The sequence below is a fragment of the Pristiophorus japonicus genome, unplaced genomic scaffold, assembly GCF_044704955.1.
Source record: "Pristiophorus japonicus isolate sPriJap1 unplaced genomic scaffold, sPriJap1.hap1 HAP1_SCAFFOLD_33, whole genome shotgun sequence".
Taxonomy (NCBI): Eukaryota; Metazoa; Chordata; class Chondrichthyes; family Pristiophoridae; genus Pristiophorus; species Pristiophorus japonicus.
Window position 1 is genome coordinate 428910 of NW_027253106.1, and position 144179 is coordinate 573088.

At 44.5% G+C, this 144179-nt stretch overlaps 1 protein-coding gene, 1 long non-coding RNA gene and 2 other non-coding genes across 10 annotated transcripts; 3 read left to right on the top strand and 1 right to left on the bottom strand.

The window, feature by feature from the left end:
* Positions 1-3026: 3026 nt before the first annotated feature.
* On the top strand, positions 3027-17338 carry LOC139249602 (zinc finger protein ZFP2-like). 3 transcript variants are annotated; one of them, XM_070872535.1, is made up of 3 exons: positions 3027-3098; positions 6206-6292; positions 13456-17338. In XM_070872535.1, exon 3 carries the CDS (start codon positions 13563-13565, stop codon positions 14514-14516), a length of 954 nt encoding a protein of 317 aa, XP_070728636.1. In that variant the 5' UTR covers positions 3027-3098; positions 6206-6292; positions 13456-13562; the 3' UTR covers positions 14517-17338. The 3 variants fall into 3 exon arrangements, with proteins under 3 accessions (XP_070728636.1, XP_070728638.1, XP_070728637.1); XM_070872536.1 differs by lacking the exon at positions 3027-3098 and adding an exon at positions 3170-3258; XM_070872537.1 differs by lacking the exon at positions 6206-6292 and having other exon boundaries at positions 3053-3098.
* A 2599-nt stretch (positions 17339-19937) lies between these two features.
* On the bottom strand, positions 19938-55334 carry LOC139249603 (uncharacterized). 5 transcript variants are annotated; one of them, XR_011591227.1, is made up of 6 exons: positions 55263-55334; positions 53998-54084; positions 33760-33923; positions 32108-32188; positions 30370-30495; positions 19938-20349 (listed from the first exon to the last, which is right to left on the bottom strand). It is a non-coding gene; the product is annotated as an uncharacterized lncRNA (long non-coding RNA). The 5 variants fall into 5 exon arrangements; XR_011591223.1 differs by lacking the exon at positions 32108-32188; XR_011591225.1 differs by lacking the exon at positions 32108-32188 and having other exon boundaries at positions 55244-55264.
* Positions 55335-88703: 33369 nt separating this feature from the next.
* Positions 88704-88787, top strand: trnai-gau (transfer RNA isoleucine (anticodon GAU)). The gene has a single exon. It is a non-coding gene; the product is annotated as a tRNA-Ile (tRNA).
* Positions 88788-113172: 24385 nt separating this feature from the next.
* Positions 113173-113244, top strand: trnat-cgu (transfer RNA threonine (anticodon CGU)). Its single transcript has one exon. It is a non-coding gene; the product is annotated as a tRNA-Thr (tRNA).
* The last annotated feature ends 30935 nt before the right edge of the window (positions 113245-144179 follow it).

Sequence of the window (144179 nt, forward strand, 5' to 3'; positions counted from 1 at the left end):
TGTTTCTATGTTACCAAGGTGACCACTTGTCCGCAGTATACTGTGGGAGAGGGGATTAAATCTCACCGAGGGTAATAAGCAGCCTCCCACCAGTCTCTGCATTTTATTGCCCAGTGATCACCTCACCATTACACAGAAGGTCCTGAGATTTACCTCCAGTATGGATGACTTGTGTAAGTGATGTTAAAAATTAAATTGTAGGTTAAAAGAGGAGTTGGGTGAGGAGGGTTTGGAGAGTAGGCGTAAAAGAGGAGTTGGGTTGAGGGTTTGAGAGAAATACGGTGATAGAGGAGTTGGGGTGAGGGGTTGGGGAGTTGGGTTCAAAGAGTAGTTGGGGAGGGGGAGGTGGAGAGTAGGGGTGAAGAAGGTATATGAGTGAATGGGATTTACAGCCCTTTAATTGTCTTTGTTGAACTATGATGGGGTTTATTTTTCCTTTAAAATGTTTTGTATTGTGCGTTTCACTGAAGTTAGACGTGGGCAGTGTTAATTGGGAATAGATTTGAGTGGGATCATTCTGTGCTGAATGCGTGGCTGGGCGGCGTGTTTACCCTCAGTCCCAGCGACGAGGAGTTGTTGACACCAAATCCAGGGACCACATACATTGTGACTCCAAATCCAGGGACAACTTACATTGAGGTATCAAATCCAGGGTCCCCTTACACTGAGGCAACAAATACAGGGACCAGTTACAATGACACATCAAATCCATGATGAATTACATCGTGACACCAAATTGAGGGACTACTAATAACGTGACAACAAATCCAGGGACCAATAACACTGAGGCACCAAATCCTTGGACCACTTACACTGAGACTATAGAATTACATCAGATATATGGGATAGAAATGGGCCATTCAGACAAACCAGTCTGTGCCGGTGTTCATGCTCTGCTCGGTAATTAGAGAGCCTCAGTATGGGGAATGGCCCTGCCGCTGAAAGCAGCTCTAGTTAAGGGGAAAGGTGGGTAATGAATGAAGATATGATGGTGGAATCAGACGGTGACTGGTGAGGCCTGGTGACAGATTATTGTCAGAAGCCCTTTTCAAGCAGGCTGAGGATTAAATGTAACCAGCACAACAACTGTATCCGTCTGATATTGTCCCAAAATCCACAAATCTAATGTCACTAATTGATTTTTCTGTGAGAAATGTAGAGATGTAAAAGAAGGGAGGAAATGAGGCTTGCGCAGAAACGAAGGTTCCTTGAATTAACACATTGTGAGGCTGTTTTGTGACTCGTCTGTGAGAGGTTAAAAACATGAAATGGAAAAGGGCAAGTTCAGTGACACTTATATTGCCAATAGTGCTTTCTACGTTAATCACTATATCCTAAGCCGAATATCATATTGACTATCCCAATCACTAATCCCAATCCTAACACATAGCCACAAACCACACCCACTAACCACTAAACCTACATCTAAACCCAGCCCATAATCAATGCTAAGAACATAAGAAATAGGAGCAGAAGTAGGTCATCTAGCCCCTTGAGTCCGCTCTGCCATTCAATAATATCATGGCTGATCTGATCTTGGCCTCAATTCCACTTCCCTGCCCTCTCCACAGAACGCTTGACTTCCCTATCTTTCAAAAATCAGTCTCTCTGCAACTTAAATATATTCAATGACCCAGCCTCCGTTGCTCTCTGGGGTAGAGAATTTCAAAGATTCACTACTCTCTGAGAGAAGAAATTCATCCTCATTTCCGGTTAAAATGGGTGACCCCTTATGCTCAGACTTTGCCACCTAGTTCTAGATTCCCCCCACAAGAGGAAACAGAGATCAGTGGGGAAGCTAAAGACCCGATAAAGGAAGTGTTTAAACAATTATTTTGATGCAAAAATTTCTGCAACGCATTTAGTAACAAGTAATTATAATCAAATAACCCATCAAAATTAGCAAAGACAATTACAAAGACCAGAACATTTCAAAGGCAATATGCAGTATGTGTGGAGATCTATTAACCGCATTCAAAAATCGTTAAACAATATAGAAAATAAGAGAGTTCCAGTCTTAAGCAAGATAGTTCTTTCAAGGAACGTCAAATGAGTGTAAAGTGAGACACGCCGGTTCAGTGTATGACATCCACAAGCCGTATGCTCAAAGGAAACAAGCTTGGGATTTGATGTCGCAAAAGATGAATTGCGTGAGAAGTGAAATAATCTAGAGTAAGAAAAGGCCCAAAATGGAAGGGAAGGGAACATGAATTAGTCTCCCGTGCAGCGGCACGGACCCGGCCTGGATGACCATCAGCAGGTCGGGGCCATCAGAGGGAGCAGGGTGCGGCGGTGGCATTCCATTGTAGGATGGTGACGGCTGCAAAGTCACGTCGCTAATTGCAGTGTGGGCAGGCACAGCAGGAGGGGCGAAGGAGCAGCAATAGATTATAGAAGGGCGTGACCGGGGCCCAGGAGAGGCATGAGTCTGGGGCCCAGAAGGGGCAAGGGCCTAGGGGCAGCATGGGCCAGCCCAAACTGGTATATGTGTGCGCTCAGTCCGTGCAGCACAGCTGGTCTCCAGTCGTCTGGGATAATCCTTGCCACTGGACCAAGACCGAGCTCTGACAAGCCAGTGTGGTGACTGGTGTGCAAAATCCAAACACAGGCAGGCTCCACCCTTCAAGATGTAGCTCGGGATCTGGAATACTAGGTCCTTCATTAAAACACCTGTGAACTCATTCCTTTTTGGCGTGGAAGCAAATCATCCTCGCTTCCAGGGACTGCCTGTGATGATGATGATGGTTGTGGAGAAATGAAATATTGGACACCCGGTGTTTGAAACAATACTGAGACAGAACACTAATCTCCAGCTCAGGGACAGGGTTATTGGAGCAGCAGGAACAAAGTCTCAGTGCCAGAATGAACATGGTTCAGTGCCCAATGGGGGCCCAGTAATTCCTGTCCCAGTCACTTAAGGAGTCTTGGGTATTTACCCAGCATTCCCCGCGATGGAGAATGTGCCGACCCCAGACTTCAGGGGACCAGTGCGCACGCGCGAGAACTGGCTGTATTTGGAGCATGCGCGGTGCGTGTAATGGCGGAGCGGCTGTGGTGAAATGTGCTCCGTAAAACAGCTCACTTTTAGCGGAGCGGAGGTGAGTAATGGACCAGCGGGGAGTCGGGGAGGCTTCATAAACACCTGGTGCCTTCCGGAAGCCCGGAATAATAACCGGAATATCGGCGGCTGCAGCCTCGAGGCTTTCTCCCGGTCACAGGCCCCGGGTAACGGCGGCCATCTTTGTACAGGAAGGCAGAGTCTGTTCTCCGCCATCTTTGTTCAGTGAGCAGCAAAGCGCATGCGCGGCCATCTTGGTAAAGTAACAGCTGAGTTATATTCTGACACCTCGGATTTCTCACCATCTCCTAAAGGCGCTGCTCAGTGCTCAGCTTCTGGTTACATCCCAGACAATTGTAACAGGAAAGCCCCAGAGCTGTTCACTCCCAGGGTTAGAGTCCCCGGGTACAGTCCCAGGGTTAGAGTCCCCATGTACAGTCCCAGGGTTAGAGTCCCCATGTACAGTCCCAGGGTTAGAGTCCCCATGTACAGTCCCAGGGTTAGAATCCCATGTACAGTCCCAGGTTTAGAGTCCCCATGTACAGTCCCAGGGTTAGAGTCCCCATGTACAGTCCCAGGGTTAGAGTCCCCATGTACAGACCCAGGGTTAGAGTCCCCATGTACAGTCCCAGGCTTAGAGTCCCCATATACAGTCACAGGGTTATTATCTCATAAGAACATAATAACCTAAGAAATAGGAGCAGGAGTGGATCATTTGGCCCCTGGATCCTGCTCTGCCATTCAATAAGATGATGGCTGATCTGATCATGGACTCAACTCCACTTCCCTGCCCGCTCCCCATCACCCTTTAATCCCTTATCGCTCAAAAACCTGTCTATCTCTGCCTTAAATACATTCAATGACCAAGCGTCCACAGCTCTCGGGCAGAGAATTCCACAGATTTACAACTATCTGAGCGAATAAATTTCTCCTCATCTCAGTTTTAAATGGGTAGCCCCTTATTCTGAGACTATGCACACTAGTTTTAGTTTACCCTGAGTGGAAATATCCTCTCTGGATCCACCTTGTCCAGTCCCCTCGTTATATGTTTCAATAAGATCACCTCTCATTCTTTTGAACTCCAATGTGTATCGGCCCACCCTAATCAACCTATCCTCATAAGACAATCCCCTCATCGCCAGAATTAACCTCTGAACAGCCTCCAATTCAAGTATATCCTTCCTTAAATACAGAGACCAAATTGCATGCAGTATTCTGGGTGTGGTCTCACCAAAACCCTGTACAATTGTAGCAGGACTTCTCTGCTTTATCCCCCTTGCAATAAAGGCCAATGTTCCATTCGCCTTCCTGATTACTTGCCGTACCTGCACATTAACTTTTTGTGTTTTATGCACAAACATCCTCAGGTCTCTCTGTCCTGTAGCACTTTGCAATTTTTCTCCATTTAAATTATAATTTGCTTTTCTATTATTTCTGCCAAAGTGGATAACCTCACATTTTCCCATATTATACTACATCTGACAAATCTTTGCCCACTCATTTCGCCTGTCTATATCCCTTTGCAGATTTTTCGTGTTCTCGATTTGCTTTCCCCCCCATCTTTGTATCATCGGCAAACTTGGCTCTATTACACTCGGTGCCTTCTTCCAAGTCATTAATATAGATTGTAAATAGTTGAGGAACGAGCACCGATACCTGAGGCACCCCACTAGTCACCATTTGCCAACCGGAAAAAGACCCATTTATCCTGACTCTCTGTTTTCTGTTAGTTAACCTATCCTCTATCCATGCTAATATACTGCCCCCAACACCATGAGGTTTATCTTGTGCAGTAATCTCTTATATGGCACCTTATCAAATGCCTTCTGGAAATCCAAATACACCACATCCACTGGTTCCGCCTTATCTATTCTGCTTCTTACATCATCAAAGGACTCCAGCAAATTTGTCAAACATGATTTCCCTTTCATAAAGCGATACTGACTCTGCTGGATTGAATCATGCTTTTCCAAATGTTTCGCGACTGCTTCCTTAATAATGGTCTCCAGCATTTTTTCAATGACAGATGTTAGGCCAACTGGTCTATAGTTTCCTGCTTTTTGTCTGCCTCCTTTTTTAAATAGAGGCATTACATTTTTGGTTTCCAATCTGTTGGGACCAACCCAGAATCCAGGGAATTTTGGTAGATTACAACTAATGTGTCCACCATCTTTGCAGCCACTTCTCTTAAGACCTTACGATGTAAGCCATCAGGGCAAGGTGACTTGCCTGCCTTTAGTCCCATTATTTTACCGAGTTCTACTTCATAATGAATAGTGATTGTATTAAGTTCCTGCCTCATGAAAGCCCCTTGATTATCCACTTCGGTATTACTCTCAGTGACCGAGTGTTTTACTCTAATTAAACTGATCTCAGTTTGTTTCTGTTAGATATTAACTCCTGCACGGTCCCAGCAAACACTCCCACTCCCTCATCCCTCCGATGTTGCTGCAGGATAGCTTTGTGAAGATGGGCTCATGGAGAGAAACACCCTGCACGGAATGATCTCAAATTGAGCATCTCCAAGGGACAAAGCTCCCAGCTTTAATCATTCTCTGTCCTTTCCCCCCAAGCCCAGTTCCTTTGCTCAGATTCTGATAAAAGTAAATTGGGAAAAGTGCACTTTGATTTTAACAGGCTGAATTATTGCAGAGAGCTGCGCATGCGCGGTTCAGCCCCACCCCCTGTGTCAATTCCCAGTGAGCAGAAGAGCACATGCACCCTCCCCTCCCCTAGCACTGCCTGCAATCACCATTCACTCAGTGAGCGGAAGAAGATGGTTTAAAACAGCCAGGAATGGTGACACAGTAGCCCCGGGGTAAGGCAGCGAGCAGCAGCCTCCTTACAGCAGCACAGCGCATTGGGAGCGTGTCCGCAGATGGGCTCAGAGATCGGCATTGAGTCCGGGGGAAACAGCCTGACAGTGAGGATGTGGGGAGTTTCACAAGGTCATCTATTGCAGGCAACAGGAGAGGAGTGTGGGAGAAGATATTTTAAAGACGGGTTATATTGTTTCGGTGAGCTGAGTTCACCAAAACCGTGTTGCTGGTGATTGAGAGCTACATTGTTGCTCCCTCAGGTACATCATATTCTCTCCTGCATCCATATCTTAGAACTAATAATGTTCTCGTATTATTATTCTCACAGCAAAATTATTCAACCAGCCAGAACAAATGTGATCTTTCCTCCACCCAGAACACAAGGAACAGTGCAGGCAGCTCCTTCTCACACACAGTAAGTAGATTATCACTCACAGAGCACAGACACACAGAACTGGCCTCAAGTCTATCGTCACAGACAGCAGAAGCTGTCAGTCCCACAGTGATCCGAAGTGGCAGAGATACATTGTGAATCTTACAGCCACATGGAGCAGTAGAATCAGATGCTGTTTCACCATTGAAACAGATCACACTGACATTAAACACCCACACTCACTTGCCAGAAACTGGCAGGTAGAGAATAAAAGACAATCATCTATCAGAAAAAATGTCAAACAGATAGTATAAACCACATTAGCATATCAGAAGCTGATGGGTACAGAGCAAAAGCCATATTCATGTTTCAGAATCTGACAGATTCAGTATTTAAACCCCCCGAACATACCAGAAGATGACAGGTGCAGAATAAACCCCACATTCCCGTACCACAGACTGACAGATACAGTATACAACACACACCCACATATATGAAAGTGGCAGTAACAGAATAAAATCCCCACTTGCATACCAGAGAGTGACAGGTAAAGTGTAAATCCCATGAGCACATATCGAAAAACTGAAAGGCAGTCAGTAAAGTTTTTACTTGCATCGCAGAAACTGATAGGGGCAGAATAAAACCCACACACACATATCTGAACAATGACAGGTAGAAGGCAAAATCTTCACACACATATCAGAGAAATACAGGTTAAAAGTTCAATTGATTCTCATGTTCACATACCAGAGACAAGCAGATACAGAGTAAATTCCACACTCACATAGCAGCAACTGACAGGTACAGTCTAAAACATACAATCAAGAAGCAGGAACAAATAGGTACAGTCTAACATAGCAGAAACTGAGAAGCACAGATTAAACCTGAACACACAACAAAACCCGACAGTTACAGAAAAATACACACATTTGCATATGAGAGACTGAGAAATACAGTATAAAACCCACACTCACACATCAGAGGCTGACTTATTACAATCCATATTCCCATAACATAAATTGACATACAGTGACATGCCCAGACTCACAAACCAGTAATTGACAGGTACAAGGTAAAGAGCTCTCTTTCATTCCAGAAACTGACAGGTACAAAGGAAAGCCCACTCGCAATTAAACAGAAACTGGCAGTTATAGAGTAAGGCCCACAATCACATATCAGAACTTGACGGGTACAGAATAAAACCTAGACTCCCATAACAGAAATGGAGATACAGAGAAAGGCCCACACTCACATCGCAGACACAGATAGAAACAGAGTGAAACTCAGACTCATTTACCAGAGACCGACAGATTCAGCATAAACACTCACCTCCATAACACAAATTGACAGTTAGAAAGTAAAACCAATACTATAAGAGATTGGGGGTACACAGTAAAACAATACTAACATACTGGAGAATGACGGGTATGCAGTAGAGCTCACATTCACATCACAGAGATGGACAGATACAGCACAAAATACACACTCACTCACCAAAAATGGAAAGATACATTGAAACATTGAAAATAGGTGCAGGAGCAGGCCATTCGGCCCTTCTAGCCTGCACTACCATTCTATATGATCATGGCTCATCATGCAACTTCAGTACCCCACTCCCGCTTTCTCTCCATACCCCCTGAGCCCCTTAGCCGTAAGGGCCACATCTAACTCCCTCTTGAATAAATCCAACAAACAGTACTCCACAACTTTCTGTGGTAGAGAACTTCACAGGTTTACCACTCTGGGTGAAAAAGTTTCTCCTCATTTCAGTCCGATAAGGCTTACCCCTTATCCTTAGACTGTGACCCCTGATTCTGGACTTCCCCAACATCAGGAACATTCTTCCTGCCTCTAACCTGTCCAGTTCCGTCATAATTTTATATGTTGCTATGAGATCCCCTCTCATTCTTCTAAATTCCAGTGAGTGTAAGCCTAGCCGATCCAGTCTTTCTTCATATGTCAGTACTGCCATCCCGGGAATTAGTCTGGTGAACCTTCGCTGCAGTCCCTCAATAGCAAGCACGTTCTTCCTCAGATTAAGAGACCAAAACTGCACACAATACTCAAGGTGTGGTCTCAGCAAGGCCCTGTACAATTGCAGTAAGACTTCCCTGCTCGTATACTCAAATCGCCTTGCTATGAAGGCCAGCATGCCAGTTGCTTTCTTTACTGCCTGCTGGACCTGCATGTCTACCTTCAGTGACTGATGTACCATGACACCCAGGTCTCTTTGCACCTCCCATTTTACTAATCTGTCACCATTCAGATAATCTGCCTTCCTGTTTTTGCACCCAAAGTGAATAATCTCACATTTATCCACATTATACTGCATCTGCCATGCAATTGCCCATTCACCTAACCTGTCCAAGTCACCCTGCAGCCTTTTAGCATCCGACTCACAGCTCACACTGCCACCCAGCTTAGTATCATCTGCAAATTTGTAGATATTACGTTAAATTCCCTCATCTAAATAATTAATGGATGTTGTAAATTACTGAGATCCCAGCACTGAACCTTCCGGCACCCCACTAGTCAATGCCTGCCATTCTGAAAAGGACACGTTTATTCCCACTCTTTGCTTCCTGTCTGCCAAGCAGTTCTCCCTCCACATCAATACATTACCCCCAATACTATGTACCTTAATTTTGCACACTAATCTCTTGTGTGGGACGTTGTCAAAAGCCTTTTTTAATTCCAAATGCACCACATCCACTGGTTCTCCCTTATCCACTCTACTAGTTACATCCACAAAAAACTCAAGAAGATTTGTCAAGCATGATTTCCCTTTCATAAATCCATGCTGACTTGGACCGATCCTGTCACTGCTTTCCAAATGCTATGCTATTACATCTTTAATAATTGATTCCAGCATTTTCCCCACCACCGATGTCAGGCTAACCGGTCTATAATTCCCTGTTTTCTCTCTCCCTCATTTTTTAAAAAGTGGGTTTACATTAGCTACCCTCCAATCCATAGGTACTGATCCAGAATCTATCGAATGTTGGAAAATGACCACCAATGCATCTACTATTTCTAGGGCAACTTCTTTAACTACTCTGGGACGCAGACTATCAGACCCTGGGGATTTATCGGCCTTCAGTCCCATCAGTTTCCCTACAACCATTTCCTGACTAATAAGGATTTCCCTCAGTTCATCTTTCCCGTTAGACCCTCGGTCCCCTAGTATTTTCGGCAGGTTATTCGTGTCTTCCTTAGTGAAGACAGAACCAAAGCATTTGTTCAATTGGTCTGCCATTTACTTGTTCCCCATTATAAATTCACCTGATTCTGACTGCAAGGGGCCGATATTAGATTTCACTAATCTTTTTCTCTTCACATATCTATTGAAGCTTTTGCAGTCAGTTTTTTATGTTCCCTGCAAGCTTATTCTCATATTCTATTTTCCCCCTCCTTATTACACCCTTAGTCCTCCTCTGCTGAATTCTAAATTGCTCCCAGTCCTCAGGTTTGCTGCTTTTTCAGGCCAATTTATGTGCCACTGCCCCTAATTTCCTTGGTTAGCCACGGTTGAGCCACCTTTCATGTTTTATTTTTACGCCAGACAGGGATGTATAATAGTTTTAATTCATCCATGTGATCTTTAAATGTCTGCCATTGCCTATCCACCATCAACCCTTTAAGTATTATTCGCCTGTTTATCCCAGCCAAATCACGTCTCATACCATCGAAGTTTCCTTCAAGTTCAGTACCCTAGTCTCTGAGTTAACTGTGTCGCTCTCCATCTTAATGAAGAATTCTACCATATTATGGTCACTCTTCCCTATGGGGCCACGCACGACTAATTGCTAATTAATCCTCTCTCGTTATACAAGACCCAGTCTAGGATGGCCGGCTCTCTAGTTGGTTCCTCGACATATTGGTCTAGAAAACCATCCCTTATACACTCCAGGAAATCCTCCTCTACAATATTGCTACCGGTTTGGTTCGCCCAATCAATATGTAGGTAAAAGTCACCTATGGTAACTGCTGTACTCTTATTGCACGCCTCCCTAATTTCCTTTTTGATGCCATCCCCAACCTCCCTACTACTGTTAGTTGGGTTTGTTTACAGACCACCAAACGTTTTCTGCCCTTTGTTGTTTCGCAGCTCGACCCATACAGATTCCACATTATCCCAGCCAATGTCCTTCCTTACTATTGCATTAACCTCCTCTTTAACCATTAACTCTACCCCACCTTCTTTTCTTTCTTCAATATTGAATACCCCTGCATATTATGTTCCCAGCCTTGGTTACCCTGGAGCCATGTCTCTGTAATCCCAATTACATCATATCCATTAACAGCTATATGTGCAGTTAATTTGTCCACCTTATTACCAATGATCCTCACTTTGAGACTCAGAGCCTTCAGGCTTGTTTTTTTAACACTCTTTATCCTTTTAGAATTATGTTGTAATGTGGCCCTTTTTGATACAGAATGAAACCCACAGGCAATTACCAGAAATTGACAGGAACAGGATAAAATCCACGCTCTCGTATCAGAAACTAACATACAGAGTAAAATCCTCATCCACATACCAGAGATGGACAGATATGAGTAAAATCCACACTCCCATACGAGACTACATTAGAAAATAAGAACATAAAAAATAGGAGCAAGAGCAGGCCATACGGCCCCTCGAGCCTGCTCCGTCATTTAATACGATCATGGCTGATCCGATCATGGACTCGGGTCCACTTTCCTGCCCACTCCCCATAACCCCTTATTCCCTTATCGGTTAAGACACTGTCTATCTCTGTCTTAAATATATTCAATGTCCCAGATTCCACAGCTCTCTGAGGCAGCGAATTCCACAGATTTACAACCCTCAGAGAAGAAATTCCTCCTCATCTCAGTTTTAAATGGGGGCCCCTTATTCTAAGATTATGGCCCCTATTTCTAGTCTCCCCGATCAGTGAAAACATCCTCTCTGCTACCACCTTGTCAAACCCCCTAATTATCTTATACGTTTCGATAAATCACCTCTCATTCGTTCTTCTGAATTCAATGAGTAGAGGCCCAACCTCCTCAACCTTTTCTCATAAGTCAACCCCCTCATCTCCGGAAACAACTCAGTGGACTTTCTCTCAACTTCCTGCAAAGCAAGTGTATCCTTTCATAAATATGGAAACCAAAACTGCACGCAGTACTCCAGGTGTGGCCTCACCAATACCCTGTGTAACTGTAGCAAGACTTCCCTGCTTTTATACTCCAGCCCCTTTGCTATAAAGGCCAAGATTGCATTGGCCTTCCTGATCACTTGCTGCACCTGCATACTAACCTTTTGTGTTTCATGCACAAGTACCCCCAGGTCCCGTTGTACTGCTGCACTTTGCAATCTCTCTGCATTTAAATAATAACTTGCTCTTTGATTTTTTTCTGCCATAATGCATGACCTCACACTTTCCAACATTTTGCTCCATCTGCCAAATTTTTGCCCACTCACTTAGCCTGTCTATGTCCTTTTACAGATTATTTGTGTCCTCCTCACACGTTGCTTTTCCTTCCATCTTCATATCGTCAGCAAACTTGGCTACGTTAAAGTCGGTCCCTTCTTCCAAGTCGTTAATATAGATTGTTAATAGCTGGGGTCCCAGCACTGATCCCTGCGGCACCCCACTAGTTACTGATTGCCAACCCAAGAATGAACCATTTACCCCAACTCTCTGTTTTCTGTTAGTTAGCCAATCCTCTATCCATGCTAATATATTACTCCCAGCCCCGTGAACTTTTATCTTGTGCAGTAACCTTTTATGTGGCATATTGTCAAATGTCTTCTGGGAATCCAAATACAAAAGACCCACTTTATCCACCCTGTTCATTACATGCTCAAAGAATTCCAGCAAATTTGTCAAACTTAACTTCCCCTTCATAAATCCATGCTGACTCTGCCTGACCGAATTATGCTTTTCCAAATGTCGTGCTATTGATTCTTTAAAAATGAACTCTTCAACATTTTCCCAACCACAGATGTTAGGCTAACTGGTCTATAGTTTCCTGCTTTTTGTCTGCCTCCTTTTTAACCGAGTGCGGCTCTCAGTCCCCGGGCAACACCGAGTGTGGCTCCCGGGCCCCGGGCAACACTGAGTGCGGCTCTCGGGCCCCGGGCAGCACCGAGTGTGGCTCTCAGTCACCGGGCAACACCGAGTGCGGCTCCCGGGCCCCGGGCAACACCGAATGCGGCTCTCAGTCCCCGGGCAACACCGAGTGTGGCTCTCAGTCCCCGGGCAACACCGAGTGCGGCTCCCGGGCCCCGGGCAACACTGAGTGCGGCTCTCGGGCCCCGGGCAGCACCGAGTGCGGCTCTCAGTCACCGGGCAACACCGAGTGCGGCTCCCGGGCCCCGGGCAACACCGAATGCGGCTCTCAGTCCCCGGGCAACACCGAGTGTGGCTCTCATTCCCCGGGCAACACCGAGTGCGGCTCTCAGTCCCCGGACAACACCGAGTGTGGCTCTCAGTCCCCGGGCAACACCGAGTGTGGCTCTCAGTCCCCGGACAACACCGAGTGTGGCTCTCAGTCCCCGGGCAACACCGAGTGCGGCTCTCAGTCCCCGGGCAACACCGAGTGCGGCTCCTGGGCCCCGGGCAACACCGAGTGTGGCTCTCATTCCTCGGGCAACACCGAGTGTGGCTCTCAGTCCCCGGACAACACCGAGTGCGGCTCTCGGTCCCCGGGCAACACCGAGTGCGGCTCTCGGTCCCCGGGCAATGCGAAGCGCGGCTCTCGGGCCCCGAGTCAGAGCCACCGGGCCCGGCCCCAGCAACCCCCGGGGGCAGCACCTCCACCACACCAGGCAAACAACAACATACAGCAGGCCCAGCAATTCCCAGCCGCTCTGTATCAGGGTGGGCGCTGGATGTGGAAGTCACTCACTGGCCTCCTGTGTGGGTCTGTTTGTTACATCAGTTTGAGCTGGATGGAGATGGGGGAGAAGCTGCTGGGTATCACCCCCAGTAATTCTGGGCCCAGTGGGAACAACAATTTCCCATGTGGGCCTGTCGAGGGAGTGTGTTCCCTTCCCTGAAGGACAGCAGTGACCCAGATGTGTTTTTACGACAATCCGGCAGCTTTCATGGTCACTTTTTTCTAGTGCCGGACCCACAAATGACCAGATTCATTAAGCTCAATTTCACAACCTGCCTTTGTGTTTTTGTGTGTTCTCTCTCACACTCACTTTTTCCTGTTTAAAATTCACTTGACAGGGTGTTAAAAGGGAAGGATTTGTAGACTGGAAGCTCAAACCAAATATCACCTCAAGATCTGACGGTCACTCAATACATCGGGACTGGAATATCATCAGCTTTTGACCATGGAAGCAGAAGGCACCATTCACAGTGGGGAGAAATGGTACACGTGCTCTGTGTGTGGACAAGGCTTCAGCCGATCATCCAACCTGGAGAGACACAAGTGCAGTCACACTGGGGAGAAACCAATTAAATGTGGGGATTGTGGGAAACGTTTCAACTGCCCGTCCCAGCTGGAAACACATCGACGAGTTCACACTGGGGAGAGGCCGTTCACCTGCTCCGACTGTGGGAAGGGATTCATTCAGTCATCCGACCTGCTGATACACCAGCGAGTTCACACTGGGGAGAGACCGTTCACCTGCTCCGAGTGTGGGAAGGGATTCGCTACATCATCCCACCTGCTGAAACACCAGCGAGTTCACACTGGGGAGAGACCGTTCACCTGCTCCGACTGCGGGAAGGGATTCATTCAGTTATCCCACCTACTGATACACCAGCGAGTTCACACTGGGGAGAGGCCGTTCACCTGCTCCGAGTGTGGGAAGGGATTCGCTGTATCATCCAGCCTGCTGATACACCAGCGAGTTCACACTGGGGAGAGGCCGTTCACCTGCTCCGAGTGTGGGAAGGAATTCACTGCATCATCCAGCCTGCTGATACACCAGCGAGTTCACACTGGGGAGAGACCGTTCACCTGCTCCGAGTGTGGGAAGAGATTCACTGCATCATCCAGCCTGCTGATACACCAGGGAGTTCACACTGGGGAGAGGCCGTTCACCTGCTCTGACTGTGGGAAGGAATTCACTGCATCATCCCACCTGCTGAAACACCAGCGACTTCACACTGGGGAGAGACCTTTTAAATGTTCTGAGTGTGGGAAGGGATTTACTCGGTCATCCCACCTGCTGACACACCAGCGAGTTCACTCTGGGGAGAGGCCGTTCACCTGCTCTGAGTGTGGGAAGGGATTCTCTCTGTCAGGCAACCTGCTGAGACACCAGCGAGTTCACAAGTGACTGCAGGGGTTGGATTCTGTTGTTATTGCGGCTGGTAATCACATCCTGGACTAAATTGTGTTAATTCTGATAGTTGGGGTTTATAAATCCTGTAACGCTGATGTTAATAACTCCTGTAACTGGATTGGAGTTTAATATTTGGGATATAGACACACAAATTAGTGTTGCTTTCAACACATTGCTGTGGATTTTTGTCTTTACCACCTGAGTGTTTCGCATCACCTGATTGGAGCTGAGAAAGGACATTCTGTGGAGAGGATTTTACAGGGGGAACAGAACTTCAGCCTGGACACAGTCCTTCAGGGCCACACAGAGATCACCTCATTCTATTGAACTCCAATGTGTCTAGGTCCAACCTAATCAATCTATCGTCATAAGTCAATCCCCTCATCTCTGGAATCAACTCTGGAATCTGCAGCAGACATGAGCAAGGACTTGAGGCTTATTAAATGACACATATTTCATTACAGACAAGGTTAGACTGGGAAAAATGTTCAGTTAGAACATGAGAACATAATAAATAGGAGCTGGAGTAGGCCATTTGACCCCTCGGGCCTGCTCCGCCATTCAATAAGATCATGGCTTATCTGATCATGGACTCAGTTCCACTTCCCTGCCCACTCCCCATAATCCTGTACTCCCTTAATCGCTCAAACATCTGTCTATGTTTCCGCCTGAAATATATTCAAAGACCCAGCCTCCACAGCTCACCTGGGCAGAGAATTCCACAGATTTACAACCCTCAGAGAAGAAATTCCTCATCTCAGTTTTAATTGGGTGGTCCCTTATTCTAAGACTATGTCTCCTTCTTTTAGTTTCCCCTATGAGTGGAAATATCCTCTCAGCATCCACCTTGTCGAACCCCCTTTTTATCTTATGTTTCGATAAAATCACCTCTCATTCTTCTGCACTCCAATGTGTTTAGGCCCAATCTACTCAACCTATTTTCATAAATCAATCCCCTCATCTCCAGAATCAACCGAGTGAACCATCTCCGAACAGCCTCCAATGCAGATATATCCTTTTGTAAATATGGAGACCAAAATACAGAGTCTATTACAGGCAAAATGCCAATCAAACCAGCAACACACTGGCACCTTAACAGTGTGTCATTGGCCTATAGGCTTTTCTGTAATAGATTTGCTGAGTGGATATAAACTTAAACCAGGTTTGCAGGCGTGATGCTCTATTCACATATTGAAGGTAGAAGAGATGCTGTGGGGTCCATGCTAAGTCCAGTAGCTGAAAGTGATTAACAGACTGGGTTTTGTGTTTAGTGATTCCAGGCGTGTTACCAACACCAGCAAAATCGAGGCCCATGGAATAACGGGGACAGTGGCAGCATGGATATGAAAGTGGCTAAGTGACACAAACAGAGTCGTGGTGAATGGTTGTTTTTCAGACTGGAGGAAGTGGTGTTCCCCAGGGGTCGGTATTGGGTCCACTGCTTTTTTTGATCTATATTAATGACCTAGACTTGGGTGTACTGGGCACAATTTCCAAATCTACAGCTCACACAAAACTTGGAAGTACAGTGAACCGTGAGGAGGTAGTGATAGACTTCGAACCCCCTTATTATCTTATGTTTCGATAAAATCACCTCTCATTCTTCTGCACTCCAATGTGTTTAGGCCCAATCTACTCAACCTATTTTCATAAATCAATCCCCTCATCTCCAGAATCAACCGAGTGAACCATCTCCGAACAGCCTCCAATGCAGATATATCCTTTTGTAAATATGGAGACCAAAATACAGAGTCTATTACAGGCAAAATGCCAATCAAACCAGCAACACACTGGCACCTTAACAGTGTGTCATTGGCCTATAGGCTTTTCTGTAATAGATTTGCTGAGTGGATATAAACTTAAACCAGGTTTGCAGGCGTGATGCTCTATTCACATATTGAAGGTAGAAGAGATGCTGTGGGGTCCATGCTAAGTCCAGTAGCTGAAAGTGATTAACAGACTGGGTTTTGTGTTTAGTGATTCCAGGCGTGTTACCAACACCAGCAAAATCGAGGCCCATGGAATAACGGGGACAGTGGCAGCATGGATATGAAAGTGGCTAAGTGACACAAACAGAGTCGTGGTGAATGGTTGTTTTTCAGACTGGAGGAAGTGGTGTTCCCCAGGGGTCGGTATTGGGTCCACTGCTTTTTTTGATCTATATTAATGACCTAGACTTGGGTGTACTGGGCACAATTTCCAAATCTACAGCTCACACAAAACTTGGAAGTACAGTGAACCGTGAGGAGGTAGTGATAGACTTCGAACCCCCTTATTATCTTATGTTTCGATAAAATCACCTCTCATTCTTCTGCACTCCAATGTGTTTTGGCCCACTAGCTTCCACTCTAAAAATGAGTCCTTTGGTGGCTGAACAGCCCACCCATTACACCAGCGTGTCTATGTGGCAGATGAAATTTAACGTAGAAATGTTCAAAAGTGATACATCTTTGTCGGAAGAAAGAGGAGAGGAAATATAAGCTAAAGGGTACAATTGTAAAGGGGTGCGTGAACAGAGAGACCCAGGAGTATGTGTGCACCAATCACTGAGGGTGGCAGTGCTGGTTGAGAAAGTGGTTACAAAGACTTACGGGATCCTATTTTTCATGAATAGAGGTATAGAGTACAGAAGTGTGGATATTATGTTGAACCTGCATAAAACTCTGGTTCGGCCTCAACTGGAGTATTGTGTGCAGTTCTGGGTCGTCATCATCATCATAGGCAGTCCCTCGAATCGAGGAAGACATGCTTCCACTCTAAAAATGAGTCCTTTGGTGGCTGAACAGTCCAATACGAGAGCCACAGTCCCTGTCACAGGTGGGACAGATAGTCGTTGAGGGAAGGGCTGGGTGGGACAGGTTTGCCGCACGCCCTTTTTGATGCCACGGTTGATTTCTGCATGCTCTCGGCGATGAGACTCGAGGTGCTCAGCGCCCTCACGGATGCTCTTCCTCCACTTACGGCGGTCTTTAGCCAGGGACTCCCAGGTGTATCAGGGAGGCTTTGATGGTGTCCTTGTAACATTTCATCAGCCACACCTTTGGCTCGTTTGCTGTGAAGGAGTTCTGAGTAGAGTGCTTGCTTTGGGAGTCTCGTGTCTGGCATGCGAACAATGTGGCCTGCCCAGCGGAGCTGATCAAATGTGGTCAGTGCTTCAATGCTGCAGATGTTGGCCTGGTCGATGACGCTAACGTTTGTGTGTCTGTCCTCCCAGGTAATTTGTATGATCTTGCGGAGACATCGTTATTGGTATTTCTCCAGCAACTTGAGGTGTCTACTGTACATAGTCCATGTCTCTCAGCCATACAGGAGGGTGGGTATTACAACAGCCCTGTAGACCATGCGCTTGGTTGTAGATTTGAGGACGTGGTCTTCAAAGACACTTTTCCTCAAGCGGCCGAAGGCTGCACTGGAGGCAGTGTTGAATCTTGTCGTCAATGTCTGCTCTTGCTGACAAATGGTTCCTGAGGTATGGGAAATGGTTCACACTGTCCAGGGCCGTGCCATGGATTTTGATGACTACGGGGGGTGGGTGAAGTGGGGAGCGCTATGTGGCGAGGACAGGCTGGTGGAGGACCTTTCTCTTATGGATGTTTAGTGTAAAGCCTATGCTTTCGTAACGTCAGTAAATACGTCGACTATGATTTGAAGTTCAGCCTCGATATGTGCGCAGACACAGGTATTATCCGCGTACGGTAGCTCAACGACAGAGATTGAGGTGGTCTTGGACCTGGCCTGGAGACGACGAAGGTTGAACAGGTTCCCACTGGTTCTGTAGTATAGTTCCACTCCAGCGGGGAGCTTGTTGACTGAACTGGAGCAATTCTGGCTACCACATTTTAGTAAGCATGCGAAGGCCTTTTAAGAGCGTGCAGAAAAGATTTACGAGAATGAATCCAGGGATGAGGGACTTCAATTACGTGGATAGTCTGGAGAAGTTGAGGTTGTTCTCAGAACAGAGAAGATTGAGAGGAGATTTGACAGAGGTGTTCAAAATCATTAGAGGTCTGGTCAGAGTAGCTGGAGTGGGATTAGCAGAAGCTCTTGCAGATAGCCAACATAGGCTCGACGGGCAAATGGCCTCCTTCCATTTTGTAACCAGTCTCTGATTCTATCAAGAAGAAAAATGTGTTGCCCAGGGATGCTCCATCTCCCGGGCACTGGGACCCAGTTGGGAACAGAGACTCTGAAGCCCCGCCCACTCTCTGATCCTGAACGAAGATGGCCACGCATGCATCCTGATCCCGCCCTGTGCAAGATGGCGGCCAGTGACACCGCTCACCCGGAGCCTGTCACCACGGGGCCTGTGGGCTCTAATTCGGGGCCTGAGATTTATTCTGTATCTAAGCCGTGCTGTACCTGCTCTGGTAGTGTTAAATGGGACAGTGTAGATGAAGCATTTTAATACATACGTAAAATGACGGACAGGTAAAGACCATCTGGTCCATCAAGCCTGTCCCACACAATTGCGATATATCACAGCGTATACACTCCACTCCACCCGAATCCATGTGATCTTCTGGGAGAGGCTAAAGTACAGATTTAAAAAAAACCTAGGACAATTTGGGAAAATAAAATCTATGAAATTCCTCTCCAACCCATCTAAGTGATGGAAACTAGTCCAGGAGATCACTCTGGCCATGAAACTCCCTGCAGTACCTACCTTCTGTAAGTGTTAATCTCCGCCGCAGCCAGAAACAAATCCAGCTTTTACTTGAAGGAATTCAATGAGTCTGTATCCACCACATGAGAGGGCAGCTTGTTCCAGAGGTCTACTGTTAACTGGGAAAAGAACCACCTCCTGATGTCTAACCTTGATCTAGCCTTGTACAACTGAAATTTGTGTCCCCTGGTCCTGCCTAACCTATTTAAGTGAAATAAACAGTCAGCTTGAACACTCTCTTTCACTTTCATTATCTTATAAACCGCAATCATATCGCCCTAAGTCTACACTGCTCTAAGTAAAGAGTCCCAACTCTTTTAACCTATCTTGATAACTAAGATGCTTTAGACTTGGAATTAGTCTCGTGACCCTTTCCAGAACCTCAATATCACCCACCATGTGAGGAGACCAAAACTGGACACAGTATTCCAAGTGTGGCCTGACTAAGGTCTTGTACTCGGACAAAACAATACTCCTCGTCTTATACTGAATTGTCCTATGGATACACCCCAGCACCCTATTTGCTCTAACTGTCGCTGCACTGCATTGCTCGTGTACCTTTAAGGGTGTATTCACTAGAATGTCTAAATCTCTTTCTATCTCCACCATCTTTAATGCCTTTCCCTGGAGGGTGTATGAATGTTGAGCATTTGCCCTGCCCACATGCATAACACTGAACTTATCTAAGTTATACATCATTTTCCAGTTGTTAGTGTTAGTTTTTAATCAGAAGAATCACTCAACACTCAGAGTCGGTTCCAACGCCAGTGCGGCCTTTATTTACGCCAGCGGGGAGGAAATCACAAGACTGAGTCCAGGCTTCTCTCCGCTGAACAAAGGGTTTCATGGATCTTTATAGGTTTTACAACAGTTTACTACAGTTACATACAACAGTTTACTACACTTACATTAGACCAATAGCGTTAGTCTCTAAACGTAAAGTGGCTCATGTGTTGCCAAGAGATGTGTTGCTAAGGGGTGTGTTGCTAGGGATGACTCATGTGTCTTGTAACATGGCCTGGGCTTCTGTTATCTTACTGTCCTTGGATGCTGGAATTGGGTAGCCTCCTTATCCCCATCCTGCTACAGAGCCGTATTGTTACTAGAACATTTGGTCCTGAGGCCTTGCTGATTAGAGACACCTGCAGAGCTTGCATGCTGGTCCTGTGTGTGGGAAACAACAAGTATCAGTCTCCAGGAATGCAGTCTATTTCAGCTAACAGAAATCCCTTGACGCTTCACTGGTAACCATTTTATGGTACAAGTTACATGTTACATATTTAATTCTCACCTTATCCTACAGGTGCCGTTGCCCGAGGGTGCCTAATACCTACAACACAGTCATGAGGCCAGTGTCCCAACACTTCAACATCTGCCTGAATCAGACGAGCCTCTTCGACAGTGCGAGCACTCGCACAGATCTTGGTATCATTTCAAAATTGTGCCCCAACCCCAAAATCCAGATCATTAATAAAAATAGGGAAAAGCAATGGTCCCAACACTGATCCCTGCAGGACACCACTGGTGGCTGGTCTCCAAACAGATCCAAATCCATCTATAACTGCTCTTTACCGACATCCTGCCGGCCAGTTCTGTATCCAGTTCAATATATTTCACTAATACCAGAGACTCCGATCTTAGAGAAGCCTCTTGTGCGATACCTTATCAAAAGGTTTTTGGAAATCTAAGCAGACAATGTCGACTGGGCTTCCCTCACCCACCAACTTTGTAACTTCTTCAAAAAATACAATTAGAGTTGTGAGACATGAACTCTTTATGAAGCCATGTTGGCTTTCCCTAATATGTCCCTCCCGATACAAGTATTCATATATTGCATCGTTTATGATTCTTTCCAGCATCTTACCTATTACTGATATTAAACTGATGGGCCTATAGTTACCCAGGCCTGCCTTGTCACATTGTTTTAAAAATGGGGACTACTTTAGCCTCCTTCCTATCTGTAAGGCCCATTCCAGAGTGCAGTGAGCTATTAAACATACAGGCCAGGGGCTCACACAGCACATGTCCCATCTCCCGGAGGACCCTCACACAGCACATGTCCCATCTCCCGGAGGACCCTCACACAGCACATGTCCCATCTCCCGGAGGGGCTCACACAGCACATGTCCCATCTCCCGGAGGACCCTCACACAGCACATGTTCCATCTCCCGGAGGGGCTCACACAGCACATGTCCCATCTCCGGGAGAGGCTCACACAGCACATGTCCCATCTCCCGGAGGACCCTCACACATCACATGTCCCATCTCCCGGAGGGGCTCACACAGCACATGTCCCATCTCCCGGAGGACCCTCACACAGCACATGTCCCATCTCCCGGAGGACCCTCACACAGCACTTGTCCCATCTCCCGGAGGACCCTCACACAGCACATGTTCCATCTCCCGGAGGGTCTCACACAGCACATGTCCCATCTCCCGGAGGACCCTCACACAGCACATGTCCCATCTCCCGAAGGGGCTCACACAGCACATGTCCCATCTCCCGGAGGACCCTCACACAGCACATGTCCCATCTCCCGGAGAACCCTCACACAGCACATGTCCAATCTCCTGGAGGACCCTCGGCTGGCTACTCTATGTATTTTTAAGTTCTTAATTTTTTTCTAAAGCAATATTCTTATCTATGTTAATGTTACTGAGGAAAACTAGTGTTATTAAATTCTAATATTTGAGCATGATCTTCAAGGGTGAAGACTGATGCAAAGTACTCATTAATATTTCCGCCATACTCAGAGAGTGCTTTGTAACCTGTCCTTGAACACCCTTCAGTGGCCCAACACAGTCTTTAATAGTTCTCTGACTCTTTACATAAATAGAAAAGGCTCTTCCCATGACTGCCACAGTTGCCTACAATTCTTTTTTCCAAATAACCTTTTTGCTGATCGAATAGCAGCTTCCGTTTTCTTTGAATTCAACGCTATTTATTTGAGTGTTAAATTTCTTTAATTTATAGAGACATTTCTGTTTACATGTTATTTGTCTTTGGACAGAGCCAGTCAACCACCTTGGCTTTTTCTTACCACATTTCCATCTTTAGATTTTGGCTACGTTAGTTTTCCACATTTTAATTCAGAAATACGTTCCATTTGTATTCAACATCGGTCACATCACCACCGAGTAGGGTTGACCAATTTACCTGTTGCAAGTCCTCTGCCATTTTGGAGAAGTTTGCCTTTCTGAAATGCGGTGCGAGTTGCAGGTTCTCAGTCACTTTGGTTTACCCGGCCAATTGGGACCCTACAATGTGATCACTGTTGCCCAGATGTTCCCCCACACGGAGACCTGATACGAGGTCAGGCGCACTACTAAACACCACATCCAATATATAATTTTCCCAAGTTACGTCATTAACATTTTGAGTCAGGAAACATTCCTGTATATATTCAATAAATAAGAACAGAAGAAATAGGAGCAGGAGTAGGCCATAAGGCCTCTTGAACCTGCTCCTCCGTTCAATAAGATCATGGCTGATCCGATCATGGACTCAGCTCCACTTCCCTGCCCGCTCCCCATAACCCCTTAACCCCTTATCGTTTAAATAAATTTAAGACAGAAATAGACAGTTTCTTAATGTCCCAACTTCCACAGCTCTCTGAGGCAACAAATTCCACAGATTCACAACCGTTTGAGAGCAGAAATTTCTCGTCATCTCAGTTCTAAATGGGCGGCCCGTTATTCTAAGATCAAGCCATCTAGTTATAGTCTTCCCCATCAGTGGAAACATCCTCTCTGCATCCACCTTGTCAAGCCCTGTCATAATCTTATATGTTTCTATAAGATCACCTCTCATTCATAGAAACATAGAAAATCGGTGCAGGAGTAGGCCAGTCGCCCCTTCGAGCCTGCACCACAATTCAATAAGATCATGGCTGATCACTCCCTCAGTATCCCTTTCTCTCCATACCCCTTGATCCCCTTAGCCGTAAGGGCCATATCTAACTCCCTCTTGAATATATCCAATGAACTGGCATCAACAACTGTCTGCGGCAGGGAATTCCACAGGTTAACAACTCACTGAGTGAAGAAGTTTCTCCTCATCTCAGTCCTAAATGGCCTACCCCTTATCCTAAGACTGTGTCCCCTGGTTCTGGACTTCCCCAACATTGGGAACATTCTTCCCGCATCTATCCTGTCCTGTCAGAATCTTTTATGTTTCTATGAGATCCCCTCTCATTCTTCTAAATTCCTATGTATAAAGGCCCAGGTGATTCAGTCTCTCCTCATTTGTCAGTCCTGCCATCCCGGGAATCAGTCTGGTGAATCTTCGCTGCACTCCCTCAATAGCAAGAACGTCCTTCCTCAGATTAGGAGACCAAAGCTGAACACAATATTCCAGGTGACGCCTCACCAAGGCCCTGTATAACTGCTCCAATACTCAAATCCCCTAGCTATGAAGGCCAACATTCCATTTGTCTTCTTCACCACCTGCTGAACCTGCATGCCAACTTTCAATGACTGATGAACCATGACACCCAGGTCTCGTTGCACCTCCCCTTTTCCTAATCTGCCACCATTCAAATAATATTGTCATCGCGTTTTTGCCCCCAAAGTGGATAACCTCACATTTATCCACATTATACTGCATCTGCCATGCATTGGCCCACTCACCTAACCTATCCAAGTCAACCTGCAGTCTTTTAGCGTCCCCCTCACCGCTCACACTGCCACCCACTTTAGTGTCATCTGCAAACTTGGAGATATTACATTCAATTCCTTCATCCAAATCATTGATGTATGTTGTAAAGAGCTGGGATCCCAGCATTTAGCCCTGCGGCACTCCACTGGTCACTGCCTGCCGTTTATCCCGACTCTCTGCTTCCTGTCTGCCAACCAGTTCTCTATCCATGTCAGTATATTACCCCCAATACCATGTGCTTTAATTCTGCACACCAATCTCTTGTGTGGGACCTTGTCAAAAACCTTTTGAAAGGCCAAATACATGACTTCCACTGGTTCTCCCTTATCCACTCTACTAGTTACATCCTCAAAGAATTGCAGAAGATTTGTCAAGCATGATTTCCCCTTCATAAATCCATGCTGACTAGGACCGATCCTGTCACTGCTTTCCAAATGTGCTGCTATTTAATCTTTAATAATTGATTCCAACAATTTCCCCACTACTGATGTCAGGCTAACCAGTCGATAATTACCCGCTTTCCCTCTCCCTCCCTTTTTAAAAAGTGTTGTGACATTCGCTACCCTCTCGTCCATAGGAACTGATCCAAAGTCGATAGACTGTTGGAAAATGATCACCAATGAATCTACTATTTCTAGGGCCACTACCTTAAGTACTCTGGGTTGCAGACTATCAGGCCCCGGGGATTTATCGGACTTCAATCCTATCAATTTCCTGAACACAATGTCCAACCTAATATGGATATCCTTCAGTTCTCACTGGCACTCTGTCCCCTAGTACTTCCAGAAGGTTATTTGTGTCTTCCTTCGTGAAGACAGAACCGAATTATTTGTTCAATTGGTTTGCCATTTCTTTGTTCCTCATTATAAATTCACCTGAATCCGACTGCAAGGGACCTACGTTTGTCTTCACTAAACTTTTTCTCTTCACATATCTATATAAGCTTTTGCAGTCAGTTTTTATGTTGCCGGCAAGCTTCGTCTCGTACTCAATTTCCCCCATCTTAATTATACCCTTTGTCCTCCTCTGCTGAATAGTAAATTTCTCCCAGTCCTCAGATTTGCTGCTTTTTCTGGCCAATTTAAAAGCCGCTTTCTTCAATTTAACACTGTCCTTAATTTCCTTTGTTAGCCACGGTTGAGCCACATTCCCAGTTTTATTGTTACTCCAGACAGGGATGTACAATTGCTGAAGTTCTCGGAGCGGGTGCAGGACATTCTAAAAAGGGAGGGAGAATAGCCAGTTGTCGTGGTGCACGTTGGTACCAATGACATAGGTAAAAAAAGGGATGAGTTCCTATGAAATGAATTTAAGGAGCTAGGAGCTAAATTAAAAAGTAGGACCTCAAAAGTAGTAATCTCGGGATTGCTACCAGTGCCACGTGCTAGTCAGGGTAGGAATCGCAGGATAGCTCAGATGAATACGTGGCTTGAGCAATGGTGCAGCAGGGAGGGATTCAAATTCCTGGGGCATTGGAACCGGTTCTGGGGGAGGTGGGACCAGTACAATCCGGACGGTCTGCACCTGGGCAGAATCGGAACCAATGTCCTCGGGGGAGTGTTTGCTAGTGCTGTTGGGGAGGAGTTAAACTAATATGGCAGGGGGATGGGAACCAATGCAGGGAGATAGAGGGAAACAAAAAGGAGGCAAAAACAAAAGACAGAAAGGAGATGAGGAAAAGTGGAGGGCAGAGAAACCCAAGGCAAAGAACAAAAAGGGCCATTGTACAGCAAAATTCTAAAAGGACAGAGGGTGTTAAAAAAACAAGCCTAAAGGCTTTGTGTCTTAATGCAAGTAGTATCCGCAATAAGGTGGATGAATTAACTGTGCAAATAGATGTTAACAAATATGATGTGATTGGGATTACGGAGACGTGGCTCCAGGATGAGCAGGGCTGGGAACTCAACATCCAGGGGTATTCAACATTCAGGAAGGATAGAATAAAAGGAAAAGGAGGTGGGGTAGCATTGCTGGTTAAGGAGGAGATTAAGGCAATAGTTAGGAAGGACATTAGCTTGGATGATGTGGAATCTATATGGGTAGAGCTGCAGAACACCAAAGGGCAAAAAACGTTAGTGGGAGTTGTGTACAGACCTCCAAACAGTAGTAGTGATGTTGGGGAGGGCATCAAACAGGAAATTAGGGGTGCGTGCAATAAAGGTGCAGCAGTTATAATGGGTGACTTTAATATGCACATAGATTGGGCTAACCAAACTGGAAGCAATACGGTGGAGGAGGATTTTCTGGAGTGCATAAGGGATGGTTTTTTAGACCCATATGTCGAGGAACCAACTAGGGGGGAGGCCATCTTAGACTGGGTGTTATGTAATGAGAAAGGATTAATTAGCAATCTCGTTGTGCGAGGCCCCTTGGGGAAGAGTGACCATAATATGGTGGAATTCTGCATTAGGATGGAGAATGAAACAGTTAATTCAGAGACCATGGTCCAGAACTTAAAGAAGGCTAACTTTGAAGGTATGAGGCGTGAATTGGCTGAGATGGATTGGCGAATGATACTGAAGGGGTTGACTGTGGATGGGCAATGGCAGACATTTAGAGACCGCATGGATGAACTACAACAATTGTACATTCCTGTCTAGCATAGAAATAAAAAAGGGAAGGTGGCTCAACCGTGGCTATCAAGGGAAATCAGGGATAGTATTAAAGCCAAGGAAGTGGCATACAAATTGGGCAGAAATAGCAGCGAACCTGGGGACTGGGAGAAATTTAGAACTCAGCAGAGGAGGACAAAGGGTTTGATTAGGGCAGGGAAAATGGAGTATGAGAAGAAGCTTGCAGGGAACATTAAGACGGATTGCAAAAGTTTCTATAGATATGTAAAGAGAAAAAGGTTAGTAAAGACAAACGTAGGTCCCCTGCAGTCAGAATCAGGGGAAGTCATAACGGGGAACAAAGAAATGGCGGACCAATTGAACAAGTAGTTTGGTTCGGTATTCACGAAGGAGGACACGAACAACCTGCCGGTTATAAAAGGGGTCGGGGGGTCTAGTAAGGAGGAGGAACTGAGGGAAATCCTTATTATCCGGGAAATTGTGTTGGGGAAATTGATGGGATTGAAGGCCGATAAATCCCCAGGGCCTGATGGACTGCATCCCAGAGTACTTAAGGAGGTGGCCTTGGAAATAGTGGATGCGTTGACAGTCATTTTCCAACATTCCATTGACTCTGGATCAGTTCCTATGGAGTGGAGGGTAGCCAATGTAACCCCACTTTTTAAAAAAGGAGGGAGAGAGAAAACAGGGAATTATAGACCGGTCAGCCTGACATCGGTAGTGGGTAAAATGATGGAATCAATTATTAAGGATGTCATAGCAGTGCATTTGGAAAGAGGTGACATGATAGGTCCAAGTCAGCATGGATTTGTGAAAGGGAAATCATGCTTGACAAATCTTCTGGAATTTTTTGAGGATGTTTCCAGTAGAGTGGATAAGGGAGAACCAGTTGATGTGGTATATTTGGACTTTCAGAAGGCGTTCGACAAGGTCCCACACAAGAGATTGATGTGCAAAGTTAGAGCACATGGGATTGGGGGTAGTGTACTGACATGGATTGAGAACTGGTTGTCAGACAGGAAGCAAAGAGTAGGAGTAAATGGGTACTTTTCAGAATGGCAGGCAGTGACTAGTGGGGTACCGCAAGGTTCTGTGCTGGGGCCCCAGCTGTTTACACTGTACATTAATGATTTAGATGAGCGGATTAAATGTAGTATCTCCAAATTTGCGGATGACACTAAGTTGGGTGGCAGTGTGAGCTGCGAGGAGGATGCTGTGAGGCTGCAGAGCGACTTGGATAGGTTAGGTGAGTGGGCAAATGCATGGCAGATGAAGTATAATGTGGATAAATGTGAGGTTATCCACTTTGGTGGTAAAAACAGAGAGACAGACTATTATCTGAATGGTGACAGATTAGGAAAAGGGGAGGTGCAAAGAGACCTGGGTGTCATGGTACATCAGTCATTGAAGGTTGGCATGCAGGTGCAGCAGGCGGTTAAGAAAGCAAATGGCATGTTGGCCTTCATAGCAAGGGGATTTGAGTACAGGGGCAGGGAGGTGTTGCTACAGTTGTACAGGGCATTGGTGAGGCCACACCTGGAGTATTGTGTACAGTTTTGGTCTCCTAACCTGAGGAAGGACATTCTTGCTATTGAGGGAGTGCAGCGAAGGTTCACCAGACTGATTCCCGGGATGGCGGGACTGACCTATCAAGAAAGACTGGATCAACTGGGCTTGTATTCACTGGAGTTCAGAAGAATGAGAGGGGACCTCATAGAAACATATAAAATTCTGACGGGGTTAGACAGGTTAGATGCAGGAAGAATGTTCCCAATGTTGGGGAAGTCCAGAACCAGGGGTCACAGTCTAAGGATAAGGGGTAAGCCATTTAGGACCGAGATGCGGAGGAACTTCTTCACCCAGAGAGTGGTGAACCTGTGGAATTCTCTACCACAGAAAGTTGTTGAGGCCAATTCACTAAATATATTCAAAAAGGAGTTAGATGAGGTCCTTACTGCTAGGGGGATCAAGGGGTATGGCGAGAAAGCAGGAATGGGGTACTGAAGTTGAATGTTCAGCCATGAACTCATTGAATGGCGGTGCAGGCTAGAAGGGCCGAATGGCCTACTCCTGCACCTATTTTCTATGTTTCTATGTTTCTATGTGATCTTTAAATGTTTTTCATTGCCTATCCACCGTCAAACCTTTAAGCATCATTTGCCAGTCTATTCGAGCCAATTCACACATCAAACCATCAAAGTTACCTTTCCTTAAGTTCAGGACCTTAGTTTCTGAATTAAGTGTGTCACTCTCCATCATAATAAAGAATTCTACCATGTTATGGTCACTCTTCCCCAAGGGGCCTCACACAACTAGATTGCTAATTAGTCCCTTCTCATTACATATCACCCAGTCTAGGATGGTCAGCTCCCTCGTTGGTTCCTCAACCTTATGGTCTAGAAAACTATCCCCAATACACTCCAAGAAATCCTCCTCCACCGCATTGCTACCAGTTTGGTTATCCCAATCTATATGTAGATTAATGTCGCCCCTGATAACTGCTGTACCTTTATTGCATGCATCCCTAATTTCTTGTTTGAAGCTGTCCCCAACCTCACTACTATTGTTTGGCGGTCTGTACACAATTCCCTCTAGCGTTTTCTGCCTTTCCGTATTCCGTAGCTCCACCCATACCGATTCCACATCATCGAAGCAAATGTCCTTTCTTACTGTTGCTTTAATTTCCTCTTTACCTAACAATGCCACCCTGCCTCCTTTTCCTTTCTGTCTACCCTTCCTAAATGTTGAATACCCCTGGATGTTGAGTTCCCAGCCTTGGTCACCCTGGAGCCATGTCTCCGTGATGCCAATTACATCATACCAGTTAATTGCTCTCTGCGCAGTTAATTTGTCCACCTTATTCCGAATACTCCTCGCATTGAGGCACAGAGCCTTCAGGCCAGTCTTTCTAACACACTTTGCCCCTTTAGAATTTTGCTGTAATGTGGCCCTTTTTGCCTTAGGTTTCTTTGCCCTCCACTTTTACTTTTCTTCTTTCTATCTATCGTTTGCTTCTGCCCCCATTCTACTTCTCTGTCTCCCTGCATAGGTTCCCATCCCCCTGCCATATTAATTTAACTCCTCCCCAACAGCATGAGCAAACACTTCCCCTGTGACATTGGTTCCAGCCCTGCCCAGGTGCAAACCGTCCGGTTTGTACTGGTCCCACCTCCTCCAGAACCGGTTCCAATGTCCCAGGAATTTGAATCCCTCCCGTTTGTACCACTCCTCAAGCCACATATTCATCTGAGCTTTTCTGAGATTCCTACTCTGACTAGCACGTGGCACGTGGCACTGGTAGCAATCTTGAGATTACTACTTTTGAGGGAGCATTATTCTGTATTTAACCCATGTTGTACCTGTACAGGGAGTGATTGATGGGACAATGTAGAGGGAGCTTTATTCTGTATCTAAACAATGTTGAACCTGTACTGGAAGTATTTGATGGGTTAGTGTAGAGGAAGCCTTACTATGTTTGTAACCCATGTGGTAGGTGTCCTGAGATTGTTTCATGGGACATTGTAGAGGGAGCTTCACTCAGCATGTAACCTCTGCTGTATGTGTTTGGGAATGTTTGATGGGACAGTGTAGAGGGAGCTTTACTCTGCACCTAACCCGTGCTGTACCTGCCCTGGGAGTGTTTGATGGGACAGTGTAGAGGGAGCTTTACTCTGTATCTAACCCCCTGTACCTGCCCTGGGAGTGTTTGATTGGACAGTGTAGAGGGAGCTTTACTCTGTATCTAACCCCCTGTACCTGCCCTGGGAGTGTTTGATGGGACAGTGTAGAGGGAGCTTTACTCTGTATGTAACCCCCTGTACCTGCCTGAGTGTTTGATGGGACAGTGTAGAGGGAGCTTTACTCTGTATCTAACCCCGTGCTGTACCTGCCCCGGGAGTGTTTGATGAGACAGTGTAGAGGGAGTTTTACTCCATATATAACCCGTGCTGTACCTGCTCTGGGAGTGGTGAAGTGAACCTAGCTGTGTCCATTCTCATTCTTGTTGAAGATGTTGGATCTTCTCCCCATGTTTGGACCTTCAGCCATGGTGGTGACAGGCGTTCCCAGGTTCTGATGCTCTATAATAAATATATTAATGGGAGGGTTAGAGGGAAATATTTAAATGGGAAGGATGACATTGCCTTGGTAAACATGATACCTTGTCCCTCCTCCCCCACCGGTACAACAGCGGTTAGCTCTGGGATCGAGCATTTCCCGAATGTTACGATGAACTCTTCACATCAGGTGTGACACAGAAAGCTGCCCAGTATATCCAGTGAGTCCCACTGATCTCCACAACCCAGTTCCAGACGGGCTCCCGTCGGCCGAGAGTCCGCACTGGGAGCACCCATTGGTGAGATTTACTCACAGTGTAGGCCCAAACCATTATTCCCAAGGTAGGGAATATTCAGCAGGGAAATGTGGAGCGGGTGATAATTGATGAATTAAATGATCCTTCATTCAGTTTTACTTGGTCTGGCATAAGAACATATGAAATAGGAGGAGTAGGTCATCTGGCCCTCAAGCCTGCTCCGCCATTTAATGGTGGTATTGTATTATTTTTATTCACAGATGTGTGTTTAATATTTTTGAGTTGGGATATTAATTTATGGCATTTTATGACTATTATATCTATCCACATACACAACATATAGCTGGGTGTAATTCCGTTGGTCTCTATGGGCAGTGATATTGTCCGTGTGTTCAGGGAGATGTGAACTGGTTGCTGCTTCTATTTTATATTGACCATATCTCATGGTGTCAGCACCTGACTAATGAACTCCACTGGGCGGGCCACATTGTTCACGTGCCTGACACAAGACTCCCAAAGCAAGCGCTCTGCTCGGAACTCCTTCACGGCAAACAAGCCCAAGGTGGACGGACGAAACATTTCAAGGACACCCTCAAAGCGTCCTTGATGAAATGCAACATTACCATCGACACCTGGGAGTCCCTGGCCAAAGACCGCCCTAAGTGGAGGAAGTGCATCCGGGAGGACGTTGAGCACCTCGAGTCTCGTTGCTAAGAGCATGCAGAAATCAAGCTCAGGTAGCAGAAGGAGCGTGCGGCAAACCAGCGCCACCCACCCTTTCCCTCAACCACTGTCTGTCCCACCTGTGACAGAGATTGTGGTTCTCGTATTGGACTCACTGTTAGAGTAGAAGCAAGTTTTCCTCGATTCTAACGGACTGCCTGCGATGATAAAGAATGAGCACTTTAGGGGGTGAGGACATTTCCCACTGTCCCACTGATAACATAATGTAGAATGAATTGTGTACCTTCACAGTCAGGGGATACATAACATTGATTTGTTTCATTATCTTTAGGTGTTTTACAATCTCAAAACACCATAAATATATCATTGGTAGAATTAGCTGATGTTTTACAATCACAATTCTCCACTTGTGCGTGTGCAGACACACGCTCATGCACGTTAACTCTCAGCATCCTTTCCTCTCCCCACTGTGGAAATGCAAGCGATTCAGTCTCGGATAAGGAATTTCTCCAAACAGGTGTTGAAGTTATTCTCTGGCATTAATTTGTGAGGAGTTAGGAAATGAGCAACAGGGTTTTGGATGAGTGCAAGTTTACGGAGGCTGTAAGAAGGGAGGCCGGCCAGGAGAATGATGGAATATTCAAGTCTAGAGGTAGCAAAGGATGAGATAAGGTTTTCAGCAATAGATGGTTCACCTGCTGTTGTTCCTCAGTCTGGAACCCCTGTTCACATCCAGCTGTGGACCTTTCTCTATGACTCCATCATTTACCCGAGATCTAATTATGCGAGACAGAAAATTAGATAAATATTGATAAAGTGACGTGGATTGGGACTCCCTCTGACCTTTTTCCCCAGTCCATCCCCAGGACCAGTGTTTATCTGAGTCAATGGGACTCTCTCTGACCTTTCTCCCCAGTCTATCCCCAGGACCAGTGTGTATCTGAGACAATAGGACTCTCTCTGACCTTTCTCCCCAGTCTAACCCCAGGACCAGTGTTTATCTGAGTCAATGGGACTCTCTCTGACCTTTCTCCCCAGTCTATTCCCAGGACCAGTGTTTATCTGAGTCAATGGGACTCTCTCTGACCTTTCTCCCCAGTCTATCCCCCGGACCAATGTGTATCAGAGTCAATGAGACTCTCTCTGATCTTTCTCCCCAGACTCCCAGGACCAGTGTTTATCTGAGTCAATGAGACTCTCTCTGATCTTTCTCCCCAGACTCCCAGGACCAGTGTGTATCTGAGTCAATGGGACTCTCTCTGACCTTTCTCCCCAGTCTATCCCCAGGACCAGTGTTTATCTGAGTCAATGGGACTCTCTCTGACCTTTCTCCCCAGTCTATCCCCAGGACCAGTGTGTATCTGAGTCAATGGGACTCTCTGACCTTTCTCCCCAGTCCCCCAGGACCAGTGTGTATCTGAGTCAATGGGACTCTCTCTGACCTTTCTCCCCAGTCTATCCCCAGGACCAATGTGTATCTGAGTCAATGGGACTCTCTCTGACCTTTCTCCCCAGTCTATCCCCCGGACCAATGTGTATCAGAGTCAATGAGACTCTCTCTGATCTTTCTCCCCAGACTCCCAGGACCAGTGTGTATCTGAGTCAATGGGACTCTCTCAGACCTTTCTCCCCAGTCTATCCCCAGGACCAGAGTGTATCTGAGTCAATGGGACTCTCTCTGATCTTTCTTCCCAGTCTATCCCCAGGACCAGTGTGTATCGGTGTCAATGGGACTCTCTGACCTTTCTCCCCAGTCTATCCCCAGGACCAGTGTTTATCTGAGTCAATGGGACTCATTCTGAACTTACTCCCCAGTCTATCCCCAGGATCAGTGTTTATCTGAGTCAATGGGACTCTCTCTGATCTTTCTCCCCAGTCTATCCCCAGGACCAGTGTGTATCTGAGTCAATGGGACTCTCTCTGATCTTTCTCCCCAGTCTATCCCCAGGACCAGTGTGTATCTGAGTCAATGGGACTCTCTCTGATCTTTCTCCCCAGTCTATCCCCAGGACCAGTGTGTATCTGAGTCAATGGGACTCTCTCTGACCTTTCTCCCCAGTCTATCCCCAGGACCAGTGTTTATCTGAGTCAATGGGACTCATTCTGACCTTTCTCCCCAGTCTATCCCCAGGACCAGTGTGTATCTGAGTCAATGGTACTCTCTGAACTTTCTCCACAGTCCCCCAGGACCAGTGTGTATCTGAGTCAATGGGACTCTCTCTGACCTTTCTCCCCAGTCTATCCCCAGGACCAGTGTTTATCTGAGTCAATGGGACTCTCTCTGACCTTTCGCCATTGTCCATCCCCAGGACCAGTCTGTATCTGAATCCATGGGACTCTCTCTTACCTTTCGCCCGTATCGATGGATGAAAGTTCTTTGAATCGATAGTTTTCTCTGTTTGGTGCTATCAAAATCCTGGGCTCGTTCACCTGGTGTTGTTCCTCAGTCTACAATCCCTGTTAGGTCCACAGCTGGAATTTTCTCAAGCACTCCTACATTCACCGGGATATCTAATCAGGACAGAAAATGAGAACAATATTATCGGGGTGAAATAGAGTGCGATGTTAACCTACCTTGTAGTTACTGGTCGAAACAAAACATTCAAGTAAAAATAATTCCATATTCCGCGATTAGAGACTCCTCATATACTGGACGTGCATTTTCCAGGAGTAGGTCACATATTGAAGTTGGAAACATAGAAAATAGGTGCAGGAGCAGGCCATTCAGCCGTACTAGCCTGCACCGCCATTCAATAAGATCATGGCTGATCATTCAAAATCAGTATCCCATCCCTGCCTTCTCTCCATACCCCTTGATCCCTTGAGCCCTAAAGGCCACATCTAATTCCCTTTTGAATATATTTAGTGAACTGGCCTCAACAACTTTCTGTGGTAGAGAATTCCACAGGTTCACCACTCTCTGAGTGAAGATGTTTCTCTTCATCTCGGTCCTAACTGGCTTACCCCTTATCCTTAGACTATGTCCCCTGGTTCTGGACTTCCCCAACATCGGGAACATTCTTCCTGAATCTACCCTGTCCAATCCCATCAGAATTGTTTATGTTTCTATGAGATCGCCTCTCATTCTTCAAAATTCCAGTGAGGATAAGCCTAGCCGATCCAGTCTTTCCTCATATTTCAATCCTGCCATCCCCGGACTCAGTTTGATGAACCTTCGTTGCACTCCCTCAATAGCAAGAATGTCCTTCCTCAGATTAGGAGACTAAAATTGCACACAATATTCCAGGTGTGGCTTCACCAAGGCCCTGTACAACTGCAGTAAGACTGTCCTGCTCCTATACTCAAATCCTCTTGCTATGAAGGCCAGCATGCTTTCTCCGCTATCTACAATCACTGCCCATTCCTTTATATTCCTGGCTGAAGCCCATCCAGGACACACCCGCCCCGTCTCCACCTGTCTGTCTGTCCCTCGTGTTTTGCTTTCTCTCAGTGACACCTCAGGCAAAGAGAGAGCTGAGAGACTATATATTCAGCTCAGACACTCAGCAACTTCCCTGGAGCGTTGGCCAGCTTTAATGACATTGATTAACATGGGCTTTCTCCCTCCCACTGTCTGGGGCTCTCTCTGTGTCCGGAGAGACAACAATGGACATTCAATTCGCTCTCAATTCCTGTCTGAGAGAGGGACAGCCCACCGTGTGTGAGGTCAGGGCCCCGCCCATCGTGTGTGAGGTCAGGGCCCCACCCACACAGCCCCTGAGCCCAGCAGCGGGAATGCTGCAATGTGAGAGAATAAAGAGAGAAGGTGCTGGGAACAGTCAGCCTGAGAGCTCAGGTAGTGTGTGTGGGGGGAGAGAGAGAGAATGGAGCTGAAGGAAGATCATTGTCATTGGCCTGACATTCAGGGTCACGGGGCTTTACCTGCTGCTGGGGACAGTGCAGCTGAAAGATTGAGTGACAATATACAGCAGTGTTTCCAGCCACAACATGTTAATGCAGTAACTGGGGAAAACCAGAGATTGGATCTGGTGTTTAATAGTGAGCCTGACCTCGGATCAGGCCTCCGTGTGGGGAACATCTGGGCAACACTGATCACATTATACCTTCCCGATTGGCCGGGAGAACCAAAGGGACTGAGAACCTGCGACACGGACCGCATTTCAGTGCAATCTTCTCCAAACTGGCAGAGGACTGTAACAGGTAAATTGGTCAACCCTCCTCGGTGGTGATGTGACCGATGTTGGATATCAATGGAAAGGTTTTAAAAACAAGTTTAAAAATGTGGTAAACAAACGTGGTCAAAATTAAAAGACAGAAATATGGTAAGAAAAAGCCGAGGTGGCCGACTGGCTCTGTACAAAGATGTAAACAGAAAAGTTTCCATAAATTAAATAATTTTACCGTAAATAAATAGGGTGAATACAAGGAACAACTAAAGAAAACGAAGGCTGCTATTTGATCAGCAAAAAGGCTCTGGGAATAAAAGGATTGTATTCAACTGGCCGTCATGGGCAGAGCTTTTTCAGTTATGTGGAGAGTCCGAGAACTATCAAAGTCTATATTGATCCACTGAAGGGTATTCAAGGACAGGTTACACAGGACTCACTGAGTATGGCGGGAATATTAGTGAGTACTGTGCATCAGTCTTCACCCTTTAACATCATGCTCAAATATTAGAATTTAATAATGATACTAGTTTTTTCAGTAACATTAACTTAGATAAACATGTTGTTTTAGAAAACATTCAGAACTTAAAAAGAGATAGAGCAGCAGGGCCGGAGTATATACATCTGAGGGTCCTCCGGGAGATGGGACATGTGCTGTGTGAGGGTCCTCCGGGAGATGGGACATGTGCTGTGTGAGGGTCCACGGGGAGATGGGACATGTGCTGTGTGAGCCCCTCCGGGAGATGGGACATGTGCTGTGTGAACCCCTCTGGGAGATGGAAGATGGGACATGTGCTGTGTGATGGTCCTCCGGGAGATGGGGACATGTGCTGTGTGAGGGTTATCCGCGAGATGGGACACGTGCTGTGAAAACCCCTCCGGGAGATGGGACTTGTGTTGTGCGAGCCCCTGACATGTACGTTTAATAGCTCATTCTGAAATAGTTCCGACAGATTGGAAGGAGTCTAATGAAGTCCCCATTTTAATAAAAATGTGACAAGGCAGACCCGGGTTACCAGAGGCCATAAGGTTAACATCAGTAATAGGTAAGATGCTTGAAAGAATCATAACGGATGCAATATATGAATACTTGGATAGGGAGGGACATATTAGGAACTACATAACCCATTATAAAGAGTTCATGTCTCCATACTCTAATTGTACTTTTTGAAGAAGTTACAAAGTTGGTGGATGAGGGAAGCCCAGTAGACATTGTCTGCTTCGATTTCCAAAAACCTTTTGACAAGGTGCCACACAAGAGGCTTCTCTATAAGATAGGAGCCTCTGGTGGTGATAATATATTGAGCTGCATACAGAACTGGCCGGCAGGATGTAGGTAAAGAGCAGTTATAGATGGATTTGGATCTGTTTGGTACCGGTCACCAGTGGTGTCCAGCAGGGATCAGTGTTGGGACCATTTCATTTTACTATTTGTATTTATGATCTGGATTTTGGGGTTGGGGGCACAATTTGCAAATTTTGAAATGATACCAAGATCTGTGCGAGTGCTCGAACTGTAGAAGAGGCTCGTCTGATTCAGGCAGATCTTAATGTGTTGGGACACTGGCCTCATGACTGGAAAATGATGTATAACTTAGATAAGTTCAGTGTTATGCATGTGGGCAGGGCAAATGCTCAACATTCATACACCCTCCAGGGAAAGGCATTAAAGATGGTGGAGAGAGAACGAGATTTAGACATTCTAGTGAATACATCCTTAAAGGTACACGAGCAATGCAGTGTAGTGACAGTTAGAGCAAATAAGGTGTTGGGGTGTATCCATAGGACAATTCAGTATAAGACGAGGAGTACTGTTTTGTCCTTATACAAGACCTTAGTCAGGCCACACTTGGAATACTGTGTCCAGTTTTGGTCTCCTATCATGGTGGGTGATATTGAGGTTCTGGAAAGGGCCACTAGACTAATTCCAAGTCTAAAGCATCTTAGTAACCAAGATAGGTTAAAAGAGTTGGGACTCTTTACCTTAGAGTAGTGCAGAATTAGGGCAATATGATTGAGGTTTATAAGATAATGAAGGTGAAAGAGATTGTTCCAGCTGACTGTTTGTTTATGTCAATTAAATAGGTTAGGCAGCACCAGGGGACACAAATTTCAGTTGTATAAGGATAGATCTAGGTTAGACATCAGGAGGTGGTTCTTTTCCCAGATAACAGTAGACCTCTGGAACAAGCTGCCCTCTCATGTGGTGGATGCAGACTCACTGAATTCCTTCAAGTAAAAGCTGGATTTGTTTCTGGCTGCGGCGGAGATTAACACTTACAGAAGGTAGGTACTGCAGGGAGTTTAATGGCCAGAGTGATCTCCTGGACTAGTTTCCATCACTTAGATGCCTTGGAGAGGAATTTCCCAGATTTATTTTCCCAAATTGTCCTCGTTTTTTTTTAAATCTGTATTTTTGCCTCTCCCAGGAGATCACATGGATTCGGGTGGAGTGGAGTGTATACGCTGTGACATATCGCAATTGTGTGGGACAGGCTTGATGGACCGATGGTCTTTACCTGTCCGTCATTTTTCGTATGTATTAAAATGCTTCCTCTACACTGTCCCATCGAACACTACCAGAGCAGATACAGCACGGCTTAGATACAGAATAAATCTCAGGCCCCGAATTAGAGCCCACAGGCCCCGTGCTGACAGGCCCGGGGGAGCAGGGTCACGGGCCGTCTTCTTGCACAGGGCGGGATCAGGGCGCATGTGCGGCCATCTTGGTTCAGGAACTGAGAGTGGGCGGGGCTTCAGGGTCTCTGTTCCCAACTGGGTCCCAGTGCCCGGGAGATGGAGCATCCTGGGCAACACACTTTTCATCATCATAGAATCAGAGACTGGTTACAACATGGGAGGAGGCCATTTGGCCCATCGAGCCTATGCCGGCTATCTGCAAGAGCTTCTACGAATCCCACTCTATCTACTCTGTCCAGACCCCTCATGATTTTGAGCACCTCTGTCAAATCTCCTCTCAATCTTCTCTGTTCTGAGAACAACCCCAACTTCTGCAGACTATCCACGTAACTGAAGTTCCTCATCCCTGGAATCATACTCGTAAATCTTTTCTGCACGCTCTCAAAAAGCCTTTGTATACTTACTAAAATGTGGAAGCCAGAATTGCTCCAGTTCAGTCAACAAGCTCCCTGCTGGAGTGGAACTAAACTACAGAACCAGTGGGAACCTTTTCAACCTTCATCGTCTACAGGCCAGGTCCAAGACCACCCCAATCTCTGTCGTTGAGCTACCGTACGCGGACAATACCTGTGTCTGCGCACATATAGAGGCTAAACTTCAAGTCATAGTCAACGTATTTAGTGAAGCGTACAAAAGCATGGGCCTTACACTAAACATCTGTAAGTCTGAGGTCCTCCACCAGCCTGTCCTCGCCAAATAGCACTCCCCACTCCACCCACCCCCCACCCTGCAGTCATCAAAATCCATGGCGCGGCCCTGGACAACGTGGACCATTTGCCATACCTCGGGAACCTGTTATCAACATACCAGACATTGACGACAAGATTCAACACCGCCTCCAGTGCAGCCTTCGGCCGTTTGAGGAAAAGAGTGTTTGAAGACCACGCCCTCAAATCTACCACTAAGCTCATGGTCTACAGGCTGTAGTAATACCCACCCTCAGAGACATGGACTATGTACAGTAGACACCTCAAATTGCTGGAGAAATAACACCAACGAGGTCTCCGCAAGATCCTACAAATTCCCTGGGAGGACAGATGCACCAATGTTGGCTTCGTCGGCCAGGCCAACATCCCCAGCATTGAAGCACGGACCACATTTGATCATCTCCACTGCACAGGCCACATTGTTCACATGCCAGACACGAGATACCAAAAGCAAGCACTCTACTCAGAACTTCTTCACAGCAAGCGAGCCAAAGGTGTGGCAGAGGAAATGTTACAGGGACACCCTCAAAACCTCCCTGATAAAGTACAACATCCCCACTGACACCTGGATGTCCCTGGCTAAAGATCGCCCTAAGTGGAGGAAGTTCTTCTGGGAGGGCGCTGAACACCTCGAGTCTCATCGCCGAGAGCATGCAGAAATCAACCGTAGGCATCAGAAAGAGCGTGCGGCAAACCTGTCCCACCCATCCCTTCCCTCAATGGCTATCTATCCCACCTGTGACCGGGACTGTAGCTTCGTATTGGACTGTTCAGCCACCTAAGGACTCATTTTTAGAGTGGAAGCAAGTCTTCCGCAATCTGAGGGACTGCCTATGATGATGATGAACCAGAATTGGACACAACAGTCCAGTTGAGGCCGAACCAGAGTTTTACGTGGGTTCAACATAATATCCACACTCCTGTACTCTATACCTCTATTCATGAAGCCTAGGATCCCGTAAGTCGTTGTAACCACTTTCTCAACCTGTGCTGCCACCTTCAGTGATTGGTGTACACATACTCCTGGGTCTCTCTGTTCACGCCCCCCTTTACAATTGTACCCTTTAGTTTATATTTCCTCTCCTCTTTCTTCCTACCAAAATGTATCATTTTTGAACTTTTCTACGTTAAGTTTGATCTGCCACGTTTGCCCATTCCACCAGCATGTCTGTGTCTTTCTGAAGTCTATCACTACCTCCTCACTGTTCACTGTACTTCCAAGTTTTGTGTGAGCTGTAGATTTGGAAATTGTGCCCTGTACACCCAAGTCTAGGTCATTAATATAGATCAAAAAAAGCAGTGGACCCAATACCGACCCCTGGGGAACACCACTTCCTCCAGTCTGAAAAACAACCGTTCACCACTACTCTGTTTGTGTCACTTAGCCACATTCAATCCATGCTCCCACTGTCCCCGTTATTCCATGGGCATCGATTTTGCTGGTATTGGTAACACGCCTGGGATCACTAAACACAAAACCCAGTCTGTTAATCACTTTCAGCTACTGGACTTAGCATGTGCCCCACAGCATCTCTTCTACCTTCAATATGTGAATGGAGCATCACATCTGCAAACATGGTTTAAGTTTATATCCACTCAGCAAATCTATTTAAGAAAAGCCTGTAGGCCAATGACACACTGTTAAGGTGCCAGTGTGCTGCTGATTTGATTGGCATTTTGCCTGTAATGGACTCTGTATTTTCGTCTCCGTATTTAAGGAAGGATATATCTGCATTGGTGGTAGTTCAGAGAAGGTTCACTCGGTTGATTCTGGAGATTAGGGGGTTGACTTATGAAGATAGCTTGAGTAGGTTGGGCCTAAACACATTGGAGTTCAGAAGAATGAGATGTGATCTTATTAAAATATAAGATAATGAGGGGGCTTGATAGGTGGATGTAGAGAGGATATTTCCAGTTAAACGGGAAACTAAAACTTGGGGACATCGTCTTAGAATAAGGGGCCACACAATTAAAACTGAGAAGAGAAATTTTTTCTCTGAGGGTTATTAATCTCTGGAATTCTCTGCCAAGGAGAGCTGTGGAGGCTGGGTCTTTGAATATATTTAAGGTGGAGATAGACAGATTTTGAGCGATAAGTGAGTAAAGGGTTATGGGGAGTGGGCAGGGAAGTGGAACGGAGTCCATGATCAGATCAGCCATGATCTTATTGAATGGTGGAGCAGGCCCGAGGGGCCAAATGGCCTACTCCGGCTCCTATTTCTTATGTTCTAACTGAACATTTCTCCCAGCGTAACCTTGTCTGTAATGAAATATGTGTCTTTTAATAAGCCTCAGGTCCTTGCTCATGTCTGCTGCAGATTCCAGAGTTGATTCCCGAGTTGAGGGGTTTGACTTATGGTTGAGTAGGTTGAGGAGGTTGGATTAAACATATTGGAGTTCAGAAGAATGAGATCTAAGTGTGGCCCTGAAGGTCAGTGTCCAGGCTGAAATTCTGATCCCCCTGTAAGATCCTCCCCACAGAATGTCCTTTCTCAGCTCCAGTCAGGTGATGCTAAACACTCAGGTGAGAAAGACAAAAATCCACAGCAATGTGTTGAAAGCAAAACTAATGTATGTGTCTATATCCCAAATATTAAACTCCAGTCGATTTCAGGAGTTATTAACATCAGCGTTACAGGATTTATAAACCCCAACTGTCAGAATGAACACGATTCAGTCCGGGATGTGAATAATAGCAGAATCCAACCCCTGCGGTCACTTGTGAACTCGCTGATGTCTCAGCAGGTTGCCTGACAGAGAGAATCCCTTGTCACACTCAGAGCAGGTGAATGGCCTCTCCCCACTGTGAACTAGCTGGTGTGTTAGCAGGTTGGTTGAGGTAATGTATCCCTTCCCGCATTCAGAGCAGCTGAACGGCCTCTCCCCGGTGTGAACTCGCTGGTGTCTCATCAGTTGCTCTTTGCTTTTAAAACTCTTCTCACAGTCAGAACATTTACAAGGTCTCTCCTCATTATGAACTCGCTGGTGTGTCAGCAGGTGGGATGATGTAGTGAATCCCTTCCCACAGTCGGAGCAGGTGAACGGCCTCTCCCCAGTGTGAACTCGCTGGTATGTCAGCAGGTGGCATGAAGTACTGAATCCCTTCCCACACTCGGAGCAGGTGAACGGCCTCTCCCCAGTGTGAACTCGCTGGTGTGTCAGCATGTTGGATAATTGAGTGAATCCCTTCCCACAGTCGGAGCAGGTGAATGGACTCTCCCCAGTGTGAACTCGCCGATGTGTTTCCAGCTGGGATGGGTAGTTGAAACGTTTCCCACAGTCCCCACATTTAATTGGTTTCTCCCCAGTGTGACTGCACTTGTGTCTCTCCAGTTTGGATGATCGGCTGAAGCCTTGTCCACACACAGAGCACGTGTACCGTTTCTCCCCACTGTGAACGGTGCCTTCTGCTTCCATGGGCAGAATACCAAAGGGCAATAAACGTTAGTGGGAGTTGTGTACAGACCTCCAAACAGTAGTAGTGATGTTGGGGAGGGCATCAAACATGAAATTCGGGGTGCGTGCAATAAAGGTGCAGCAGTTATAATGGGTGACTTTAATATGCACATAGATTGGGTTAACCAAACTGGAAGCAATACGGTGGAGGAGGATTTCCTGGAGTGCATAAGGGATGGTTTTTTAGACCAATATGTCGAGGAACCAATTAGGGGGGAGGCCATCTTAGACTGGGTGTTGTGTAATGAGAGAGGATTAATTAGCAATCTCATTGTGCGAGGCCCCTTGGGGAAGAGTGACCATAATATGGTGGAATTCTGCATTAGGATGGAGAATGAAACAGTTAATTCAGAGACCATGGTCCAGAACTTAAAGAAGGGGAACTTTGAAGGTATGAGGCGTGACTTGACAAGGATAGATTGGCGAATGATACTTAAGGGGTTGACTGTGGATGGGCAATGGCAGACATTTAGAGACCGCATGGTTGAACTACAACAATTGCACATTCCTGTCTGTCGTAAAAATAAAAAAAGGGAAGGTGGCTCAACCGTGGCTATCAAGGGAAATCAGACATAGCATTAAAGCCAAGGAAGTGGCATACAAATTGGCCAGAAATAGCAGCGAACCCGGGGACTGGGAGAAATTTAGAACTCAGCAGAGGAGGACAAAGGGTTTGATTAGGGCAGGGAAAATGGAGTATGAGAAGAAGCTTGCAGGGAACATTAAGACGGATTGCAAAAGTTTCTATAGATATGTAAAGAGAAAAAGGTTAGTAAAGACAAACGTAGGTCCCCTGCAGTCAGAATCAGGGGAAGTCATAACAGGGAACAAAGAAATGGCGGACCAATTGAACAAGTACTTTGGTTCGGTATTCACTGAGGAGGACACAAACAACTTTCCGGATACAAAAGGGGTCAGAGGGTCTCGTAAGGAGGAGGAACTGAGGGAAATCCTTATTAGTCGGGAAATTGGGTTGGGGAAATTGATGGGATTGAAGGCCGATAAATCCCCAGGGCCTGATGGACTGCATCCCAGAGTACTTAAGGAGGTGGCCTTGGAAATAGCGGATGCATTGACAATCATTTTCCAACATTCCATTGACTCTGGATCAGTTCCTATCGAGTGGAGGTAGCCAATGTAATCCCACTTTTTAAAAAAGGAGGGAGATAGAAAACAGGGAATTACAGACCGGTCAGCCTGACATCGGTAGTGGGTAAAATGATGGAATCAATTATTAAGGATATCATAGCAGTGCATTTGGAAAGAGGTAATATGATAGGTCCAAGTCAGCATGGATTTGTGAAAGGGAAATCATACTTGACAAATCTTCTGGAATTTTTTGAGGATGTTTCCAGTAGAGTGGACAAGGCAGAACCAGTTGATGTGGTATATTTGGACTTTCAGAAGGCTTTCGACAAGCTCCCACACAACAGATTAATGTGCAAAATTAAAGCACATGGGATTGGGGGTAGTGTGCTGACATGGATTGAGAACTGGTTGTCAGACAGGAAGCAAAGAGTAGGAGTAAATGGGGACTTTTCAGAATGGCAGGCAGTGACTAGTGGGGTACCGCAAGGTTCTGTGCTGGGGCCCCAGCTGTTTACACTGTACATTAATGATTTAGACGAGGGGATTAAATGTAGTATCTCCAAATTTGCGGATGACACTAAGTTGGGTGGCAGTGTGAGCTGCGAGGAGGATGCTGTGACGCTGCAGAGTGACTTGGATGGGTTAGGTGAGTGGACAAATGCATGGCAGATGAAGTATAATGTGGATGAATGTGAGGTTATCCACTTTGGTGGTAAAAACAGAGAGACAGACTATTATCTGAATGGTGACAGATTAGGAAAAGGGGAGGTGCAAAGAGACCTGGGTGTCATGGTACATCAGTCATTGAAGGTTGGCATGCAGGTACAGCAGGCGGTTAAGAAAGCAAATGGCATGTTGGTCTTCATAGCGAGGGGATTTGAGTACAAGGGCAGGGAGGTGTTGCTACAATTGTACAGGGCCTTGGTGAGGCCACACCTGGAGTATTGTGTACAGTTTTGGTCTCCTAACCTGAGGAAGGACATTCTTGCTATTGAGGGAGTGCAGCGAAGGTTCACCAGACTGATTCCCGGGATGGCGGGACTGACCTATCAAGAAAGACTGGATCAACTGGGCTTGTATTCACTGGAGTTCAGAAGAATGAGAGGGGACATCATAGAAATGTTTAAAATTCTGACGGGGTTAGACAGGTTAGATGCAGGAAGAATTTTCCCAATGTTGGGGAAGTCCAGAACCAGGGGACACAGTCTAAGGATAAGGGATAAGCCATTTAGGACCGAGATGAGGAGGAACTTCTTCACCCAGAGAGTGGTGAACCTGTGGAATTCTCTACCACAGAAAGTTGTTGAGGCCAATTCACTAAATATATTCAAAAAGGAGTTCGATGAAGTCCTTACTACTAGGGAAATCAAGGGGTATGGTGAGAAAGCAGGAATGGGGTACTGAAGTTGCATGTTCAGCCATGAACTCATTGAATAGCGGTGCAGGCTAGAAGGGCCGAATGGCCTGCTCCTGCACCTATTTTCTATGTTTCTATGGTCAAAAGCTGATGATATTCCAGTCCCGATGTACCGAGTGACTGTCAGATCTTGAGGTGATGTTTGGTTTGAGCTTCCAGTCTACAAATCCTCCCCTTTTAACACCGTGTAAAGTGAATTTCAAACAGGAAAAGTGAGTGAGAGAGAGAACCCACAAAAACACAAAGGCAGGTTGTGAAATTGAGCTTAATGAGTCTGGTCATTTGTGGGGCCGGCACCAGAAAAAAGTGACCATGAAAGCTGCCGGATTGTCGTAAAAACACATCTGGGTCACTGCTGTCCTTCAGGGAATGGAACCCACCTCCCTCGACAGGCCCACATGGGAAATTGTTGTTCCCACTGGGCCCAGAGGTACTGGGGGTGAAACCTAGCAGCTTCTCCCCGCTCTCCATCTAGCTCAAACTGATGTAACAAACAGACCCACACAGGAGGCCAGTGAGTGACTTCCACATCCAGCGCCCCCTGATACAGAGCGGCTGGGAATTGCTGGGCCTGCTGTCTAAATGTAAGTTGTTGTTTTCCTGTTGTGGTGGAGGTGCTGCCCCCGGGGTTGCTGCTGCTGGGGCCAGTGGCTCTGACTGAGGGCCTGAGAGCCACACTCGGTGTTGCCCGGGGACCGAGAGCCACACTCGGTGTTGCCCGGAGACTGAGAGCCGCACTCGCTGTTGCCCGGGGACCGAGAGCCACACTCGGTGTTGCCCGGGGACCGAGAGCCACACTCGGTGTTGTCCGGGGACTGGGAGCCGCACTCGGTGTTGCCCGGGGGCTGAGAGCCACACTCGGTGTTGCCCGGGGACTGAGAGCCACACTCGGTGTTGCCCGGGGACTGAGAGCCGCACTCGGTGTTGCCCGGGGACTGAGAGCCACACTCGGTGTTGCCCGGGGACTGAGAGCCACACTCGGTGTTGCCCGGGGTCTGAGAGCCACACTCCGTGTTGCCCGGGGACTGAGAGCCGCACTCGGTGTTGCCCGGGGACTGAGAGCCGCACTCGGTGTTGCCCGGGGACTGAGAGCCGCACTCGGTGTTGCCCGGGGACTGAGAGCCGCACTCGGTGTTGCCCGGGGACTGAGAGCCGCACTCGGTGTTGCCCGGGGACTGAGAGTCACACTCGGTGTTGCTCGGGGACCGAGACCCGCACTCGGTGTTGCCCGGGGACAGAGAGCCACACTTGGTGTTGCCCGGGGACCGAGACCCGCACTCGGTGTTGCCCGGGGACTGAGAGCCACACTTGGTGTTGCCCGGGGACCGAGAGCCACACGCGTTGTTGCCCAGGGATTGAGAGCCACACTCGGTGTTGCCCGGCGACTGAGAGCCAAACTCGGTGTTGCGCGGGGACTGAGAGCCTCACTCGGTGTTGCCCGGGGACTGAGAGCCACACTCGGTGTTGCCCGGGGACTGAGAGCCACACTCGGTGTTGACCGGGGACTGAGAGTCACACTCGGTGTTGACCGGGGACTTAGAGCCGCACTCGGTGTTGCCCGGGGACTGAGAGCCACACTCGGTGTTGCCCGGGGAAAATGAGCCACACTCCGTGTTGTCCGGGGACTGAGAGCCACACTCGGTGTTGCCCGGGGACTGAGAGCCGCACTCGGTGTTGCCCGGGGACTGAGAGCCGCACTCGGTGTTGCCCGGGGACTGAGAGCCGCACTCGGTGTTGCCCGGGGACTGAGAGCCGCACTCGGTGTTGCCCGGGGACTGAGAGCCACACTCGGTGTTGCCCGGGGACCGAGAGCCACACGCGTTGTTGCCCAGGGATTGAGAGCCAAACTCGGTGTTGCCCGGGGGCTGAGAGCCAAACACGGTGTTGCCCGGGGACTGGGAGCCACACTCGGTGTTGCCCGGGGACTGAGAGTCACACTCGGTGTTGCCCGGGGACTGAGAGTCACACTTGGTGTTGACCGGGGACTTAGAGCCGCACTCGGTGTTGCCCGGTGACTGAGAGCCACACTTGGCGTTGCCTGTGACTGAGAGCCACACTCGGTGTTGCCCAGGGACTGAGAGCCACACTCGGTGTTGCCCGGGGACTGAGAGCCACACTCGGTGTTGCCCGGTGACTGAGAGCCACACTCGGTGTTGCCCGGAGACTGAGAGCCACACTCGGTGTTGCCCGGAGACTGAGAGCCACACTCGGTGTTGCCCGGTGACTGAGAGCCACACTCGGTGTTGCACGGGGACTGAGAGCCACACTCGGTGTTGCCCGGGGACTGAGAGCCACACTCGGTGTTGCCAGGAGACTGAGAGCCACACTCGGTGTTGCCCGGGGACTGAGAGCCACACTCGCTGTTGCCCGGAGACTGAGAGCCACACTCGGCGTTGCCAGGGGACTGAGAGCCACACTTGGCGTTGCCCGGGGACTGAGAGCCACACTCGCTGTTGCCCGGAGACTGAGAGCCACACTCGGTGTTGCCCGGGGACTGAGAGCCACACTCGCTGTTGCCCGGAGACTGAGAGCCACACTCGGTGTTGCCCGGGGACTGAGAGCCACACTCGGTGTTGCCCGGGGACTGAGAGCCACACTCGGTGTTGCCCGGGGACTGAGAGCCACACTCGATGTTGCCCGGGGACTGAGAGCCACACTCAGTGTTGCCCGGGGACTGAGAGCCACACTCGGTGTTGCCCGGGGACTGAGAGCCACACTCGGTGTTGCCCGGGGACTGAGAGCCACACTCGGTGTTGCTCGGGGACTGAGAGCCACACTCGGTGTTGCCCGGGGACCGAGAGCCACACTCAGTGTTGCCCGGCGACTGAGAGCCACACTCAGTGTTGCCCGGAGACTGAGAGCCACACTCGGTGTTGCCCGGGGACCGAGAGCCACACTCGGTGTTGACCGGGGACTGAGAGCCACACTCGGTGTTGCCCGGGGACTGAGAGCCGCACTCGGTGTTGCCCGGGGCCCGAGAGCCGCACTCAGTGTTGCCAGGGGACTGAGAGCCACACTCGGTGTTGACCGGGGACTGAGAGCCACAATCGGTGTTGCCCGGACCCCCGAGAGCCACACTCGGTGTTGCCCGGGGCCCGAGAGCCGCACTCAGTGTTGCCCGGGGACTGAGAGCCGCACTCGGTGTTGCCCGGGGACTGAGAGCCGCACTCAGTTAAAAATGAGGCAGACAAAAAGCAGGAAACTATAGACCAGTTAGCCTAACATCTGTGGTTGGGAAAATGTTGAAGAGTTCATTCTTAAAGAAGCATTAGCACGACATTTGGAAAAGCAGAATTCGGTCAGGCAGTCAGCATGGATTTATGAAGGGGAAGTTAAGTTTGACAAATTTGCTGGAAGTCTTTGAGCATGTAATGAACAGGGTGGATAAAGTGAGTGTGGTGTATATGGATTTCCGGAAGGCATTTGACAAGGTGCCACATAAAAGGTTACTGCAAAAGATAAAAGTTCACGGGCTGGGGGTAATATATTAGCATGGATAGAGGATTGTCTAACTAACAGACAACAAAGATTCGGGATAAATGTTAATTCTTGGGTTGGCAATCAGTAACTAGTGGGGTGCCGCAGGGATCAGTGCTGGGACCCCAGCTATTAACAATCTATATTAACGACTTGGAAGAAGGGACTGACTGTAACGTAGCCAAGTTTTCTGGCGATATAAAGATGGGAGGAAAAGCAATGTGTGAGGAGGACACAAATAATCTGTAAAAGGACACAGATAGACTAAGTGAGTGGCCAAAAATTTGGCAGATGGAGTATAATGTTGGGAAGTGTGAGGTCATGCACTATGGCAGAAAAAAAATCAAAGAGCAAGTTATTATTTAAATGGAGAAAGATTACAAAGTGCTGCAGTACGGCGGGACTTGGGGGTACTTGTGTATGAAACACAAAAGGATAGTATGCAGGTACAGCAAGTGATCAGGAAGGTCAACTGAATCTTGGCCTTTATTGCAAATGGAATGGACTATAAAAGCAGGGAAGTCTTGCTACAGTTATACAAGTTATTGGTGAGGCCACACCTGGAGTACTGCGTGCAGTTTTGGTTTCTATATTTATGAAAGGATATACTTGCTTTGGAGGAAGTTGAGAGAAGGTTCACTCGGTTGATTCCGGTGATGAGGGGTTGACTTATGAGAAAAGGTTGAGGAGGTTGGGCCTCTACTCATTGAATTCAGAAGAATGAATGAGAGGTGATTTATCAAAACGTATAAGATAATGAGGCAGCTTGACAAGGTGGTAGCAGAGAGGATGTTTTCACTGATCGGGGAGAATAGAACTAGGGGGCATAATCTTGGAATAAGGGGCCCCCATTTAAAACTGAGGTGAAGAGGAATTTTTACTCAGAGGGTTGTAATGCTGTGGATTTCGCTGCCTCAGAGAGCTGTGGAAGCTGGGACATTGAATATATTTAAGACAGAGATAGACATTGTCTTAACCGATAAGGGAATAAGGGGTTATGGGGAGCGGGCAGGGAAGAGGACCTGGGTCCATGATTGGATCAGCCATGATCATATTAAATGGTGGAACAGGCTCGGGGGGCCGTATGGCTACTCCTGCCCCTATTTCTTATGTTCTTATTTTCTTATATAGTGGGTGCCTGGTGTGGGAGTGTGGATTTGACTCTGTATCTGTCCATCTCTGGTATGTGGATGAGGGTTTTACTCTGCATGTTAGTTTCTGATACGAGAGGTGGATTTTATCCTGTACCTGTCAATTTCTGGTAATTGCCTGTGGGTTTCATTCTGTATCAAAAAGGGCCACATTACAACATAATTCTTCAAGGACAAAGATTGTTAAAAAAACAAGCCTGAAGGCTCTGAGTCTCAAAGCGAGGATCATTCGTAATAAGGTGGACGAATTAAATGCACAGATAGCTGTTAACGGATATGATGTAATTGGGATTACTGAGACATGGCTCCAGGGTAACCAAGGCTGGGAACATAACATCCAGGGGAATTCAATATTCAGAAAGGATAGCCAGAAAGGAAAAGGAGGTGGGGTAGTGTTAATGGTTAAAGAGGAGGTTAATGCAATAGTAAGGAAGGACATTGGCTGGGATGATGTGGAACCTATATGGGTCGAGCTGCGAAACACCAAAGGGCAGAAAACGTTAGTTGGGGTTGTGTACAGACCACCAAACAGTAGTAGGGAGGTTGGGGATGGCATCAAACAGGAAATTAGGGATGCGTGCAATAAGGATAATGCAGTTATCATGGGTGACCTTAACCTAGATATTGATTGGGCTAACCAAACTTGTAGCAATACTGTGGAGGAGGATTTTCTGGAGTGTATAAGGGATGGTTTTCTAGACCAATATGTCGAGGAACCAACTGGAGAGCTGGCCATCCTAGACTGGGTCTTGTGCAACGAGAGAGGATTAATTAGCAATCTGGTCATGCGTGGCCCCTTGGGGAAGAGTGACCATAATATGGTAGAATTCTTCATTAAGCTGGAGAGTGACACTGTTAACTCAGAGACTAGGGTCCTGAACTTAAAGGAAACTTCAATGGTATGAGACGTGATTTGGCTAGGATTATCTGACGAATGATACTTAAAAGGTTGACGGTGGATAGGCAATGGCAGACATTTAAAGATCACATGGATGAATTACAACTATTGTACATCCCTGTCTGGCATAAAAATAAAACCGAAAAGGTGGCTCAACCGTGGCTAACAAGGAAAATTAGGGACAGTGTTCAATCCAAGGAAGAGGCATATAAATTGGCCAGAAAACACAGCAAACCTGAGGACTGGGAGAAATTTAGAATTCAGCAGAGGAGGACTTAGGGTCTAATTAGGAGGTGGAAAATAGACTATGAGAGTAAGCTTGCAGGGAACATTAAAAACTGACTGCAAAAGCTTCAAGAGGTATGTGAAGAGAAAAAGATTAACGAAGACAAACGTGGTCCCTTGCAGTCAGAATCATGTGAATTCGTAATAGGGAACAAGGAAATGGCAGACCAATTGAACAAATACTTTGGTTCTGTCTTCACTAGGGAAGACACGAATAACCTCCCGAGGATCTAGCGGGAAGGAGGAACTGAGGGAAATCCTTATTAGTCAGGAAATGTTTGCAGGGAAACTGATGGGACTGAAGGCCGATAAATCCCCAGGGTCTGATAGTCTGAGTAGTTAAAGAAGTGGCCCTAGAAATAGTAGATGCATTAGTGGTCATTTTCCAGAATTCCATGGACTATGGATAAGTATCTATAGATTGGAGGGTAGCAAATGTAACCCCACTTTTTAAACAAAAGGAGGGGGAGAGAAAACAGGGAATTATAGACCGGTTAGCCTGACATCGGTGGTGGGGAAAATGCTGAAATCAATTATTAAAGATGTAATAGCAGATCATTTGGAAAGCAGTGACAGGATTGGTCCATGTCAGCTTGGATTTATGAAAGGGAAATCATGCTTGACAAATCTTCTAGAGTTTTTTGAGGATGTAACTAGTAGAGTGGATAAGGGAGAATCAGTGGATGTGATGTATTTGGAATTTCAAAAAACTTTTGACAAGGTCCCACACAAGAGATTAGCGTGCAAAATTAAAGCACATGGTATTGGGGGTAATGTATTGACGTGGATAGAGAACCGGTTGGCAGACAGGAAGCAAAGAGTAGGAATAAACAGGTCTTTTTCAGAATGGCAGGCAGTGACTAGTGCGGTGCCGCAAGGTTCAGTGCTGGGATCCCATATATTTACAATATATATTAATGATTTAGATGATGGAATAGAAGGTAATATCACCAAGTTTGCAGATGATACTTAGCTGGGTGGCAGTGTGAGCTGTGAGTAGGATGCTCAGAGGCTGCAAGGTGACTTGGACAGGTTAGGTGAATGGGCAATTGCATGGCAGATGCAGTATAATGTGGATAAATTGAGGTTATCCACTTTGGTGGCAAAAACAGGAAGGCAGATTATTATCTGAATGGTGACAGATTAGTAAAATGGGAGGTGCAAAGAGATCTGGGTGTCATGGTACATCCGTCACTGAAGGTAGGCATGCAGTAAAGAAAACAACTGGCATTCTGGCCTTCATAGCAAGAGGATTTGAGTATAGGAGTAGGGAAGTCTTACTACAGTTGTACAGGGCCTTGGTGAGACCACACCTTGAGTACTGTGTGCAGGTTTGATGTCTTAATCTGAGCAAGGACATTCTTGCTATTGAGGGAGTGCAGCGAAAGTTCACCAGACTGATTCCCGGGATGGCAGGTCTGACATATGACGAAAGACTGGATCGGCTAGGCTAACACTCACTGGAATTTAGAAGAATGAGAGGGGATCTCATAGAAACATATAAAACTATGACAGGACTGGACAGGTTAGATGCAGGAGAATGTTCTCGATGTTGGGGAAGTCCAGAATCAGGGGTCACAGTCTTAGGATAAGGGGTAAGCCATATCGGACTGAATTGAGGAGAAACTTTTTCTCCCAGAGAGTGGTAAACCTGTGCAATTCTCTACCACAGAAAGTTGTGGAGCCCAGTTCGTTGGATATATTCAAGAGGGAGTTAGATGAGGTCTTTACGGCTAAGGGGATCAGGGGGTATGGAAAGAAAGCGGGAGTGGGATACTGAAGCTGCATGATCAGCCATGATCATATTGAATGGCAGTGCAGGCTCGAAGGGCTGAATGGCCTGCTCCTGCACCTATTTTCTATGTTTCTATATTTCTTTCCATTCCTGGTGTGTGAGTGTGTGTTCTGTGCTGTATCTGTCCATCTCTGTTATGTGAATGTGAGCTCTACTCCATACCCGGCATTCTCCAGTATGTTAGTATTGTTTTACTGTGTACCACCAATTCCTGATAGAGTATTGGTTTTACTTTCCAACTGTCAATTTGTGTTATGGAGGTGAGTTTTATGCTGAATCTGTCGGTCCTGGTAATTGAATCTGAGTTTTACTCTGTATCGAGCTGCCTCTGGTATGTGAGTGTGGGCCTTTCTCTGTATCTCTCCATTTCTGTTATAGGAGCCTGGGTTTTATTCTGTACCCGTCAAGCTCTGATATGTGATTGTGGGCCTTACTCTATAACTGCCTGTTTCTGTTTAATTATGAGTGGACTTTCCTTTGTACCTGTCAGTTTCTGGAATGAAAGAGAGTTCTTTACCCTGTACCTGTCAATTCCTGGTTCCTGAGTATGGGCATGTCACTGTATGTCAATTTATGTTATGGGAATATGGATTTTAACATGTGAGCCTCTGATATGTGAGTGTGGGTTTTATACTGTATCTCTCAGTCTCTGATATGCAAGTGTGTGTATTTTTCTGTAACTGTCAGGTTTTGGTGTGTGTTGAGGTTTAATCTGTGCCTCTCAGTTTCTGCGATGGTAGTCTGGGTTTAATCTGTATTTGCCAGTCTGTGGTATGTGAACGTGATAATCAATTTAACTTTTTAAACCTGTATTTCTCTGATATGTTAGTGAAGATTTTGCCTTCCACGTGTCATTTTTCAGATGTGTGTGTGTGGGTTTTACTCTGCCCCGATCAGTTTCTGCGATGTAAGTAACAATTTTACTTACTGTCTTTCAGTTTTCCGACATGTGCACATGGGATTTACGCTTTACCTGTCACTCTCTGGTATGTAAGTGGCGATTTTATTCTGTTACTGTCACTTTCATATATATGGGTGTGTGTTGTATACTGTATCTGTCAGTCTGTGGTACGGGAATGTAGGTTTTATTCTGCACCTGTCATCTTCTGGTATGTTCGGCGGGTTAAATACTGAATCCGTCAGATTCTGAAACATGAATATGGCTTTTGCTCTGTACCCGTCAGCTTCTGATATGCGAGTGTGGTTTATACTTTCTGTTTGACATTTTTTCTGATAGATGATTGTGTTTTATTCTCTACCTGCCAGTTTCTGGCAAGTGAGTGTGTGTGTTTAATGTACCTGTCAGTGGGATCTGTTTCAATGGTGAAACAGCATCTGATTCTACTGCTCCATGTGGCTGTAAGATTCACAATGTAACTCTGTCACTTCGGATCACTGTGGGACTGACAGCTTCTGCTGTCTGTGACAATAGGATTGAGGCCAGTTCTGTGTGTCTGCGCTCTGTCAGTGATAATCTACTTACTGTGTGTGAGAAGGAGCTGCCTGCACTGTTCCTTGTATTCTGGGTGGAGGAAAGATCTAATTTGTTCTGGCTGGTTGAAGAATTTTGCTGTGAGAATAATAATACGAGAACATTATTAGTTCTAAGATATGGATTCGGGGGACAATACGATGTATCTGAGGGAGTGACAATGTAGCTCGCGATCATCAGCAACACGGTTTTGGGGAACTCCGTTCACCGAAATATAACGCGTCTTTAAAATATCTTCTCCCACTCTCCTCTCCTGGTACCTGCAATAGATGCACTTTGTGAAATTCCCCACATCCTCTCTGTCAGACTGTGTTTCCACTGCTCACTGTCCAAGAACAGACACGGTGAGATTGTAACTGAATCAGGAACATTCACTACTGATTTGGGGAAAGAAAGCAGCAATGATTTGAAAGAGCGAGGTGGTTTACTTTCTCTGTTACCTTACACTGTCCACACACAGCCCGAGAATGGCCTCCCCCTTCCCCCACTCACACCATGTCCCGGAACTAGTTCCTGCTCCACTCTGCCTCTTACACACAGCCCCCGAGGGAACTAAACCAGGAACGTTCACTCCTGGTTTGGAGAGAGAAAGCAGCAGGTTATAAATAGCGGATTCTGACCATTCTGTCTCCCTTACCCTGGACACACACTGTCCACACACAGCCCGAGAATGGCCTCTCCCTTCCCCCACTCACACCACGCACTGACACTGGTTCTTGGTCCACTCTGCCCCATACACACAGCCCCCGACTCCCCCTGAACTCCCCCCGGACTCAATGCTGATCTCTGAGCCTTCCCCTGGGGTCGTGGTGTCTCCAATCCCGGCTGTTTTAAACCACCTTCTTCCGCTCACTGAGTGAATGGTGATCCCAGGCAGGGCTGGGAGGGGAGGGGAGGGTGCATGTGCTATTCTGCTCACTGGGAATGACACAGGGGGTGGGCTGAACCGCGCATGCGCAGCTCTCTGTATTAATTCAATCTGTAAAATTCAATTTACTTTTATCAGAATCTGAGCAAAATAACTCAGCTGTTACTTTACCAAGATGGCCGCGCATGCGCTTTGCTGCTCACTGAACCAAGATGGCGGAGGACTGACCCTGCCTTCCTGTACAAAGTTGGCCGCCGTTACCCGGGGCCTGTGACCGGGAGAAAGCCTCGAGGCTGCAGCCGCCGATATTCCGGTTGTTATTCCGGGCTTCCGGCGGGCACCGGTTGTTTATGACGCCTCCCCGCCTACCTGCTGGTCCTTTACTCACCTCCGCCCCGCGGAGAATGGACTGTTTTGCGGAACAGATATTCACCATGTCCTTTCCGCCATTACACGCACCGCGCATGCTCCAAATACCGCCAGGTCTCGCGCCTGCGCACTGGGCCCCTGTAGTCTGGGCTCGGCACATTCTCCATCGCGAGGAATGCTGGGTAAATACCCAAGACCACCTCAGTGACTGGGACAGGATTTACTGGGCTCCCATTGGGCACTGAACATGGTCATTCTGGCCCTCAGTCATTGTTCCTGCTGCTCTGTATAACCCTGTCCCTGAGCTGGACAGTAATGTTCTGTCTCAGGATTGTTTCAAACACCCTGTGTCCAATATTGGATTTCTCCACAAAAATAGACTCATTAATGTTCCCGTCCCTTCCATTTTGGGCCTTTTCTTACTCTAGTTTATTTCACTTCTCACGCAATTCATCTTTTGCCACATCAAATCCCAAACTTGTTTCATTTGAGTATACGGCTTGTGGGTGTCATGGACTGAATCGGCGTGTCTCACTTTACACTCATTTGACGTTCCTTTCAACCAACCCTTGAAAGAACTAAAGGCTTAAGACTGTAAATCTGTTATTTTCTGTATTGTTTAACGATTGTTGGATGCGGTTAATAGATCTCCACACATACTGCATGTGATCAACATTGAAATGTTCTAATCTTTGTAATTGTCTTTGCTAATTTTGATGGGTTAGTTGATTATAATTACTTGTTACTAACATACCTTGCAGTAATGTTTGCATCAACATAATTGTTTAAATACTTCCTTTATAAGCTCTTTATCTTCCCCACTGACCTTTGTTACCTCTTGTGGGGGAATCCAGAACTAGGTCGCATAGTCTGAGAATAAGAGGTCGCCCATTTAAAACCGAAATGAGGAGGAATTCCTTCTCTCAGAGAGTCGTGAATCTTTGAAATTCTCTGCCCCAGAGTGCAATGGAGGCTGGATATTGAATATATCTCATTTTGAGGGACCGCATATGAGGGATATTTAAGTTGCAGATGTACTAATTTTTGTAAGATAGGGGAGTCAAGGGTTATGGAGAGAGGGCAGGGAAGTCGAATTGAAGCCAAGATCATATAAGCCATGAACTTATTGAATTTTCTTATGTTCTTAGCCTTGGTTAGGGAATGGGTTTAGATGTAGGTTTAGCGGTTAGTGGGTGTGGTTTATGGTTATTTTTTAGGACTGGGATTAGTGATTGGGATAGTCAGTAGGATATTCGGCTTAGGATATAGTGATTAACTTAGAAAGCACTTTTGGCAATATAAGTGTCACTGGACGTGCCTTTTTCCATTTCATGTTTTTAACCTCACACAGACAAGTCACTAAACAGCCTCACAATGTGTTCACTCAAGTAATCTTCTTTCCTGTGCAAGCCTCATTTCCTCTGTTCTTTCACATCTCTACATTTCTCACGGAAAATTAATTAGTGACATTAGATTTGGGGATGTTGGACAAGAACAGATGGATATAGTTGTTGTGCTGGTTACATCTAATCATCCATCTGCCTGAAAAGGGCTTCTGACAATCTGTCACCAGACCCCACTGGTCACCGACTGATTCCACCATGATATCTTCATTCATTACCCACCTTTCACCCTAACTAGAGCTGGTTTCACCTGCATGACCATTCCCCATACTGATGCTCTCCAATTACCGAGCAGAGCATAAACACCGGCATGCACTGGATAATGCGAATGGTCCATTTCTGTGCCGTATATCCTATGTAATGTTGTAGTCTCAGTGTAAGTGCTCCCTGGATTTGATGTCTCAGTGTTATTGGTCCCTGGATTTGTTGTCACGGTATTAGTAATCCCTCAATTTGGTGTCACGATGTAATTCATCCTGGATTTGATGTCTCATTGTAACTGCTCCCTCAGTGTAAGAAGTCCCTGGATTTGATGCATCAGTGTAATTCGTCCCTGGATTTGGAGTCACAATGTGTGTAGTCCCTGCATTTGGAGTCACAGTGTAAGTCGTCGCTGGATTTGGAGTCACAATGTATGTAGTCCCTGGATTTGGAGTCAGAGTGTATATAGTCCCTGGGTTTGGAGTCACAGTGTAAGTCGTCCCTGGATTTGGTGTCACAATGTATGTGGTCCCTGGATTTGGAGTCACAATGTATGTAGTCCCTGGATTTGGAGTCACAATGTATGTAGTCCCTGGATTTGGAGTCAGAGTGTATATAGTCCCTGGATTTGGAGTCACAGTGTAAGTCGTCCCTGGATTTGGTGTCACAATGTATGTGGTCCCTGGATTTGGAGTTACAATGTATGTAGTCCCTGGATTTGGAGTCACAATGTATGTCGTCCCTGGATTTGGAGTCACAGTGCATGTGGTCCCTGGATTTGGTATCACAATGTATGTGGTCCCTGGATTTGGAGTCACAATGTATGTGGTCCCTGGATGTGGAGTCACAGTGTATGTGGTCCCTGGATGTGGAGTCACAGTGTAAGTCGTCCCTGGATTTGGTGTCACAATGTATGTGGTCCCTGGATTTGGAGTCACAATGTATGTAGTCCCTGGATTTGGAGTCACAATGTATGTAGTCCCTGGATTTGGAGTCAGAGTGTATATAGTCCCTGGATTTGGAGTCACAGTGTAAGTCGTCCCTGGATTTGGTGTCACAATGTATGTGGTCCCTGGATTTGGAGTTACAATGTATGTAGTCCCTGGATTTGGAGTCACAATGTATGTCGTCCCTGGATTTGGAGTCACAGTGCATGTGGTCCCTGGATTTGGTATCACAATGTATGTGGTCCCTGGATGTGGAGTCACAATGTATGTGGTCCCTGGATTTGGAGTTACAATGTATGTAGTCCCTGGATTTGGAGTCACAATGTATGTCGTCCCTGGATTTGGAGTCACAGTGCATGTGGTCCCTGGATTTGGTATCACAATGTATGTGGTCCCTGGATTTGGAGTCACAATGTATGTGGTCCCTGGATGTGGAGTCACAGTGTATGTGGTCCCTGGATGTGGAGTCACAGTGTAAGTCGTCCCTGGATTTGGTGTCACAATGTATGTGGTCCCTGGATTTGGAGTCACAATGTATGTAGTCCCTGGATTTGGAGTCACAATGTATGTAGTCCCTGGATTTGGAGTCAGAGTGTATATAGTCCCTGGATTTGGAGTCACAGTGTAAGTCGTCCCTGGATTTGGTGTCACAATGTATGTGGTCCCTGGATTTGGAGTTACAATGTATGTAGTCCCTGGATTTGGAGTCACAATGTATGTCGTCCCTGGATTTGGAGTCACAGTGCATGTGGTCCCTGGATTTGGTATCACAATGTATGTGGTCCCTGGATGTGGAGTCACAATGTATGTGGTCCCTGGATGTGGAGTCACAGTGTATGTGGTCCCTGGATGTGGAGTCACAGTGTATGTGGTCCGTGGATTTGGATTCACAATGTATGTGGTCCCTGGATTTGGAGTCACAGTGTAAGTCGTCCCTGGATTTGGAGTCACAGTGCATGTGGTCCCTGGATTTGGAGTCACAATTTATGTGGTCCCTGGATTTGGAGTCACAGTGTATGTGGTCCCTGGATTTGGAGTCACAGTGTATGTGGTCACTTGATTTGGAGTCACAATGTATGTGGTCCCTGGATTTGGAGTCACAGTGTATGTAGTCCCTGGATTTGGTGTCACAATGTATGTGGTCCCTTGATTTGGAGTCACAATGTATGTGGTCCCTGGATTTGGAGTCACAGTGTATGTGGTCCCTGGATTTGGAGTCACAATGTATGTGGTCCCTGGATTTGGTGTCACAGTGTATGTGGTACCTGGATTTGGAGTCACAATGTATGTGGTCCCTGGATTTGGTGTCACAGTGTATGTAGTCCCTGGATTTGGAGTCACAGTGTATGTAGTCCCTGGATTTGGAGTCACAATGTATGTGGTCCCTGGATTTGGAGTCACAATGTATGTGGTCCCTGGATTTGTTGTCAACAGCATCTCGTCACTGGGACTGATGGTAAACCCGCAGCCCAGCATCTCATTCAGCACAGAATGATCCCACTCAAATCTATTCCCAATTAACACTACCCACATTAATTCACCAGAAACAGTTCAGTGCCTGCAAGGAACTGCAGCCCCACGTCTAACTTCAGTGAAACACACCATACAAGACATTTTAAAGGGAAGATTAACCCCATCATAGTGCAACAGAGGCAAGTAATGGGCAGTAAATCCCAATCACTCATACACCTTCTTTACCCCTACTCTCCAACTCCCCCTCCCCAACTACTCTATCACCTCTACTCCCCAAACATCCCTTACCCCAACTCCTCTTTAACCCCTACTCTCCAAACATCCCTCACCCAACTCCTCTCTCACCCCTACTCTACAAACCCCTCATCCAACTTCACTTTCACCCCTACTCCCAAAACCCCTCACCCAACTCCTCTATCACCCCTACTCTCCAAACCCCTCACCACACTCCTCTATCACCCCTACTCCCCAAACCCCTCACCCAACTCCTCTATCACCCCTACTCTCCAAACCCCTCACCCAACTCCTCTATCACCCCTACTCCCCAAACATCCCTCACCCCAACTCCACTATCACCCCGACTTTATAAACTCCTCACCCAACTCCTCTTTCACCCCTACTCCCCAAACATCCCTCACCCTAACTCCTCTTTTAGCCCTACTCTCCAAACCCTGTATCACCCCTACTCCCCAAACCCCTCACCCAACTCCTCTATCACCCCTACTCTCCAAACCCCTCACCCAACTCCTCTTTCACCCCTACTCCCCAAACATCCCTCACCCCAACTCCTCTTTTACCCCTACAATTAATTTTTAACATCACTTACACAAGTCATCCACACTGGAGGTAAATCTAGGATCTTCTGTGTGATGGTGAGGTGATCACTGGACAATAAAGTGCAGAGACTGGTGGGTGGCTGCTCATTACCCTCGGTGAGATTTAATCCCATTTCCCACTGAATACTGCGCACAGACGGTCACCTTGGTAACGGAATGGTCAGTGTGACATCACTTTCTAAACAAGAGCACGCAGGTCATCAATTCATGGTAAAGGAATTAAACACTCTGCAATTACATTGTAAATAATAAGAAATAAAATGCTGGAAAATAACTGGCGAAGATAACAGCTTATCTCTGTGGAAGTCAATAGCAAACATTAGGAATGATGTGTTTTGTTTGCACACACACACACACACATATATAGAGCAAAGACTTTGTGTGTGCACTTTTCAGTTGTTGTGGTTAACTTGATGCGATAAGGTTTCATTGGATTTTAGGACCCTGTGAGAGCCCATCCGGTGGTGCTTGCTGTGTGAGGATATAAAGAGACCGCGCGCTGTTCCTCCTCCTACTGCCTGGGGGAATGGGGCAGATATTTAAAGGGACAGGGACTCCCTTTTCTCTGCCTATTTATACTTAAAGGAACAGTCCAGTATATCTCGGAGTGTCGGAGGACTTCACGAACCGAGCTCCCATTGACAGTCGCTCCCTTCTGTACTGTGCAGTGATTGTAAAGCTGTCTATTTCAGTCACTTGCGCCTTTCTAAAATGTCTCACTCTTTTTGATGATCCGTTTGACGAATTTGGAAAGACTTGACAATTGTGCAGTGTGATGAAGGTTTTGTTTAAAGCTGGAGTAAAATGTGTTTCTCACCCTCCCCCAACATGCCCCTCCCCCCAAAATTTTTAGAACACTGCAATCCTGACTGAGACGGTCCCATGTTCGATCCTTGATCGGGGCTATTAGTTGATCTCAGCCAAGGCAGTAGTTCGAGGGTTATAATTGTCCTCAGTACCATTGGACGAAATATGAGCAAAAATTAGACAGGGGCCCTGCTCTTGATACCGAAGCAATGACCTCAACTGGGAAAAGACCTCAACTGGGAGGTGTGTGGATGTGATTTGAGGGCAGGATTTGACCCGACTCTGATGCCTACCACAGTGGAAATTTCTACCCTGCACTTAAAAGTAACAACTTTTGTAAGCTCCCTTTGCAGTGTATTAGAAGGGGAGGATCTGCAGCTGAGAAACTGAAACCAAGCATCACGTCAGGATTTGAGAGATTTACCGGATTCATCGGCATCACCTTATCATCAGCCTTTGGAAAAACACCAATCACAGCGGGGAGAAACAAGACACATGTTGTGTGTATGGATGCACCTCCAACCAATCGTCTAGCCTGAGACTCGTGTGCCCAGCTGGCTCAACACTGTAAATGTGGGGACAGTGGGAATGGATGCGGATGTGCGTCGGGTGGAAACACATCAGGGAGAGGCCGTTTACCAGCTGAGTGTGGAAAGAGATTCAGTCTCTCATCTCACCAACTGACATTCGAGGATTTAGATAACAGACTTTCTCCTGTGAATATAGAGCTGGGTTATTGGGCCATGATGTTTTTACTTATTCATCTTGTTGACTGTAAACCTTTGCCAATTACTTGATGTAATCGGTTTACCTGTACTTTTTAAAAAATACATTTACTGAGTGGATTCAAATTTAAATTGAAACCATATTTGCAGGATGCTCTATACACACATCGAAGGTGAGAGAGATGCTGCCAGGAACACGCAAAGTCCTGCAGCTGAAAGAGATTAACAGATTGGGGTTTGTGTTTAGTGATCCCAGGCGTGTTGGCTATTCCTACCCTGGACATCAAGGCAAAGAGAGGCATTCTGGAAGGTATGGGGAACTTGGACTTGTCCCTGAGAGTAACTGAAGGCATGAGAACTGAAACAATCTATAGTTGGAAAGGAGAAAAGGCGCAAAATGTAACAGGACATCAATTAGTCTCCTCTTATCACGGAGAGATCAAATATCGACACATTGTATTATTTGAAACATCAAAATATTAAAATCCATCCCAGTTTTCGGGGTTATTAACATCAGCAGAAACAAATCCCAATTGACTGAATGAATACGATTCAGTCAGGATGTGATTAACAGCAGTAATAACAGTCGAACCCAACCGCTGCTGTCACTTGTGAACTCGCAATTCAGATAACTGAGTGAATCCCTTCCCACACTTCCCGAGTATTAACTCGCTGGAGTTTCAGCAGATCCGATGACTGAGTGAAACCCTGCCCGCACACAGAGCAGGTGACCAGCCTCTCCCCGGTGTGACTGCGACAATAAATGTCTCGATCAGAAGGGGAACTGTTTCCCTTCCCACAGTCTCCACATTTCGATGGTTTCGCCATGGTGTGGGTGTCCTTGTATCTCTCCAGGTTGGATGATTAGTTGACGTTTTGTCCACACACAGAACACGTGTATTTCTCCCCGATGTGAAAGGTGCGACGTTTTTCAGGCTGTGTAACTGGTTGAAACTTTTTCCACAGGCAGTGCACTGGGACACTCTCACTCGGATGTGTGTGTATCTCGGTGCTTCTCTAGTCACACTGATGTTTGAAATTTGTTCCCACAGACAGAAGAGACAAACATTTCTCCTTCTCCATTAAAAGGCTGATGATGTGCATTAATCCCAGCTTACATGGTTGGGTTCAGTTCTGCACCAGCTGTGCGCAGAGTGAGAATAAAATCAATGAGCTGCTGATTTTCTCTGCTGCTTACTGGGTCTTTTGTGCTGGCCCAAAATGTTGAGCCCGGGCTGGCCCAATAGGGTGAGCCCGGGCTGGCCCAAAATGGTGAGCCCGGGCTGGCCCAATAGGGTGAGCCCGGTCTGGCCCAATAGTGTGAGACCGGCTGGCCCAAAAGGTTGAGCCTGGGCTGGCCCAATAGGGTGAGACCGGTTGGCCAATCGGTTGCACGTGGCCTGACCCAATAGGGTGAACCTAGGCTGGTTCAATCGGGTCATCCTGGGCTGGCCCAATAGGGTGAATCTGTACTGGCCAGATAAGGTGAACCTGGGCTGGCCCAATAGTGTGAGCCTGTGCTGGTCCGATAGGGTAAGCCTGGGCTGGCCCAATAGGTTGAATCTGTAATAGCCCGATAGGGTGAACCTGGGCTGGCCCATTAGGGTGAATCTGTACTGGCCAGATAAGGTGAACTTGGGCTGGCCCAATAGTGTGAGCCTGTGCTGGTCCGATAGGGTAAGCCTAGGCTGGCCCAATAGGAGGAGCCCGGGCCCAGGGTCACCAGACAATAATCAGAACAACAAGGCTCCTTTTCAGGGGTCACTGACCCGGGCATAAACGTCTGTCCAATCAAACTGACATATACCCTGAAGCCCCGCCCACACTTTGTCTTTGCACAAAGGTCTGCTCATGCGCAGTGAGACCCGCCCTGACCAAGATTGCGGCCACTGAGCCTGCTTCCACCGGCGGGGTAAACAGGTTCCACCAAGGAAGGCACGAAGCAAGCCGTCACCAAAGTGCCAGCGAAGTGCCGCAAGAAGCGTAGAAAATCGAGGAAGGAGAGTTACTCGATCTACATCTACAAAGTGATGAAGCAGGTTCACCCCGACACCGGCATCTCCTCCAGGGCCATGGACATCATGAACTCGGTTGTGAAGGACATTTTGGAGCGCATCGCGGGTGAGGCTTCCCGCCTGGCCCATTACAACAAGTGCCGCACCATCAGCTCCCGTGAGATCCAGACCACCGTGCTCCTGCTGCTGCCCGGGGAGCTGGCCAAGCACGCCGTGTCGGAAGGGATACAGGCAGTCACAAAGTTCACCAGCTCCAAGTAAAACTGCGAGCTGTTCTGAGAGGTCAAACCCAAACACAACGGCACTTTTAACAGTCACTCACAAGCAGTCTGAAAGAGCTGCACAAACCCATCAACCTTTAAAAAATAGGAGCAGGATTAGGCCATTTGGCTTCACGAACATGCTCCGCCATTCAATAAGATCACAACTGATCTGTCCATGCGTTATTGCCGAAGTGCTTTGCTTTTGCGTTTCAGCTTTTCACCAGCCACAGTTAAACACAAGGTATATATCCTCCCAGAGTATGCAGACGTGTAGTTTGCTCTGTGCTGAAAACTACTTTTTGAGTCTGCAAGCGATTTGCCGAATTTCCAAGCACTGCACTGCAGCGTGCCCATGACCAGGATGGCCGAGATGTTAATGCGTTAGAATTAAAATCCAACTGATGTGTCTCTGCTCCTGGTAAATATTCAAACAACTGGGTTGACAATTAAACTTAATGCTTGTTTGTTATTAAAGCGTGGAAGCGGTCCATAATCTCTGCAAATAATATATTTTAATTCACCCTTCAAGACAACGTTTCTTTATTTATAATAGGTGTTCTGCCAATTGACTGAACATAGAAACAGTATTAGGCCATTCCGCCCCTTGTGCCTATTCGCCATTCTGTTAATTCTGGGCTGAGCTCCATCGTAACTCCATCCACCTACATTGGCTCCACATCATTTCAACCTGTGTCTCGCAAAAACTATCAACCTAAAATTAACATTTTTAATTAAGCTAGTATATCCTGCCTTTTGTAGCAGATATATCCATCACACTTTGCGTGAACAAGATTTTCCTAACTACTCTGTCGAATGTCGAATTTTAACATTATGTCTCCTTGTCAAAACTCCCCCACGAATGGTGAAAAAATATTTATCTCTATCTATCTTATCAATTCGTTTCAAAATCTTAAAAACCTCAATCAAATCGACACGTAACCTTCTATATTCCAGGGAGTACAGGCCTAGTTTATGTAATCTCTCCTCATAATTTAACCCGTGGCATCCTGGTAACATTCTGGTGAGTATGAATAGTACACATTCCAATCCAGCCTATCATTTCTCAGGGGCCGTGCCCATAAGGGGACTAGATATAATGGATAGAAACGGCTTATTTCCCTTAGCAGAGTGCTCAACAACAAGCGGGCATACATTTATAGTAATTGGAGAAGGTTTACAGGAGATGTGATGGTAAATTTCCAAAAGCAGATAGTTGTGGTACTCTAAAACGCACTGCCTGAAAGAGTGGTGGAGGCAGAAATCTGTAGCACCTTTAAAACGTATTTGGATGTGCACCTGAAGGGCCGTAACGTGCAGGGTTATCGACCGAGAGCTGGAAAGTTGGATTAGGCTGGATAACCGTGGCACAGACAGGATGGGCCGAAATTGCCTCCTTTCATGCTGTAAACTTGTATGAATCTATTATATTCAATAACTTAGAGTACCTCAGATATAGTCTAACTACATCTCTGTACAGTTGAAGAAAAACTTCCATTGCTTTATAGTCCAACCACTAGTTATAAAGCCTAACATGCCATTAGTTGTTTCGAATATATTTGTAACTTGCTACTACATTTTAGCGGTATGTGCACTTGGACGGTCAACCACTTTGGAACTCCATCCCTCCGAGCTGTGCTCCATTTAATTAGTACTCGTATCTAAACTTTGTGATCTATAATGAATGACCACACAATTACCTGTTTAGAATCTATCTGGCACTGAATTGTCCGTTCATTTAATCTATCAATATATCTTTATAAGTATACGCTAACTTCTGCACTAATTACTATATCACCAATATTTGCATCATCGGCAAACTAGGATATATGGCTGCCTGTTGTGCCTTCTTAATCTTTAAGAAATATAGAATGAAACAATTTTTTTAACACTGACACTTTAAAACATGCCATGCTTTGAAGCCCTGGTAGGGTCTGTCGGAAGACGAAGGTAGGAGTAAGATTTGAAGTCGATGACACATGTGATCCTACAAATATACATCATGCAACTGTGCGCTGTTTTCAAACAGTAACAGCACGTGCTTGCATTCCTGTAGCATCTTTCACGAACATAGAATGACACAATTGCCCGCTGTTGCTCAGTTTGAGTTCCGACAGGACCCGCAGCCTCCAGACATCATTACAGCCTTGGTCCAAATATGGCCAAAAGTGACTAATTCTAAAATGAGGCGAGAGTGATTGTCCTTGACATCAAAGCAGTAGTTGACCGAATGTTTCATCAAGGAGGTTTCGAAAGTTGAAGTCATTGCTGGGTTAATCTCCACTGCTGGAGACATACTTAGCCTAAAAGAAGGTGATTGTGGTTTTTCGACGCCAATCATCTCAGCCCAGGATATCGCTGCAGGAGTTCCTCATCACCTTCTTCATTAATGACCTGCCCACCATCATAAGGTCAGAAGTGGGCATGATCGCTGAAGATTGATTTTTCCAACTAGAGTATCAACTCCGCAAATAATGAAACAGGAAATATATCGCATTTCCATTATTGTACTGGGTGAAAATCTTGGAACTCCTTCTACACCAGCACATTGGTACTACCATTACCTCACTGAATCATAGAACTGTAGATATTTCCAGCAAAGAAGGAAACCATTTAGCCTATCGCGTTCTTGCTGGTGAACAAAGTACTCTCCTGCCAAATCCAATTTCTAGCTCTTGGACCATAGCCATCAAGTCCATATCCAAGTACTGCAGTGGTTCACGAAGTTGGTTCATCACTACCTTCTCAAACCCAATTAGGGTTGGGCAATGTATATAAGCCTTGCTAGCTACGCACACATCCACTGAATTAATATTTTGCTAAAACTTGCTTTACAGAAGATGAAGTCGTTCTTGAAGTGTAGTCACTGGATGTACTGTTGCGCAATACGGCAGCCAATTACCACACAGCAAGATCCCATCGATGGTTGGATACAGATACGAGCAGGACACAAAAGAGCATTCCACACCTCTTAGACTCATAGAATTGTAGAAGTTTCCCTCAGAGAAGGAGGGCATTCGGCCGATCCTCTCTCCGCCAATCGAAAGAGCAATTCAGCCTATTCCCACGTCCCAGCTCTTGATCTGCAGCGTTGCAGATTAGGGCAATTCAATCCCTATACAAGTACTGCTTATGATTGTGTCTCCACCAACTTTTCAGTCAATGAGCTCAAGACCCAAATTCACTCTGGGTGAAAAAATGTATCTCGACTCTCGTGTAATCCTTTTATAAATTACTTTAAATCTATGCCCCTTGGTTATTGACCTCTCTGCTCAGGGGTATAGATGTTTCTTATGCATACTATCTGGGCCCCGCATAAAGTTAAACACCTCAATTATGTCACCCATTATCCTCATCTGTTCCGACGAAAACAACTCCAATCTTTCCCCATAACCGAATCTATCCAGTCTTGGGAACATCCAGTGCACAACAAAGGAATCAGATGTAAGTGGAGGAGAATTGTTTGTTTTTAAGCTGTGAGTTGTTGTGATCTGTAATGCACTGCCTGAAAGGGTGGTGAAACATATAGTCCTCGATTCATGGAATTGTTACAGCACAGTAGAAGACAATTCGGCCCGTCGAGCCCGTGCTGACTCTCAGCCAGTCTCACCACCCTGTCATTTCCCCGTTGCACTACAGATTCAATTGTAAACCTCAAAATGGAATTGTATAAATGCTTGAAGAGGCACATTTTGCAGGCCGTTGTGGAAAGAGCTGGGACTAATTGGATAGCTCGTTCAAGAGTACGATGGACCAAGTACTCTCAATCGGAAATGTATGGTTTTATGAAATGTTTTATGTTAGTTTCATATAAATTACGCTGATCATTTGCCCGTTGCACTATCCCACTTTATGATTGTGTATTTGCGTCTGTGCTCAGACAATGAAATTTAAATGAATTGGGATTCGGTAGCAATGTGACGAAAATCACGCAGCGTATTATTGTGCAGTGGCCCAGTGGAAATGTGTTGGTATTGTAAATTGAAGATCATGGGTTCGACCCCCATCTGCACTTGTTTAATTTTTGTGTGTAATGCTTTGTTATTTCTAATGAATTTGGATGTCCGTGCGGGAAATTTAAACGATATCTGTGTATCTATCTGTGACATGTAAATAAAATTGTGTGGAACCTTGATAATCAAATTATTTGTGTTCATCTCTGCGTTATTATAAATATATTTGTTTTTATCTCTGTTTTCTTTCTGAATTTTTCTCTAAGTATCTCTGTGCTGCAATTGTCTTTACGTTTATTTGCGAGGTGTTTACAAGTAACGTAGATACAAAGATAGACACAGAATATACATTTATATCGCACACAGATGATCCATAATTCAATTATAAATAATTTTGTTGCATTCAAATGTATAAACACTAATACAGATATACAAAATATATTTATATCCCACAGAACAAATTGCAAATTAACACAGAGACATTAACATATATTTAGAACTATCACTAATCAAAGAACATTTTACTCTCTACGGTCCTCAGCAAATTCTGCTGTGCCTGTTTTGCCTATGCTTGTGCTCGGTGTCAGGGAAGGTTTGTTCGTGCCGTGGTTTATCGTTTCCCATGGATGGGTTGCAATGCCCTGTCTGAGTCCACGTTCACTGCTATATTTGATATATAATAATCATCTGGACTTGGGTATACAGTGCAAAATTACAACATCTACAGATGTTTCATCCTGATAAACAAATCCACTGCCAAATGAGTTCAACCTCTCACCCAACCCACCAGTTAATCTTCCCGCAAGTACTTTGGTCCAAGCTCTGTTGATGTCCAACCCGACCTACAGTAACAGGTCCGTCCTGCGCCAGAACTGATCCCAATGTCCCAGGTTTCTGTAGCCCAACCTCGTGCACCGTTTATTCTAAACTCAATAGCGCGGGGCACTGAGAATAATTCATGGAATGCCTTTGTGGTCCTGCTCATTAATTTCCTCAATTAGACCTGAAACTCTGACTGAAGGAATTCATCCCCTTATCTCCTTATGTCTTGGTTAGCACATAGATCACGGCTTATGCTGATCACCTTCACCCCTCAAAATGTTCCTCATCACTCAGTGATGTTCTTTACCTGGCAGCAGAGAGGATACACAGCACGCACGTCTCACGTTTGCCGTTGAATAAACGCCCTGACGTTCGAATCCTCAATGACGTCAAATTACATAACTTTTTAGTTTCAAAAGCAAAGTACTGCGAAGCCTGTAAATCTGAAATGACATCAGAAAATGTTGGATATACTCAGCCAGCAACTCTGGAAAGATTTATAATGACGAGATTGTGATTAAATGTCATTGACGGGAAGCGTCAATAATGCAATCCAGATAATGTCTGAGGTAATCCCAGTGCACCAGTTTGCGGGTATTGAAACCAATCCGGATACCGCACATCAGTCTGGAAGCTAAATTGATGTTGCTGTTCTTGTAAAGTCGCAACAGCAGAGGACTGCAATAAAATATCCAATCTTTAAGATAAATCATATGTTTTACAGTTAACAAAACGAGCAGTTCCAAAAGACATTAAATCTTCAAATCGGTTAACTTGCGCCGTTTAATTTCCGCCATGTGTGCCAGGGCAAACCACAAGCTTTAGCTTTTTTTTTAAATTGCAGTTCAATGCTGTTGCGACTAGTTTACTTTGAATATTCTCCCTTTGAAGATTCTCACAGAGGCCGTCTGACTGGCTCACGAATTCTTGGCCTCTCACGTTTACTCAACCCTCTGACCGCCATCTAGTGTTTAGGATGCAGCACTCTATCCTCGTCGGCACAGGTTCGATGCCCGTTCCGGGATTTATTAAATTAAAATGAAGCTTATTAAATTAATTAAATAACTCTCTGTGAAAGATTAATAATTATTGCAATCGTCATTGACAACTTGTCAGCCGCACGCGTCGAGTCCCCTCAAGTGCGCTTCTCAGAGCGCGATGTGCATGCGCTGAAAACCGGCACTGGAAAAGTCAAAATGGCTTTTGACAGATCCAACGGATCCCTGAGAGAAGGGTCTTTGTGGTCGGAGATTTGCGCTATTTTACAAACTCTTGCTTGGAAGATCTCCTTCAAAATCTTACGCCTGGTAAAGGTGACAGAGAGATGGACAGGCAGGGGGAGACGGTTATGTGCATGTCACAGAAAGAGAGAGACAGACAGGTGGTTGTGATGGAGAGGAGACATTCCTGAGAGACAGAAAGCGAGACAGACATATTTTGAAAGAGAGAGAGCGACAGACTAGGGGGAGGGGAGAAAGAGTGAGTTAATTATGGTGGAGGATATAGAGAGTGACAATACTGAGGGGAGGGGGTGGCAAGACAGACCGACAGGGTGAGAAACGGATGGAGGAAAACTGGGGTGGCTGGGCGGTGGGAGATATGGTGGGAGAAAAAGAGAGAGATAGACGTGGAAGGCAGAAGGGAGTAGTCAGATGTGGGAGAATAATGGAAGGGGGCAGTGCGTGACAGACAGGGGAGGCAGACAGGAAAAACTGACGGAACGCAGACACAGATCGACAGACAGGGGCAGATGGGGGTGAATGGTGGAAGGGGACAGTAATTGGCAGACAGGGGAGGCAGAAGTGTGTTAGCTAGAAAGATAACAGAGTGGGCTGAGATAGAGAGAGACAGAGGGTGGGATGACGCAGTGAGTGAGAGAGAGGGGGTGAGACAGACTTGTAAGAGACAGAAAAATAGAGAATTGGTTGAAACAATCGGGGCAAACAGGGCGAGACGGCGAGAGATACAGATGGGGCAGACAGCAACGGCAGACAGATGAGCAGACAGAGACAGAGACAGAGGCATACAGGAGAGACAAGACCAGAAAGACATAAGAGGAGGCAGAATGAGAGGGACATACGGGGGATCAGAGTTGGAGACAGATACGGGTAGGAGCGTGGGGAGAGAGAGAGAGTGACGGAGACAGGCGGTGGAAAAAGACAGATGGCAAGACAGAGAGAGGCAGGTGGGGGAGAAGGAAGGAGGAGACAGACCGGGAATAAACCGAGTGAGAGAACGAGAGAAACATTACGGTAGCAGAGTGGGAATATTGCTGAACTAATCCAGTGGCCTGGACTAAAGATCCCGAGATGTAAGTTCCAATCCTGCCACCACAGCTGAGGAATTTAGGTTCAGTTAATTACATCAATCTGGATTTAAAAAGCTCGTATCAAAAATGACCATGATACTACTGGATCGTCGTAACAATCCATCTGGTTCACTAATGTCTTTAAAGGATGAATTATGCCGTCCTTTCCTGGTCTAGGTTACACATGACTCCAAATGCATAGCAATGTGGTTGACACTTCAATGCCCTCGACAATGGCCCAGCGAGACACTCAGTTGAATCAAACCGCTGCGACAATGTCAGCATTGTAGGAGTACCTTCACCACACAGACTGCAGCGGTTCAAACAGTCAGCTCACCACCACCTTCTCCGGGGCAGTTTCAGAAGGGCAACAAAGGAAGGAAGGCCTTAGTAGCGACGCTCAAATTTCTGAATTAATGAAAAAAAACACGTTGGAGACAGGAAAAGAGAGAGATATATAGAAGGTGGGGTAATGGATGGGTCAAACAGAGTGAGAAAGATAGGGCGACAGACGTGGGGAGAAAGAGGGAGAGAACGAGAAGGCGGAGGCACAGAGAGAGCCAGATAGACAGATCGGCGGGGCAAAGAGATATAAACATTTGGGGGTGACAGAGAGAGTGCGAGATGGGGAGACAGCTGTGGATAGACAGGGCAGATGGGTTTGATGCAGAAGTGAGTACACGTGAGGCGGGTTAGAATGGGACAGACGTAGGAGAGAAATCGGCAGAAATCAGACCCAGGGAGAAACCGACGTGATAGACAAAGAAAAAGAGCTGGGGGAGCGAGAGACAGAGAGAGAGCAATATATTGCTGTGTTGGGATAGAGATTAACTGGAAGAATGGTGGATTGCGACAGGCTGCGGTAGATAGATGATATGTTACAAAGACAAAGGCAGACGGGAACATTCAAACTGGTGAGCCAGAGGGCCAACAGAGAGAGTGAGAGAAAGACAGGCGAGATATAGGAAGGAGATAGAGAGGAGATGTGGTGGGGGACAGAGAGAGAGCGACACACACAGAAGGTGATAGAGAGAGAGAGCGACAGACCGTGTGGTGGAAATAGTCCGACTGGAAATGTAAAAGAAGGAGACAGAGTGAACGAGACTGATGATGGTAGACAGACGGGAGGATGTAGAAGGGGAGAGAGATACAGCAGAAAGAAACGGGGAAGACAGAAATAGAGCGGAGGGATCAGGCAGACACAGGAAAGCAGGAAAGTTAGGGACAGAGAGAGCCAGACTGGGGAGAGAGAGAGGCTGCAAATGAGGAAGTTAAACAGGAGGGAGACAGGGAGGTAACGACAGACATAGACAATGAGAGAGATAGGTAGACAGACTGCGGGCTAAACGGAGTGAGAAATGCAAGGGACAGACATAGAAACATAGAAACATAGAAAATAGGTGCAGGAGTAGGCCATTCGGCCGTTTTAGCCTGCACCGCCATTCATTGACTTCATGGCTGAACATGCAACTTCAGTACCCCATTTCTGCTTTCTCACCATACCCCTTGATTCCCCTAGTAGTAAGGACTTCATCTAACTCCTTTTTGAATATATTTAGTGAATTGGCCTCAACAACTTTCTGTGGTAGAGAATTCCACAGGTTCACCACTCTCTGGGTGAAGAAATTCCTCCTCATCTCGGTCCTAAATGGCTTCCCCCTTATCCTTAGACTGTGTCCCCTGGTTTTGGACTTCCCCAACATTGGGAACATTCTTTCTGCATCTAACCTGTCTAACCCCGTCAGAATTTGAAACGTTTCTATGAGGTCCCCTCTCATACTTCTGAACTCCAGTGAATACAAGCCAGTTGATCCAGTCTTTCTTGATAGGTCAGTCCCGCAATCACGGGAATCAGTCTGGTGAACCTTCGCTGCACTCCCTCAATAGCAAGAATGTCCTTCCTCAGGTTAGGAGACCAAAACTGTACACAATACTCCAGGTGTGGCCTCACCAAGGCCCTGTACAATTGTAGCAACACCTCCCTGCCCTTGTACTCAAATCCCCTCGCTATGAAGGCCAACATGCCATTTGCTTTCTTAACCTCCTGCTGTACCTGCATGCCAACCTTCAATGACTGATGTACCATGACACCCAGGTCTCTTTGCACCTGCCCTTTTCCTAATCTGTCATCACTCGAGAGACAGACGGCAGAGGGATGGAGGCGGAGAGACTTATGGGCACAGACGGGGAGACAGAAATAGAGATAACAGCAGAGGAAAGAAAAAGACAGTGGCAGTCAGATGGAGAGACAGGCGAGAGGGGCACAGAGAAAGACAGACAGGGGTTACACAAGTGGCGAGAAAGACGATGGATTGAAACGTTGAGCGAGAGAGTGTTGGAAACAGATGGGGAGACAAAAAGAAAAAAGACGTGAGAAGACAGAGAAAGAAAAACAAACGGGGAGACTATTTCCAGTCCCGCTCTCTCATCCAATTTTAGTGAATAACAATGTAACTGGCACTGCAAATATTGTCGGAGAACATGAAGTTGCAAAGAGACGTTTATTAAGTGTTTGCGAAAATAACTGTGTCGATAATGATCCCTGTGGCGAAGTGTAAATTCTTCTACATTGAACCTAAGAAAGATGGATCAGAGTACATTATATTTAGAAACTATACCTGACAATGATATTTAGGGGTGCGAGTACTGACATCTCTTCTAATCGCACTGTTTTTGGTGGTCATAATTCACATGTCTTTTCAAAACCAAATGTCCCTGTTTGTGAAACTCCGGAAATCCCTGTAGCCGGAGCTCTGAATTCCCCATGTTTCAGGATCTCCTTTGCCCTCTGTTTCTGGAGCTCCTTATCCCTCTGTTTCTGGAGTTCCTTCTCCCTCTGTTTCAAGAGCTCCTTATCCCTCTGTTTCAGGAGCTTCCAATCCCTCTGTTTCAGGAGCTCCTTATCCCTATGTTTCAGGAGCTCCCTATCCCTCTGTTTCAGGAGCTCCAAATTCACCTGTTTCTGGAGCTCCTTATCCCTCTGTTTCTTGAGCTCCTTATCCCTCTGTTTCAGGAGCTCCTTTTCCCTCTGTTTCAGGAGCTCCTTATCCCTTTGTTTCAGGAGCTCCTTATCCCTCTGTTTCAGCAGCTCCTTATCCCTCTGTTTCAGGAGCTCCTGATCCCTCTGTTTCAGGAGCTCCTTATCCCTCTGTTTCATGAGCTCCTTATCCCTCTGTTTCAGGAGCTCCTTATCCCTCTGTTTCAGGAGCTCCATATCCCTCTGTTTCAGGAGCTCCTTATCCCTCTGTTTCAGGAGCACCTTATCCCTCTGTTTCAGGAGCTCCTTATACCTCTGTTTCAGGAGCTCCTTGTCCCTCTGTTGCAGGAGCTCCTAATTCCTCTGTTTCAGGAGCTCCTTGTCCCCCTGTTTCAGGAGCTCCTTATTCCTCTGTTTCAGGAGCTCCTAATTCCTCTGTTTCAGGAGCTCCTTATTCCTCTGTTTCAGGAGCTCCTAATTCCTCTGTTTCAGGAGCTCCTTATTCCTCTGTTTCAGGAGCTCCTTATCCATTTTTTGCAGGAGCTCCTAATTCTTCTCTTCAGGAGCTCCTTATCACTCTGTTTCAAGAGCTCCTGATCCCTCTGTTTCATAAGCTCCTTATCCCTCTGTTTCAGGAGCTCCTTATCCCTCAGCTTCTGGAGCTCCTTACATCTCTGTTTCAGGAGCTTCTTATCACTGTGTTGCAGGAGCTCCTTCTCCCTCTTTTTCAGGAACTCCTTATCCCGCTGTTTCTGGAGCTCCTTATCCCTCTGTTCTTGGAGCTCCTTATCCCTCTTTTTCAGGAGCTCCAAATTCCTCTGTTTCAGGAGCTCCTAATCCTTCTGTTTAAGAAGCTCCTTATCAGTCTGATTCAGGAGCTCCTTATACCACTGTTTTTGGAGCTCCTTCTCATTCTGTTTCAGGAGCTCCTTATTGCTCTATTTCAGGAGCTTCTAATTTTTCTGTTTCTGCTGCCCTATTCCAATTCCTCCTTTTTATGAATATCCTAACTCCGCTATTTTCGCAGCTCCTCCTTCTGCTGTATCTGGTGCACTTAATTCCACGTGTGTACAGCTACTCACCTGAAGTAATGGAAAGCTGATGGCACATGTTCAACATTGTACATCTGGTTGCATTGTCAGGACAAGTGGTGAAGTGGACATTCTTGCAATATATTTCTGTTTGGATGCAAAAAGCAGTAAATTGAATGCCTAACGTTGCTGCAAACTGGAGAGTTGGTGGTGCAGATTTTAAAGCGAATAACTGCTAAATCATTGTGATCTGCATGAGTGGGTCCGGATCCCATAATCATCCTTAATGTGTTAAATGTAGGAATCCTCTTGTTGTTTTGTAAATGAGCTTAAACCTAATGGCCAAATTTGCCTTTTACTGTTAAGGATGCTGCACTTTGATCATGTAATGTCGCAAATTAATATCGGGCCTGGATTTCTGGCTTCACTGGGTCTGTACGGAATACGTACACGACTGGCAAGGAACCACAAAAGCCCTTCTTTGGCATACAGGATGCATGCACTGAAAATCAGCTTTTACAATGTCAACTTATTGCTTGACAGATCCAACGCTTCTTCAGGAAAAGGATATTCGCATGGGTGAGTATGCACTATCTGGCCATCTATTGCCCAGCAAATGTCCTTCAATTTCTTGCGCCTGGGAAAAGCAGGTATATCGACTTCTTTTATCAGCGTAAAAGTTTCAAAACATAAAAAATATAAAAACAAATACAAATAAAATGTAAGAACATTTTTCTTTTAAAAACCCTGTCCGCTATGGTAGGTTTATTTTAAACTCTAAATACCAAACTTTTAAAAAAATCCGAAAAATATATTTTTTTCTAATACATTTAAAAACTTTAATTTAAATTAATAATAAATACGCGAGATGTTTTTTAAATTTTTATGTGTATTTGGGTGATGGAACGTTCTCATAATGAGAACCCCTACTTCAGGAGATGCTATTATTATGAATGATAATACTGTACCTTCATTGGCTGTCCAGCGCCACGTGAATCCAGCGTCTCTCTCCGCATCTCCAAGACCTGAATGCGCTGCGAAGGGCGGGAAGAGAAGGCCTCAGAAGCGGACTGCTGGAGGGAGCAGGAGCAAAAGGTAGTTGTGGAACATTATTCCTGTTTTCAGCCGAGCGCCTGGGGGAAGCCTACCACAGTGACTTCAGGCCCAATATATACATCAAAGGACAAATCTATGTTTTTATTCGCAGGGCTATGGAGAGGGGGACTAATTTGATCGCTCTCTCAGAGACAAAGCACAGCCACGTTGGGCCGAATAGCTTTCTTCACTGCCGTTAGAATATGCCGTTTTAATATAGAATGGGTTACGCACTTTACTGTCGGCGGCTTGTTGGTCTAGGTGCAGGGTTCTCTCTTTGGGATTTTCACAGTGGCAATGCGAGAGGTCCCGGATCATTCTGTGTCGGTCTAAACCGATTTGCTGTCATGCCAGGATCATTCTGTGTCTGTTTCCAAAGGGATTTTCTCTCAGTCCCGGGTCATTCTGGGCCTGTTTAAAATTAAAGAACTCTCAGTCCAAGATCATTCTATATCTGCTAAAGAGGGATTTGCATTCAGTCTCGGAAATGTATGAGTCTGTTTAAAAGGGATAGGCTATCAGTCCCAGATCATTCTGTGTCTTTTTAAAAGTGATGTGCTGTCATTGCCAGATTTCAAATTTCAAATTTCAAAAACTGCCTTTGGAGTGTATAGAATTGTAAGCTTGTTGCTGAGTTTGTGTAAGGGAGGGAGAGAGTGCAAACGTGTTGTGCGATCTTGCTGGACAATTAATATCACGTGTGAAAAAAGGCAATACGTAGTATTGAAGCCATGCCGATTTGATTGAATACAGCTTCGAGGAATATCTTACAGAAGAACAATCTGCTGTGGGATCTTGCCATTCCACATCCGAAAAATTGCAAAATTCCCAAGTTAGAAACATACTGATTTCAGCCAGGGCTTGCGTGTGGGCTGTGAGACATGATGACCTTAACCACCTTATTTTCAAATTCAAATCAAAACAGGACAAAACAAGACAGGACTCACTGACTGACTTTGTTTATATATATGTGTGTGTGTGTGTGTGTGTGTGAGTGTATAGCTATATGCAATGTATACATCCCCGCTTTTAAATTTCACAATAAATGTGCTTTTTCTGTTCCGCCTGCACTGGAATCTATTGCTTTTGTCCACTTTCACAGCACAAGCAGCTGCTGTCGGATCCTGACAGTCCACAACTGAAAAACAGCAGACAGACACACGTCACTTTAAAAGATCACCATTGCATCCCACATCTTCCCTCGTGGCTTGTCTTCCACCAAGGGCTGACTGTGTCTGACGGTATTTACTGCATGCACAACCTTATTTGCAATGCTAGTCATCCAGACACACAGCCTTCGTTCAATCAAAAAATAAATAGATTATTAATTAATTATATATTTATTTAAAACAAATCAAATTCAATTTTTGTTAAATAAAATTCATATGTATTCATTTTTTTTAAATTATGTATATATATTTTAATAAATTAGATTTTCGTCTGGGTTGCAATTACGTCCCTGCCTCCTTCCTGCTTGTCGATCACCTGTGTCGACAATCAGCGTCCCAGCCCCGCGTGGTCCTGAGCACCACTCTCACTCACGCACTGCACAATTGTCTTCAGCGATGACAGAAATCTCACTTAATTCTTTTAAAAGGAAACTGCTGTCAATAAGCGTCATTCTGCATCTGGGTAAAAGGGACGTGCTTGCAGTCGCGGCTCATTCTGTGTCTGTTTAAACGGGATGGTTGTCCGTTCCGGTTAATAATCTGTCCCTTTAAGACGGATTTTCTCATAATCCCGGATCATGTTGTATAGTTTAGAAGGAGTGTGATTTCAGCTGCAATGACCGAATTGTTAAACTGTTGTGTTCCGAATGGGATTGCCTGCGCCGGTGCGCACCCAGATCGCAGTGCATCTGTTCATTTACTCGTAATATGCTGACCTTTTTCGAAATCCACTCCTTAATATAAGAGTTGGCCCGAATTTGCTCCCAATGTACACAACAACACATTTGGCGCAAATGGCAGAGACCGCGTGACCTAATCGCGAAGTTATCAGAAGATTGCAGGTTTGAGTCCTACCACGGTCAATTAGACCGCTCTGTGAAATTTGATATTGTTTGCTGGGATTCTGCCGAAAAACCAAGCATCTCGGACAGTCACTCACCAGAAGTAAAGGAAGGCTGTTTGCTTTAATAATCTAATCGCACGTTTTCTTCATTGTCGATCCGGTTTCACGGGCAGAGCAAGCATTGAAGTGGATTTTCTTGCAGTTTATTTCTGTTTGCATCCAATAAGCGGGAAATTGTTTGTCTGACGCTTCGGTGAGTAAAAGATGAGGTTACCGAGAGGTTAATGCGATCGACTGCTAATCCGTTGTGTTCTGCACGCATGAGTTCGTAATCCCATCCTCGTCGTTATTGTGTTACAAATTTGAGCCCCCGGTCGTTTGTCAATCACATTTAACCTCATCTCTAAATTCCCCTTTCGCTAACAAGAATGCTGCACGTTGCTAATGTCATGTCTCAAATTAATAATATATTCGTGAAAGGGATGACATTTGTAGGACGATGGAGAGTGGGACTGATCAGATAGATCTCGAGGGACAGTACATGCACGGCACGCCGAATATCTTTTCTCTCTACCGTCAGAAGCTGAGAGTTACGCTCTTCACTCTCAGCGGCTCGTTGGTCTAGGGGTACGATTCTCGCTCAGCGATGATCACATTTGAAATGCGAGAGGTACCGGGTCCAATCCTGGACCAGCCCCGCCAGTTTTTACTCAAAGTTCCGCTTCTCACAGCCGGTCGACATGTGAAAAAACAGAAATAATTCACATTAAAACATGTGATTTTGCGCCGATGATCCCACAGTGTCCAGATCCCAGAGCAAAGTGAACCTCACCCAACTGAGTAAAGTTAAAATATCTCAGAGGTACTCGGCGCTGTGTCTAGTTGGATAACTGAAACCCGTGTTTGGTTCCGCCCAATACTTGATCAGTATACATTGCTGTCTGTTCGCATAACCTCACCTCAATTGGGATAAGCATACATTCAGCGTCAATCTCCACCTCTGCCCTGAATATGAGTGCGTCCTGTTTCTCTAGAGCTGAAAAGATGTGAGAAGCTGCCTTTTGAATTAATCACTTGGCTACCGAATTCAAACCGGACAGGAAATCAATCCGGGCTGGCCAAGCTGCCTGGTCTGATTAAATGGCGTTGAACCCTATATTGCAGGCATATAATAGTGTTCTGGCCTCAACATTCGGTTCAACGTATCGGATCATAAGCACCGTTCCTTTTGTCTGGTAATGGTTCTCCTGTACCCACTAACACCTCCTGTGGACCATCCTTTGTTACGTTATTGCCCGATTACCACCCACTTTGCCTTTCTCCATTGTGCCATGTATTATTTAATCACTCATGCGTTCCACTGTATCACAGACGTTTCCTTTTGACCTTTGTCGCTGTGTATTTTTTCCAGGCGCTATTTTTGTTGAAAAAACCTGTAATCTTTAAATTTTCCTACAATATTGGAATGATTATCCGGGTTCTTCATCCACAGAACCTGCACGACCTGCTACGTTTTACACAATTATCTGTTTTTATTCATTCTGTTTCCGTATCCCATTTAAAAGGATGTGCTGTCCGTCTGGGATCATTCTCTGTCTATTTAAAACGGTGTGCTATCAGTCCCGGATGATTCTGTGCCTGCTTAAAAGGGATGTGCTGTCTGTCCCGGATTTCAAATTTCAAATTTCAAAAACTGCCTTTGGAGGGTGCAGGAATTTTAATTTGTTTGTTTGTGTAAGCCAGAGTGTTTGCAAACATGTGTGCGTTCTTACTGTGCATTTCATGTCATGTGAGAAAAAAGCAGTACATGCAACTTGAAGCCATACTGATTTGATTGAACACTCCTTCGTGGACGCTCTGACGGTAGAAGAATCTGCTGTGGGATTTTGCTATTCCACATCTGAAAGAAGGGAAAATACACAAGTTAGAAATATAGCGATTTTAGCCAGTGCTTGCGTGTTGGCTGTGTGACATAATGACATCCTCCACCCGTATTTTGAAATTCAAATCAAATCAAATCAATACAAGACAAAACATGACTCATTGACTGACTTTGTTTATATATATATATATATATATATATATATATGTATACATGAATTCAATTTTAAATTTTTAACTTTCACAATAAATGTGCTTTTTCTGTTCTGCCTGCACTGGGCTCTATTACATTTGACCTCTTTCACAGCACAAGCAGCTACTGTCAGATCCAGCAGAAAGACATACGCGACTTTAAATTATCGTCTTTGTAGCCCACATCGTCCCTCGTGGCTTGTCTTGCACCTTGGGCTTACTGTGTTTGGGTATTTACTGACTGCATCACCTCTTTTCCAAGGGAATTTTTCCAGTCATAAAGCCATCGTTCAATCAAAAAATATCTAGATAATGAATCAATTATTTATTTATTTAAAACAAATCAAAGAAATGTATTTTTAAATAAAATTTAAATACATTTATTTTCTTAAAATGTTAAATATGTACATATTTGTATATTGGCTTTTCGTCTGGGTTGCTTTTACGTCCCTCCCTCCTTCCTGCCTGTCTGTCACATGTGGTTTCAATCACCGTCCCAGCCCCTCGTGATCCTGACGCCCACACTCACTCACGCACCACACAATTGCCTTCAGGGATGATAGAAATCTCACTTTATTCTTTTAAAAGGGAACTGCTGTCAGTCAAGGGTCATTCTACATCTGTGTAAAAGGGATGTGCTTGCAGTCGCGGATCATTCTGTCTCTGTTTAAACGGGATGGTTGTCAGTTCCGGTGCATAATTTTCCCTTTAAAACGGATGTTCTCGTAATCCTGGATCATCGTGCAGAGTTTGAGAAGGAGTATGATTTCAGCTGCAATGACCGAATTGTTAAACTGTTGTGTTCCAAGTTACATTGGGGCTGCCTGCGCTGGTGCGCACCCAGATCACAGTGCATCTGTTCATTTTCTAGAAAAATGCTTATCTTTTCCAAAGCCCAATCCTTGATATAGCAGTGGCACCGAATTTGCTCCCAATGTATACAACAACAAATTTTTAATTGATGGCAGAAACCGCGTGGCCAAATGAATAAGACATCAGACTTCGATTGAAACCATGCTGTTATCAGAAGATTGCAGGCTCGAGTCTTGGTGTGGTCACTTAGTTCGTTGCGTGCAATCTTATATTCGTTATTGTAATTCTGCCGAAAATCAATCATCTATTGCAGTCACTCATCTGAAGTAAAGGAAGGCTGTTTGCTTTCAGAATCTAATGGCACGTTTTCATCATTAACCATCTGGTTGCACGGGCAGAGCAAGCTGTGTCGTGGACTTTCTTGCACATTATTTCTATTTGTGCACAAGAAGCAGGAGATTGAATGACTGACAGAAGAATTAGGAATAGGAGTAAGCCATCTAGCCCCTCGAGCCTGCTCCGCCACTCAACAAGATCATGGCTGATCTGGCCGTGGACTCAGCTCCACTTTCCCGCCCGCTCCCTTTCACCCTTAATTCCCTTATTGGTTAAAAATCTATCTATCTGTGATTTGAATACATTCAATGAGCGAGCCTCAACTGCTTCCCTGGGCAGAGAATTCCATAGATTCACAACCCTCTGGGAGAACAATTCCTTCTCAACTCGGTTTTAAATTGGCTCCCCAGTATTTTGAAACTGTGCCCCCTAGTTCTCGTCTCCCCGACCAGTGGAAACAACTTATCTGCCTTTATCTTGTCTATCCTTTTCATTATTTTAAATGTTTCTATAAGATCACCACTCATCCTTCTGAACTCCAACGAGTAAAGACCCAGTCTACTAAATCTATCATCATAAGGTAACCCCCTCATCTCCGGAATTAGCCTAGTGAATCGTCTCTGTACCCGCTCCAAAGCTAGTATATCCTTCTTAAGTAAGGTGACCAAAACTGCACGCAGTACTCCAGGTGCGGCCTCACCAATACCCTATACAGTTGCAGCAGGACCTCCCTGCTTTTGTACTCCATCCCTCTCGCAATGAAGGCTAACATTCCATTCGCCTTCCTGATTACCTGCTACACCTGCAAACTAACTTTTTGGGATTCATGCACAAGGACCCCCAGGTTCCTCTGCACCGCAGCATGTTGTAATTTCTCCCCATCCAAATAATATTACCTTTTACTGTTTTTTTATCCAAGGTGGATGACCTCACATTTTCCGACATTTTATTCCATCTGCCAAACCTTAGCCCATTCGCTTAACCTATCTAAATCTCTTTGCAGCCTCTCTGTATCCTCTGCACAACCCGCTTTCCCACTAATCTTTGTGTCATATGCAAATTTTGTGACATTACACTCTGTCCCCTCTTCCAGTTCAGCTATGTATATTGCAAACAGTTGCGGTCTCAGCACTGATCCCTGTGGCACACAACTAACCACGGATTTCCAACCCGGATGCTGCAGTAAGTTAGAGACGAGGTGTCCGAGAGGTTAAAAAGATGGCCTGCTAATCCATTGTGCTTTGCCCACATGAGTTCGAATCTCATCCTCGCCCTGGTTGTGTTACAGCTATGACCCACCGTGATCGTTTTATCAATCACATTAAACCTCATCGCCAACTTCCTCTTACACTCACAAGGATGCTGCCCTTTGCACGTCTGAAATTAATAATATATTCGTCAAAGGGATTAAATTTTAGGAACATGGAGAGGGGGGCTAATTAGATCGGTCTCTGAGGGACAGCAGAAGCACTATGCGCCGAATATTCTTTCTCACTGCCGTCAGAAACTGAGAGCTACGCTCTTCACTGTCGGCGGCTCGTTGGTCTCAGTGTCTGATTGGCGCTGAGGGATGATTACATTTGTAAATGCAAGAGGTCGCGGGTCCAAATGCCGGACATGCCCCGGCATTTTTTACTCAAGGTTCCGCTTCTCAAAGCCGGTCGATATTTGAGAAATCAGACATATTTCACATTAAAATGTGTGATTTTGCTCCGATGTTCCCAGATCCCAGAGCAAAGTGAAACACACCTAACTGAGTAAAGTTAAAGTATCTCAGAGATACTCGGCTCTGTGTCTCGTTGGATAACCTAAACCCGTGTTTGATTCTGGCCATTGCTTAATCAGTATATCTTCCTGTCTGCACGCATAAGCTCACCTCAATTGGGATAAGCATACATTCAGCGGCAATCTCAACTCTGCCCTGAATATGAGTGCGTCCTGTTTCTCTAGAGCTGAAAAAATGTGAGAAGCTGGCTTTTGAATTAGTCCCTTGCCTGCCGAATTCAAACCGGACAGGAAATCAATCCGGGGTGGCGAAGCTGCCTGGTCTGATTAAAAGGCGGTATTAGAGACCCTCGGAGACCTATCTAATTAGCACCCTATATTGTAGGCATGTTGTACTCTTCTGGCCTCAACATTAGATTCAACATATCGCATCATAAGCACCGCTCCCATTTTCTGTTAGTGGTCTGCTGTTCCCTCTAGCACCTCCTCTGGACAATCTTTTGTTACCTTATTGCCCGATTACCACCCACTTTGCCGTTCCCCATTGTCCCATGTATTATTTAATCACTCCTGCGTTCCATTGTACCACAGACGTTTCCTTTTGAACTTTCTCGCTGCTTATTTTTTCCAGGCTCTATTTTTTTTGAAAAAATCTGTAATCTTTAACTTTATTCTAAAATATCGGAATTATTATCCGACAGAACGTGGAACCGGGTTCTTCATTCACAAACTCTTCACGACCTGCTGAGTTTTATGTAATTATCTGCTTTATTCATTCTGTTTCCATATCTCTTTTAAGGGGATGGGCTGTCTGTCCGGGATCATTCTCTGTCTGTTTAAAATGTTGTGCTATCACTGCAGGATGATTCTCTGCGTGTTTAAAATGGATGTGCTGTCTGTCCTCGATTTCAAATTTCAAATTTCCAAAAATTGCAGGAATTTTAGTTTGTTTGTGTGTTTGTGTAAACCAGAGTGTGTGCAAAGGTGCTGTGCGATCTTACCGTGAATTTCATGTCATGAGAGTAAAATGCATTAAATGCAACTTTAAGACATACTGATTTGACTTAACATTCCTTCGTGCACTCTCTGACGGTAGAAGAATCTGCCATGGGACTTTGCTATTCCACATCTGAACGAAGGGAAAATAAACAAGTTTGAAATATAACGATTTTAGCAAGGGCTTGTGTGTGGGCTGTGTGACATGATGACATTATCCAAACTTATTTTGAAATTCAAATCAAATCAATTCAAGACAAGACAAGACTGACTGACTGACTTTGTTAACACATATATATAAATATATATGTATATTTATATGCAATCCCAACTTTTTAACTTTCACAATAAATGTGCTTTTTCTGTTCTGCCTGCACTGGGCTCTATTACATTTGACCTCTTTCACAGCACAAGGAGCTGCTGTCAGAGCCAGTAGAAAGACACGGGCCACTTTAAAAGATCGCCTTTTTCGCGCACATCTTCCCTTTTGGCTTGTCTTCCTCAAAGGGCTTACTGTGTTTGAGTATTTGCTGACTGCATCCCCTCATTTCCAATGGGATTCATCCAGTCACACAGCCTTCGTTCAATCAGAAAATATATAGATTAGGAATCAATTATTTATTCATTTAAAACAAATCAAATGTTTTTTTTTAAATGAAACTTAAATTTTATGTATTTTATTAAAATGTTTTATGTACATATATACATATTTTTAAATTGGCTTTTTGTCTGGGTTGATTTTATGTGCGTCCCTCCTTCCTGCCTGTCTATAACCTGTGGCTCCAATAACCGTCCCAGCCCCGCGTGGTCCAGAGCCCCACGCTCACTCATTCACTGAACAATTTCCTTCAGGGATGATAGAAATCTCACTTTATTCTTTTAAAAGTTAACTGCGGTCTGTCAAGGGTCTATCTGCAAGTGGCTAAAAGGGATGTGCTTGTAGTCCTGGATCATTCGGTGTCTGTTTAAACGAAATCTTTGTCAGTTCCAGTTCATAATCTGCCCCTTGAAGACGGATTTTCTCATAAACCGAAATCATCCTGTATATTTTAAAAGGAGTGTGATTTCAACTGCGATGACCGAATTGTTAAACTGTTGTCTTCCAAGCTACATTGTGTTTGCCTGAGCCGCCGCTGACCCAGGTCGCAGCGCATCTGTTAAATTACTCAAGACATGCTCATCTTTTCCTGAATCCAATCATTTTTTCGCAGTTGCCCCGAATTACTCCATATATAAACAAAAAGAAATAGCCCTTTGGCGGCAGCAGCGCGTGGCCTAATGGATAAGATGTTTGTCTTTGATTGTAAGCGTGATATGTCAGACGATTGCAGATTCGTGTCCTGCCGCTGTCAGTTATCTCGCTGCGTGAAATTTTAATGTTTTTGTTGTTATTCTGCTGCAAAACGAGCCATCTCGCTCAGTCACTCACCTGAAGTAAAGGGAGGCTGTTTGCTTTAAGAAACCAATGGCAAATTTTCATCATTGTCGATCTGGTTGCACGGGCACAACAAGCGATGAAGTAGACCTTCTTGCAGATTATGTCTGTTTGGATGCAAAAATTAGAGGACTGTATGGCTGACGTTGTAGTAAATAGGAGATAAAGTGGCAGAGTGGTTCAGATGATGGACTGCTAATCAATTGTGCTCCCAACCTCGTCGTTATTGTGTTAAACATTTGACCGCTCTGTTTGTTTTGTCAATCACATTTAACCTCATGGCCACATTCACCTTTTACTGACAAGGATGCTGCACTTTGGTCATGTCATGTCTCACATTAATAATATGTTCATCAAAGAGAAAACATTAGCAGGACAATGGATATGGTGACTAATTAGATAGGTCACTGAGAGACACCACAGACACGATGGGCCGAATAGTAAACTACCGTCATAATCTGAGAGCTTCGCTTCTCAACGTTCGCGGCTCGTTGGTCGACTTGTTTAGCGATTGTCGCAATTTAAATGCGAGAAATCACAGGTTCAAATCCCGCACGAGCCTCGACATCTTTTATTCAAAGATCCACTTCTCGCAGCAGGTCGACATGTGAGAAAACAACAATATTTCAAATTAAGCGTGTCATTTCACGCCGTCGTTCCGACAGCGTCCAAATCCCAGAGTTTCACAGGAGCAAAGTGAAATTACCCAACTGAGTAAAGTTAAAATATCTCAGATGTACTCGGGTCTGTGTCTCATTGAACAACCTAAACCCGTGTTTGGTTCCAGACAATACTTGATCAGTATATCTTCCTTTGTGCCGCATCAGCTCACCTCAATTGGGAAAAGCAGACATTCAGCGTCAATATCCACCTCTTCCCTGAATATGAGTGCGTCCTGTTTCTCTAGAGCTGAAAAGATGTGCGATGCTTGCTTTTGAATTAGACACTTGGCTGCCGAATTGAAACCGGACAGGAAATCAATCCCGGGTGGCCAAGCTGCCTGGTATGATTAAAAGGCGTTGACATCCTATATTTCGATTAGGCATTTGACAGTCGTTCGGCCTCATAATTTCGTTCAACAAATCGGATCATAAGCACCGCTCCCATTGTTGGGTAATGGTTCTGCTATTCCCACTAACACCTCCTCTGGACCATCCTTTGTTACTTTATTTCCCGATTACCACCCACTTTGCTTTTTACCATTGTGTCATTTATTATTTAATCACTCATGCGCTCCACTGTATCACAGAACTTCTCTTTTGTCCTTTCTCTTTGCCTATTTTTTCCAGCTGCTCGATTTGTTTAACAAATCTGTAATCTTTAACATTTTCCTAAAATATTGGAATGATTATCCGACAGAACGTGAAACCGGGTTCTTCATCCACAGAATCTGCACGAGCTGCTGAGTTTTACATAATTATCTGTCCTTTATGCATTCTGTTTCCTTATCCCTTTTAAGCGACTGTGCTGTCTGTCCAAGATCATTCTCTGTCTGTGTAAAATGGTTTGCTCTCAGTCCCGGATCATTCTATGCCTGTTTAAAAGGGATGTGCTGTCTGTCCCAGATTTGAAATTTCAACTTTCAAAAACTGCCTTTGGACGGTGCAGGTATTTAATTTGTTTGTGTGTTTGTGTAAGCCAGGATGTGTGCAAACGCGCTGTGCGATCTTACTGTGCATTGCATGTCATGTGAGAAAATGATTTGATTGAACACTCCTTCGTGGACTCTCTGATGGTATAATAATCTGCTGTTGGAATTTGCTATTCCACATCTGAAAGAAGGGAAATTAAACAAGTTAGAAATATAGCGATTTTAGCCAGGGCTTGCGTGTGGGCTGTGTGACAAGATGCCATCCTCCACCCTTATTTTCCAATGCTAATCAAATAAAATCAAGACATGACAAGACATGACTGACTGACTGACTTTGTGTATACATGTATATATATGTGTATATTTATACACAATCCCAACTTTTTAACTTTCAAAATAAATGTGCTTTTTCTGTTCTGCCTGCACTGAGCTTCATTACATTGGATCTCTTTCACAGCACAAGCAGCTGCTGTCAGATGTAGCAGAAAGACACTCGCGAGTTTAAAAGGTCGCCTTGAAAGCCCACATCTTCCCTCGTGGCTTCCCTTCCACCAAGGGCTTACGGTGTTTGGATATTTGCTGACAGCACCCCATCATTTCCAATGGAATTCTTCCAGTCACGCAGCCTTCGTTCAATCAAAACATATCGAGATAATGAATCAATTATTTATTTATTTAAAATGAATCAAATTAAATTTTTTTCAATAAAATATATATTTTATCTTTTCTTAAAATGTTAAATGTTAAATTGGCTTTTTGACTGGCCTGGTTTTACGTCCCTCACCCTTTCCTGACTGTCTATCACATGTGGTTTCAATCACCGTCCCAGCCCCGCGAGTTCCTGACCCCCACGCACACTCACTGCACAATTGCATTCAGGGATAATAGAAATGTCAATTTATTCTTTTAAAAGGGAACTGCTGTCAGTCAAGGGTCATTCTGCATCTGTGAAAAAGGGTTGTGTTTGCAGTCGCGGATCATTCTATGTCTGTTTAAACGGGATGGTTGTCAGGTCCGGCTCATAATCTCTCCATTTAAAACGAATTTTATCATAATCCCAGATCATCCTGTATAGTTTGAGAAGGCGTATGATTTCAAATGCAATGACCGAATTGTTAAACTGTCGTGTTCCAAGTTACATTGGGGATGCCTGTGCCGATGCGCACTCAGATCGCAGTGCATTTGTTACTTTACTCGAAATATCCTCATCTTTTCCAAAATCCACTCCTTCATATCGCAGTTGCCCCGAATCTGCTCCCAATATAAGCAACAACAAACTGTGCGCTGATGCAGAGGTCGCGTGGCCTAACGGATAAGATGTCTGACTTTGATTACCAGCGTGACGTTATCAAAAACTTACAAGTTCGAGTCCTGCTGTGGTCACTTAGTTCGCCACTTGAAAATTTATATTCTTTTTTGTGATGCTGCCGAAAAACCAACCATCTCTTACAGTCACTCACCTGAAGTGAAGGAAAGCTGTTTGCTTTAAGAATCTAATGGCACATTTTCATCATTGTCGATCTATTTGCATGGGCAGAACAAGTTGTGAAGTGGACCTTCTTGCACATTATTTCTCTTTGGATACAAAAAGCAGCAGGTTGAATGGGTGACTTGTCGCTAAATAAGACACGAGGTGGCCGAGTGGTTAAGGCGATGGACTGATAATCTATTGTGCTCTGCACACATGGGTTCAAATCCCATCCTCGTCGTTATTGTGTTACAGTTTTGATCCCCCTGGTCGTTTGTCAATCACATTTAACCTCATCGCCATATTTCCCTTTTGCTAACAAGAATGCTGCACTTTGCGACAGTCATGCCTCAAATTAATAATATATTCGTCAAAGGTATAACATTTGTTGGACTATGGAGAGGAGGACTAATCAGCTAGGTCTGGAGGGACAGCACACGCACGATGCGCCGAGTAAATTTTCTCATTACCATCAGAAGCTGAGAGCTACGTTCTTCACTGTTGGTGGCTCGATGGTCTATGGGTGCGATTCTCGCTTAACGATGATTACATTTAAAATGCGAGAAATCCCGTACGAGCCCCGCCAGTTTTTACTCAGAATTCTGCTTCTCCCAGCCGGTCGACATAAGAGAAAGTAAAAATATTTCACATTAAAACATGTGATTTTGCGCAGATGATCCCACAGCTTCCAAATTCCATAGCAAAGTGAAACTCACCCAACGGAGTAAAGTTAAAGTATCTGAGAGGTACTCGTCTCTGTGTCTCGTTTGATAACCGAAACCCGTTTTTGGTTCCGGCCAATACTTGATGAGTATATATTCCTGTCTCAACGCATAACCTCATCTGAACTGGGATAAGCATACATTCAGCGTCAATCTCCAACTCTGACCTGATTACGAATGTGTCCTGTTTCTCTGGAGCTGAAAGATGTGAGAAGCTGGCTTTTGAATTAGTCTCTTGGCTGCCGAATTCAAAACGGACAGGAAATCAATAAGGGGTGGCCCAGCTGGCTGGTCTGATTACAAGGCGTTGAAGGCATATCTTTAATCATGTTATAGTCTTCTGGACTCAACATTATGTTCAACGTATCGGATCATAAGCATCGTTCCCATTGTCTGGGAATGGTTCTGCTATTCGCACTAACACTGGACCATCCTTTGTTACGTTATTGCCCGAATACCACCCACTTTGCCGTTTCCCATTCTGCCATCAATTACTTAATCACTCCTGCGTTCCAGTGTATCACAGACGTTTCCTTTTGACCTTTCTCGCTACGTACATTTGCCAGGCGCTATTTTTGTTGAAAAAAATTGTAATCTTTAACTTTTTCCTAAAATATCGGTATGATTATCCGACAGAACGTCAAACCGGGTTCTTCATCTACAGAATCTGCACGACCTGCTGAATTTTATACAATCATCTGTTTTTATTCATTGTGTTTCCATGTCCCTTTTAAGAGGATGGGCTGCCTTTCCGGTATCATTCTCTGTCTGTTTAAAAGGGTGTGCTGTCAGTCCCGGATCATTCTGTGCCTATTAAAAAGGGATGTGTTGACTGTCCCGGATTTCAAATTTCAAATTTGAAAAACTGCCTTTGAACGATGCTAGAATTTTAATTTGTTTGTTTGTTTGTTTGTGTAAGCCAGAGTGTTTGCAAGCGTGCTGTGCGATCTTACTGTGCATTTCATGTCATGTGAGACAAATACATTACATGCAACTTGAAGCCATACTGATTTGATTGAACACTCCTTCGTGGACTCTCTGACAGTAGAAGAATCTGCTGTGGGATTTTGCTATTCTACATCTGAAAGAAGGGAAAATAGACAAGTTAGAAATACAGCGATTTTAGCCAGGGCTTGCGTGTGAGCTGTGTGACATGATGACATCCTCCACATGTATTTTGAAATTCAAATCAAATCAATTCAAGACAAGACAAGACATGCCTAACTGACTGGTGTTGTGTTTACATGTATATATATATATATGTAGAAATATATACAATCCCAACTTCATAACTTTCACGATAAATATGCTTTTTCTGTTCTGCCTGCACTGGGCTCTATTACATTTGACCTCTTTCACAGCACAAGCAGCTGCTGTCAGATGCAGTAGAATGACACATGTGAATTTAAAAGACCGCCTTTGTAGCCCACATCTTCCGTCCGGCTTGTCTTCCGCCATGGGCTTACAGTGTTTTGGTATTTACTGACTGCACCCCGTCATTTCCAATTGAATTCTTCCAGTCACACAGCCTTCGTTCAATCAAAAAACATCCAGATAATGAATTAATTATTTATTTATTTAAAACACATCAAATTCATTTATTTTTAAATAACATTTAAGCGTATTTCTTTTCTTAAAATGTTAAATATATATATATTTCTAAATTGGCTTTTATTGCTTTTACGTCCCTCCCTCCCTCCTGCCTGTCTATCACATGTGGTTTCAATCACCATCCCAGCCCCGCGTGGGCCTGACGCCCATGCTCACTCATGCACCGCGCAATTGCCTTCAGGAATGATATAAATCTCACTTTATTCTTTTAAAAGGGAACTGATGTCAGTCAAGGGTCATTCTGCATCTGTGTAAAATGGATGTGCTTGCATTCCCGGATCATTTGCGTCTGTTTAAACGGGATGGTTGTCAGTTCCGGTTCATAACTGTCCCTTTAAAACTGATTATCTCGTAATCCCGGATCATCCTGCATATTTTGAGAAGGAGTATGATTTGTGTAAGCTAGAGTGTGATTTCGGCTGCAATGACCGAATTGTTAAACTGTTGTTTTCCAAGTTACATTGGGGCTGGCTGCTTCGCTGCGCACCCAGATCGCAGTGCATTTGTTCATTTACTCGAAATATGCTCATCTTTTCCAATCCCACTCCTTGATATAGCATTTGCCCCGAGTTTGCTTCCTGTGATGTATCTCACATTACTTTATATAACTGTATCTTACCATGCTATACATGACTTTAACTGGATATAACCTGTAACAATAAGCATACCTTACCACCATGGGTGCACTTGCAGGATACACTCCATACCTGTCCCACTGAGGTACATAAAGGGAGGTCTCAGGCAAGTGCAGCAGTGGAGAGCTGTGAATTAAAGGTGCAGGTCCTGAGTGACCTTGAGTTCAGCATGTGTCTTGTGGAAGTCAGTACATTAGACTCAGGACTTTACACTGGTGAAGAGAATGGGATCACAGAATCGACAGAATGGCTACCAATAGCTCAGATGAGAAATACAATGCTGGAGACAATTGGGATGACTTTATAGAAAGGCTCCAGCAAAGCTTTGTGACGAAAGACTGGCTGAACGACGATAAGGCAGACAAGACAAGAGCCCATCTCCTGACCAGCTGTGGAACGAAAACATATGCTTTTATGAAAGACCTGCTGGCAACAAGAAAACAGCAAGCAAGTCGTTTGAGGAGTTGAGCGCACTGGTGAGAGACCACCTGAAGCCAGCAATCAGCCTACACATGGCCAGACACAGGTTCTACAACTACCGACGCTGTGTGGAAGAAAGCATACCCAACTTCGTTGCGGAACTTCGGAGGCTGGCTAGTTCATGATATTTCACCGATGAACTAAGGAGAGAAGTATTGAGAGACTTTTTTATTGAAGGAATAGGCCACGTAGGCATATTCCGAAAGCTTATAGAGACTAAGAACTTGCCTCGAAAGGCAGCAGCACTGGTCGCACAGACGTTCTTGGCAGGCGAAGAAGAAACGAGGCTGATCTGTACTTCGGGTATGACAACCAACAAGGCATCGGAACAAGGGATTCACATTGTGAAACAAGCCGCTACCCCCACACACAGACAAAGGCCGGAGAGCAGGCCTTCAACAGCAGACAGTGGCGCCAAAATCAATCAAAATCAAGGGCCACATAAACGGCCGATCACACCTCATCAACCTCAATGCGAGCAATAAACAACAGATCGAGAAAAGCTCAAGGGAGATCAGCCAGACGCAGCTCATCCTTCTCAAATAATGGAAATGGTCTGTGTTGGAGATGTGGGGGTAGGCACTCTATCAGGGTGTGTCGATTTCAGCATGCCGTTTGCAGAAACTGCAACCACACACAGCATCTGGCTCGTATGTGCAGAAAAACAGCAGCTCGGCTGGTTTACGAATCAGAAGGGTCGGAATGCGGACCAGAACCTGGTTGCAACAGTGCACGGGACGCCGAGGTACAGCGGGTTAACACGATCAATGTCGACTGTTCTTACACCAAGACGCCTCCAATTATGATGAGGGTTCTGCTCAACGCGATACCCGTCAACATGGAACTGGACACGGGGGCCAGTCAATCCCTCATGAGCGTTCAACAATTTGAACAACTATAGCCGCACAAAAGCAACAGACCAAAACTCACAAAGATCGACACCAAACTGAGGATCTATATGTGATGAGGGAAAAGAGAGAAAACGAACTGGACCGGCTTCTGCGGGAAGGCATAATTTCTCCCGTAGAATTTAACGACTGGGCAAGCACCATCATCCCCGTCATGAAGCCTGATGGATGAATGTGAATCTGTGGGGATTACACGATAAATAGAGTCTCCCGACAGGAACAATACCTGCTACCCAGAGCGGAGGACCTATTTGCCACGTTAGATGGAGGTAAAATTTTCTCGAAACTTGATGCACATCTGCATATATGACGCAAGAACTGACCGAAGAGTCTAAGCTCCTCACCACCATCAACACACATCGAGGCCTTTTTGGGTACAATTGATGCCCATTCCGCATCAGGTCGGCGGCTGCTATATGCCAGCGCTACATGTAGAGTCTGCTCAAGTCCATCCCGGGGTCTGTTGTGTTTAAAGATGACATGTTCATCACGGGCAGGGACACCGAATCTCATCTCCGCAAACTTGAGGAAATATTCAGTCGATTGGATCTGGTAGGCTGAAGAGTTAAGAAATCCACGTGTCTGTTTCTCGCGCCTGAGGTTGAATTTTTGGCAGAAGGATTGCCGCTGATGGAATCCACTCAACCGAATCCAAAACCAAAGCGATTCACCTGGCACCCAGTCTCTGGAATGTCTCAGAAGTGTGTGCGTTTCTCGGGCTACTCAATTACTTTGGGAACTTTATGCAGAACTTGAGCACGCTGCTGGAGCCTCTCCATGTGCTACTCAGAAAGGGGTGCGATTGGTTTTGGGGGGACGCCCAAGAACGCACCTTCAATAAGGCATGCAACCTCCTATGTTCCAAGAGTGTTTTAGCATTTTTTGAGCCAGGTAAAAATTGAATCCTTATGTGTGCTGCGTCAGCTTATGGGTTCAGTTGCGTTTTACAGCACGTCAATGATGCAGTTAAATTGCAGCCCGTTGCTTATGCCACCAGGTCACTTTCGCGGGCAGAGCGCGGGAACGGTATGGTTGAGAAGGAGGCACTCGTGTACGTGTGTGGTGTCAAAAAGATGAAGCAATACCTTTCTGGGGCCAAGTTTGCGTTAGAAACTGACCACAAATCCCTCACGTCCCTCCTATCCGAGTGCAAGGCAATCAACGCCAACGCCTCGGCGCGCATTCAGCAGTGGCCACTCATGCTGGTGGCTTACGATAAGTCACAAACCAGGCACAGACAACTGCGCCGACGCACTTAGCAGGCTACCCCTGGCGACCACAGAAGGGTCCGACGAACAGGACTGTGAGATGGTCATGGCAATCAATGCCTTTGAATCCACAGGTTCACCCATGACGGCTCGCCAAATCAGAGGCTGGACCAGCAGCGACCCCACGGTATCTCTAGTTAAAAGATGCGTTTTAACTGGTGACTGGGCAGAGGCTCGCGATGCCTGCCCCAAGGAGATCAAACCCTTCAATAGGTGCATGCATGAACTCTCACTACAGGCAGACTGCCTGCTGTGGGGCAGCCAAGTAATTATGCCCTTATGAGGCAGGGAGGCATTTTTCCGGGAGCTCCATTGCGAGCACATGGGGATTGTGCTTATGAAGGCCTTAGCCAGATCTCAAGTCTGGTGGCCTGGCATTGACGCGGACTTGGAGCTCTGCGTCCGTCGGTGCACCTTTTGTGCCGAACTCAGTAATGCCCCCAGGGAGGCCCCTTAAGACGCTGGCGTTGGCCCACCAAACCATGGTCGTGGGTGCATGTCGACTATGCGAGCCCATTCATGGGCAAAATGTTCCTCGTAGTCGTTGATGCATTTTCAAAATGGAACGAGTGCACCATTTTAAACTCCAGCACAACCTCCACCACTGTGGAGAACCTTAGAACCGTGTTTGCAATGTATGGCATTCCTGACATATTGTTCATTGATAATGGTCCGTGTTTCACCAGCGCAGAATTTCACGATTTTATAGTTGACCACGATATAAATCACTTTAAAACAGCACCTTTTTCAATCCGGCCTCCAATAGCCAGGCGGAGCGAGCAGTGCAGGTCATTAAACAAGGCATGCTCAGAATTCAAGGTCCCTTGCTGCAGAGGCGCCTGTCGTGACTGCTGCTGGCATACAGATCTCGTCCACATTCGTTGATGAAACGAACCTTAAAGACCAGGCTCTCGTTAATCCTCCCAGACATGCATGAAATTGCTGCCGCTAAGCGTCGAAAGCTAACTGAGTACCATGGCCGAAATTCAAAGGGGAGGTGGAATGAGATAGGGGACAAAGTGTTTTGCTAAACTATGGCTGGGGTCCCAAAAGGTTTGCAGGGACAGTAAAAGAAAAAGCGGGAAACAGTCTACTGGTGAAACAAATGGACAATGGCCAAACCTGCCGGAGGCATGTAGACCAAGTAAAAAGTAGATTCACTGATTACACTGATGAACCAGTGGCAGACGACAATGTGGAATTCACACCAAACCTGGTGGACTGATAGGTGGAGCAATCTGAGGAAAGGGCAGTCTCAACAGACAGCGTAGGCGAGACACCAGCAATCACACCGAACGAAACAGACAGCCCAGGTGAGATACCAGCAATCACACCAAATGAAACAGACAGCCCAGGCGAGATACCAGCAATCACACCGAACGAAACCGACAGCCCAGGCGAGATACCAGCAATCACACCGAACGAAACAGACAGCCCAGGCGAGATACCAGCCATCACACCGAACGAAACCGACAGCCCACGCGAGATACCAGCAATCACACCGAACGAAACAGACAGCCCAGGCGAGATACCAGCAATCACACCGAACGAAACAGACAGCCCAGGCGAGATACCAGCAATCACACCGAACGAAACAGACAGCCCAGGCGAGATACCAGCAATCACACCGAACGAAACAGACAGCCCAGGCGAGATACCAGCAATCACACCGAACGAAACACAGGCACCAAGCAAACAACAGAACCACAACTAAGACGCTCGACGCGAGAGCGCAGACCACCTCCGAGACTGAATCTATAAAGGCAATAAGAACTTGGGGGAGGCTGATGTCATGTATCTCACATTACTGTATATAACTGTATCTTACCATGCTATACATGACTGTAACTGGATATGACCTGAAACAATAAGCATACCTTACCACCAGGGGTGCACTTGCAGGAGACACTCCATACCTGTCCCACTGAGGTATATAAAGGGAGGTCTCAGGCATGTGCAGCACTGGAGAGCTGTGAATTAAAGGTGCAGGCCCTGAGTGACCTTGACTTCAGCATGTGTCTCGTGGAAGTCAGTACATTTGAGTCTGGACTCAACTCTCCCAATATACACAATACCAAATGTTGCGCTGATGGTGGAGGCCATGCGCCCTAATGGATGAGGCGTCTGACTTCGATGACAACCTCGACGTTATCAGAATGATTACAGGTTCAAGTCCTACTGCGGTCAATTTGTTCGCTGCATGAAATATTATATTCTTTGTTGTGAGTCTGCCGAAAAACCAACCATCTCTTCCAGTCACTCACCTGAAGTAAAGGAAGGCTGTTTGCTTTAAGAATCTAATGGCACCTTTTCATCATTGTCGATTTGGTTGCAGAGGCAGAGCAGCTGCAAAGTGGACTTTCTTGCACTTTATTTCTCTTTGGATACAAAACATAGGAGATTGAATGATTGACAGTGCTCTGAAAAAGTGACGATGTGGCCGAGACGTTAAGTTGATCGACTGCTAATCCATTGTGCTTTGCACCATGGGTTCGAACCCCTTCCTCGTCGTTATTGTGTTGCAGCTTTGCCCACCATGGTCGTTTTGTCAATCACATTTCACCTCATTGCCAAATTCCCCTTTCACTGACAATGCTGCACTTTGCTCATGTCATGTAATGTCTCAAATTAATAATATATTCGTCAAAGGGATAATACTTGTAGAATTGTGGCGAGAGGGACTAATTAGATAGGTCTCTGAGCGTCAGCGCAAGCACGATGGGCCTAATATCTTTTCTCAATACCGTCAGAATCTGAGAGATCCCCTCTTTTCTGTCGGCGGCTCGTTGGTCTCGGGGTATGATTTTCGCTTTGGGTTAAGCACATTTGAAATGTGAGAGGACCCGGGTTCAAATCCCGGACCAGCCCCGCCATTTTCAAATCAATATTCCGCTTCTCACAGCCGGTCGACGTGAGTAAACAGAAATATTTCAAATTAAAACGTGTGATTTTGCGTTGATATGCCCAAAGCGTCCAAATCCCAGAGCAAAGTGAAACTCACCATTGAGTAAAGTTAAAGTATCTCAAAGGTACTCGTCTCTGTGTCTCGTTGGATAACCGAAACCCGTGTTTGGTTCCGGCCAATACTTGATCAGTATATCTTGCTGTCTGGACGCATGAGCTCACCTCAAATAGAATAAGCATACATTTAGCGTCAATGTCCACCTCTGCTCTGAATATGAGTGCATCCTCTTTCTCTCGAGCTGAAAAGATGTGAGAAGCTGTCTTTTGAATTAGTCTCTTGATTGCCGAATACAAACCGGACAGAAAATCAATCCGGGCTGGCCATGTTGCATGGTCTGATTAAAAGGCGTTGACACCCAATATTTTAGGCATGTTATAGTCTTCTGGCCTTAACATTAGATTCAACGTATTGTATCATAAGCATTGTCTGGTAATGGTTCTGGTGTTCCCACTAACACCTCCTCTAGACCATCGTTTGTTACCTTATTATCCGATTCCCACACACTTTGCCAATGCCCCATTATGCCATTCATTATTTAATCGATCCTGCATTCCACTGTATCAAAGACGTTCACTTTTGTCCATTCTCGCTGCGTATTTTTTACAGGCGCTAATTTTGTTGAATAAATCTGTAATCTTTAACTTTTTCCTAAAATATCGGAATGGTTATCCGACAGAACGTGAAACCGAGTTTTTCATCCAGAGAATCTGCACAATCTGCTGCGTTTTACGCAATGATCTGTGTTTTATTCATTCTGTTTCCACTCTTAAGGGGATGAGCCGTCTGTCCGGGTTCATTCTCTGTTTGTTTAAAATGGTTGCTATAATGGTGTGTCATTATCTCGTTCGCACAGAATTTAATCTTAATCGTTCCAGATGGAATATTGTTTTTTCTAGATCACAATAAACAGTATCTTGTTATAAATTTTGTCTTTTTAGGTCCCTAGTGTCAGAGGAGGAATTGTCTGAGTCCTTCATTTATTTCATGTTAGAGGCAAACAGAGGTATCCATTCAGAATCAATGCACAGATTGTCATCGAGATAAATGCAGCGAGAGATACAGGCAGCATTGGCACACATGGAGAATAGATAAGGCAGAAGCTTAAATAAAAAAGGGAATCAAACTCCAAATGGAAGTGAGAGGTAGCTGATAGATATGTGTGAGTGGAGGCGATAGTTCAAAGGCGTGGTTTCACGCCATGGCTTAACTAGTCAAACCGACTATCGAGTAAACAAAGATTCTCGGTTTGCTTCACAGCGGGGCTGGCAATTACTGTCTTCATGGTTCACAAAGGGTGAGTTTCTTGCCATGTGATATAGCTGCAATCATTTTAAACGAAACTGGGGTTGCACTAGTTCCCATTCTGGAGTAAGGCCCGAGATGGTGCGGTGCCTTGGTCGCATATCAAAGCTGCAATAATTTCTGGCGGGGTTGAATTTGCTTAATCACAAAAACTACATATTTCCTGACCACCGCCGTGTGTAACATTGCTGCAGTCAGAAGAAAGTTGTGGCAGCTGGTGTGTGGCGCCGTGAACGAAAAGTGATTAGTATGCTGTGTTGTGGCCGCAGCAACCTCGGTTTGAATCTGATTCACGACACATTCCGTTTTATATCTTTTGTTCACTCGGACACCTGCTGATAGAACAGAGCGAAACATTTATCCTTCCTAAATGAAACAGATATTACGATTTTAGCAGTTGAACTTATTTACTCTTTCAAACCAACCTCTTCTCCCACCTTTTCTGCCTTCCATAATCAATAACCCTCCTTTATTTTGCTCATAATTCTCCCCGCAACAGTTTTTCTGGTGATAGCACTGGCGCGAGGCCGAATGAATAAGGTGATTTACTTCAATAGTAAAGAAGTCCTGTCATGGTCATTTAACTCACCGGGCGAAACATGTCTTTCTCCGTTCTGAATCTGTCTCAAAACCGACCATTTCTGACATTCGCTCACCTGAAGTAACGGAAGGCCCTTTGCTTACAGAAGCTGATTGTAGATTTTTTGAACATTGTCGATTCGTGTGCACGGGCAGGACAAGCGGCGAAGGCTTGTTTTAGCAAGGGAGTTCTGTTCTGATGCAAAAATCAGTAAACGAGATGGCTGATCGTGTTGCGGCACTCGGTGGCCGACTTGATAACGCGAGGGACTATGACTCCATTGTGTTCTGCACGCGGGGCTCCAGTCCCATCCTCGTCGGTATTTTGTTAAATATTTGATGCATGTGGCTCTTTGTCAATCAACTGAAAATTTATTTCTAATTTAACTTTTTTACCTAGCTTGCTACATTCAGCTCATGACATGTCTCAAATTAGTAATATATACTTCAAGAGAAAATACGGCAAGGGAATACACAATAAATTGTAGGACACTAAGAAATGCAGCGGAACAAATGGACCTTGGAGTTGAGGTCCACAGCTCCCCGAACGTTGCAGGCCAGGTTGATAATGTGGTTGATAAGACATATGGAATACTTGCTTTTATCAGCCGATGCACATTATTTAAGAGCAGGGGGGTTATGCCTCATCTCTATACAACACTAGGTAGGCTAGAGGTAGAGTACTGTGTCAGCACATTACACGAAATTTGTAATTGCATTGGAGAGAATACAAAGGAGATTTACGAGAATGTTGCCTGGACCTGAGAATTTGAACTATGAGGAAAGATTAGACAGGGTGAGTTTGTTTTCTTTGGAACAGAGGAGGCTGAGGGGAGACGGTAATCATGGAAATACAATTATTAGGGGCCGAGACAGAGGTGTTAGTTCGGACCTATTTCCATTAGCAGTGCGGTCAACAAAGATGAGGCAAAGATTTATTGTAATTGGTCGGAGGTTTAGAGGTGATTTGTGCAGAAAATCTTTCACCCAGAGGGATCTGTAACACACCGCTGATAGGATGGTCGAGGCAGATACCCTGCCCAGGTTTCAAAAAGTACCTGGATTTGCACTTAAAGTTCTGTTACCTTCAAGAGTAGGGAACAAGAGCTGGAAATTGGGATGAGGCTGGATAGCTCCTGTTCGGCAAATGTGGACACGATGGGCTGGAATGGCCTCCTTCCATACTATGAAATGCAATGACGTAATGATATGCATTTGTGTGAAGAGAATTGTGAACTTTTTCAGGGCCACTATTATGATAAAAAGTGTTTCACGTAAAGATAACATATATTGAATTACAGAACAGAAGAATTGCAAAGTGTGTCCGCACACACGCAGATAATCCAAATGCGCTTTCGATCACATCATCTTAAATATTCGGTAATCAGAACTGTAATCACGCTCCTTTGAAACAGACAAAAACACATAATGGTCCAGGTCAGATAGCACATTCCTTTTACACACACACAGATTGATCCGGGACTAAGTGCACATCCCTTTTACACAAACACAGAATGAACCAGGACTGAGAGCACGTCCCTTTTACACAGAAACAGAATGATCCTGGACTGAGAGAATATCCCTTTTACACACACACAGCATGACCCAGTCCAAAGAGTATATCCCTGTTACACACACACAGAATGATCCTGGACTAAGAGAATATCCCTTTTACACAGGCACAGAATGATCCCGGACTAAGAGCACGTCCCTTTTACACACACACAGAATGATCCAGGACTGATGGCACGTCCCATTTACACAGACAAAGAAAGGTTCAGGACTGACAGTAGATCCCTTTTAAACAGACACAGCGTGATCCGGGATTGACAGCACGCAGCTTTTTAAATTCTCAAAACTCCCTTATGCTCAGGCTTACTACTACTTTTGGCAATATTATAAATCTCTTCCTTGAATCTAATTATATCTTTCATTTCTTTTGTTAACCACGGTTTGAACATTTTTAGTTTGGTGTTGTTATTCCTTCAATTAATGTACATTGTAGCGAATTATGTCATTTTCTTGAAATGCTTGCCATCAAACGTGAATTGGGTAACATTTGCTGGGAACCAATTGCAGGGCTATGTGGAAAGTGGTTCCGATTGGATAGCATTTTCACAAAGCCGGCTCAATCATGATGGGCCGAAAAGTCTCCTTCAGTACTCTGTCATTCTCGGATAATCATCCTCTACCTCGGTGTGGTTCTTTTAATCCTGTGGGAAACGGGTAATAATGTTCTGCACGTGACTACAGATAAATTCATTTAGCAAAAGATTGGGAACATTAACGGACTCAGAAACATTCAATGGCTTTTCAAACTCCCGGGTCAGTGAACCTCTTGATCGATTACCATTTGAGATAATTATGGACTGCTCGTAACAACAGGAGATCGACGGGAACTTATTTGAAAGCGCAGACAGAGGTTGAACCCGCTCTTTCCGGTTTGACAGGATCGCCTCATCACCACTTGATAAGGAAACCTCTCATCCATAGCACTGATGTTACTTTTTCTGAAGCAACATACTGGGGATGCTGGCAATAGGAAATGCAAATAGAAATTGCTGAACATATACAACAAGACACGCAGCATTAGTGAAATGAGAAACAGAGATAATGTTTCACATCGATGATATTTCATCAAAAGTGTCAGAAGTTGGAGGTGTTACAGATTTTAAGCAGGTACTTAAGCAGGGAGAGGTGGAGGGCAGGAAAGAGCGAAAAGGAAATCCTGTCACATGGTGGAAAGAAGAAATGATGTCATGACAAAACCGAAAGGGCATGATAAAGGGACACTTCAAGAAAAAAAATATGCTTCTAGAGAAAGGGTAAGAGAGAATAGCAAAATCATTACTAACAGCTACTGTCCGAAAAAATGGGAGCAGTGGTTAGAATTATGAAATTGTTGAAATCAACGTTGAGCCCGGAAGGCTGTAAAGTGCCGAATGGAAAGATGAGCTGCTGTTCCTCGAACTTACGTTGAGCTTCATGGGAACAGTGTAGGAGGACGAGACAGACGACCGAAAGCTTGGGGTTCTTGTTGCGGACTGAAATGAGCTGCTCGGTAAAGTGCTCACATAATATGTGCCTGGTCGCCCCAATGTCGAGGAGATTTCAGTCGATACAGAATACTATGTTGAAAGAAGTGCAAGTAAGTGGTTGTTTCACCTATACTGGCCTGGACTGTGGACCGGGAGGAGAAAATGGCCACGTGTTGCTTCTCCTGCGCTTGCACTGGAAGGCTCTGTGGGAAGGAAAGCATTGTTGCTGGTGATTGGATAGTGGACCATGGCGTGCCGGATAGACTGGTCCCTTTGCACTGCTGAAGAGAGAGGGGAAAGTAAAATGTATTTGATGGTGGGACCACGTTGGATGTGTCAGAAATGGGGCAGGATGATCCGTTGAATGTGGCGGTTAGTGGGGTGAATGTTAAGCACAAGTGGAACTCTATCGTGGTTCTGCGAGGAAGGAGAAGGGATGAGAGCAGAAGTGCGGGAAATGGGCAGGAGAAGTTCAAGGGTCATGTGTACTCGGGTCGTGGGTTTTTCTTGCTGGAGAAAAATTTAGCTACATATCGATAGCACTGGTATTGACTTTGCCATCGTCAGGACAGATACGATGGAGATGGAGAAACTGGGAGAATGGAAAGAAGTCCTTATAGAAAGCGAGTGGGGAAAAGTGTAGTTAAGGTAGATGTGGGAATCAGTGGGGTTATAGTAGATATTGGTCGGCCGACTATCCTCAGCAATGGAGGTAGCGAAATCGAGGAAAGGAAGGGAAGAATCGGAGATGGGCCATGTTTAGGACAGGGAAGGGTGGAAATTTAAAGCAAAGTTGACTTAATTTCGAGTTTGCTGCGAAAGCTGAAAATGGCACAGATAAACTCATCAATGTACCAGAAAACGAGGTGATGGATCGGACATGAGTAGGACGAGAACAAAGAATGTTGCACATATACCATTGAAATACAGGCATATCTGGGCCACTTGCGGGATACCCTAGCAACACATTTAATTTGCAGTAAGCGTGTGGAGTCAAAGGAGAAGTTGTCCAATGCCAGTTTAAATCAAGTTCCGCCAGGCGGATGAATTGACGGTAGATGGGAACTGGTTGAGCATCCGTTCAATGAAGAAATGGAGGGGCCTCAAGCCGTCCTGGTGGGGAATGGATGATCAGAGGGATTGGACGACTATAGTGATAGGGAGAATGAGGGCCAGGAATCTAAAAAGTAATTGATGTTATTTTTTTTTACAGCAGCTTTCAAATCACTGGCATTATCAACGGATTGGTATTTGGTGTGGAATGAATTTCTTCAATTGTCGAAAATTGCACTTTTTGCTTCAATCGTCATGTTGGCTGAGTGATTAAGGTTTTGGACTGAAAATCAACTGTGCGAATGTTGGCTTGGGTTGAGCTTCAGTACTAGCAGATGTTGTCTGTTATGATAACTTGGTAAATTGTTATAATCATTGGAAAGGAAGGTTTAGTATTTATATTTTACAATTCCAGGAAGCGTTCCTACATTTACAATAGGTGCTCTGCTGATTGACGGAAAATAAAAGCAGGGGTCGTCGAACCCTCGAGCCGGTTCCACCATTTAGTGAGATAATGTTTGACCAATATCTTAACTTCATCCATCTGCTTTGACACCAAATCAATTCCTACCATTATCTAGCAAAAATCTATCAATCTCAGATTTAAATTAGCAATTTAGCTGACAAATGAACCGGAGTTGAGATGAGGAGATTACTGACTTATTCACAAATTAATTAAGGTTTTGAATGAATTGTCTGAACAGTTGGTTGCTGCAGATGCGATCAGAACTTTCTTAAGTACATAAGAACATAAGAATTCTGGGTAGGAGTATTTGACCCCTTGACCCTGCTCCGTCATTGAATAAATCATGGAAGATCTAATCAAGGACGCAGCTCCACTTCCCCCGCTGCCTCCCCATAAGCCTTTACTCCCTTATCACTGAAAAATATGTCTATCTCCGACTTTAATTTATTCATTGACCCAGCCTCTACAGCTCTCTGAGGAAGAGAATTCCATCGATTTTCAACGATTGAGAAAAGAAGTTTCTCCTCATCTCAGTTTTAAATCTACATTAACGACTGGGAAGAAAGGACCGAGTGTAATGTAACGAAGTTTGCTGACGATATAAAGGTGGGATGAAAACCAATGTATGAGTATAATGTTGGAAAGTGTGAGGTCATGCACTTTGACAGAAAAAACTTTGACAGCAAAGAGCAAGCTATTATTTAAATGGAGAAAAATTCCAACGTGCTGCAGTACAGCGGGAATTGTGGGTACTTGTGCATGAAACACAAAAGGTTAGTCTGCAGGTACAGCAAATGATCAGGAAGGCCAGTGGAATCATGGCGTTTATTGCAAAGGAGATGGAGTATAACAGCAGTGAAGTCTTGCAACAGTTATGTCGGGTATTGTGAGGCCACACCTGGAATACTGTGTGTAGTTTTGGTTTCCAAATTTACGAAAGGATAATTGCTTTGGAGGAAGTTCAAAGAAGGTTCACTCGGTTGATTCCAGAGATGAGGGGCTTGATTTATGAGGAAAGATTGAGGAGGCTGGTCCTCTACTCATTGGAATTCAGAAGAATGAGAGGGGATCTTATCAAAACCTATATGTAAAAGAGGGTGCTTGGCAAGGTGGATGCAGAGAGGAGCTTTCCATTGATAGGGGAGACTCGAACAAGGGTCATCATCTCAGAAAGAGGGGCCGCCTATTATAACTGAGATGAGGAGGAATCTCTTCTCTCAGAGGGTTGTAAATCTGTGGACTTCGCTGCCTTAGAGAGCTCTGCAAGCCGGGATATTGAATAAATTTAAGTCAGAGACACTTTCTTAACCAATAAGGGAGCGGGCAGGGAAGTTGACCTGAATCCATGATCCGATCAGCAATTTCCGGATTAAATGGTGGTGCAGATTCGAGGGGCCGTATGGCCTATTCCTGCTCATATTTCGGACGTTCTTATGTTCTTATAAATGGGCGGTCCCTTATTCTAAGTCGATGACCCCTAGTTTTACTTTCCCCTATGAGTGCAAATATGCTCTCTGCACCTAACGTGTCGAGCCCTCTCATTATCTTATTAGTTTCGATAAGATTACCTCTCATGCTTTTGAACTCCACTGCGGATGGTCCCAACCTACTTAACCTATCCTCATAAGTCAACTCTCCTCATCTCCGAAATCAACTGTGTGAACTTTCTCTGAACAGTTTCCATTGCAAGTATATCCTTCCTTAAATACGGAGAATAAACTGCACACAGTACTCCAGGTGTGGCCTCACTAATACCTGGTACAATTGTAGCAGGACTGATCTGGTTTATACTCTTTCTCACTTGCAATTAACGCACATTCCATTCGCCCTCCTGATTAATTGCTGTACCTGCATACTAATTTTTGTGTTTCATGCACAAGGACTCTCATCTGTCCCTGTATTGCATCACTTTGCTACGTTTCTACATTTAAATTATAATTTGCTTTTCTATTATTTCTGTCAAAGTAGGTAACCTCTTATATTGCAACTGCCAACTTGTTGCCCATTCACTTAGCCTAACTATATCTCTCTGCAGATTTTTTGTGTCCTCCTCAGAATTTGCTTTCCGACCCTATTTGTATCATCAGACAACTTAGCTACATTACACTCGGTTCCTTCATCCAAGTCATTAATATAGTTTGTAATTAGTTGAGGACCCAGTACCGATACCTGCGTCACTCCACTAGTCACTGTTTGCCAACTGGAAAATGACGCATTTATCCAGACGCTGTGTTTTCTCTTATATAGCGAAGCCTCTATCTTTGATTTACTCCCAACCCCGTGAGCTGTTATCTGGTGCATTAACCTCTTATGTGTCACCTTATCAAATGCCTTCTGGAAATCCAAATACACCACATACATTGGTTCCGCCTTATCCACTCGTTACATCCTCAAAAACTCCAGCAATTTGTTAAATATGATTTCCTTTTCATAAAACCATGCTGATTCTGCTTGATTGAATGTCCCGCTACTGCTTCCTTAATAATGGACTCCAGCATTTTCGCAAAGGCAGATGTTAGGCTAACTGGTCTATAGTTTCCAGTTTTATGCTTGCCTCAATTTTTAAATAGGGGCGTTACATTTGTGGTTTTCCAATCCGCCCCGAATCCAGGAAATTTTGAGAAAATATAACGAATACATCCACTATCTCTGCAGCCACTTCACTTAAGATCCTGGGATGAAAGCCATCAGGTCCAGGGGACTTGTCCGCCTTTAGTCCAATTATTTTACTAGCAGTACTTCCTTCTTGATAGTGATAGTCATCCATGCCTACATTCGCTTGATTATCCACTCTTGGATTGTTTTTAGTATCATCTACTGCAAAGGTCAATACAAAATATTTGTTTAATGTCTCTGCCATTTCCCTGACTTCCAATATTAACCCCCAATCTCATCCTCCAGGGGACCAACATTCATATTAACCAATCTTTTCCGTTTTATGTATCTGTAAAAACTCTTACTATCTGTTGTTATAAATCCTTCGAGTTTACTTTCATAATCTATCTTCCCTCTTCAATCATGTTTTTAATCGTTCTCTGCTGCTCTAGTCTCCCACTCGTCTTCGCCACATTGTGTGCCTTTGATTTCAATTTCAAACCCTCCGTTATTTCCTTAGTTAGACACGGATGGTTATCTCTTCTCTTACAGTCTTTCCTACTCATTGGATACATTTTTGTTCCGAGTTATAAAATATGTCCTTAAATGTCTGCGACTGCTCTACAACCGTCCCACACTTTAGTCTATTTTGCGATCTACTTTAGCCAACCTTTGTTGTCCCCCTTATTTATGCTTCGGACATTGGTTGGAGAACCAAATTTCTTTCCCTCCAACTGAGTTTAAAATTCATCCATATTATGGCCACTCATTCCTATACGATCTTTTACTCTGAGATCATTTATTAATCCTGTCTCATTACACAGTACTAGATCTAAGACAGCCTGCTCCCTGGTTGGGGTAGCATGTACTGTCGAAGTAAACTATCCCAAATACACTCTATGAACGTCTCCTCAAGGCGACCCTGACCAATTAAGTGTTTCCAGTAAATATGAAGGTTAAATCACCTATGATTATTGCTGTTCCTTTTTTACAAGTCTCCATTATTTCTTGATTTATACTCTGTCCAACCATGTAGCTACGGTTAGGGGGCCTATAGTCTATTCCCACCAGCGACTTTTTCCTGTTATTGTTCCTTTTACTCCACCCAAACTGATTCAACCTCTTGATCCTCTGAGCCGATATTGTTTCTCATTAATGCACTGATCCCATTTTTATTAACAGTGTGACCCCACCTCTTAACATAACAACATAAGAATTAGGAACAGGAGTAGGCCATTTAGACCCTCGCACTTGCTCCGCCATTCAACAAGATCATGGCTGATCTGGCCGTGGACTCAGCGCCACTTACTCGCCCGCTCCCCGTAACCCTTAATTCCCTTTTTGGTTAAAAAGCTATCTACCTGTGACTTGAATACATTCAATGAGCTAGCCTCAACTGCTTCATTGGGCAGAGAATTCCACACATTCACAAACCTCTGGGAGAAGAAATTCCTTCTCAACTCGGTTTTAAATTGGCTCCCCCGTATTTTGAGGTTGTGTCTCCTAGTTCTAGTCTCTCCGAACAGAACAAACTCTCTGCCTCTATCTTGTCTATCCCTTTCATTATTTTAAATGTTTCTATAAGATCATCCCTCATCTTTTTCCTTTATGTCTGTCCATCCAAAATATCAAATACTCCTGAATATTTAGTTTCCAGTCCTGGTTACCTTGCAACCACGTCTCTGTAATGAATATCAGATCATACTCATTTGTATCTATTTGTGCCGTCAACTCATCTGTTTTGTTACGAATGTTACGTGCATTTAGAGAAAAAGCTTTAAAATTTATATTTTACCCTTTTTTCCTGCTTGTTTCTTCTGTCCTACAGGTCACTTTCTACATTTTTGCTTTTTAATTCAAACTCTACTCGCCTCCCTATTGAATCGATTCTCAGGTTCCTATCCCCCTGCCAAACTAGTTTAAACCCTCTCCCACAGCACGAGCAACCGAAACCTCCAGCCCTCCCACCCCCCACCACGCGAGGTTAGTGGTCCCGGATCTGTTGAGGTGCAACCCATTCGGTACACGTCGCAAATCCGCCAGAAGTGGACCCAATTTCTCAGGAAACTAAAGCCCTCCCTCCTGCACCATCTCTCCTGCCATGCATTAATTTGCTCTATCCTCCTATCTCTGTACTCACTCGTTCGTGGCACCTGGAGTATTCTTGAGATTACTACCTTTCAGGTCCTGCTTTTTAATCTCTCTCGTAGCTCCTTAAACTCTGCCTGCAAGAACTCATCTCTCTTTCTAGCTATGTCATTGGTAACAGTATGGAAAATGAACTCTGACTGATCACATTCCTCCATCAAAATGCCCTGCAGCCGCTCGGTGACATCCTTGACCCTGGATCCAGGGAGTCATCATATCATTCTGGTGTCACGGCTGCGGCTGCAGAAACGCCTGTCTGCTCCCCTGACTATTGAATCACCTACCATTATAGCTCTGCCATTCTTCTCCCTCCTCCCCTGTGCAGCTGAGCCACCTGCGGTGCCGTGGATTTGGATCTGGCTGCACTCCCCAGAGACACTATCTCCACACCGGTACTCAGAAGCTCATGTCTGTTGACGAGTGAGATGGACTCGGGACCTCATGCACTACCTGCCGAGTACTGCTATTCTGTCTGCTAGTCACCCACTCCCTCTCTACCTGCACACTCTTAAGATGAGGGGTGACAACCTCTCGAAGCAAATTGAGTAAATAGTTGATGGCGAACAGTTTGCCGTGCTCTGGGGAAAGTATCTCTAGCCATGCTTCTGTGATGCTACAATCCTCTCTCAGTTATCTTGTGTTTTCACCTGTAAACCTCAGATTACGGATTTAATTTCCGGCCGTGCCAGCAGGGATTTTCTCACCTTTAATGTTCTGGCTCTCTTTTTCTCTCTCTATGATTCATTATATTTCTCTCTGAATCTGACTTTCTTTCCGCGTGTCAGTCTCGCTGTATATCTATTTCAGTTGCAGTTAATTTCTGTAAGCTTTTCTCATTGGGGATCTGTTTATCCGTCCAAATATGACTTTATCTCTGTCACTCTCCATCGCTACCCACATCAGTTTACTCCATACCTTATGAGTTATCTCTTTATGCGCTGGTTCAATCTGAGCTTGCTGATACTGGGTGGTTGTCGCGCATTTTAACATTATTCATTCAAAGATGTTCAGTGTTGACGGGAAGATTACATGTTCTGTGGGTTAAAGCACGGGGGTTTGTTGTCAAGTTACGGACGATCAGTTCAATGCGTTGTTTACCTAGTGCTTTGCTATTGTGGTACAGCTTTTCACCGCCCACAGTTAAACACAAGGTATATATCCTCCCACGTTTGCATAGTATGCAGACGTGAAGTTTGCTCTGCGCTGAAAACTAAATTTTGAGTCTCTAATCAATTTGCCGAATTTCCAAGCACTGCACTGCAGCGTGCCCATGACCAGGATGGCCGAGATGTTAATGGGTTGGAATTAAAATCCAACTGATGTGTCTCTGTTCCTGGTAAATGTTCAACCAACTGGTTTGACAATTAGACTTAATGCTTGTTTGTTATGAAAGCGTGTAAGCGATCCATAATTTCTGCAAAGAATATATTTTAATTAACCCTTCAAGACAACATTTCTTTATTTATAATAGGAGTTCTGCCAATTGACTGAACACAGGAACAGAATTAGGCCATTCCGCCCCTTGTGCCTATTCGCCATTCTGTTAATTCTTGGCTAACCTCAATCGTAACTCCATCTATCTGCATTGGCTCTACATCATTTTAATCAATGTCTAGCAAAAACTATCAATCTAAAATTAACATTTTTAATTGAGCTACTATATATCCTGCTTTTTGTAGAAGATAAATCCATCACCCTTTACGTGAAGAAGATTTTCCTAACTTCTCTGCCGAATGGCCTTCCTCTGATTTTAACATTATGTCCTCTTGTCGTAAACTCCCCCACGAACGGTAAAAAAAAGCTTTCTCTCTATCTATCTTATCAATTCGTCTTAAAATTTTAAAAAGCTCAATCAAATCACCACTTAACCTTCTATATTCCAGGGAGTACAGGCCTAGTTTATGTAATCTCTCCACATAATTTAACCCGTCGCAACCTGGTAACATTCTGGTGATAAAGAACTGTACACATTCCAATCCAGCCTATCATTTCTAAGGGGCCGTGCCCACAAACGGACTGGATATAATGGATAGAAACGCTTTATTTCCCATAGCAGAGGACTCAACAACCAGCGGGCATACATTTATAGTATTTGGAAAAGGTTTACAGGAGATGTGATGTGAAATTTCCACATGCAGTTAGTTGTGGTTGTCTAAAATGCACTGCCTACCGAGTGGTAGAGGCAGAAACCTTAAAACTTAAAAAGTATTTGGATGTGCACCTGAAGTGCCGTAACGTGCAGGGTTATGGACCTTGAGCTGGAAAGTGGGATTAGGCTGAGTAACCGTGGCAAGAACAGGATGGGCCGAAATTGCCTCCTTCTGTGCTGTAAACTTCTATGAATCTATTATATTCTATAACTTAGAGTACTCCAGATATAGTATAACTACATCTCTGTTCAGTTGAAGAAAAACTTCCATTGCATTATAGTCCAACTCCTAGTTATAAAGCCTAACATGCCATTAGTTGTTTCGAATATATTTGTAACTTGCTACTGCAGGTTAGCGGGATGGGCACTTGGACTGCAAACCACTTTGGAAATCAATCCCTCCGAGCTGTGCTCCATTTAATTAGGACTCGGATCTAAACTTTGTGATCGAAAATGGGTGACCACACAATTACCTGTTTGGAATCTATCTGCCACTGAATCGTCCATTCGTTTAATCTATCAATATATGTTTATAAGTATACGCTAACGACTGCCCTCCTTACCAGATCACCAATATTTGCATCATCGGCAAACTGGGATATCTGTCTTCCTGTTGTGCCTTCTTAATCTTTAAGAAATATAGAATGAAACAATTTTTTTAAAACTGGCGTTTTAAAACGTGCCACGCTTTGAAACTCTGGTTAGGGGCTGTGGGAAGAGGAAGGTTGGAGTAAGATTTCTGGTCGATGACGCATGTGATCCTACATCATGCAGTGTGCGCTGTTTTCAAACAGTAAATGCACCAGCTTGCATTCCTGCAGCATCTTTCACCAACATAGGATGACCCAATTGCCCCCCGTTGCTCAGTTTGAGTTCCGACAGGACCCCCAGCCTCCAGACATCATTACAGCCTTGGTCCAAATATGGCCAAAAGTGATTAATTCTAAAATGAGGCGAGACTTATTGTCCTTGACATCAAAACAGTATTTGGTCGAATGTTTCATCAAGGAGGCTTCTAACGTTGAAATGATTGCGGGGTTAATCTCCACTGCTGGAGACATACCTAGCCTAAAAGAAGATGGTTGTGGTTCGACGCCAATCATCTTAGCCCAGGATATCGCTGCAGGTGTTCATCATCACCTGCTTCATCAATGACCTGCCCTTCATCATAAGATCAGAAGTGGGCATGATCGTTGAAGATTGATTTTTCCAACTCGAGTATCAACTCTGCAGATAATGAACCAGGAAATATATCGCCTTTCCATTATCGTGCGGTGAAAATCTTGGAACTCCTTCTACAACAGTACATTTGTAGTACCATCAGTCAGTGACTGAACCACAGAGCCATAGAAATTTACAGCACAGAAGGAAACCATTTAGCCCATCGCGTCCTTGCTGGTGGACTGTGTAGTATGCTGTCAAATCTAATTTCTAGCTCTTGGACCGTAGCCATCAAGTGCATATCCAAGTACTGCAGTGGTCCACGAAGTTTTTTCATCACTATCTTCTCAAACGCAATTAGGGTTTGGCAATACATATCAGCCTTGCTAGCTACGCCCACATGCACTGAATTAATATTTTTATTAAAACGTGCTTTACCAAAAATGAAGTACTTCTTGAAGTGTAGTCACTGGATGTGCTGTTGGGCAATACGGCATCCAATTACCACACAGCAAGATCCCATCGATGGTGGGATAGAGATATGTGCAGGAAACAAAAGAGCATTCCCCACCTCATAGAATCATAGAATCGGAGAAGTTTGCGTCAGGGAAGGAGAGGATTCGGCCCATCCTATTTCCGCCAATCAAAAGAGCTATCAAGCCTTATCGCACTTCCCAGCTTTTGATCTGTAGCGTTGCAGATTAGGGCGATTCAATCCATATACAAGTACTACTTAAATGTGATGAGGGATTGTCTCTCCACCAACTTTTCAGTCAGTGAGTTCCTGACCCAAATTCATTCTGGGCGAAAACATTTCTCCTCGACTCTCGTGTAATCCTTTTACCAATTACTTTAAATCTATGCCCCCTGGTTATTGACCTTTCTGCTCAGGGGTACAGGTGTTTCTTATGCACACTATCTCGGCCCCGCATAATGTTATACACGTCAATTATGTCACCCTTTATCCTCATCTGTTCCGAAGAAAACAACCCCAATCTTTCTCCATACCCAAAACTATCCAGTCCTGTCAACATCCAGAGGACAACAGAGGAAACAGATGAAAGTGAAGGAGAAATGTTTTTTTTTAAGCTTTGATCTGTAATGCACTGCTGAAAAGTTGGTGAATCATAGAGTCATCGATTCATAGAATTGTTTCAGCATGGATGAAGGCAGTTCTGCCCGTTGAGCCCGTGCTGACTCTCAGCTCGTCTTACCACCCTGTTATTTCCCCGTAGCACTGCAGATTCAATATTAACCCTCAAAATGGAATTGGATAAATGCTTGAAGAGGCACATTTTGCAGGGCGTTGTGGAAAGATCTGGGAATAATTGGATAGCTCGTTCAAGAGTACGATGGACCAAGTACTCTCCATCGGTATGTATGATTTTATGAAATGTTTTATGATAGTTTCAAATAAATGGCGCTGGTCATTTGCCCGTTCCATTATCCCACTTTCTGTCTTTGCATATGCGTCTGTGTTTGTACAACCGAATTGAAATGATGTGGGATTCGGTAACAATATGACGCCAGTCACACAATTCATCAGGGCGCGGTGGCCAAGTGGTAAGGCGTCGGTCTCGTAAACCGAAGATCATGGGTTCGACCCCCATCTGTGCTTATCGATATTTTATCACTTTAAATGTCATATTTTGAAGCTTTTTCCTTTTTCACTATCAAAACACTTCATAATTTTGAACTAGCGCCATATATCGCCTCTTAACATTTTCTATTCTAAGGAGAAAAATCCCAGCTTCTCCAGTCTCTTCGTATAAATGAGGTCCCCAACTCTGGCAGTATTCTAGTAAATCTATTCTGCATCCTCTACAAGGGCTTGACTTCTTCCCTGAAGCGTGTTCCCCACGCAACATTCCAGCTAAGACCTCATAAGTGTTTTATAATTGTTTGGCATAACTTCCTTGTTTTTCGACTCTATTCGTCTATTAACAAAGGAAACGTCCCCATGTCTTCCAGATCCTGCCCCCTCTTTAAAATTGTACGTTTTAGAGTTGGTTAATACAATACAGGGAGCATTATGACTGGTTTCAGGATCATTGATCTCCACAGGCAGATGCTTAAATGGGGATTTAAATTTTCATGTATAAATCTGGCCCCGTTAAAATTGTATCATTAATTCACATTGCCTCTCCTCATCCTACCAAAATGTTTCACTTCATAATTCTCTGCGTTAACTTACATCTGCTATGTGTCTGTTCATTTCACCAATCGGTTATTTTCAATCTCCCTCTTTGTACCACTTACTATCTGCTTTGTGTCCCTTTGCTCTTCTTTGTACCTTTCCCATTCACCAGGATCTGTGCTATTTTTCGCATTTGTGTCCGTTTACAGTGGTCCGTTACCTCTTTAGTCGTCCATGCCTGTTTTCTTTGGCCCCTCAGGGGGATAAATTGATTTTTTATTACTTTTAATTATTTTTAACACCTCCTGTCGTTTTACCAATAACAGATTTTTCCCAGTGTATTCTGGAAAGTCTCTCTCTCAGCCCCTTGAAGTCGGTCTTACAGAAATCTAGAATGGTAGTAGCTGTTTCATGTATCTCCCTGTCAAACGTTACGTTGAAGTCGATCATGTTTTGATCGCTATTAAATACATTTTCTCTTACCCTTTGGCTGTTGAGTAAATCCGGCTCGTTACTCATTACTAAATGTAAATTGGCATGCCCCTTGTTCGTTCTGGAACATATTGTTATAGAACTAGCCCGGTCACACTCAAGAAATTCACAATTTTTCTGACAGGAGCTAGTCCGATTATCCCAATATATATGAAAATTTAAATCACATATTAAAACCACACTGTCTTGAATACACGCTTGTCTAATCTCTACATATATATATTCTATTGCTTCACAGCTGCGACTAGGGGGTATATATACAACTTCCACTATTGTCTTAAATCCTTTCCTATCTCTTAATTCTACTCATAAAGTCTCCACGTCCGGCTTACTTGTAGTTAGATCCTCGCTTAGAACTGAATCATAGAATCATGATTATTTACAGCAGGGAAGAAGGATATTTCGGCCCATTCGGTCAACGCCGGCCAACAAAGAGCTACCCAGAGGAATCCCATGTTCCAGCTTTTGGTCCGTAGCCCTGTAGGTTATTTCATTTCAAGTGCATATCCTAGCGCGTTTTAAATGCGCTGAGGGTTTCTGCCTCTCCCATCCTTTCAGGCAGTGAGTTCCAGACTCCCAACTTGCTCTGGGTGAAGCCATTACCCGTCAATTCCCCTCTCAACTTGCTACCAATGACTTTAAATCTATCTCCCCTATTTGTTGACCATTGTGATCAAAAATATAGTTCCTTCCCATCCACTCTCTTTCGGCCCCTCAGAATTTTGAACACATCAATAATGTTTCCCCTCAGCTCCCAATGTTCCAATGAAAACAAACCCAGCCTATCGAATCATTACACATAGCTAAAATTCTCCAGTCCATGCAACATCCTCGTAAATCTCTTTTGCACCCTCTCTCGTGCAATTACATCTTTCCTATACTGATGTGTGCGCAGTACTCTAGCTGTGGCCCAAATAATGTTTTACATATCTCAAGCATAACTTCAGTTGTATTGTACAATATACCTCGGCTAATAAAGGCAAATATGCTGCATGCCTCCTCAACGAGCACGTTTTCTTTGCATCCTGAAACAGGGAGACAATGATGAAATATTACAACAACAACAACAACTTGCATTTATGTAGCGCCTGTAACATAGTTAGACGTCAGAGGGTGCTCCACAACAGCTTAAATAAAATTAAATAACGCTGACACCGATCCACATAAAAGAGAAATTATGGCAGTTGCCCAAAACTTGGTCAAAGAGGTCGGTTTTAAGGAGCATAAATTTTGACATCTTTTTGAAAGACTGTAAGCCCAGAATATTAATCAGTGTTATTTCCTCTAGGTCTGAAAGTTGCGAGATGTTGGTTTTGAAATGGACTCATAGGTGCCGAATTCATGATATCATATAGGATATTCAGTGCAAAAACCGGCTTTTCGGCCCAACCTGTCAATATCGACGTTGTGGTCCACTGGAGCATCCTCCCCTCTTTCCACATCGAGCACTTTCAGCATAGCCCTCCATTCAGTTGTCCCTCATTTATTTATCTAACGGCTCCTTACATCCATCGATAATATTTGATTCCACCTGTCTGGTGGTAGTAAGTTCTACATTCTTACCACTCTCTGGCCAAAGAAGATTCTTCTTAATTCCAAATTTGATTTGTTGCTGATTTTTCTTATAATGATGGTCTCTCGTAATACTCTTCCCCACAAGTGAAAACACTCTGTATCTACTCTGTCAAAACCTTTCAGGATATTAAAGCGCTCTATTAGGTCACCCCTCAGACTTCACGTTTCACTAAAAATTAAATTAAGCCTGTCGATTCTTTCCTGATAGTATACGATCTTCTCCGCACCCTATCCAGAGCCTCGCTATCTTCTTTTTAATATGGCGACCAGCATTGTACACAGTACGCCTAATGTGGTCTAACTGTAGAGAGTTCTGCATTTGGTCTGTTTTGAAAACGGCGTGTCCAGCTGCCTGGTCTATTTAAAAGGGGCCCGCACCTCATTTTTTGAGGAGACATTTCACAGCCATCCTGTAGTAACTAAACGCCGTTTGCTTACAGAAGCTGATAGTACATTTTCAACATTGTCGATCTGGGTGCACTGACAGGACACGTCGTGAAGGGGACATTTTGCAGCGTAGTTCTCTACGGATGCAAAAAGAAATGGAATAGCCGAGTTGTGCTAGATGGCAGGGGAGAGGTTAAGGCAAAGGACTGCTAATCGATTATGCTCATCTACGTTGTTAAGCGTTTGTTGCTGATAAACCTTCCAAGCATTTGACTGAATATTACATAAATTGGCTTTGAATCTAAATCTCATCAAAACTGTCATTTCCTGATAACATACCTTATCCATTAAGCTGCGCGCTCTGTGACTAAGTCACGGTGATTTCTTATATTTTCTTGATATGCCAACTGTATTTACTGACTGTAGGAATTGTATTAACTCCACGTGATCGGCTCAGCTCATTTTGGAGCGAATTGCGAGTGGTGCGAGCAAATTCTGCAACTGTGTCATTACTGTTCTTTAAGGAAGGGGAAATGACCCCTACAGGTCCTGCTATGCAAGTGGGCACAGTTCCATTCAACTCCCATGATGCTTAATCCCCTCTTAGCGGGACTGGAAAACCATTTTCAAGAAGGAGGCTCATGGTCTGCTCAGCAGAAAGTCAATGTTCTGCATGTTCTTTCTGGCAGCTTTCCAACTGGACACAGGCGTCCAACTGCCGTGGGAGAATTGATGACTATTCCAAGTCAACAATATTGGAATATGTTTCCAAAACTAATCTTAAATATGTGACCTGTATTATCAAATAAGAATTTGCAGCATGACTTGCTCTTTATTGTCGTCTGTCTCGGCCTTTTCATAATGTACACTCTACCTTAAGACAACTATAATCGGTGCTGCTTTCTTTCACTGCGAGCGCAAAGGGACATATCTGTGAACATATTTGCCCCAAATTTACACCATTCCTTTCCGATTGTGCGCATCTTTCTTTAGCCATTTCTGCCCTTTTTGCAGGTTAGATCAGCCCAGGCCGTCCATTGACGCCTGTGAAATTAATCAGCGAAAAGCAGAGAAATACAAGAGGCAGAGACAGGGAGAGACAGAAAGATGCATGCGAAGCCAATGTCAGAAAAGGTCATTGCATCTTGAGGGGAAATTCTTTTGCTCTCTTGAAATGTTGTAAAAGCATAAAACATAATTGGGCGACGGTTTAAACGTGCTTCGCTCCCTGGCGATCTCTCAGGCTCTGAGCTAGGGAAATGCAGTCCGCAACTGGAGCTCTTATTTATTCGAGCAATGAATGGAGCTTTACACAGTGTAGTCGCGAGCAGGTAAACCTGAGTGGATTTCAGGGCCAAAACATTAAACCTTTTGGTTATCGCAGACAGTTGTGCTTTGCTGCAAACAATTTCTTTCCAGCCTCAGAACCAGCCAACCCTGTCCTGCAGGGCTATGGGGAAAGGACAGGGGAGTGGGACTAGCTGAGAGCTGGCACGCTCTCGATGGGACGAATGGCCTCCTGCTGTGCGGTAACCATTCTATTAAATTACAATAGGACTTTGATGGGACTCGAACAGAATCAGCGAGAAGTCCAATGCACGAGCAATTGCAACACTAAGCACAACATTTTCAGCGAAATGTTCAGGAAAATCCTTGTTTCTATTGGATGTGGTGCAGGAAATATGTGGACATAACCAATGCCTTTATATATCTTCCCTTTGAAATCGAGTGTGTTTCCGGTACATTATTCTTTACATCAGAGTTATTGATTAAATGTCAAAACGCCTCCACTCCATCCAATATCTAATTTCAACTCTCATCCTCCGTTACAATATTGTGTGCAAACGGAAAATAAGTGCTAGAATAAAACCGTGAAACGTCGATTATGTTGGGGGATACATCAATTGTACTTTCGATTATTGTGGAAATGTCACAATCAAAACCATCAGCTCTTCTCGGTAAAGCTCGAACTCACAACCTCGGATTTTCCGGGGCTTGTATTACCATATAGGTACTGCGCCCGATCCGATTCCACCTCTATAAGTACATGCAAATGCGGTGTGGTGTTGATGCTCCCATTATGCAGCTGCCTGTTCCACCTGTCTTATAAATCCTCGCCTAAAAATCTATTGAGGCTGGGATCAATTGAAATTTTGAAGTTTCACATTGATCGATTTTTGTATGGCAAGGATACAAAAATTTATGGAATCATCGCAGGCAAATGGAATTAAGAATTAGTCAGTTAAAAGTGACCAAAACAGAAACAGCTGCAAGCAAACGTTGCATTTTATTCATATTTAACAGCAACAATATCCGTGCCGTGCGCAACTATGTTGTGGTCAAAGAAAAACTCCCGAAGCTTCCAAAACTCCCGTGGCATTTCTGTGGTTCGCTTTCCCCTCCTCCCTTCCTCCTGCACGCTGTCAGTTTTTAAACCTTGTTTGAATGTTGCTCTGCGCGAGGGCATTCTGCAGTCTCAAAACCATCTCTGCCGTTTCATTGCTTGATTTCTATGTTTATTAATTGTGAAACTCCTTCAGCTACAATGGTAGCGCATGCGACAATACATTAAAAAGCGATTTATTGGTAACACGTTGAGATCATAGTTTGGTTTTGGTCAGAATTGAACCTATATTACTCAAGATGGACTGTTATATTGACAATAAACTATATCTTGTTATAAATGTTGGCTCATTAGTTCCGTAGTGTCAGATGAGGAATTGTTTGATTCTCAATTATTAAATGTCAGGAACAGGCACGGGTTTTCATTTAGAAATAGCCCACAGATTGCCACTGAGATAACCGTAGTGAGAGAGACAGACAGCACCGTGGTACTTGGCGGAAGAGACAAAACTAAATGTATAAATAGAAAACGGCCTCTGACTTTGAAAAGGACAAACATCACATGCAAAAGCTCGAATTCACAAACTCGGCATTTCCCAGGCCGACACTGTCATATAATCACCGCGCGCTAACCGATTGCTCCACAGCCTATGCTATCAGAGCACCCATCATACAGCTACCTGTTCAACCTATCTTACAAGCAAGAAGACTAGGAAGACAAGGAATCATCGAATCAGTCAACACAGAAGGAAGCTGTTCATCCCACCGTGTCTGTGCCGGCTCTCTGCAAGAAGCCTTCAGTTATTGAGACTCCATAGATTTTCGCCATAGACGTGTTTTATTTATGTGTGTAATGTTTTGTTATTTGCCATGAATTTGGATGTCCTTGGGTGAAATATATAAATATATTTGTGCATCTATATGTGAGTTGTAAATTAAATTGTGTGGAACCTTGATAATCAAATTGTTTGTGTTCATATCTGTTTTATTATAAATGTATTTGTTTTTATGTCTGTTTTTTTACTGAATTTATCTCTAAATATCGCTGTGCTACAATTGTATTTACGTTTATTTGCGAGGTGTTTACAAGTAACATAGATACAAAGGAACACACAGAAAATACATTTATACAAAATATATAAACACTAAAACAGATATACAAACTTTATTTATATCCCACAGAACAAATTGCAACTTGACACAGAGATACCAGAATATATTTAGTGCTATCACTGATCAAAGAACATTTTACTCTCTACGGTCCTCAGCAAATTCTGCTGTGCCTGTGTTTCCTCTGCTTGTGCTCGGTGTAAGGGAAGGTTTGGGCGGGGCGTGGTATATCGTTTCCCAAGGCTGGCCTGAAATCTGCTGTCTGAGGCCACATTCAGTGCTATAGTTGATATATAATAATCATCTGGATTTTATGTATAAAGGCATAATAACAACATCTACAGATGTTTCATCCTGGTACACAAATCCACTGCCAAATTAGTTCAAATGCTCACCCGCCCCAGTAGTTACCCTTAGCGCGAGCTCTATTGATGTGCAACCCGACAACCCAACCCGGTAACAGGTCCCTCCTGCGCCAGATCTGGTCCCAAAGCCCCACGAATATGTAGCCCGACTTCGTGCACCGTTTATCCAGACACACGATGCAATTTCTAAATTCAATAGCGCGAGGCACTGGGAATAATACATAGAATACCTTTGTTGTCCTGCTCAGTAATTTTCTCAATTGCACTTGAAACTCTGACTGAAGGAACTCATCCCCTTGTTTCCTTCTGTCATTGGTTAGCACACAGATCACGGCTGCTCCCCCTCACCTCTCAGAATGTTCTGCACCCACTCAGTGATGTTCTTTACCTGGCAGCAGGGAGGATATACAGCACGCATGACTCACGGTTGCAGTTACAAAAAGGTACTGACTTTTGAATCCCCAATGACGTCAACTTATGTTACTTTTTAGTTTCAAAAGCAAAGTACTGCGAATCCTGTAAATCTAAAATTAAATCGGAAAATGTTGGATATACTCAGCCAGTCAGGCAGCATCTCTGGAAAGATTTCTGATGAAGGGGTTGCAATTAAATTTGATTGACGTGAAGCGTCAACAATGCAATCCAGGTACGGTCCGATATTTTAATCCCAAAGCACCAGTTTGTGGGTTTTGAAACCAATGCGGATACCACGCATTAATCTGGGAGCTAAATTGTTGTTGTTCTGGTAAAGTCGCAACACCACAGGACTGCAATAAAATGTCCAATTCTTTAAGAATAACATATGTTTTACAATTAATAAAATGAGCCAGTTCCAAAAGACATTCAATCTTCAAACGGTTAACTTCCGCCGTTTAATTTCCGCAATGTCTGCCGGGGAAAAATACAGGCTTTGGCTGTATTTTTTAATTGCAGTTCAGTGCTGTTGCGACTAGTTTACTTTGAACATTCTCCCTTTAAACATTCTCACAGAGGCCGCTTGACTGGTTCACGAGTTCTCGGCATCAACGTTCACTCACCCCTGTGACCGCCACCTTGTGGTTAGGATGCAGCGCTCTATCCTCGTCAGCACAGGTTCGATGCCCGTTCTGGGATTGAATCAATTAAAATAAAGCTAATTAAATTAAATTAATTTCATAACATTCTGTGAATGAGTAATAATTATTGCAATCACCATGGACAACTTGGCACATTCTGTTTCAAATTGAGGGAAATACATAGCAACAGAGAGCCTGCCAAAATTGAATCAGATTTTGTGCTTTGCGTGTGATGAAATTTCAGCATTTCTCGTTTCACAGAGTGTATTTTAAGACTCTGCGTAATAAATGCTCAGTGTTTATTACAGCAAGATTCTGGTGCAATTGTGATTGGATATTTACTGACTGCACCCGCTCATTTGCAATGGAATTCTTCCAGTCACACAGCCTTCATTCAATCGAAAAAAATCTAGATAATGAATCAATTATTTATTTATTTCAAACAAATCAAATTCAATCTTTCAAAAATAAAATTTAAATGTATTTATTTTTTAAATGTTAAATATATATATATATATTTGTAAATTGGCTTTTTGTCTGGGTTGGTTTTCTGACCCTCAGTCCTTCCTGCCTGTCTATCACCTCTGGTTTCAATGATCGTTTCAGCCCCGCGTGTTCCTGACCCCCACGCTCATTCACACACTGCACAATTGCAATCAGGGATGATAGAAATCTCACTTTATTCTTTTAGAAGGGAAATGCTGTCAGTCAAGGGTCATTCTGCATCTGTGTAAAAGGGATGTGCTTGTAGTCGCGGATCATTCTGTGTCTGTTTAAGAGGGATGGTTGTCATTTCCTGTTCATAATCTGTCCCTTTAAAACGAATTTTCTCATAATCCTGCATCATCCGGTATAGTTTAAAAGGTGTGTGATTTGAACTACGATGGATGAATTGTTAAACTGTAGTGTTCCAAGTTACATGGGGTTTGCCTGCGCCGGTGCGCACCCAAATTGCAGTGCATCTGTTCAGTTACTCGAAATATGCTCATCTTTTCCTAATCCAATTCTTGATATCGCAGTTGCCCCGAATTTGCTCCCAATAGACACAACAGCATTTTTTGCGTTGATGATCGAGGCTGCGTGACGTAATGGATAGAGCATCTAACTTCGATTGCAATGGCGACGTTATCAGAGGATTGCAGATTTGAGTCCTACCGCGGTCAATTAGTTTGCTGCGTGAAATTTTATATGCTTTGTTGTGATTCTGCGGAAAAACCAACCATCTCTTCCAGTCACTCATCTGTAATAAATCAAGTCTGCTTGTTTTGAGAATCGACGGGCACGTTTTCATCATTGTCGATCTGGTTGTGTGAGCAGAGCAAGCTGTGAAGTGGACTTTCTTGCTCGTTCTTTCTGCTTGCATACAAAAAGCAGGAAATTGAATGGCTGACGCTGTGGTGAATCGGCGACGAGGTGATCGAGAAGTGAAAGCGATGGACTGCTGATCAATTGTACTCTGCACGTATGTGTTCGAATCTCATTCTCGTCGTTATTTTGTTACAGCTTTGACAACCCCCTGATGGTTTTGTTAACCACATCGCCAAATTCCCCTTTTACTGACAAGGATGCTGCACTTTGCTCATGTCATGTCTCAAATTAATGATATTTTCGTCAAAGGGATAACATTTGTCGGACTGTGGAGAGGGGGTCTAATTGGATAGGTCACTGAGGGACAGCGCAAGCACGATGGGTCGAATATCTTTTCTCACTACCGTAAGAATCTGAGAGCTAAGCTCTCCACTATTGGCGGCTCTTTGGGCTAGGGGTATGATTCTTGCTTTAGGATGGTCACATTTGAATTGCGAGAGGTCCAGGTTCCCAATCCCGGCTGAGCATCGCCATCTTTGACTCAAAGTTCCGCTTCTCACAGCCGCCCGACATGTGAGAAAACAGACATATTTCACATTAAATGTTGGTATTACGGGGTTATGGGGAGCGGGCAGGAACGTGGACCTGAGTCCATGATCCGATCAGCAATTATCGTATTAAATAGTCGTGCAGACTCGAGGGGCCGTATGGTCTATTGCTGCTCATATTTCATATGTTCTTATGTGCTTATAAATGGGCGGTCCCTTATTCTAAGGCTATGTCCCCTAGTTTTCATTTCCCCTATGAGTGCAAATATGCTCTCTGCATCCACCTTGTCAAGCGTCCTCATTATCTTATAAGTTTCGATAAGATTACCTCTCATTATTCTGAACTCCAGTCTGGATAGCCCCAACCAACTTAACCTATCTTCATAAGTCAATCCCCCTCATCTCAGAAATCAACTGAGTGAACCTTTTCTGAACAGTCTCCAAGTATATCCTTCCTTAAATAAGGAGACTAAAATTGTACGCAGTACTCCAGGTGTGGCCTCAGTAATACCCGGAACAATAGTAGCAGGTCTAATTTGCTTTTATAAACCATCTCACTTGCAATAAACGCACATTCCATTTGCCTTCCTGATCAATTGCTGTACCTGCATACTCATTTTTATGTTTCAAGCACAACGACCCCCAGGTGTCCTGTACTGCCGCACTTTGCAACTTTTCTCCATTTAAATTTAATTTGCTTTTCTATTCTTTCTGCCACAGTTGGTAACGTCACATTTTCACATATTATATTGGAACTGACAAACTGTTGCCAACTCACTTCGCCTGTCTATATCCCTTTGCAGTTTTTTGTTTTTGTGCTGCTCAGAATTTGCTTTCCTACCCATCTTTGTATCATCAGCAAACTTAGCTCCTTTACACTCGGTCCTGTCATGCAAATCATTAATATAGAGTGTAAATAATTGAGGTCCGAGCACTGATACCTGCTTGAACCCACTAGTCACAATTTGCCAAATGGAAAAGTACGCATTTATCCCGATGCTCTGTTTTCTGTTTTTTAGCAAAGCCTCTATCGATGCGAATATTTTACTCGCAACCCCGTGAGCTGTTATCTTGTGCAGTAACCTATTATGTGGCACATTATCATATGCCTTCTGGAAATCTAAATACAGCATATCGACTGGTGTCCGCTTATCCTCACCTTACATCCTCAAAAACTCCAGAAAATTTGTTAAACATGATTTCCTTTTCATGAATCCATGCTGATTCTGCTTGATTGAATCATGCTTTTCAAAATGTCCCGCTACTGCTTCCTTAATAATGGATTCCAGCATTTTCGCAACGGCAGATGTAAGGATAACTGATCTATAGTTTCCTGTTTTTTGCTTGTCTCGTTTTTAAGGGGCGTTACATTTGCCGTTTCCCAATTCGCTCTAACCGCCTCCGAATCCAGGGATTTGGAGAAATTATAACAAATGCAGCCATTACCTCTGCAGCCACTTCTCTTAAGACCCTCGGATGAAAACCATCAGGTCCAGGGGACTTGTCTGCCTTTAATGCAATTATTTTACTAGCATTACTTCGTTCGTGATAGTGATAGTATTAAGTTCATCCCTGCCTATATCCGCTTGATTATCCACTATTGGGATGTTTTTAGTGTCATCTACTGTAAAGACCAATACAAAATATTTGTTCAACGTCTCTGCCATTTCCCTGTTCTCCAATATTAATTCCCCAGTGTCATCCACCAGGGGACAAACATTTAAATTAGCCATTCCTTTCATTTTTATGAATTTGTAGAAACTCTTACTATCTGTTTTTATATTTCCTACTGGTTTACTTTCATTATCTATCTTCCCTCTTTAATCATTTTTTTAATCATTCTCTGCTGGCTTAAAAAAAATCCCAAATCCGCTGCTCTCGTCTCCCACTTGTCTTGGCCGCATGTATACCTTTGATTTCAATTTGATACCCTCCATTATTTCGTTAGTTAGACACGGATGGTTTCCTTCTCTTACAGCATTTCCTTCTTATTGGGTAAATTTTTGTTCCGAGTTATAAAATATCTCCTTAAATGTCTGCACTGCTCATCAACCATCCCACACCTTAGGCTACTTTCACAGTATACTTTATCCACCTCTACCATCATACCTTTGTAGTCCCCTTCATTTAAGCTGAGGACACTGGTTGGAGAACCAAATTTAGCTCCCTCCAACTGAATTTGAAATTCAACCATATTGTGGTGACTCAATCCTATACGATCTTTTACTACGAGATCATTTATTAATCCTGTCTCATTATACAGTACTAGAGCTAAGATAGCCTGCTCCCGAGTTGCGGTAGCATGTACAGTAGAAATAAACTATCCCGGATACACTCTCTGAACGCCTCCTCAAGTCTACCTTGACCAATTAATTTTATCCAGTAAATATAAAGATTAAATGCCCCGATGATTATTGCCGTTCTTTTTTTACAAGCCTCCATTATTTCTTGATTTATACTCCGTCCAACCGTGTAGCTACTGGTAGGGGGCCTATGCACTACGCCCAACAGCGGCTTTTTCCCGTTATTGTTTCTTATCTCCACCAAAACTGATTCAACCACTTGATCCTCTCGTTTTTCACCAACACTGATCCCATCTTTTATTAACAGTGTTACCCCACCAGCTTTTCCTTTTTGTCTGTCCTTCCGAAATGTCAAATACCCCTGAACATTTATTTCCAGTCCTGATCACCTTCCAACCACGTCTCTGTAATGTCTTTCAGATCATACTCATTTTTATCTATTTGTTCCGTCACTCATCTGTTTTGTTACGAATGCTATGTGCATTTAGAAAAAATGCTTTTTAAATTTGTTTTTTACCCTTTTTTCCTGCTTGTTTCCTCTGTCCTACAAACTCACTTTCTACCTTTTTGCTTTTTAATTCCAACTCTACTCCCCTCCCTATTGAATCTATTCTAAGGTTCCCATCCCCCTGCCAAACTAGTTTAAACATTCCCCAACAGCACGAGCAACCACCGCCTCCTGCCGGCCCGCCACAATGATAGGTTACAGTACAGGCTCTGTTGAGGGGCAACCCGTCAGACTTGTACAGGCCCCAACTCCGCGACAATCAGTCCGAATGTCTCAGGAAACTAAAGCCCATCCTCCTGTACCATCTCTCCAGCCATGCATTCACGTGCTCGATCCTCCTATTCCTCTACTCACTAGTTCTTGGCAACTGGAGTATTCTGGAGATTACTACCTTTCAGTTCCTGCTTTCTGGCCTCTCGCGTAGCTCCCCAAACTCTGCCTACACCACCTCACCCCTCTTTCCACCTATGTCATTGGTAACAATATGGACAATGATCGCTGACTGATCACCCTTCTCCATCAGAATGTCCTGCAGCCGCTCGGTGACATCCTTGCCCCCAGGAAGGCAACATATTATTCTGGTGTCACGTCTGCGGTGGCAGAAACGCCTATCTGCTCCCTGATTATTGAAGCACATATCATTAAGCTATTCCTTTCTTCTCCCTCCTCCCCTGTGCAGGATATGTATCTGGCTGCACTTGCCAGAGGCACTATCTCCACACCAGTACTCAGAAGATAATATCTGTTGGCGAACGAGATGGACTCCAGGGCTCGTGCACTACCTGCCTAGCCCTCCTATTCTGTCTGCTGATCACCCTCTCCCTCTCTACCTGCACGCTCTTAAGCAACGGGGTAACCACCTCTAGAAGGGAATTGGATAAATAGTTGATGGCGAACAGTTTGCCGAGCTCTGGGGAAAGAGTCTCATTCCATGCTTCTGTGATGCTACAATCCTTTCTCTTAGTGAGCTTGTGTTTTCACCTTTAATCGTCAGTTCATGGATTTAATTCCCGGCCGTGCCGGCAGGGATTTTCTCACATTTAATGTGCTGTGTTCTCTTTTTCTCTCTATATCATTCATTCTATTTCTCTCTGACTCTAACTTTCTTTCCGTGTGTCAGTCTCGCTTTATGTCTACTTCAGTTGCAGTCAATTTATGTGCGCTATTCTCATTGGGGATCTGTTTATCTGTCCAAATATGTTTTTTCTCTCTGTCACTCTCTCCATCGCTCCCCACATCAGTTTATTCCATACCTTATGAGTTATCCCTTAAGCGCTGGTTCAGTCTGAACTTGCTGATACTGATTGGTTGACGTGCATTTTAACATTATTCATTCAAAGATGTTCAGTGTTGACGGGAAGATTACATGTTCTGTGCGTTAAAGCAAGAGGCTTTCTTGTCTAGTTCCGGACGATCAGTTCATTGCGTTATTTGCCTAAGTGCTGTGCTTTTGCGGTTCAGCTTTTCACCATCCATCGTTAAAGACAATGTACATATCCTCTCACGTTTGCAGAGTATGGAGGCGTGTAGTTTGCTCTGCGCTGAAAACTAAATTTTGAGTCTGCAAGCGACTTGCCGAATTTCCAAGCACTGCATTGCAGCGTGCCCATGACCAAGATGGCCGAAATGTTAATGCGATGGAATTAAAATCCAACTGATGCGTCTCTGCTTCTGGTTGATTTTCAAACAACTGGTTTGACAATTAGACTTAATGCGTGCTTGTTATGAAAGCGTGGAAGCAGTCCATAATCTCTGCAAATAATATATTTTTAATTCACCCATCAAGACAACATTTTTTTATTTATAATAGGCGTTCTTCAATTGACTGAACATAGGAACAGGATTAGGCCATTTCGCTCTTTGTGCCTATTCGCCATACTCTGAATTCTTAGCTGAGCTCGATCTCAACTGCATCTATCTGCATTGGTTCCATATCATTTTAACGAGTGTGTAGCAAAAGGTATTAATCAAAAATTAACATTTTTAATTGAGCAAGTATATCCTGCCTTTTGTCGAAGATAAATCCATCACCCTTTGCGTGAAGACAATTTTCATAACTTCTCTGTCGAATATACTGCCTCTGAATTTAACATTGTCGTAAACTCCCCCACGAACAGTGAAAAAAAGGTTTATCTCTATCTATCTTATTAATTCGTTATAAAACATTAAAAATCTCAATCAAATCACCACGAAACCTTCTATATTCCAGGGAGTACAGGCCTAGTCCATGTAATCTCACCTCATAATTTAACCCGTGGCATCCTGTTAATATTCTGGTGATTATGAACTATACACATTCCAATCCAGCCTATCGTTTCTAAGGGGCCGTGCCCAAAAGTGGACTAGACATAATGGCAATCTAGATATAGCAGAGGGCTCAACAACCAGCGGACACATATTTATAGTAATTGGAGAAGGTTTACAGGAGATGTGATGGGAAATTTCCACAGTCAGATAATTGTGGTTGTCTAAAACGCACTGCCTGAAAGACTGGTAGAGGCAGAAAACTTTAGCACATTTAAAAAGTATTTGGATGTGAGTCTGATGGGCCGTAACGTGCAGGGTTATGGACCAAGAGCTCGAAAGTGGGATTAGGCTGGAAAACCGTGGTGCGGACAGGATGGGCCGAAATTGCCTCCTTCCGTGCTGTAAACTTCTATGAATCTATTATATACTATAACTTAGTTTACTCCAGATATAGTCTTACAACATCTCTGTACAGTTGAAGAAAAACTTCCATTGCTTTATAGTCTAACCCCTAGTTATAAAGCCTAACATGCCATACGTTGTTTCGAATATATTTGAAACTTGCTACTGCATTTTAGCGGTATGCGCACTTTGGAACTCCATCCCTCCGAGCTGTGCTCCATTTAATTAGTACTCGGACCTAATCTATGTGATCTAAAATGGATGACCACACAATTACCTATCAGGAAGCTGTCTGCCACTGAGTCGTCCATTCATTTAATCCATCAATATATCTTTATAAATACACGCTAACATCTGCACTAATTACTATATCACCAATATTTGCATCATCGGCAAACCAGGATATATGGCTGGCTGTTGTGCCTTCTTAATCTTTAAGAAATAAAGAATGAAACAATTTTTTTAACACTGACATTTTAAAACGTGCCATACTTTGAAGCCCTTGTAGGGTCTGTCGGAAGAGGAAGGTAGGAGTAAGATTTAGGGTCGATGGCCCATCTGATCTTACAAATATACATCATGCAACTGTGCGCTGTTTTCAAACAGTAAAAGCATGGGCTTGCATTCCCGTAGCATCTTGCAGGAACATTGGATGACCCAATTGCTCGCCGTTGCTCAGTTTGAGCTCCGACAGGACGACCAGCCTCCAGACATCATTACAGCCTTAGTCCAAATATGGACAAAAGTGATTAATTCTAAAATGAGGCGAGAGTGATTGTCGTGGACATCAAAGCAGCATTTGACCGAATGTTTTTTCAAGGAGGCTTCTAACGTTGAAGTTATTGCGGGCTTACTCTCCACTGCTGGAGACAGAACGAGCCTAAAAGAAGATGGTTGTTGTCGTTCGACGCCAATTATCTCAGGATATCGCTGCAGGAGGTCATCATCACCTGCTTCATCAATGACGTGCCCACCACCATAAGTTCAGAAGTGGGCACGATCGTTGAAGATTGATTTTTCCAACTAGAGTGTCAACTCCGCAGATAATGAAACAGGAAACATATCGCCTTTCCTTTATTTTCGCTTGGAAATACTTCTGCAACAGCACATTGGTCGTACCATCACCTCGATGACTGAACCATAGAGCCATAGAAATTTACAGCACAGAAGGGAACCATTTAGCCCATCGCGTCCTTGCTGGTGGACAAAACACTATCCTGCCAAAACCAATTTCGAGTTCTTGGACCATAGCCATCAAGTGCTTATCCAAGTACTGCAGTGGTTCACGAAGTTTGTTCATCACTACCTTCTCAAACGCAATTAGGGATGAGCAATAACTGTCAGCCTTGCTAGCTACGCCCACATCCACTGAATTAATATTTTATTAAAACGTGCTTTACAATAAATGAAGTAGTTCTTCAATTATAGTCGCTGGATGTACGGTAGGGCAATATTGCAGCCAATTACCACACAGGAAGATCCCATCGATGGTGGGACACAGATATGTGCAGGACACAAAAGAGCATTCCCCACCTCTTAGAATCATAGAATCGTAGACGTTTGCATCAGAGAAGGAGGGCATTCGGCCCATCCTGTCTCCGCCAATCGAAAGAGCTATCCAGCCTAATCGCACTGTATCGTTGCAGATTAGGGCAATTCAATCCATATACATGCACTGATTAAATGTGATGAGGGATTACGTCTCCGCCAACTTTTCAGTCAGTGAGTTTCAGACCCAAATCAATTCTGGGCGAAAAGATTTCTCCTCGACTCTCGTGTAATCCTTTTATCAATTACTTTAAATCTCGTCCCCTAATTATTGACCTCCCTATGAGGGGCATATGTGTTTCTTATGCAAACTATCTCGGCCCCTCATAATGTTATACACCTCAATTATATCACCCAATATTCACATCTTTTCCGAAGAAAACTACCGCAATCTTTCCCCATAAACAAATCTATCCAGTCCTGACAACATCCAGCGGACAACAGAGGAAACAGATGGAAGTGGAGGAGAATTGTTTGTTTTTAAGCTGTGAGTGTTGTAATCTGTAATGAACTACAGATGGTGATTTATAGAATCATCAATGCATAGAATTGTTACAGCACGGATGAAGGCAATTTGGCATTTCGAGCCCATGCTGACACTCAGCAAGTCTCACCCCCATGTCTTTTCCCCGCAGCTCTGCAGATTCAATTGTAATCCTCAAAATGGAATTAGATAAATGCTTGAAGAGGCACATTTTGCAGGGCGCTGTGGAAAGATCTGGGACTAATTTGATAGCTCGTTCAAGAGTACGATGGTCCAAGTACTCACCATTGGTAATGTATGATTTTATTAAATGTTTTATAATAGTTTCATGTAAATGACGCTCGTCATTTGCCCGTTCCACTATCCCAATTCATTTATTTGTACATGCGTATGTGCTTATACAACCGAGTTAAAATGATGTGGGATCCGTTGGAATGCGATGCACGTCACATAGTTTATCAGGGCGCGGTGGCCAAGTGGTAAAGCGTCGATCTCGTAAACTGAAAAAAATGGGTTTGACCTCCACCTGCGCATATCGAGATTTTATCACATCAAATGTGATATTATAAAACTTTTTCCTTTTTAACGAACAAAACACTTCACAATTTTGAACTTATGTCATAAATCGCCTCTTAACGTGTTCTATTCTAAAGAGAAAAATCCCAGCTTCTCCAGTTTCTTCCGATAAATGAGGTCCCCAACTCTGGCAGTATTCTAGTAAATCTATTCTGCACCCTCTCCAAGGGCTTGACTTCTTCCATGAAGCGTGTTGCCCAGAACTGAACGCAATATTCCAGCTAACACCTCATAACTGTTTTAAAATTGTTTGGCATAACTTCCTTGTTTTTATATTTAATTCATCTGTGAACAAAGGAAAAGTCCCCATGTCTTCCAGATCCTGCCCCATATTTTAAACTGTACGATTTAGAGCTGGTTAATACAATACAGGGAGAGCATTATGACCGGTTTCAGGATCATTGATCTCCAGAGGCAGATGCTTAAATGGGGATTTAAATTGTAATGTATAAATCTGGCCCCGTTAAAATTGTATCATTTATTCATATTGCCTCTCCTCATCCTCCCAAAATGTATCACTTCACAATTCTCTGCGTTACCTTACATCTGCTTTGTGTCTGTTCATTTCACCAGTCGGTTATTTTCATCCTCCCTCTTTGTAGCACTTACTATCTGCTTTGTGCCCCTTTGATTTTCTTTGTAGCTTTCCCATTCACCAGGACCTCTGCTATTTTTTGCATTTGTGTACGCTTTTATTTTTAGTTTAATGTGGTCCCTTACCTCTTTAGTCGTCCATGCCTGTTTTTTTGGCCCCTCAGGGGTATACACTGATTCTGTATTACTTTTTATTATTTTTAACACCTCCTGTCGTTTTACCAATTAACAGATTTTCACAATTTATTCCGGACAATCTCTGCTTCAGCCCCTTGAATTCGGTCTTACCGAATTCTAGAATGATAGTCGCTGTTTCGCGTTTCTCCCTGTCAAACGTTACGTTGAATTCGATCGTGTTTTGTTCGCTCTTAAATACATTTTCACCTACCCTTCGGCTGTTAAATAAATCCTGCTCGTTACTCATTACTAAATGTAAATGGGCATGCCTCTTGTTCGTTCTGGAATATATTGTTGTAGAACTAGCCCGGACACAATCAAGAAATTCACAATTTTCTGACAGGTGCTAGTCCGATTGTCCCAATATATATGAAAATTTAAATCCCCTATTAAAACCACACTTTCTTGATTACACGCTTGTCTAATGTCTACATTTATATATTCTAGTACTTCACAGCTGCGATTAGGGGGCCTATACACAACTCCCACTATTGTGTTAAATCCTTTCCTATCTCTTAATTCTACCCATAAAGTCTCCACGTCCGGCTTACTTGTAGGTAGATGCTCGCTTAGAACTGAATCATAGAATCATAGTTATTTACAGCATGGTAGAAGGATATTTCGCCCCATTCGTTCAACGCTGGCCAACAAAGAGCTATCCAGAAGAATCCCATGTTCCAGCTTTTGGTCCGTAGCCCTGTGGGTTATTGCACTTCAAGTGCATATCCAAGCGCATTTTAAATGCGGTGAGGGTTTCTGCCTCTACCATCCTTTCAGGCAGTGAGTTCCAGACTCCCAACTTGCTCTGGGTGAAGACATTACCGGTCAATTCCCCTCTAAACTTGCTGCAATGACTTTAAATCTATCTCCCCTGATTGTTGACCATTCTGCTCTGAAAAATAGGTCCTTCCTATCCACTCTCTCTCGGCTCCTCATAATTTTGAACACATCAGTAATGTTTCCCCTCAGCTCCTATGTTCCGATGAAAACAAACCAATCCTGTCAAATCATTACTCATAGCTAAAATTCTCCAGTCCAGACAACATCCTCGTAAATCTCTTTTGCACCCTCTCTAGTGCAATTGCATCTTTCCTGTAATGATGTGTACGCAGTATTCTTGATGTGGCCCAAATAATGTTTTATATAGCTCAAGCATAACTTCACTGCTATTGTACAATATACCTCGGCTAATAAAGGTAAGTATGCCGCATGCCTTCTCAACTAGCACTTTTTCTTTGCATTCTGAAACAGGGAGAGAATGATGAAATATTACAACAACAACAACCACTTGCATTTATGTAGCGCCTGTAACATAGTTACACGTCACAGGATGCTCCACAACAGCTTAAACCAAATCAAATAACGCTGACACGGAGCCACATAAAATAGAAATTACGGCAGATGCCCAATAACTTAGTCAAAGAGGTAGTTTTTAAGGAGCATCATCTTGACATCTTTTTGAAAAACCGTAAGCCCGGAATATTAATCAGTGTTATTTCGTCTAGGTCTGAAAGTTGCGAGAAGTTGGCTTTTGAAATGGACTCATGGATGTCGAATTCATTATATCATATCGGATATTCATTCGAAAAACAGGCTTTTCGGCCCTACCTGTCACAATCGGCATTTGTGGTCCACTGGAGCATCCTCCCCTCTTTCTGCAACTAGCACTATCAGCATAGCCCTCCATTCAGTTCTCCCTCATATATTTATCTAACCGCCCCTTATATGAATCTATAATATTTGATTCAACCTCTCTGGTGGTTGCGAGTTCGACATTCGTACCACTCTCTGGCCAAAGAAGATTCTTCTTAATTCCCAATTTGATTTGTTGCTGATTTTTCTTATATTGATGGTCTCTAATAATACTCTTCCCCACAAGTGAAAATACTCTGTATCTACTCTGTCAAAACCTTTCAAGATATTAAAGGGCTCTATTAGGTCACCCCTCAGATTCTCTTTTCACGACAAAATAAATTGAGCCTGTCGCTTCTTTGGTGACAGTATACCATCTTCTCCGCACCCTATCCAGTGCCTCGCTACCTTTTTAATATGGCGATCAGCATTGCACACAGTACGCCTAATGTAGTCGAACTGTAGAGAGTTCTGCATTTGGTCGGTTTTGAAAACGGCGTGGCCAGCTGCCTATTTAAAAGGGGCCTGCACCTCATCATTTGAGGAGGCATTTCACAGCCATCCTGCAGTAAAATAAGGCCATTTACTTACAGAAGCTGTTTGTACATTTTTAACATTGTCGATCTGGGTGCACGTGCAGGACAGGTTGAGAAGGGAACATTTTTCAGTGTATTTCTGTACGGATGCAAAAAGCCTGAAATGGAATAGCCGAGTTGTGCTAGATGACAGACGAGAGGTTAAGGCGATGGACTGCCAATCGATTGTGCTCATTTACTTTGTTAAGCGTTTGTTGTTGATAAACCTTCCAAGCATTTGATTGAATATTATATAAATTAAGGTTTGAATCCAAATCTCATCAAAACTGCAATTTCCTGAGAACATAGATTATCCATTAAGCTCTGTGCTCACTCACTAAGTCACAGTGATTTCTTAGATTTTCTTGATATGCCAATTGAATTTACTGACTGGAGGAATTCTATTAAATCCACGTGATTGGCTCGGCTCATCCTTGGGCCGAATTGCGAGTGGTGCGAGCAAATTCTGCAGCAAAAACTGCAACTGAATCATTTTGTTCTTAAAGGAAGGGGAAATGCCCCCAATACGTCCGGCTATACAAGTGGGCACAGTTCCATTCAAATCCCATGATGCTTAATCACCTCTGAGCGGGACTGGAGAACCATTTTCAAGAAGGAGTCTCATGGTCTGCTCAGCAGAAAGTCAATGTTCTGCATTTTCTTTCTGACAGCTTTCCAACTGGACACAGGCATCCAATTGCCGTGCGAGCATTGTTGACTATTCCAAGTCAACAATATTGGAATGTGTTTCCAAAACTAATTTGCAATATGTGACCTGTATTATCAAATAAGAATTTGCAGCACGAATAGCTCTTCATTGTCGTCTGTCTCGGCATCCTCATAATGTACACTCGACCTTAAGCCAACTGTAATCGGTGCTGCTTTATTTCACTGTGAGCGCGAAGGGACATATCTGTGAAGATATTTGCCCCTAATTTACACCAGTCCTGTCCTATTGTCCCCATCTTTTCTTATCCATGTCTGCCCTTGTTGCAGGTTATATCAGCCCTGGCCGTCCATTGAAGCCTGAGAACTCAATCAGCGAAAAGCAGAGAAATACAAGAGGCAAAGACAGGGAGAGACAGAAAGATGCATGCGAAGACAATATCAGAAAAGGTCATTGCATCTTGAGGGGAAATCCTTTTACTCTCTTGAAATGTTGCAAAGCGTAAAAGATAATTGGGCGACAGTTTAAACGAGCTTCGCTTCCTGGCGGATCTCTCAGGCTCTGAGTAGGGAAATACAGCCCGCAACGAGAGCTCTTATTTATTCGAGCACTGAATGGAGCTTTAACCAGTGTAGCGGCGAGCAGGTAAACCTGAGTGGATTTCTGGCCCAAAACAATAAACCTTCTGGCTATCGCAGACAGTTGTGGTTTGATGCAAACAATTAATTTCCAGCCTCGGAACCAGCCAACCCTGTCCTGCAGGGCTATGGGGAAAGGACAGGGGAGTGGGACTAGCTGAGAGCTGGCACGCTCTCGATGGGACGAATGGCCTCCTGCTGTGCGTTAATCATTCTATTAATTTACAATTGCACTTTGATGGGACTGGAATCGACAAGTTTGAATGTTTCTAGAGACCAGAATCAGCAAGAAGTCCAATGCACGAGCCAATGCAACACTGAGCACAACAGTTTTAGCGAAACGTTCAGGAAAATCCTTGTTTCTGTTGGAAGTGGTGCAGGAATTATTTGGCGATAACCAATGCATTTACATATCTTCTCTTTGAAATCAAGTGTGTTTCCGGCACATTATTCTTTACATCAGAGTTACCGATTAAATGTCAAAACGCCTCCACTCCATCCCAAAATAATTTCAACTCTCATCCTCCGTTACAATGTTGTGTGCAAAATGAATCTAATTGCTGGAATAAAACAGTGAAATGTCGATTATGTTGGGGGATACATCAATTGTACCTTTGATTTCTGTAGAAATGTCACAAGCAAAACCAACAACTTTTCTAGGCGAAGCTCGAACTCACAACCACAGCCTTTCTAGAGCTTGTACTACCATACAAGTACTGCACACTATCCAATTCCGCCGCTATAATTGCGTGCGGATGCTGTGTGATATTAATGCTCCCATAATGCAGCTGCCTGTTCCACCTGTCTTATAAATCGTCGCCGAAAAATCTAACGAGGCTGGGGTCAATTGACATTTTGAAGTTAAATATTGCACGATTTTTGTTCGGCAAGGATATGAAGATTTATGGAATCATTGCAGGCAAATGGAATTAAGAATTAGTTAAAATAGACAGAAACGGAAACAGCTGCAAACAAACGTTGTATTTTATTCATATTTAACAGCAACAATATCCGTGCCTTGAGCAACTATGCTGTGGTCAGAGAAAAACTCCCGAAGCTTTCGAAACTCTCGTGGCTTTTCTGTGGCTCTCTTTCCTCTTCTCCCTTCCTCCTGCACGCTGCCAGTTTTTAAACCTTGTTTTAAATGTTGCTCTGTGCGAGGGCATTCTACAGTCTCAGAATCCTACCGTTTCATTGCTTGATTTCCATGTTTATTGATCATGAAACTTCTTGAGCTACAATGGTAGCGCTTGCGACAATACATTAAAAAGCTGCTTATTTGAACGAGGTTGCGCTCATAGTTTGGTTTTGTACATAATTGACCCCATATTACTCAAGATGGACTGTTATATTTACAATTAACTCTATCTTGTTAAAAATATTGGCTCATTAGTTCCGTAGTGTCAGATGAGGAATTGTTTGATCCACTCATTTATTACACGTGGGGAACAGACACGGGTATTCAATTAGAAATAGGCCACGGTTTGACACTAATATCACCGCAGCGAGAGAAACAGATAGCACCGCGGTACATGGCGGAATCGACAATGCAGATGGAAAAGTAGAAAACGGCCTCAGACTCTGAAAAGTACAAAGGTCACATGCAAAAACATCTGCTGCTTTAGGTGAGGCTCGAACTCACAACCTCGGCATTTCCTGGGCCTGTACTGTGATATTAAGTACCGTGCACTAACCTATTGCGCCACTAGAGCTGCACACCTGGCGGTTTTAGTGCTCCCGTCATACAGCTGCCTTTTCCACCTGTCTTACAAGCAAGAAGACAAAGAATCATCGAATCATTCATCACAGAAGGAAGCTCTTCATCCCATCGTGTCGATGCCGCCTCTCTGCAAGAAGCCTTCAGTTATTGAGACTCCATAGATTTTCGCCATAGACGTGTTTTATTTTTGGGTGTAATGTTTTGTAATGAATTTGGATGTCCTTGCGGGACATTTATAAATATATTTGTGCATCTATCTGTGAGTTGTGAATTAAATTATTTGGAACCTTGATAATCAAATTATTTGTGTTCATATCTGTGTTATTATAAATGTATTTGTTTTTATGTCTGCTTTCTTTATGAATTTATCTCTAAGTATCGCTGTACCATAATTGTATTTACGTTTATTTGCGAGGTGTTTACAAGTAACATAGATACAAAGGTATACACAGAAAATACATTTATAACAAATACAGATGCTCCACAAAAATATTATAAATAACTTTGTTGCACTCAAATACATAAACACTAACACAGATATACAAAATATATTTCTACCTAACAGAACAAATTGCAACTTAACACAGAGACACCAAAATATATTTTGAGCTATCACTTATTAAAGAACATTTTACTCTCTACGGTCCTCAGCAAATTCTGCTGCGCCTGTGTTTCCTGTGTTTGTGTTCGGTGTAAGGGAAGGTTTGGGCGAGCCGTGGTATATCGTTTCCCAAGGATGGGCTGAAATGTACTGTCTGAGGCCACGTTCACTGCTATAGTTGATATATAATAATCATTTGGACTTGGGTACAAAGGCATAATTACAACATCTACAAATGTTTCATCCTGGTACACAAATCCACTGCCAAATTAGTTCAACTCCTCACCTGCCCCAGTAGTTAACCTTCCCGCGAGGACATTGGTCCAAGCTCTATTGCTGTCCAACCCGACCGAGTGTAACAGGTCCCTCCTGCGCCAGGACTGGTGCCAATGCCCCCGGATTCTGGAGCCCGAACTCGTGCACCGTTTATCCAGACACACGTTGCTATTTCTAAATTCAATAGCGCGGGCACTGGGAATAATCCATAGAATATCTTTGTGGTCCTGCTCAATAATTTCCTCAATTGCACTTGGAACTCATCCCCTTGTTTCCTCTGTCATTGGTTAGCACATAGATCACGGCTGCTCCCCTTCACATCTCAGAATGTACTGCACCCACTCAGTGATGGTCTTTACCTGGGAGAAGTGAGGATACACACGACGCATGACTCACGTTTGCTGTTGCAGAAAGGTAATGACTTTTGAATCCCTAATGACGTCAACTTATAAAACTTTTTAGTTTCAAAAGCAAAGTACTGCGAATCCTGTAAATCTGAAATGAAATCAGAAAGTGTTGGATATACTCAGCCAGTCAGGCAGCATCTCTGGAAAGATTTCTGATGACGGATTTGTGATTAAATGTCATTGACGTTAAGTGTCAACAATGCAATCCAGATACGGTCCGATAATGTAATCCCAAAGCGCCAGTTTGTGGATTGCAATATGACAATAATCTGGGAGCTAAATTGTTGTTGTTGTTCAGGTAAAGCCGCAACAGCATAGGACTACAATAAAATATCCAAGTCTTTAAGATTAATCATATGATTTACAATTAATAAAACGAGCCATTTCCAGAAGACATTCAATCTTCAAAATGGTTAACTTCCGCCGTTTAATTTCCGCCATGTCTGCCGAGGAAAAGCAGTGGCTTTGGCTGGGTTTTTTTATTACAGTTTACTGCTGTTGCGAATAGTTTACTTTGAACATTCTCCCTTTAATTATTCTCACAGAGGCCGTCTGACTGGTTCACGAGTTCTCGGCATCAACGTTTACTCACCCCTGTGACCGCCACCTAGTGGTTAGAATGCAGCGCTCTATCCTCGTCGGCACAAATGAGATGCCCGTTCTAGGATTTAATAAACTAAAATAAAGCTTATTGAATTAATTTCATAACACTCTGTGAATGAGTAATAATTATTCCAATCCCCATGGACAACTTGGCACATTCTGTTTCAAACTTAGGGAAATATATGGCAACAGAGATCCTGCCAAACTTGAAGCAGATTTTGTGCTTTGCGTGTGATGAAATTTCAGCCGTTCTCATTTCACAGAGTGTATTTTAAGACTCTGCTTAATAAATGCTCAGTGTTTATTACAGCAAGAATCTGGTGCAACCATTTTCAAATTTAATAGGAACGGCCGAGTGTCGCTCACTTCTCACGGTAGGAAAGAAACTAATCCCTCGAGCTTCCTCTGGGGCAAGTTCTAAATAATGGGCCAACAATAACGGTCTCGAAGGGCACGTATGATGTCAGCACGCACCCGTTCTCTGAGCGCGAGGCGCATGCGCCGAATACCGGTACTTGAACAGTCAAAATGGCTTTTGATCGACACAATGCATCTCCGAGAGAAGGGTCTTTGCGGTCGGAGATTTGCCATTTTTTCCCAAATATTGCCTAGAAAATCTCCTTCAAAATCTTACGCCTGGTAAAGGTGACAGAGAGATAGAAAGGCAGGGGGAGACAGTTGTGTGCATGTGAGAGAGAGAAACAGACAGACAGGTGGTTGTGATAAGAACATAAGAATTAGGAACAGGAGTAGGCCATCTCGCCCCTCGAGCCTGCTCCGCCATTCAACAAGGTTATGGCTGATTTGGCCGTGGACTCAGCTCCACTTACCCGCCCGCTCCCCATATCCCTTAAGGATGGAGAGGAGACAGTCCAGAGAGACAGAAAACGAGACAGACAGATTTTGACAGAGAGAGAGTGAGCGCGACAGCCTTGGGGGACGGGAGACAGATTGAGTTAATTATGGTGGGGGATATAGAGAGCGACAATACTGAGGGGAGTGGGCGGCAAGACTGACCGACAGGGTGAGAAATGGATGGAGACAAACTGGGAGATGGGGGAGATATGATGGGTAACAAAGAGGGAGATATACGTGGAAGGGAGAAGGGAGGAGGCAGACAGGGGAGAATGATGGAAGAGGGGCAGTACGTGACAAACAGGGGAGGCAGATGGAGAAAACTGATGGAAAGCAGACAGAGAGCGACAGACAGGGATAGACCGGGGTGAATGGTGGAAGGGGACAGTAATTGACAGACAGCGGAGGCAGACGGAGGTTAGCCAGAAAGAAAACCGATTGGGATGAGATAGAGATAGAGAGAGAGAGAGATAGAGAGAGAGAGACGGAAGCGTGAGGTAGTGAGAGTGAGACAGACGTGCAAGAGACAGAAAAATAGAGAACTGGTGAAAAATCGAGGCAGACAGGGGAGACGGCGAGAGATACAGATGGGGAGACAGCAGCGGCTGACAGGTGAGGAGACAGAGACAGAGAGAGAGGCATACAGGAGAGACAGGAGCAGAAAGAATGATGGAGGCATACTGGGGAATCAGAGAGAGAGACAGTCATGGGTAGGAGAGTGGGGAGAAAGATAGACTGATGGGGACAGGCGGTGGAAAAATACACAGAGTGATAGAGAGTTCCGCTCTATCGTCCAATTTTAGTGAATAACAATATAACTGGCACCATAAATACTGTCGTGGAACATAAAGTTGCAAAGAGATCTTCATTAAGTGTTTGTGAAAATAACTATGCAGATATAGGTCACAGTGGCGAAGTGTAAATTATGTCATATTGAACCAAAGGAAGATGGATCAGATCAGAGTATGTTACACTTAGAAACTGAGTCTGACAATGATATTTATGGGTGCAAGTACTGAAATCTCTCCTAATCCCCCACTTTTGCTGGTCAGAATTCACCTGTCTTTTGAACACCAAATGCCCCTGTTTCTGAAACTTCTATTTTCCCTGTACCCGGGACTCTGAATTCCCCATGTTTCAGGAGCTCCTAATTGTTGTTTCAGGAGCTCATTATCCCTCTGTTTCTGAAGCTCTTTATCCCTCTGTTTCAGGAGCTCCTTATCCCTCTGTTTCAGGAGCTCCTAATTCCACCGTTTCAACCTCCTTATCCCTGTGTTTCAGGAGCTCCTTATCCCTCTGTTTCAGGAGCTCCTAATTCCACCGTTTCAACCTCCTTATCCCTCTGTTTCAGGAGCTCCTTATCCCTCTGTTTCAGCACCTCCTTATCCCTCTGTTTCTGGAGCTCCTTATCCCTCTGTTTCTGGAGCTCCTTATCCCTCTGTTTCAGGAGCTCGTTATCCCTCTGTTTCAGGAGCTCGTTATACCTCTGTTTCTGCAGCTCCTTATCCCTCTGTTTCAGGAACTCCTAATTCCACTCTTTCGAGCTCCTTATTCCCCTATGTTTGCCGCTCCTAATTCTCAATTTTCTTCGAGTCTTCATTGCTCTGATTCAGCTGCTTCTAATTCCCCAGTTTCAGGTGCTCATCATTTCCCTGGGTCAGGAATTCTAGATTACCCTCTTTCTGGTGCTCCAATTCTACTATTTCTGCAGCTCCTCGTTCTATTGTTTCAGTAGCTTCTTTATCCCCTGTTTCGGAATAACTGATGCCCCTGTCACTGGAGCTCATACTTCCCCTGTATCAGGTGATCCTAATTCACCTCTTTCTTGAACTGCTAACTCTCCTTTTCTGGTGCTCCTAAGTCCCCTGCTTTACAAAGGTAAAGTGCTGGAGCTCTTAATTTTACACTTCCTAATTACCCTATTTCTGGCGCTCCGACTTTCGCTGATTATGATGCCCTCTCCTAAATCCCCAGTATTTGGAGCTAAGAATTCCACTGTAACTGGACCTGCCTCGTAATTTCCCAGTTGATGGAGCTCTCTATACTTAATTTCAGGTTTCTTAACATTCTCCGAATTCGCCTGTTTCTGGTGGTCCTTCATAATTCCCCCGTACCTGGAGGTCCTAATTGCCCTATTTCTGTTGATCCTAATTCTCAGTGTTTCTGGAGAACTTAATTCAACTGTTTCGTAATCCTATTTCCTGTCATTCTCGGGCACTCTCATTCTGTTGTTTCTGGAGATCAGGCAATGCTGATGTTTCTGGAGCTCCTAATTTGGGTGTTTTCGGAGCTCCTAATTCTCCTGTTTCTGGAGCTCCAAGTTCCCCTTTTTTTGCTGCCCCATCCCAATTCATTATTTTTATGAATATGCTAACCCCGCTGTTTTAGCAGCTCCTTCATCTGCTGTATCTGGTGCATTTAATTCCACGCGTGTACAGCCACTCACCTGAAGTAATGGAAAGCAGTTTGCATTCAGAAACTGATGGCATATTTTCAACATTGTCGATCTGATTGCATCGGCAGGACAAGCGGTGAAGTGGACCTTTTTGCAAAATATTTCTGTTTGGATGCAAAAAGCAGGAAATTGAATGCCTAGCGTTGCTGAAAACGGGAGAGGAGGTGGCCCAGAGTTTAAGGCGAATATCTGCTAATCCATTGTGATCTGCATTCGTTGGTCCGAAAGCCATACTCGTGCTTAATGTGTTAAACGTTCGAAGCCTCTTGTTGTTTTGTCAATCACATAAAACCTCATGGCCAAATTTGCCTTTTACTATCAAGGATACTGCACTTTTGTCATATCATGTCTCAAATTAATATAGGGCCTGTAATTCTGGCCGCACTGGGTCTGTACGGAATATGTATGCAGCCGGCAAGGACCCACAAAAGCCCTCCATTGGCGTGCGAGGTGCATGCACTGAAAACCAGCTTTGCCAAAGTCAATTTCTTGCTTGGCAGATCCAACGCTTCTTCAGGAAAAGGACATTCGCATGGGTGAGTATGCGCTATTTGCCCATCTATTTCCCAGCAAATGTCCTTCAATTACTTGTGCCTGCGAAATGCAGGTGCATAGCCTATTCTTAGCAGCGTAAGAGTTTTAAAACATGTAAAAAATATAAAAACATTTCCAAATTAAACGTAATAACATGTATATGTTAAAAACCCTGTCCACTAAGGAAGGTTTATTGTAAACCCTAAATACCACACTTTATTTAAAATCCGAAAATATATTTTTTCTCACACATTTGTTAACTTATTTTAAATTAATATTAAATACGTGACGTGTTTTTTAAAAAAACTTTTGATGTGTGTTTGGGTGATGGGGGCGTTTTCATTCGTAATAATGAGAGCCCCTACTTACGGTAATGCTATTAATACGAATGATAATACCTTCATTGGCTATCCAGAGCAATGTGAATCCAGCTTCTCCCTCCGCAGCTCCAAGTCGTGAATGCGCTGCGAAGCATGGGAAGAGAAGGCCTGATTTGACGAGGGCGCAGGAGCACAAGGTAGGTGTGGAATGTTATCCCTATTTTCAGCCAAGCGCCTGGGGGAAGCCTAGCACAGTGACATCAGGCCCAATATATTCATCAAAAGGAAAATCTATGATCTTATGTTCTTATTCGCAGGACGATGGAGAGAGGGACTAATTTGATTGCTCTCTAAGAGACACAGCACAGCCACGTTAGGCCGAATAGCTTTCTTCAGGACGATTTAATATAGAATGCATTGCGCACTTTAATGTCGGAGGCTCGTTCATCCAGGTGTATGGTTCTATCTTTGGGATTTTCACATTGCAAATGCGAGAGGTACCGTGTCATTTTGTGTCTGTCTAAACGAATTTGCTTTCATTCCTGCAATTTTTTGTGTCTGTTTAAAGGGATACGCGATCAGTCCCGGATCATTCTGTGTCTGTTTAAAAGGGACGTGCTGTATGTGTCAGATTTCAAATTTCAAATTTCAAAAACTGGCTTTGGAGCGTGTAGGAATTTAAGTTTGTTTGAGAGTTTGTTTAAGAGAGAGAGGGAGAGAGTGCAAACGTGTTGATCGATCTTGCTGGGAATTTCATATCATGTGTGAAAAAAGCCATGACATGGAACTTGAACTCATGCCGATTTGTTTGAACACTCTTTCGAGAAATATCTTACAGGAGAAGAATCTGCTGTGGGTTCTTGCCATTCCACATCTGAAAAAATGCAAAAAACACATGGTAGAGACATACGAATTTTAGCCAGGGCTTGCGTGTGGCCTTTGTGGCATGATGACGATAAGCGCCTTATTTTAAAATTTAAATCAAATCAAAACAGGACAAGACAAGAGATGTCCGACTGACTGACTTTGTTTACATATATGCATATATTTATGTGTGTGTGTGTGTGTGTGTGTAAGTGTATACTTATATACAATATATACATCCACGCTT

Excerpts from the sequence above, each read along its gene's own strand:
- LOC139249602 (XM_070872535.1), top strand. The coding sequence starts at position 13,563 with ATGGAAGCAGAAGGCACCATTCACAGTGGGGAGAAATGGTACACGTGC.